General features: G+C 43.8%; 1 protein-coding gene across 2 annotated transcripts; it reads right to left on the minus strand.

Moving 5' to 3' along the window:
• Positions 1-885: 885 nt before the first annotated feature.
• Positions 886-100,769, minus strand: WNT9A (Wnt family member 9A). Of its 2 annotated transcripts, XM_066585020.1 has the most exons (5): positions 100,577-100,769; positions 75,596-75,721; positions 29,449-29,708; positions 17,831-18,093; positions 886-2,894 (listed from the first exon to the last, which is right to left on the minus strand). In XM_066585020.1, exons 1-5 carry the CDS (start codon positions 100,654-100,656, stop codon positions 2,421-2,423), a joined length of 1,203 nt encoding a protein of 400 aa, XP_066441117.1. In that variant the 5' UTR covers positions 100,657-100,769; the 3' UTR covers positions 886-2,420. The 2 variants fall into 2 exon arrangements, with proteins under 2 accessions (XP_066441117.1, XP_066441118.1); XM_066585021.1 differs by lacking the exon at positions 75,596-75,721.
• Positions 100,770-144,179: the final 43,410 nt, after the last annotated feature.

Consider the following 144,179-nt stretch of genomic DNA (forward strand, 5'->3'; position numbering starts at 1 on the left):
CTTGCGCACCCGACAGTCATTCCAGCAACCATCACTCCGGTGGTTTCACACAAGAGTGATAGTCATTCGGAGAATGGAGGCAGAGCGCGTCAGGAATCTCTCCCGGCCCCCTCCTCCATTCACTGCAAACAGGCAGTCGCTCAGAGATGGGGCAACTCCTGTTTACACTGAACGAGAAGTTGCTCAGTAGTCATTCTGTTTCAGTAGACCAAAACGGAACGACTGGCGGCTACTAAGCAACTTATCGCGCAGTGCCCTATCGGGGGGGCCATGTGCACACAGGCTGACAGTCACCCCAAGTTGCTTCTTTGAGAAATACTTCTGGCAACTATTAGCCCGTGTGAAGGTACGTCAAGCCACTGCCAGACTCTGTCCCCTCCAGACTCTTCTGTCCATCTCTAACATGCCCTATGCTTCTTTTTCCCCATCTTCTGGAGGGTCAGGACACCTCCATACACATTAGGTGGTTTGACAAACTTGCCAAAATTATTGGGTTCAGCTGACCTTCCTCTAATATGCATGGGCACTGTAAGTCTTACATGAGCAACATTGACCAAGTCACCTGAGCAACAGTGAGCCATTAGACACCATGTTCGTAATCAGAGATGAGTGAGTATACTCGCTAAAGGCAATTACTCGAGCGAGCATTGCCTTTAGCGAGTACCTGCCCGCTCGAGACTGAAGGTTCGGGTGTCGGCGGCGGGCAGGGAACTGCGGGGGAGAGCGGGGAAGAACGGAGGGGAGATCTCTCTCGCCCTCTCCCCCGCTCCCTCCTGCTGACAGCCACTACTCAGCGCTCCCCCGCGCCGGCACCCGAACCTTCAGTCTCGAGCGGGCAGGTACTCGCTAAAGGCAATGCTCGCTCGAGCAATTGCCTTTAGCGAGTATACTCACTCATCTCTAATAGTAATGAAAATCTAACATGTTAGGTCGTATGATGTGGCCATACAATTCTATGGAACGACTTTAAGATATCAAGATCAAGTTGATTTAAAAACTAAAATAACCTAAAGCATGTCCCACGTGCGAATAATGTCCATCCCCTGTCATATGAATGGTATGGAATGCTATTCTCTGGCATGAAATGGTTTCCGCTATTTACTATTAGAGCTTTTGTTGGCAGGATGAAGAATAATATGCCCCTACTGAAGAAGCTGAACCCCTAAATTACACTATACAGGATTGTACGGAGCTCGGTCTGTATTTAGGATCTACCCAAGCAGCTTTGTCATGCTTACAAAAAAAAAGATTTCCAAGCAACAATCATTAAGCTGGTCTCGTTAATATAAAATATCTGTCTACTTCACAGCTTAGCAAAGGCACGGGAAATGTTCCTGTCTTGTGTGGTTTGGCAAACAATACTACAAGATTTGTGTAGCTGGCACATCTGATGAATGCACCATAGTCCTTAATATAGTGGTTTTCGAGCATTATACAGTATCTAAGGTTTTATTGCTCCTAGTATTACAGTAAGTGGAATGAAGTCATAAGAAGAAGGAGACTAAGTCACTCTCTGGATTAAACCAATATTACATTACAATGTAACTTGGCTATGAGGGAGGGGTAGATATCATCCCGACTCAGGTCACGACAACTATTCAGGTAACCTCCACAGGGTTAGTTAAAATCAAGGAGAAAAAGCAAAATATACGTCTATATATTTATATATTTATACAATGAAAAATAAACTTCTTCTAGTGGTTTTTAAGACAGTGATAGTGCTAAAAAAAGGCATCTGGGTTTTCTCAATGCCATAGTCTAAAGACAAACTACTACTCAAGCTACGTAGATCTTCACCCGTCAGCGATGGAACAGATCTCATTCTAACGTCAGTTCTGGTTTGTAGCGTTGGTTCTAGACCAGGGTTGTTATTTTGGGTTTTGCATTGTCTAAGACACAAGTGTCCTACAGCGAACCCCATTGTGGTCGAGTGCAGGGTACTGGCGAGTTATCTCTTTAGGGGGCAAAAAACGAAAATAAAAAAAGAACACAAGCTAAAAACTGGATAATAAAATTGTTCCCTTCTCATTAATCTGAATTGATGGAGTCAATTGATGTTGTCTCCAGTCAAGGATCCAGCAGTAACGTTATCAGCCTGGGTCACCAGCTATGCATGTTAAAGCCTAAATGTTCACAGAGGTTGGGGAGAACAGAGAGGATCATGAGATGATGACCGTGCAAACACATGGCATTGGAATGTCCTCTAGCTACCCAAGGTGCTCTGTCATTATCCATGACTCTTCACCCTTCACAAACCCAGAACATCGACAACAACAGCGACAACACAGTTGGGTCACTCTGAACCCTACAAAGTGCTTATGTCATTTAGAGCTCTCCATCCAATAAGAATGTCAGTCAAACCCTGTTTGTTTCCATATGGTATGATGGTGTCGAAAATATCCATGGCCTACAAGAGCCAGCTAGTCTTTGCAGGTGTACACCTCTTCTCTTTGAGTACACTGTTTGCACTCCACATAGCAGCACCAGCGAACTTGACACTGGCAAGGCCTCGTCACCACCTTGCTTTGGGTATTATGTCCTCGACCGCAGCAAATGCTTTCGCAGTTTTTGTCTTTGTAACATCTCCTACCGAATGTTCCAGGAGAATACTTGCTCATCAGGCAAAAGTTTGGTGAATCATCAATGTAAATTAGGTCTGTAGTCCTTGGGATGTGGTCTGTGTGACCCGAAATAGGTTTTTTGGCTGGAGAAATGTCCCCTTCTCCTGTAGCTTCATTGGTGGTGCTTCCTACTTTGAGAGAAGTCTCATATTTTTGTTTCAATTGCTTTCCAATTTCATGAAAAGGAGAGAGCTGTCTCCAACAGGTGCGGACTGTGCAAGATCCAGACACTCCGTGACATTTACAAGTGGTCTTCACTCCAGCTTTGATTACCTAAAATTACAGAAAACAGTTAAATTATGAGAAAAAAAAATGATGTTCCATATATTAAAAATCTCATTGGCATCTCCCTCTAAGTAATAGAGAGTTGTTCTCTCTGACTATTGTATTCAGCTGGGTGACAATAACTTCAACCACCCAGAACTCTACCATAGGGTTGTCACATTGATTTATTTTCTATGGGGGGGTGGGAAGGGTGGGGATTGATGGATTGTATTAACGAAGCCTGCAATTATTCCTTGAGATGAAGTAAATGAGACCTGGCAAATTAAGTTCTTGAGTTAACCAATAATGGTTTCCTGGAATTTTTGACTTCATGGAAACTCGTCGACATCCCAGATCTCTGGTTTTAATTCACCTGTTCCCAAATGAATCAGTTTATCAATGTTTGCGAACATAAAACGTTGGGAAAAAAAGGGAATTAGGTTCACCTTAATTAGGCTTATAGTCATAGGTTGGGCTAGGATCGATTCATTCCTAAACAGGCCATGGCTTTCTATACATTACTTGCTGTTAGAGACGAGCAAGCACGCTCGGATAAGGCAGTTACTCGAGTGAGCATCGCTCTTCTCGAGTAACTGCATTCTCGTCCGAGCAGGCTCGGGGGTGGGGGGGGGGGGCGCAAGAAGGAGCGGGGTGGGGGTGGGGAGTGAGAGAGAGATCTCTCTCTCACTTCCCCCCGCTGCCCCCTGAGCCTGCTTGGACGAGAATGCAGTTACTCGAGAAGAGCGATGCTCACTCGAGTAACTGCCTTATCCGAGCATGCTCGCTCATCTCTAATTGCTGTAAGTTTACTTAGGTGGAATTCCCCTCAAAAAAGTTCAACGAGGGACAACTAGAGAGATCATTATATTTTTACTTAAAAACTTTCAAGATCCTTGGGGGTCAGTATGTTTATGAAGATCCGTGCTAACCTCCTGAATACTTATTGGGGACTTTTACTTTTGATGACCTATCCTCAGGACATCCAACTCTGACTGCAATGAAAATCCTCTGCCTGGTAATATGTGGGCACCATATGACAGTAATATGTGCGTACTATATGGTAATATTATGTGACAATGTATGGCAGTAATATTTGGACACAGCATGGTCGTACTCTATGGGCATTGTAGGGCAGTAGTAAGTGACCAGCATATAGCAGTATTATGTTGGCACTGTAAGACATTTACATGAGACTTAAAGTGCCCGACAGACATCCCAGAGACGATCGGTCAGTGAATGGAGACGGAGTGAGTCGGGGATGGTGCTGGCATATCCACCTCTATTCACAGATGAAAGACTGTGTGTTTACGCAGCGGCAGACCAACGATGATTTGTAGGTTTGCATGAAGGATCCGATGAACGCTTTATCGCTGATCATTCTTTCACTGCATGCGCTCACACTGCACAATCATCGTGTGGACCCCTCGTTTTGCGCGACCATCATGCCGTGATAAAGGGCCTTAAGCCAGTATAATTTAGGGTCCATATGGTGTTATAATTTGCACACTTTTTTTTCTAATGCGGTAGCGTCAGATCTCGGGCAGCAGTATGGGACTTTTAGCCCTCCAGTTGAAAAAACGGCATTATAAAAACAGGCTAATGGTTTTTTTTCACACTTTTACAAAAAAGAGGACAACAAGAATTTCTATTTATTAGGATTTTATTTTCATGTTACACTTAGTGGGGAAATGTATGTAAAAGTTTAAGACTGAACTTTTTGGCCACCTGGGGTCCCCTGCATGGAGCAGACCAGCTCTCAGGCATGTATGTCTTTAGCTGCGCTTGAAAGACCAAGGAAAAGGTGAATAAATATTTACTGACAGCTACTTTATTACTTAGCTGCGAAAATCCTGCATGAAGCGGTCAAAATTGCACTCGGGCATACGACTCCGGCTGGGATTTTGCCAAATTTGACGTTACACAGACCATTTCAGAAAAATACTGTGTGTATCGGCGATTGGGGCCAACAATCACACCTCATGCCAGTGACAGCAGAGACCTTGACAAACACACTCCAATCACACACGGTAGCAACACAACGTAACGGCTGCTTACACAAAGAGCTGATTTATAGGATTCGGTCACCACGTAGGGCAGCAAGGCTGCTCCTCAAACAGCATGACATCATACAGGGAGTACAGCCTGGGGTTTTACTTGCAGATGTCACACACAGCACTATGTCTAATATATTACGTTGCAAAACATTTTCCTGCAGCACAGGGACATCAATTATTGTATTTACATACTCCAGTCACCTCCAAAGCTGCAACGTACCTAACTTGTGTGTAAATGAAGAATACCAATATATATATAGCCATTACATGATTGTGTGTTTCTTCTTATTTCCCCCTATGCAGGCTGGACGTCTGATTCTCAGTTCTCTCAGAACTGGTGGGAAGAGCCTGGCTGATGTGCTGTGTTCTACAGACTGTGCAGAGAACTGAAGATTAGCTCTCTCTGTAACATACACAGACATATCATCATCATGTAGGGAGTAAATAGCAGTACTGAGCAGTGGAGATGTGAATAAATAGCAGCAGATAACTCACTTTTAGCTCTGACAGCACATCTGTGTGTCCCTCTGCTTCTCTCCTCCTCACTCTCCCCTCCACTTTCAGAGACTTCAATATGTAGGATGAATCATCCCCCTTCTACACTTTCTGTTCTGTGGTCCTGCCATCTCCAGTAATATACTTGACAGCAGAGAGAAAGTTAAGAGGAAGGGAGAACCCTAGTGGCCAGCACTTTAGAGTGATTTTTCAGCACAAAAAGTTCAATTTAGGTAAACTAAGTAAATTGCGGTTTTGCTGGTACAAGTTGAATAAAAAGTTATAAGCACTAGTTGCTTGAAAATGTAGTGACTAGAGATGAGCGAGCATACTCACTAAGGACAATTACTCGAGCGAGCATTGTCCTTAGTGAGAACCTGCCCGCTCGAAAGAAAAGGTTCGGCTGCCAGCGCGGGTGAGAGGTGAGTTGCGGCAGTGAGCAGGGGAAGAGAGGGAGAGAGAGCGCTCCCCTCCATTCCTCCCCGCTCTCCCCCGCCGCTCCCCGCCAGCAGCTGAACCTTTTCTTTCGAGCGGGCAGGTACTCGCTAAGGGCAATGCTCGATCGAGTAATTTCCCTTAGCGAGTATGCTCGCTCATCTCTTGTAGTGACCATTGTGGTTTACGATGAGCTCTTAAGGCCCAGGATCCCTGATCACACTGCTGCTTCTCCGTTCAGTGTCTGTACAGAGCAAATGGTATAATCTGAGGTGTAAAGTGCGGCATGTGCGTTGGTGTTAGATAACGACTATTGCTATTAAATAGTAGCGCCACACAGTGCTTATTAGGCTGGGCTCACACAAATGTATTTGAATTGCGTATTACGTGAGCCATGCACGAGCGCATAATACGTGGCGAATGGCTTCAATGTAAGGACATGGTTTTGCATTGTTCCATTCACACTTGCATATATTCATTGCATGCAATACGCATGTAAAAGAGAATGCATCACGTTCTATTTCATCATATATTCTGCATGTGCAGCTCTATTGTTCAATATGGATGTGTTCAGAACCCAGTATATACACAACTACATCGTGTACGTACAGCGGTTTTTATGCATGCTGCTAGAAAATAGGCGTAAAAGGCAAAAAAAAGAAGCGAAGAAGCCAGTGCATGGCGTAAAATATGCTGTTCATGCTCAGGCAAAAACACGACAACACCCTGGGATACGTAGTTCACCGTGCTGGTAAAATGCTGTGATTTTTACACAGCACAATACCGTAGGGTTGCGAGAGCCTGGCCTAAGTCACACACATGGCTCAAATAATACCCCAATACAGTACCCACATAATAGAATTATAGCGTCATCTGTTGTAATTTAATAGCAGCCCTATACAATATTGGCATAATGCTATACTGCTGCTCAGAGTCCTGAACTACGAATGTGTCTCTGCCGATGACTGCAGTGTTAGATACAAGATATTCAAAGGAAAGGATTTATTTAGTAATTAACTTTTTCCAATGGATTTTTATGATTCTGGAAGTCTAACGATGGAGACAACAAGCCAAAACGATGCTTTATACTTGGCCAAACAAGTAGACCAACCGTGTCAGAAACGCTATCTTTTCTCCTTAGGGAGAGCACCTAGATGGTGAGTGAGGAGACTTAGAAGGCCATGCATGCTCCTCTGGGTAATATGCAAATAAGGGAGATGGAATAATACCTCAATTAGGTGGCAGTGTAGAGGTATTATTCCATCTGCTTTATGACCAACAATGTGAAAGAGGCCAGGCCTCCTTACTGTGGTGTATACGAAAGAGAAGGGGCTCTATAGCAATACTATACCTGGTGTCAATATTGCAGTGCTGGATTTTGCCACACAGGACAGAAGCGTCTGGTGTTTGTTTTCCCTTTAGGCCCCTTGGACCAATGTAGAGTTCAAATAACTACTTTTAAAAGTATGTTAAAAATGAAATATTGTGGTCTTGTACGCTGCTAAAACGTCCAACCAACATGGCAAGACTCAACAGAGCAGTAAGACACAAGGCAATGGCATAGGGAGGGTTGGCATGGTAGGTGCCTCAGGGTTTGATTGCAGGATAACAAGGGGGATACTTTGTATATTAGATACTTTTTATTGGCCAAGCTTAAATAAGAGGGCTAGGGCAGAAAACTCAACAAACTGAAGCTTTGCCTTGTGGTGCCGGAGAAGCCAAGGTGGTCATCATCCTACATCAGTGAGATCAATCTACAACGGGAATCTTGCAGTAGAAGGGATTGTCCAGTAGGGTTTTCTAATATGTATAGAAGGAATGGTCGAGGGTGAGGTCCAGGAACTCAGTGGTCAACCAAGGAAATAGACTGCAGCTCAACCAGATTGAGTTTCTTTAGAATTTTGAAGCCCAAATGTTCCCTTCTACATTTGGAGATGTCTTGTTGGAAGTGACATATAACACGCAGAATGCACATGGATGGCATCCGTATGCTGTCCATTCTTTTAAATCTCTCCATTGACTTGAATCTATGACTCTTACCCATAAAATGGATCAAAAAAGTGCATAAGGTTTTTCACACAGTCCATGTCTGCATGAAAAAGTCCAATAGTGTGTGTTGCACTGTAGAATAATATGCTTTTTTTTAAACGGACTACACACAGATGAGATAAACACTAGTGAGCTGGAGTCCTAAAATGGAAACAAAGCCAACTGACTGACCTACACACGAACACCCAATGCCAGGTAAGTCAAGCACTTGAAAAAGTTTTCGGGCTGCTCCTCTATAAGTAGACTTGGTGATTTTGAATATTGAGATATTTAAACAGATTCTCATTCCTCATGAAACCTCAATAAGGAGGCATCTACAGAAGAACAATAACAAAGGTCATAAAGAACTCTCTTCGGCAAGAAGAATGAAAATTTCAGGATCCAATGGTATAGTCCCCACAGGGACTAATCAAGGAAGCTGCTTCGGGAAAGCTGCAAACGTAAGGTGGCCATGCACATTAGAAGGATATTGGCCCAATCCATAGATTTTGACAGGGTCTCCCGATGTTCCCCTGATGGCTGTTGTCGCAGGAAAGAAGGGTCAGGCATTTTGAATTTTAATGTGCCCAATCATTTTTTTTCAGGGAGATAAGCCATCACCAGTGGTGTCTGGCAGAAGCTTACAACCCATAAATAAATTGAGAACACATGCTTATTCAGCAGAACCGAATGTGAATAGGTATGGGGAATTAGAGGGAATGCTGAACAAGCTTTTCTTAAGGAGCAAATGAGACAGCTACTATATGCAGAAGAAGCAAGGCGAAATCTACTTGGAGCAACCTATGTGCTAAATTCCATATAAAAGTATCCATCCGTGAACAATAAAGAACAGCTACGATATAAAGTCCCACCAAATATGGATATCATTGTGATACTGGGCTCTACGGGATTAGTAAAACATGGATGCTTCCCAACATCAGGACTGCTCCCCTCCACAGGTCGTGTAGGATACTGCAACTCAAGTGTCTTCACTTCAAAGGCTATGACCTGCAATACCGGACACAACCTGTCGCCAGGTGTTGCGCTGTTTCTGGAAGAAAGGAGTCATGTTTTTCTAATCCTGCAAAACTTTTTTAATCTTCAACTTCTCCTTATTGTATTTTTTTAAACATTTGGAAACATCAAACCAATATTTCTGAAAAAAGTCCTCATTTGCCCGACTTCTGTGAGGCTTCAGTGCAGTAGTGTCTGTGTACGTAATTGATTTTTTAAATATTCATTACATGGGAGTTAAGGGGCACTTTAGGAGAACCTTGCATTCCTCCTTATATGAAGACTTGGACACACAACCCTGGTCTATGTTCAGATGTTTCAGGTTTCCCCCCACAAATATACGGAGCCTTGAGCCCCCCTCGCCAGCCGGTGATTTGTCTGGTAAGGCAAAAAAAAAAAGGGGAACAAATCTGACGTTCCTGAGAACATGGTGTGCGCAAGGCAGTTCATTGAGAGCAGTGAAATAATACATGACACAGATGGGTGAGTGCCCGGCCTTACTGGGTAACCGCATATCCCTGCAAGTGCCCCTCACGTTGGTGGGATATGCTTGATCACACACACCTCAGAGAAGGTCGGACCTCGAGGGATTAAGAAACTTAGCAACGATTCTTAATGGTGCTCTGAAAATCCTGCTTAATGATACTCTGCTGAGAAACATGGGCAAATTTAATTAAACTATCCCGTCATCCAGGCGGAGAGAGCTGCGGGAACAAGCAGGTGTCTGTCACTGCCGGGGACGTGACACAATTGGTGGAGACCAACAAGGACTTCGGGCAGATACAACCAACGAGTTATAGAATTATCCACATTGTTGAAGACACTTTGCACCCGTGTACAAACCGTCCAGCTAAAACCTGCCGTGAATTCCATACAAGTTATGCCAGAACTGAAATGGAAATTACTATGCAGTCAGAACATGACAGTTTACCAGCAACCCATAAAAGGTGATGACATCATAGCCAGCAGTTTATTTAGGCAATGACATCACAAAACTCCAGCACCTTGTATAAATGATGACATCACAGGCTGTCAGCTCCCTATATAGATATTGACATAGCAACTCGCCAGCCGCCAATATAGGTGACGTCACCAGTATCTTACATAGATGTCACCATCGGTCAATACAGATCAGGGTTGGAAACAGTTTGTACATTTAGGAACAGTCTGTAAAAATATTTATTTCCCCAGTGTCCATAGAAAAAAAAGGATGCGTTGATGATTGTCTTTGACGCCAGAAGATCTTGTGCAGATTATAGTAATTGGAATTAGCAGTATTTTCAGTTCATAGTGAACCCTACTTAGGTCTTTATGGACTTTGGACAGATAGCACTTAGGCCAGGTCCACATCTGCGCTGCAACCTCCGTACGCAAGTGCCATCACAGATCTGGCATGAAATACGGGAAGAAATAGCGCTACATGCTGGACTGTTTCTTCCGTTCAAAAGCCGGGCAGCAGTAAGAAAAGCGGACCGACCCTAAGACTATAAGACAGACCCGTTTGGCCAAGGGATTCCCCTTGACTGCTCCCCGAACAGAATATCCACAGCACATGTGAAAGCAGATTTATGATCTTCATTGTTTATTATAGATTTTTTGTAGCTTGTCCAGACCAAAAAAAAAATCAGACTGGTCACCCCAATATGGATGATGATATCATAACTCACCAGCATGCTGTATAGGTAATGACATCACAAATCATTAGCAGCTTTTATGGGAGATGACATCACAAACCACCAGCAGTCAATATAGGTTATAACTAGAGATGAGCGAACGTACTCGGTAAGGCCGATTTCGCAATCAAACACTTCACTACTCGGGTGAAAAGTACTCGGGGGCGCTGTGGGTGAGCGGGGGATTGCAGAGGGGAGTTGGGGGGAGAGTACTCGAAAATCGCGGTGCTCGATTGCGAAATCGGCCTTACCGAGTACGTTCGCTCATCTCTAGTTATAACATCATACAGTAACTCAACAGCAGCTTGCTTATAAAAATAAGGATGACATCACGAATCATGGGCAACCTATATGGATGATGACGTCATTACTCATCAGCAGTCAATATACAATTATTGAGACTTCATAACACACTAGTAATCCAGGTAATGACGCTTCAACACACCAACAGTCTATACTCCTGACTGTATCACTGCTCACAACAGCCTTTTTGACATTGAAGCTCAGTAGAAGTCCATCCATGTTGTCATAAGTCACCAACCAAAAAATTAAGCTGCACCACATTGTGTACCGCCTGCACCCCTGACCCAATGCCCACATAATACCTGTACACAACATCCATTATTATAAATCACAAATTGTGCCATCCATTATACAGGAAACATGCCATTCAGGGTTCATATAGTACACAGTAAATAGGGGGCGGTGTTAGGCTATGTCCACATGTGGTGGATTTACAGGGGATTTTCCATGGGGTCCCGCCGCACGGAAAATCCACAGCATTTAGGCTGGGTCCACACAGGGCGGATTTGCCGTAGAAATTCCGTGTGGAATTTCGCTGCGGCCCCTAATCAAAGGATAAGCCAGCCACGTGGACGAGATTTGTCAAAAATCTCGTCTACAAGGGATGGCCAATCTGTTGTGGCAAAGCGAGTGCTGTGGCGCGGATTCTCTGCAGCATCTCTATCTATAATTTTTTATGTTGCGGCTGCTCTCCTCTCTATGGAGGAGCCGGCAACAATGGAAAAGCATGCAGCCAAGCAGCTCCAAAACTCGAGGCTAAGTGCTGTGGGTTTTGAAGCTGCGCTTTCCCAGCAGAAATCTTGGGGTTTTCCGTTGTGGCAAGACCATGAGATTTCCGCCAAGAATACGTCCCATAAGAACCCAGCCGTATTTTGCCAAATCTCCTCCACACGCTGTGAAAAGAATCTGCACAAAACCTGTGCGGAAATTGACATGCGGTGTGGATTTGAAATCCACAGCATGTCAATTATAACAGTGGATATGCTGCAGATATTATAGTAGTTATATTCTTACACATAGGGGGCAGTATTACAGTAGTTTTATTCTTGTACATAGGAGGCACTATTATAGTAGTCATATTCTTGTACATAGGGGGCAGTATTATAATAGTTATATTCTTGTACATAGGGGGCAGTATTATAGTAGTTATATTCTTCTACATAGGGGGCAGTATTAAAGTAGTTATATTCTTGTACATAGAGGGCAGTATTATAGTAGTTATATTCTTGTACATAGGGAGCAGTATTATAATAGTTATATTCTTGTACATAGGAGGCAGTATTATAGTAGTTATATTCTTGTACATAGGAGGCAGTATTATAGTAGTTATATTCTTGTACACACGGGCAGTATTATAGTAGTTATATTCTTGTACATAGGGGACAGTATTCTAGTAGTTATATTATTGTACATAGGGGACAGTATTCTAGTAGTTATATTCTTGTACATAGGGGACAGTATTATAGTAGTTATATTCTTGTATAGGGGACAGTGTTATAGTAGTTATATTCTAGTAAATAGAGGCAGTATTATAGTAGTTATATTCTTGTACATAGGAGGCAGTATTATAGTAGTTATATTCTTGTACACATGGGCAGTATTATAGTGGTTATATTCTTGTACATAGTGGGCAGTATTATAGTAGTTATATTCTTGTACATAGGGAGCAGTATTATAGTAGTTATATTCTTGTACATAGATGGCAGTGTTATAGTAGTTATATTCTTGTACAAAGGGGGTAGTATTATAGTAGTTATATTCTTCTACATAGGGAGCAGTATTATAGTAGTTATATTCTTGTACATAGGAGCAGTATTATAGCAGTTATATTCTTGTACATAGGGGACAGTATTATAGTAGTTATATTCTAGTAAATAGACGCAGTATTATAGTAGTTATATTCTTGTACATAGGGGGCAGTATTATAGTAGTTATATTCTTGTACATAGGGGGCAGTATTATAGTAGTTATATTCTTGTACATAGGAGACAGTATTATAGTAGTTACATTATTGTACATAGGGGGCAGTATTATAGTAGTTATATTCTCGCACATAGGGGCAGTATTCTAGTAGTTATATTCTTGTACATAGGAGGCAGTATTATAGAAGTTATATTCTTGTATATAGGGGGCAGTATTATAGTACTTATATTCTAATACATAGGGGGCAGTATCATAGTAGTTATATTCTTGCACATAGGGGGCAGTATTATAGTAGTTATATTCTTGTACATAGGCAGCAGTATTATAGTAGTTATATTCTTGAACATAGGGGGCAGTATTATAGTAGTTACATTCTTGTACATAGGTGCAGTATTATAGTAGTTATATTCTTGTACATAGGCAGCAGTATTATAGTAGTTATATTCTTGTACATAGGGGGCAGTATTATAGTAGTTACATTCTTGTACATAGGGAGCAGTATTAGGCCTCAGTCAGACGGGCGTTTTTTCGCGCGATTTGCGCATGCGATTCGCGCATATATAGAACCAATAGTTCGGTATGATATCGGTCACATGTCCGCTTTTGCAAAAAATTATAGGACACGACGATTCGCAAATCGCGCCTATCTGCGTTCGCCGTTTTATGTGCGCACCAAAATCATTTTTTTCGCCGGTCAGTCGAAGTTTCATGCGCATTTTGATGCGCACGGCGATTTTTCTCCGGTCAGACGGGCGTTTTGCAGCGACGATAAACGCGGGTAGGTGCAGATTTTTCCCGCGATTTTTCGCCTCCGGTCACGCGATTTTTGCGCTTGCGCATCCGACATGCGATGCGCAAATCGCGCGAAAAAACGCCCGTCTGACTGAGGCCTTATAGTAGTTATATTCTTGTACATCGGAGGCAGTATTATAGTAGTTATACTTTAGTACATAGGAAGCAGTATTATAGTAGTTATATTCTTGTACATAGGGGGCAGTATTGTAATAGTTATATTCTTGTACATAGTGGGCAGTATTATAGTAGTTATATTCTTGTAAATAGGAGGCAGTATTATAGTAGTTATATTATTGTACATAAGAGAGGAGTATTATAGCAGTTATATTCTTGTACATAGTGGGCAGTATTATAGTAGTTATATTCTTGTACATGGGGGGCAGTATTATAGTAGTTATATTCCTGTAAATGGGAGCAGTATTATTGTAGTTATATTCTTGTACATAGGAAGTAGTAGTATAGTAGTTATATTCTTGTACATAGGGGGCAGTATTATAGTAGTTATATTCTTGTACATAGGAGCAGTATTATAGTAGTTATATACTTGTACATAGGGGGCAATATTAGGGCGCCCACCCACTGGCGTTTTTTTTTCCCTGCGAAATTCGCAGCATTTTTTTTCTCCTGGGGTCTATGGGACTTGTAATGTTAAAATCGCGATCGCGCAAAATCGCAATTTATCGCGAATCGCGGTAAGTTGCGATTTTGCGCGATCGCGATTTTAACATTACAAGTCCCATAGACCCCTGCAGAAAAAAAAAATGCTGCGAATTTCGCAGGGAAAAAAAAACGCCAGTGGGTGGGCGCCCTTATAGTAATTATATTCTTGTACATCGTGGGCAGTATTAGAGTAGTTATATTCTCGTACATAGGGAGCAGTAATAAAGTAGTTATATTCTTGTACATAGTGGGCAGTATTATAGTAGTTATATTCTTGTACATGGGAGGAAGTATTGTAGTAGTTATATTCTTGTACATGGAAGCAGTATTAGAGTAGTTATATTCTTGTACATAGGGGGCAGTATTAGAGTAGTTATATTCTTGCACATAGGGGGCAGTATTATAGTAGTTATATTCTTGTACATAGGGAGCAGTATTATAGTAGTTATATTCTTGTACATAGGGGGCAGTATTATAGTAGTTATATTCTTGTACATAGGGAGCAGTATTATAGTAGTTATATTCTTGTACATAGATGACAGTATTATAGTAGTTATATTCTTGTACATGGAAGCAGTATTAGAGTAGTTATATTCTTGTACATAGGGGGCAGTATTATAGTAGTTATATTCTTGTACATAGGGGGCAGTATTATAGTAGTTATATTCTTGTACATAGGGGGTAGTATTATAGTAGTTATATTCTTGTACATAGGTGGGCACTATTATAGTAGATATATTCTTGTACATAGGGGGCAGTATTATAGTAGTTATATTCTTGTACATAGGGGGCAGTAGTATAGTAGACATATTCTTGCACATAGAGGAGCAGTATTATAGTAGTTATATTCTTGCAGATAGGGGGCAGTATTATAGTAGTTATATTCTTGTACATAGGGAGCAGTATTATAGTAGTTATATTCTTGTACATAGGGGGCAGTATTATAGTAGTTATATTCTTGTACATAGGGGGCAGTATTATAGTAGTTATATTCTTGTACATAGGGGGCAGTATTATAGTAGTTCTATTCTTGTACATAGGGGGCAGTATTATAGTAGTTATATTCTTGTACATAGGGGTGCAGTATTATAGTAGTTATATTCTTGTACATAGTGGGCAGTATTATAGTAGTTATATTCTTGTACATAGGAGCAGTATTATAGTAGTTATATTCTTGTACATAGGGGGGCAGTATTATAGTAGTTATATTCTTGTACATATGAGCAGTAGTATATTAGTTATATTCTTGTACATAGGAGGCAGTATTATATTAGTTATATTCTTGTACATAGGAGGCAGTATTATAGTAGTTATTTTCTTGTACACAGGGAGCAGTATTATTGCACTTATATTCTTGTGCATAAGAGGCATAATACCTTTCATATACTTGTACATAGGGGGCATTTACCATTTAATGTTGGTTTCTTAGGGCCCACTTAGACACAACGATTATGGCTCAAAATTCACTCAAAAGCCGTCTTTTGAGCGATAATCGTTGTGTGTAACTGCACTGACATCGTGCAGTTTTCTTTCGGCTGTCTCTCATCGTTGTCTTTCAGCATGCTGAAAGACAATGATGAGTCTTATCAGGGATTCACAGTGGGATACAGCTGATACTATTGTTGATACTTATCGTTGTGTCTAAATGGGCCTTAGTAGTATAAGGTCTCCTGGCATTCTCTTCCATTGCACAATAGTATATATATATGTGTAGCTTTCTCTCCAGGAACATATCCAGGAACTTGTTTTAATCATTTGCTTTTATTAGCAAAACACAAAGGGACTTAAGTTAGGGAGAAAGGGGTAAGTACTTGTTGAGAGGGGCGGGGGAGGGGGAGCTGTTCCCGTCTCATTGCCAGAGATGGACTTCTCCTTTCTCAGGATCCACAGCTGAATATCTTGAGCTGCATTTGGCAATAGAGAGGAAATTGTGTTTTTAATAAGAGGTCCATTCACATCCCAGACATCTCAATAAAGAAGCGACTGAAGAGGCTCTCACTTTAATTACGCATGTCCGCGCCAGAGACTTTCCTCCTTTCATTAGTGATTGAGGTCATGCTGAGAGCACTTAAGCAGACACAATAGCCCCAAAAGCGCTGCGTGATGATTTCATAATCTGTGTTATGCTTGCAAAAAACTTGATAAGAACCGTAATAGGGTGACTTGTAGAATAAATAAATGAGCTAATATGTGACTCATTTGTCGTATCACATTCAAGATGGCCAACGACCGCCTCACGGCCTCAAAGTAAGGAGTGAAAGGATAAAACAGAAATCACATAACAGCTACTGTATAACTTTATATGGTGTCGTGTGGCGTCCTGTGACGCTGGCGTTATGCGGCCGCTACGAGTTCACTCGGGGTAGAAACCTGTGGAATGTCAGTTGTGGCAAATTCTGGGGCAAATTCCACAGCATTTCCGCGTAAGACCTGTGTCAAAATCTGCATCTTAGAGGGGGTCTCACACAAACGGATTTTAATTGCGGAATACGTGATCGCCGTTCGCGTGGAAGATCCGTGGTAAAACACAGGCATTGAAAGGCATGTATTTTTGATTTTTTTTTTTAATACACACTCGGGGGTTAAGGGCTTATTCAGACGACCGTATATCGGCACGGTTTTCATGCCGAGCAGATATACGGTGTCCTTGTCTGCAGGGGGGGGATGGAAGAGCCAGGAACAGGAACTGAGCTCCCGCCCCTTCCCCGCCCCTCACCACTATTTGCAATGGGAGGGGCGGGATGGGGGCAGAGCTAAACGTTGGTACTTAGCCCCGCCCCCGCCTCGCCCCCTTCTATTGCAAATAGTGGCAAGGGGCGGGGAAGGGGTGGGAGCTCAGTTGCTGCTCCTGGCTCTTCCATCCTCCTCCCCCTGCAGACAAGCACACTGTATATCTGCTTGGCGTGAAAACCGAGCCGATATACGGTCGTCTGAATAAGCCCTAAAGAAGAAAAAATGCGGTTGTGCATACGCGTACATCCGTGCGGAAAAACGTTCGCATCCGCGATCTTCCGCAATCACTTTTCGCGAATGATCGCAGGTTTTCTGTTGTGAAAATCCGCATGCGGAATCCGACCCGTTCATGCGAGCCGGGCCTCAGCTGTGAAGGTTGACCAAGAACCAGCTGTGTGATTTTAGGATCACTCTGCCTCATCTCGGAATACACGGTGCTGTCAGTGCACCCCGGCATAGCCCTCCGGCCACTCACATCACCCGACCAGCGGCTCGGCGCTTTTTTACGCAAATGTTGCGTAATTTTCCACCTTGTTTCCCGTGCAGGTGAACATACCCTAATTACTCATTGGGTCTACTAATTTGTGGCAGGTGCTATGTAGACTCTTTATGAGGCTGGTGTGTGATACTACACGGACCATCATATGACTGCTATGAACGCAGGGGGGATGACGCATGAATGTATCATCAGGGGGATTTTTGATGCAAACTGTCAGTTTATTCATACATTTCTATGGAGGTAAAAATCACATCTTGTGTTAAGCCACACCCCTTTTTTTTTACCTAGTCCGCCATGTTTTTGGTGAGAATGGTAGCAGCCCCACTGACTCACCTTGATCCCGACATTCGTGTTATGTAAGTCCATTCGCGCTCGGAGATCTCGGTCGGATTTTTTGCCCAGAAATTCCTTGACAAACTTATTGCTGTATTTCAGGTTGTCCCCGCAGCCGCCCCACTGCCAGGCTTCCCTGTTCTCCAGGTCCGGAGCCTCGTCGCACGTGCAGCGTTCCATCCGGCCAGCACTGCATGCTTTCGCCATGGCGTGGGTGAGTCCAGCCGAAGAAATGGCATAAAGGAAAGCCGTCTCCTTAAAGCCTGGAAAAGGAAATGCAGGAAATTGTTAACCGACTCTTTCCAGGCCCAGTCCAATCCCATCTATGTATACATTGTTTTTCAAGATCTCTGCTTGCTGTCAGTGAATATAAATATCCATTGTTTACTTCTATATGATGAAAACAAATCCTGATACCACGCTTTAGAAGGTTTGTTCCAATGTATCTAGTCTAGAGGGTTCTCTGTAGTATAAACAGCCTGCCCTCCAGGCCGGCTGCACACGAACGGTTCGGATTCCGGATGCGAGATCCCGCACCAATTGCAATTAATGGCCTTTTAGCAACCCATATAAGTCTGTGTGAGTCAGCTCTAAGCCTGGATTCACATGGCTGATATAAACGCGCGACATTTGTGCGTTATGGGACGCACAGATATGAACCGCATTCATTTGAATGAGCGATGTTTTCTCGCATGGCACCGCGATGTGATGCTATGCGGGAAACAAATGACGGCAGGTTCTATCCGGCTGAGTGATCTCTCATCACAGCCCCATTGTAAGCAATGCGAGAACTCCGCGATCCTCTGCTGCGGCTGTGACAGGCACGGTGGAGGATTCCCTTCCACCCCTCAGTGTTTCACGCATTTCCTTGCGTATTGCACGCGCATTTGCACAACCCCCATTGACTTATACAGGGACCTTCTTTGGTGCACAAATGTGCCGACAGTTACAGCATCTTCTATGTTTTTTGCGCAGCCGAACATTTGCGCGCAAAGTACGTGCAAGTGAACGAACCCATTAAAATCAGGGGCTTCTATTCACTGCGGATTCACACACAAATACATGCTGAAATATGCCCATGTGGGGGAGCCCTTAGGGTGCCCATAAAGGGGTGATCCGCTGTAATTGCATTCGGGTCTCTACTAATTACCAGGTGACTTGATGGGCAAGTCCAGGTGATGCCAGTCAATTAGCGACGACTCTCGTGCAATTACAGCTGATCGCAATAACGTGTACGGACAGGAGATAATTCTCTGCTGCTGGTGTTCCGCTCTCGGAGGATTGTCTCGACTGGATGCTACTGTAACAAATCTTCAGTCTTGCAAGCAGAATAAGGGCCCTTAAAATAATTCAGACTGGCAGCAAGCAGAGATCTTGAGGAATTGATATAGTCTATTAGAAAGTTGTAGGATTTAATATAAAACCAGAAACCCCCTTTAACTTTGTACAATGTTAGGATTTTGGCAAATGACGTCGCCATGTTTAATAACCTGCCCCCCCCCCCCCCCCCAACCCCCGGGAACTTGGCCAGGCTCATTTAACATGGTGAGCCGTCTCCACAGCGAGCCACATGGTTGCACAAGATATTAATTAACAAGCTCATAAAACCTATGTGAATACGGGCATTCTACCCTCAGGTGTCTCCCGGGTCCACCACCCACGGCTCTGATTTCAGTGCTTCTCACATCACTGAACACATCAATAACCATTTATGCTCCAGGTAAAGAGGGAAAAAGTTGCCGGCAGGAACTTGTATGGGGATTGTACTCCGCACTCAAGGGGTTAAAAAGTAAGTCCCCCCCAGTCCCTCTGCAGCAAGTGACAGGACGGGTCTTTCCTGGAGCAGGGACCGCTGCGGTCCTAAGTGTAGAACAGACTGGAGGCCATTTATCAGGGAGGCGGTGGGGGCGACACTTTATTTAAAGCAGAAGTGGGGATTTTGGAAGAATATGTAACAAATATATCAAAAAAGCATCTAAATAGAAAAAGCGTAAGAGGGAAATTTAGGAAGTGAATTTGTGGGGTAAAAAGGTAAAAAATTTTTTGCAGATGACAAATTTGCGCAAAAGTTTGTGACTTTTCTGACCTCTCAGAACTTTTGAAAGGCAGACAGAGTTGACTGTGAGGAAGCAAGGCACCGTAGATATCAAAGTAAGAAAGACCAGCCTTTGGCAATTCTTTTTTTTGCTGCACGCCTATTAGAATTATTGGTTTCCTATGAAGCGTTTACGTGTCCGTTTTTTAGAGGCGCAAAAGATATGACATCTGTGCCTTGAATGTGCGCCAGTAAGGTCCATGCTGCTTGTAAAGACAGAGGTCACAGGGGACGAGGAAACTCCTGGAGGGTTCTGTTAATCCCCGCGGGGAGTCCCCTCATCACAGCACTGTCACACAGTGTTCAGTGATGAGGGGTCTGCAGCGGGGGCCAAGAATCCCCTGACATAGTCGTCACAGAGCACTGCAATGCAATCCCAGTGCTTTCATTGGGGCTGTCCATGGCAACCAGCCGTGCGAATACATCGCGAGAGCCCTATAACATAGCCCTTCCCATGCTGCGATCTACATAGAACCCGTCAGGGAAAGGGTTAATAGCAGGGGGCGCATCTCCGATGCACCCCTGCTGTTACAGCGGGAGGCCTGCTATCAGTGACAGACGACCCCCGCTGCTGGATAGCGCGAGATCGCCTTTCCACCAATGAGGGAAATTTACCAGTAGTGTCGCATAAACTTATGAACCACCGGAAAATCACAATAAAGTTATCCAAAATGGAGCACATAATATATTTGGCGCAGCTCTCTGAAAAGACCCCGCTGCTGCTCACTCTGCATCCCATGGCGGTCATACATGTATATCGGTGCTCGAAAAATGATATAACAAGCTTGATGTATTTCGCAGCGACTTACATGTCGTTGTAAAAAGTGTCCAAATCCCGTAATAAGCCTGGTTTCACGCGGGTGATTGCGATTTTGCTGTGAGAAAAATCACGGCAAAATTGCGTCTTTTTTTCCTGCGATTTTGGAGCATCAGTGCTGCTTTTTCTCGCAAAAGCATCACCGCCGCTCGTGATTTTCTCGCACGTTTTTATTGCCGTATTTACAGACTGTATTAAAAAAAAACGCAGCGTGTTCCATCCTGTTCCGACTTCTCGGACGACAGTCACTTCATCGAGTCAATGGATGAGCAAAACAAAAAAAAAAGCGGAACTCACGCGAAGGACATCTGTCTGCATTCTGTCTTTTACTGGTCAGTGTAAGCAGTGCTGAAAAAAAATTGCGCCTCCTTCCGTTTTTTTGTTTATTTTTTTCTGTGCAAGAAAAAAAACGGATGACACCTAAATGCAAAAAAAAACACGTGCGACAATATAGATGCAGCACAGACATTCGCGTGAGCTGGGACGCTTTTCATGAACCAAATCGGAAACACTTGTGTGAATGAGCCCTAAAAAGTTGCCAAACTTTTCATTCTCCGCTGATAACTCTTTATTAGCATGATGATAAGTGAGAATGAATGTAGTGCGCCTAGTGCATCACATGACCCCTGCAATGTGATACGCAGGAAGTGATTAGACACTTGTATCACCATTGATGAAGAAGAGACCTCTTGGAGTCGTTAGCAGGAGGTCGTCTATGGAAGCCTTTAGGCGCACACGCCCTATAGAATGTGCTTCCATTGAAGACAACACAGCAAGAGGCAGAGTTTGCCTAAAGAATGGAGGAGCTAGAATGCGCCAAAGTAGTAAGATGTAAAACAAGCTGCACGTAAAGGCCTACTGTAAGCGAATGTACCGCCACGGCGTCATTTATAACCCGTGTAGCCAGAAATTACGAGACTGTTAAGTTCTGTCGTGGTTACTAGCAATAAAAGAACATTCCAGCGCAGAGACGGAGCTGCCCTACTTTCCGGCCGTGACGACTAGTTCTGCCGCGGTCCCGTCACACAATCATTTCTGCTGCACAGCAAAATCAAAGATAAACCAAAATCTACGTGCTAGGATGAACGCACACGGGCGGAATTGAATTGCGGAATCCGGAGAGGGCGACCGCCTCTGGATTCCGCAGCAAATACCGCCCGTAGCGTGCGATTTTAACACTAGAAAGTCCTATTGTGATACGAAAATCGTGTGATAAGGATTATTTTTTAAAAAAAAGCATGGCTGGCGCTCAAAAATCGCGGGAACCAAGACGCGATTTTGACGTGGCAAAATCACGAACACCTGTGTGGACCCAGCCTTAGGGTATGTTCACACATAGCAGAAATGCTGTGACGTGGAAAATTGCGCGAGAAATCTGCAACATTTCTGCATCCAAGACAGAGTCAAAATCCGCAGCTGATTTTAGCCAGCCGCCCCTCGCAACTAGCGGCCCCTCAGTGCAGAGCATGGAGTAGCCCTCACATGGCTGCAGAATGTTTGTAGCCTTTCGGCTGCACGTGAATGCGCCCCTGATGTTACTAGCAGGTCGCGTCCTCTTCCGCCAACATGAGGGATGACTATCAACAATCCATTTGCTGCGTTTGCAAGTAAGGGTACTTATAGACGAGCCAATAGCATTTGAGCAAGCGTGTGACATCACCGCTAGCTCGTTCGCTCTTTCGGACAGATACGTTGTTAGCTCGTTCGTACGAGATTCATTCATTCTTTCCCATTCGCTGTATAAGTGCCTGAGAAGGACTGACGAAAACGCGGTTTTTTTGAACAATAATCATTCCATGTAAAAACACCTTAATTCAGGCTGAGATACAGTGTGTCTTCTACTCCAATCGCATTCAAAGCTGCAGTCACAATTCTGCTTTCCCGGATAACGTGTGTTCTAAGGTTTCTGCACCTGTATGCTCCAGCCATATTGAAAGAAGTACAATACCCGACTATTATGTCTCCTACTCCGGTCACATCCAGAGCTGCATTCACAATTCTGCAGAGCAGTCTTGAAACTGAACAGCTACAAGAAAAATGAAGGGAACCCTTTGGAACTATCTAGATTTCTGCATTGATTGCTAAAAAATGTGGTTTGAAGACAATGGCCTGAACGCCGCCGCGGCAGGTGGATTGCTGACTCCCCGAAGTGATGCAAAGCTGCTTTGACATGAAAACGCCTCGTATCTGCAGGAAATTCACATGGCGGGGAGCGCAATATGGGGCTGTGGTTCATGACCCCATATCACACTAGTGAGTGTGAAGTTAGCCTTATTTGCGCACACTGTGCAAAAACCATGCATAGTGCGAGGAGAGAAAGTAAGTGAACCTCTACGTTAATGGGGTATTCCAGAAATGGGACATTTGTTCAGTTTTCCCCCAGTCACCCATCTTGCAGCGGAATCCAACCCTGTGCCTGGCAGTAACCCTGCGCACTTGTTCAGAGTCTTCGTAATCTCTACTGCGGATGGTCTGGCCGGTGCACAAGTGCGGTACGGATTTTGACGTGCCGTCACTAGGCAATGATGCGGATCCCATGACCTTTCTGCAATGATGATTGCGGAAGGGCCGCGGGTCCGACGGCTTCCGTTGACTTCAATGCACAGAATCCGCCTAAATGTAGAGCATGTTGCAATGTTTCCTCCACCCGTGTGCAGGTGGCCTAAGACATTCTGTACCATAATTGTAGAAGCAGATCCGGATGTGAGTGGAGTGTAGCACAAGCTTTCACATTATAATCGGAACGCCACCTTCCAATATGACACAATATAACAATACAATTCTGAGTGCAGATCTGGATGTAACTGGAGAATAGTATGATAGAACAGCAGTATTGCCACTGCAGCTTTATTAGTGACTGGAGTATAAAACATGCTATGACAGTAGAATTATGAATGTGGCTCTGGATGTGACTGAAGTACAAAACTACTTTCACACACAGTGGAAAAGATCCATTGCATTTCCACAGCACAAATCCGCATACAAAACAGCACAATATGTTGCTGCGGCCCTGACAGAGGAACTTCACGCCTTCCACTGAAATCTGCAGAACATTTTCCACAACAAACAGAATGCTGCGAATCGGAAAATCCAGAGCTGAATTTTTTCACTGTAGGGCATAGGATTTGTTAACACTGTGTTCACTGAGAAAGAGTATAACATGGGCGCCGCTCAATAAGTAAGGAAAAAGGTGAAGAGGTGATCCTCTTATGCTAAAGCAATCCGTGTACAAACATAATAAAATGAAGGCACACTCAAGGAATGCATGTGTTATATTAGCAAATTATAGTAGCAGTGTTTCTAATGGCACAATGCGCCACAAGCTCTGCTACATGCACATCACATACACACAGCACTTCTACATGCACGTCACATACACACAGCACTGCTACATGCACGTCATATACACACAGCACTACTACATGAACGTCACATACACACAGCTCTACTACATGCATGTCACATACACACAGCTCTACTACATGTAAGTCACATACATACAGCTCTGCTACATGCACATCACATACACACAGCTCTGCTACATGCACATCACATACACACAGCACTTCTACATGCACGTCACATACACACAGCTCTGCTACATGCACGTCACATACACATAGCTCTGCTACATGCACGTCACATACACACAGCTCTGCTACATGAACGTCACATTCACACAGCACTGCTACATGTATGTCACACACACAGCTCTGCTACATGGACGTCGCATACACATAGCTCTGCTACATGGACGTCACATACACAGAGCTCTGCTACATGGATGTCACACATACACACAGCTCTGCTACATGGACGTCACACACACACAACTCTGCTACATGGACGTCACACACACACAACTCTGCTACATGTATGTCACACACACAGCTCTGCTACATGGACGTCACATACACATAGCTCTGCTACATGGACATCACATACACACAGCTCTGCTACATGGACGTCACACATACACACAGCTCTGCTACATGGACGTCACACACACACAACTCTGCTACATGGACGTCACCCCCACACAGCTCTGCTACATGCACGTCACATACACACAGCTCTGCTACATAGACGTCACATACACATAGCTCTGCTACATGGACATCACATACACACAGCTCTGCTACATGGACGTCACACATACACACAGCTCTGCTACATGGACGTCACACACACACAACTCTGCTACATGGACGTCACCCCCACACAGCTCTGCTACATGCACGTCACATACACACAGCTCTGCTACATGAATGTCACATTCACACAGCACTGCTACATGGATGTCACATACACACAGCTCTGCTACATGTATGTCACACACACAGCTCTGCTACATGGACATCACATACACATAGCTCTGCTACATGGACGTCACATACACACAGCTCTGCTACATGGACGTCACACATACACACAGCTCTGCTACATGGACGTCACACATACACACAGCTCTGCTACATGGACGTCACACATACACACAGCTCTGCTACATGGACGTCACACACACACAACTCTGCTACATGGACGTCACCCCCACACAGCTCTGCTACATGAAAGTCACATACACACAGCTCTGCTACATGGACGTCACATACACAGCACTGCTACATAGACGTCACACACACACACAGCTCTACTACATGGACGTCACAGACACACAGCTCTGCTACATGGACGTCACAGACACACAGCTCTGCTACATGGACGTCACACATACACACAGCTCTGCTACATGGATGTCACACACACACAACTCTGCTACATGGACGTCACCCCCACACAGCTCTGCTACATGAAAGTCACATACACACAGCTCTGCTACATGGACGTCACACATGCACACAGCTCTGCTACATGGACGTCACACATGCACACAGCTCTGCTACATGGATGTCACACACGCACACAGCTCTGCTACATGGATGTCACACACGCACACAGCAATGCTACATGGACGTCACACGCACACAGCTGTGCTACATGGACGTCACACACACACAGCTCTGCCACATACATTCTTCATCCCATACAACAGGTATCACAAGCAGCACAGCACTCAGGATGAAGGACCTGATCACATGATAGAGACATCATTGCAGGTCCTTCATCCCGAGTGAGTTACATGCTCCGCCCCTGATCACATGACAGCGACGTCATTCACAGGTCCTTTATCCCAAGTGAGTGAGTTACATGCTCTGCCCCTGCTCACATGACAGTGACATCATCACAGGTCCTTCATCCCGAGTGACTTACATGCTCCACCCCTGATCACACGACAGTGACGTCATCACAAGTCCTTCCTCCCTGTGCAGAATATGGGCGGACTACATCCCCTACAAACCCTCACAGCCTCAGTTGCTAGAAATACTAATGAACACCTAGCCAGACAGCAGCCGTGTGCTTACAGGACCTGTGATGACGTCCCTGGGACGTGATAAGGGGTGGAGCATGTAACTCACTCACGGACGGACAGGTGGTTGTTAGTATTTTGATATATAATATATTTTTTTTCTTTTTCATTGTTTGAGTTTGCCTTCAATTTATTATGTTGCTTTCTCTATTTGTACACAAAAACTGTATTCACTAACATTGTAATGTACATAGAAAAATCCTGCAACTACTACACAATGCTGAAACTAGCCTAACTGGTAACAAGCACGCAGACAATATTTCTGTCCAGTTTTCAGACTGCAAATCCGTCTGAAATTGAACAAAAATAGCGCCCATTCATCTAAATTCGAGTATGCGTATGCTTTTTTTTTTTACTCGCAATAATAGTCAGAGTAAAGAAAATTGCAGCACGTCCTCCATACATCGGACAACACATGGCGGGATGTCCGTGTACTGTACGATCCGCATTGCACCTGAGTATCTCAGGCGTATTCCCTAAGACATGCGGTAACTCATCACGGAGAGATTTGCTGTGAATTGTTGCGACTCTCTGCTCCAACATTATGTCCATCTACTAGGATAAGAATCCAGACCCCCCCCCCCCCCCAACCCTCCCAGCCCCCCATCTCCTGCAGCTGGATGCAAAGGATACATGTGAATAACACATTATTTTACATACTGATAACAAGGGCAAAATGTTTGTGACCCCCCCCCCCCAGCAGTGCAGAGCTTCTCACAGATGTTCCTTCAAGCTGCAGATGATCCCAGAAATAAGAAGTTACTATTGTCACTCCACAAACTAATGCAGAGGGGAGTGTCATGAAGAATAAGCAGGATGTCAGGCAGCACAAGGATGGGATGATATGGGGAATGCGGGCAGGAAACACACTTCTAATGCACACAGCCTGTAGGTTACATCTATAGATGGTCTCCATATAATGTCCTGTCATGTCTATACTCCAGTCACATCCAAAGCTGCAGTTATAGTTCAGGTGAACATAGATCTGTTGGTTGATTCATTGTTAACTGTTCTTCACGTCACCCTGCCTGATCTGATGTATTGCATTGTAGGAGATGTGTGTGCCCTTACTTACAGTACAGTATAGCACTCTGATGCAGAAAAAAGGTATTTTCCACAATGCAATGCAGTAGAATATATTATATTGTAGAATTCTGGCTAAAGCGTTCCGGGTTTGAGCTCAGTACTGAAGGATGACGAGCGTAATCCCCAGTGTCAAAGGGTTTAGCTCCAGTCCCTGGTATCTAGAGGTCTACTGCATAGGCCATTGTGTTTAGTGATTTAGTGTTCAGTCTTTGTTCTCTAGTGTTGTAGTGCTCAGTCTCTGTTGGCTACTGGTGTCTAGTGTTGTAGTGCTCAGCCACTGGGGTCTATTGATTTAGTTCTGAGCCCCTAGTGTTGAGTGGTACAGTGCACAGCCCATGATGTCTAGTGGTGTAGTGCACAGTCCCTGGTGTCTAGTGGGGTAGTTTACAGTCCCTGGTGTCTAGTGGGGTAGTTTACAGTCCCTGGTGTCTAGTGGGGTAGTTTACAGTCCCTGGTGTCTAGTGGGGTAGTGGACAGTCCCTGGTGTCTAGTGGGGTAGTGGACAGTCCCTGGTGTCTAGTGGGGTAGTGGACAGTCCCTGGTGTCTAGTGGGGTAGTGGACAGTCCCTGGTGTCTAGTGCGGTAGTGGACAGTCCCTGGTGTCTAGTGGGGTAGTGGACAGTCCCTGGTGTCTAGTGGGGTAGTGGACAGTCCCTGGTGTCTAGTGGGGTAGTGCACAGTCCCTGGTGTCTAGTGGGGTAGTGCACAGTCCCTGGTGTCTAGTGGGGTAGTGCACAGTCCCTGGTGTCTAGTGGGGTAGTGGACAATCCCTGGTGTCTAGTGGGGTAGTGCACAGTCCCTGGTGTCTAGTGGGGTAGTGCACAGCCCCTGGTGTCTAGTGGGGTAGTGCACAGCCCCTGGTGTCTAGTGGGGTAGTGCACAGCCCCTGGTGTCTAGTGGGGTAGTGCACAGCTCCTGGTGTCTAGTGGGGTAGTGCACAGCCCCTGGTGTCTAGTGGGGTAGTGCACAGCTCCTGGTGTCCAGTGGGGTAGTGCACAGTCCCTGGTGTCCAGTGGGGTAGTGCACACTCCCTGGTGTCCAGTGGGGTAGTGCACACTCCCTGGTGTCCAGTGGGGTAGTGCACACTCCCTGGTGTCCAGTGGGGTAGTGCACACTCCCTGGTGTCCAGTGGGGTAGTGCACACTCCCTGGTGTCCAGTGGGGTAGTGCACACTCCCTGGTGTCCAGTGGGGTAGTGCACACTCCCTGGTGTCCAGTGGGGTAGTGCACACTCCCTGGTGTCCAGTGGGGTAGTGCACACTCCCTGGTGTCCTGTGGGGTAGTGCACACTCCCTGGTGTCCAGTGGGGTAGTGCACACTCCCTGGTGTCCAGTGGGGTAGTGCACACTCCCTGGTGTCCAGTGGGGTAGTGCACACTCCCTGGTGTCCAGTGGGGTAGTGCACACTCCCTGGTGTCTAGTGGTGTAGTGCACAGTCATTTTCAGTCCCTGGTGTATACAGGTTGAGTACCCATACTGGCTGTCTAGTAACTCAGTGATCTCTCCCTTGATTTGCACTAGTTAACACAATAGAAAGTAAGGTAAAAAATACTGGCCTCTTGACACGGGGCAGTGACTAGCTATTTTTTTAAATTACATATGGAGGTACTTTACCTGTAATATTATTGTAACTTTCTACGTTGCATGTTCCCTGCGTGCTACCTTCTGGTAATGGACACACTGTGTACATATTAACCTGCCATCCCATGTCTAATTATGAGCACCATAAAGTACTGTATAGTATAAAATCAAAGTACCGTATGTTGGACAAATAGCACATGCAAACAGTTGCCTCATTGGCAATGTGATACTATGCTGCCATCACCATACACTGTACAGTGCCCAAGCAGCACAAACATATAAAAACCACCAGCACCTTACATTTAGGGATGTAATAATAGTGCTATACAATGTATTCAGAACCCTGCTATACAATTAATATTAAGACACAGGCTGGACACAAGCCTCAGGCACCAGGCCATCCGTGGCACCCACAACCGTGGGGGTAGCTGATTAACCCAAAAGACTAGCCCAGGGTATTTTCATGTGCCTCCACAGGCAGGATCGACAGTAGAGCCCTAGAAGGCAGCAGCTCCTTGCTGCATCTCATAAAGACAAGTTGGAATAATATAATTAGAATGTATGACATAACACCATGCAAGAAATCCCATCAATAATAGCACATATATCGCACCTTGTTTAAGTAAACTGGCTCGATATCGTCCTTCTAGAGTACAGTTCCAGCGTTCAAAGTGGAATTGATACTCGCATTCCTGGGCACTCATACTAATGGCCTCCATGAGGGTCTCCGCTACCCCTGGATCTCGTCGGCACATTCTACGTTGCTTCTTCTCTAGCTTCAGTCGGTCACAGATTTTGTAATGAGCTTTCTCTGCAGCTCCCTCCGTTTCTGAGGTCAGAGGAAGAATTGTCAATGGCTCGTTCCCTGTCAGCCTGGAAATGAAAAAATGTATATTTTCAAAATGTAAACTGTAATAATTACTGCAAAATAATTCATCATTAAAGCAAAGATTGATCTCACAGCAACACAGACTACAAAAGAACTATAATAATACTGCCCCCATGTAGAAGAATATAACTGTCGTAACACTTACCCCTACGTACCAGAATATAACTACTATAATACTGCCTCCTATGTACAAGAATATAACTACTCTAATACTGCCCCCTATGTACAAGAATATAACTACTATAATACTGCCCCCTATGTACAAGAATATAACTACTATAATACTGCCTCCTATGTACAAGAATATAACTACTATAATACTGCCCCTATGTACAAAAATACAACTACTATAATACTCTCCCCGACGTACAAGAATATAACTACTATAATACTGTCTCCTATGTACAAGAATATAACAACTATAATACTGCCCCCTATGTACAAGAATATAACTACTATAATACTGCCTCCTATGTACAAGAATATAACTACTATAATACTGCCCCCTATGTACAAGAATATAACTACTATAATACTGCCTCCTATGTACAAGAATATAACTACTATAATACTGCCCCCTATGTACAAGAATATAACTACTATAATACTGCCCCCTATGTACAAGAATATAACTACTATAATACTGCCCCCTATGTACAAGAATATAACTACTATAATACTGCTCCCTTTGTACAAGAATATAACTACTATAATACTGCCCCCTATGTACAAGAATAGAACTACTATAATACTGCCCCCTATGTACAAGAATAGAACTACTATAATACTGCCTCCTATGTACAAGAATATAACTACTATAATACTGCCCCTATGTACAAAAATACAACAACTATAATACTCTCCCCGACGTACAAGAATATAACTACTATAATACTGCCTCCTATGTACAAGAATATAACAACTATAATACTGCCCCCTATGTACAAGAATAGAACTACTATAATACTGCCCCTATGTACAAGAATATAACTACTATATTACTGCTCCCTATGTACAAGAATATAACTACTATAATACTGCCCTCTATGTACAAGAATATAACTACTATAATACTGCCCCCGATGTACAAGAATATAACTACTATAATACTGCCTCCTATGTACAAGAATATAACTACTATAATACTGCCTCCTATGTACAAGAATATAACTACTATAATACTGCCCCCTATGTACAAGAATATAACTACTATAATACTGCCTCCGATGTACAAGAATATAACTACTATAATACTGCCTCCTATGTACAAGAATATAACTACTATAATACTGCCTCCTATGTACAAGAATATAACTACTATAATACTGCCCCCTATGTACAAGAATATAACTACTATAATACTGTCCACTATGTACAAGAATATAACTACTATAATACTGCCCCCTATGTACAAGAATATAACTACTATAATACTGCCTCCTATGTACAAGAATATAACTACTATAATACTGCCTCCTATGTACAAGAATATACCAACTATAATACTGCCCCCTATGTACAAGAATATAACTACTGTAATACTGCCTCCTATGTACAAGAATATAACTACTATAATACTGCTCCCTTTGTACAAGAATATAACTACTATAATACTGCCCCCTATGTACAAGAATAGAACTACTATAATACTGCCCCCTATGTACAAGAATAGAACTACTATAATACTGCCCCTATGTACAAGAGTATAACTACTATAATACTGACTCCTATGTACAAGAATATAACTACGATAATACTGCCCCCTATGTACAAGAATATAACTACTATAATACTGCCCACCTATGTACAAGAATATAACTACTATAATACTGCCCCCTATGTACAAGAATATAACTACTATAATGCTGCTTCCCTATGTACAAGAATATAACTACTATAATACTGCCCCCTATGTACAAGAATATAACTACTATAATACTGCCCCCTATGTACAAGAATATAACTACTATAATACTGCCCCCTATGTACAAGAATATAACTACTATAATGCTGCTTCCCTATGTACAAGAATATATCTACTATAATACTGCCCACTATGTACAAGAATATAACTACTATAATACTGCTCCCTATGTACAAGAATATAACTACTATAATACTGCCCACTTATGTACAAGAATATAACTACTATAATACTGCCCCCTATGTACAAGAATATAACTACTATAATACTGCCCCCTATGTACAAGAATATAACTACTATAATATCGCCCCCTATGTACAAGAATATAACTACTATAATACTGCCCCCTATGTACAAGAATATAACTACTACAATACTGTCCTTGTGGTTTGTTGATATGAAGGTAGTTGGCTTGGAGTATGGCTCAGATGTACTTTCTATCGATATCTTGCAGAGATAATGGGACTGATTTGGGGACTATTTGGACATTATTGTGATTGTCACGCTGATAATTAAAGACACATTTTATTATAAATCTTTCTTCGGTGAAATTATTCGAATTCTCCAATCAATAAAGCGCAGGATTGTGCAGCTGAAAGGAGAGCCACGGCTGAGCGCTCTGAGGTTGCCTCATTGACCCTCTATTAGTCAGCCGGTGTAATATTCCTTCTCATTCTAATGAAGCCATGGCTGTCTGGCTCGCTAACAATAGGACATTTCTGGGAGTTGGCATCCAGTCAACCATCTTGGAAGCAGCGTTGAGCCGGTGACACACTATCAGAGCCGACAAATCACACACAGTAGAAAACCCCCCCATCACAATAATATAATGAGCAAAATGAGAGACGTCGCTATGGAGAGAAATTCTAATCTGCAGCCAGTGATACAATGTAACATTCAGGGCCGTTCCTGATCATGTCCTGGCTGGCAGCCCACCACCACTGGTCCTATAAATGGCCACCTCCTTCATCAAACTAGTCCATCTTATCAGCTGTTAGCAGGGTATTAGGTGAACACCAGAATATTCTCCAAAAATCCATCTCCATCCCCATTCAGGACGGAGAAAATGGAGGAACAAAGAGCTGATGCAGCGATGGAGCGCCGGAGAATGCTTTCATATATATCCAGGGAATTTCTGAAAAATGTATTATCTTCCCTTCGATGGTGTTAAAGACGAGAAACTGAAAGGAAATCTATCTCCAAATATCCCTAAAATGGCTAATATTAATTATCTAGTATAGTAGCTTGCAATATGGCCGTCGTAGTCATGATTAACTGACATAAAGTGTCTAAGGTGGACTTCCTGCAATCAACCTCACAGGAAGTGACCTGCGTAATAAAACAGTGTGTCCAATCTGGACAACCCTTCTGAAGACCTTAAGGGGACACAACTGAATAAGTTGAATGAGAACAGTGAAGAACCCAAAAGCTTTAGGGTAGGGCCTACGTAAAGGGCCACGGGTCAGTTTACCAGATTTCCCACTGAGGCCAGAGCTGAGAAGGAGCTTTCTGCCACAGCAAGCTGCCTCCCAGCCTGAAAATGGTCTGATTCAAGGGAGAAGGAAGATGAGGTAAAATAAACAATTCCAGTGACAGTTTATTTTCCATGGAACAGGCCAACAATCAAGCAAAATGGGGTATTATAATTACTGTGGCTACTAGTATTGTAATCACCTACTTTTTATACTTTGTGGTCCGTTTTTACACATTACAGCAGGCATGAGGGCTGTGACAACTACTGTCTTCCTCTGGATAGGATTATTATGACATCCATGTAGTAAAATCCATAAACTCATAGGTTACACAAACAAGCCAAGTTTAAAGAAATACCAGTGGAATTCTAAATTGTGGGCGGGGCTATTAATTAAAGGGCCAGTGCTTTTTAGACACATTCTATTCCATGTGTTCTATGTACTATGTCATATGGGTGAAATATAGGGACCATTGCCCCAGTACAAGTCAGTGTAGAGATCTAATGTCCATGTTTTATTCTAATACTTCCCTTTGCCTTTGAAGAACCCTAAAAAGATTTCCTCCCTCTTGGGTTTTTCTCTATAGCTACCCTATAGTAGTATCTATTTTTACTATTGCAGTCTTAGCCCCAAACCAGCTCATGGACTGTCATTGCCTTACACTTGGCTACCCACTGACTTCCTAAAAGAAGTGCATTGCGCCCACTACAGTTCGCTCATCATCATGGCAAGCATCTATAAGGATGGATTGGCCAGCTCCCAGCTGCATGCTAAATGTATCACTGAGAAACGTAACTATATGGAAAGTGGAGGAAGAGGATCCTGTGCTGGGTCCTTCTCTATATTCATCACCCAACTGAGGTGAGTGATGTCGGATCGCACAGTCACACCATGACAGGTTTGCTGAAATTCTGCATTCCTGCCCTCCAGTCTTGGCTTAGAATTTGCCTTTTTTCTGACAAATCTGACTTAATCCTTACATGACTCCTGAGCGTTGCCAGGCTAAACCAGTGTTTCCTTGTGAACTGTCCGGGCCCATGTACAAAAGACGAAGAAGGAAAAATGCCAGGTCAAAAGTTCATTTCCCATCTAAGGTTGGATCATAGCAGTGAGATCCTGGAGAGGTCCGCGGGCGACAAATGACAAAATACACCGCACAAAAAGAAGAACATGCACAGAAAATGAATGTCCTGGGCCCTATGACAGATGTAATGTAAAACTCCTGGGCTCCAGTGCAACATCTCTAGTCCGGAGCGGCCCTTCGCTCACTCACCACACCTTATGTCTAACAGTTCTCTAGTAATAGCCAAGAAAGTCATGATCTCAGTCCCTACATGTAATCTGATAGACAGCAGCAAGCCGATATTGGTCTCTATTGTCTACTTTATACAACTACACAGGATGCAAATGTGTCCATCCCGGCACTGGGTCTACAATTCGGGAAAATGACTTTCCCTTTGCTTTAGAGACTTGTTAGGCTCCCAGAATTTGGACAACCACTGATGAGAATGCTATTGTATGGGAGCTAGAGGTAGGAGGTTATGAGTTGGAATAAGAGGTTGGGGAGATTCAGGGTGCCAGTAAGGGAAGACAGGAATAAGGCTACAAAGAGTGCAATGTTGTGGCTTCTCATAGAAAAAGAAGGGGGATTTTAGGCTTTGGGAAGTAGGTCTGGGACCTGAAGGTAGAGGGTGGTTGTATATATAGTGTGAGGTTCAAATCTGTGGGTTTGGCGGTGTAAGGAAGAATTATGACATTGAAAATAGTGGAGGCAGTTATGGGGTGAATATAAAGATGTTGGAGGATGGGGTGGTGCAGGGTTGGGGATAGGGAGATGCATGGCTGGTGGGAGGGAGATGCAGGATTGGGGGAAGGGAAACACACCACTGATGAGTGGAGAGGTGGAGTGTTGAGGGATGGGGAGGTACAAGGTTGGGGAATGGAGAGGTGCAGTGTTTGTGGGGTTGAGAAGCTACAAGATTGAGGAATCGAGAGGTGGAGTGTTGGGTGATGGGGAGGTACAAAGTTGGGGAATAGAAATGTGTAATGTTGAGGGATGGGGAGGTACAAGGTTGCAAAAGGGAGAGTTGCAGTGTTGGTGCATGGGAAGGTACAATGTTGGGGGATAAGAAGGTACAAGACTGAGGAATAGAGAGATGCAGTGTTCATAGATGGGGAGGTACAAGGTTGGAGAATGGAGAGGTACAGTGTTTGGGGATGGGAAAGTACAACGTTGGGGAATAGAGAGATGCAGTGTTGGGGATGAGAAGCTACAAGATTAACAACAGAGAGTTGGATGGTTAAGAGATGGAGAGGTACAAGGTTAGGGAATGGAAAGATTCAGTGTTGGGGGATGGGAAGGTACAAGGTTGGGGAATGTTGTTGCTGTTAGCCGTTTAGTTGTTCATGACCCTTGGCGACCCTAAAGGCGAGCCCCCTCCATGTTTAGCCATGCCAGTATCCGCTTTGACAGTATCAGCCATGGTGTCCTTTGGCGGCCGGGTCTTCTTTTTCCACTGATCTGTCCAATCATTAAAAATTTTTCTAGCGATTCTGCTTGCATTACATGGCCAAAATCTGTGAGCCTGAGCCGGGTCATCTTCCCCTCCAGTGATATATCAAGTATTATACGATTCAGGAATGGAGAGGTGCAATATTGGAAGAAGGGAGATAGAAGCTTTGAAAAGGAAAGGAGGGGCAGTACTAGGGCTACGGAGATGTATGATTGGGGGATGGAGAAGTGCAGGGTTTGGGGAAGTAAAGTGGTTACTAAATGGAAATGTGAAGCACCGAGTTAAGGAAGATGGAGGATTGAGGAAAGGGGTTTTATGATGGAGAGGTGCAGGGTCATGTAAATAATACCTTGACTGTATAACATGGTCATACTGTGAGCTGCAGTATCTGTGCAGGAGTTTAATCCCCCACAATCCCCTGTGACTTTTCTGCTCCCTCATCAGTGAAGAGGTTAAGTGTGTTTGGGCTGTGCGGTCGCCGGGCCCCAGCGCTCAGTAAAACACAGGCTGATGATGAAATAATTCTCCAAGAAACCCAAGACAGATGTGTGAGAGTCACCACACCCTGCTCCGGCCCGACATGTACACGCTCAGGACACGTGTGGTTTCCCCAGTATCCACAAGAAAAGATCGAACGTGGGAGGATGAGCGCCGGAGACAACGAGGAAACACAATGTACGAGCCGGGAGCCCTCCACTACCACCAATGAAAACATCCACCTCTAGATTACAAGCTAAAAGGGTTATCATCTCCGTTCTGGAGCAACGGACCTCAGTGGGAGAAAAGCAGAACATTACAATATACATATGGCTGGCTTCACATAACCGGATTATTATTGTGGAATCCATGATTGGCATCCACGCAAAGGATCCGCAGCAAATCGCATGCATTAAAAGGCATGTAAAATCATCTTTTTGCTCACACTCATGGATATAAAGTGTGTATTCTGCAAGTGGATGAAAAATCTCAGCATGCTCTATTTTGCTGCAGACGGCCTCCATTGAAGTCAATGGAGGCATTCTGACCCACAGCCCATACGTAATTAACATTGTATATGGGTTGCAGGTACCTGAGCCATTGCTAAGCAAAGGTGCGGGAAATACAAACATTCACAAAAAAACTGGACTGTGCATGACCGACGGTGAGCTGCCGCGGTCATCTGCATTACAGAAAAATCTGGTACACAGGGTCGCCGGACGGCTTCAGAACCGGAATCTACTGCAGCAACCGACCCGGTCGTGTGAAGACAGCCTAAATGTCATAAATATAATAACCAACTGAAGTGAATGGAAACTACTAGATGCAAATCAGGTGAAATGTATGAAAACAAATGTACTAGGAAAAAGGGGGATCTCAAGAAGGTGGCCAATTATATGCCGGCGTTTCTTGATGATACCCGTATTCATCATCATATAGTGAGAAGATCTGCAACTATAGGAATGTTATTCTTTCAATCTAGAGGCTAAAAACCTGTCCTGGCCCTATGCGTCTGAGGATTTGTTACAATTGTATCTAGTCTAGGCAATCCTCTGATGTAAACATACTAGACTCAAAATTGATACATTTTACATGCAGTGACACATTGTAACAAACTGTCAGGACAGTACACCAACACAAACATCACAGCATAAACAATCACTAGAACGTAATACATATCAATCTTTATTACAAAAACCACATTAAAACCAGGAAAGTATATGGCCGTGTTAAAAACCAGACTAAAGGCAAATATACATTAATATAGTGAACAACAATGGCTACCATACGACATATAACACCCAATATCAAGAATTATCCTAATAAAGTGCAAGTGCTACAGCAGTAATAGAGGAGAAGTAAAATCCCCTGAAGCAGGAGAATATGCCTAGAAATGCAAAAAGAGTAGAATATATTAAATAGCCATATAAATGACAACATAAACAATAGAAAACTTCAAGTCTGGTGCCCCCAACTGCTCTTTTTTGAAGGGGTAATATGAGCCATTCCCAAATTAATACATTTTATATGCACTGATACATTGTAACAAACTGTCAGGACAGTTGTTTGACATCTAATACCAAGAGGGTGGAAGAAGCACAAGCCTCAGATAAGAGGGGTCACAATTTGGGCTCCCCAAGTTATTACTCACTGGGCAGGAGGGGGGGTTATTGAGTTCATGCAGCCCTTGTCTCCTCCATCAGATTGGCTGTGCAGGGCAAACAAGTATTGTGCCCCTTTAGGTCGCCTACCCACTTGCGTTGCCGATTTTCGCGCATGAAAAACGCGGCGTTTTCTGCGCGTTTTCCGCGTATTTCACGGCGTTTTTTGCAGCCTTCCATTGACAATCATGGTTGCATTAAGAGAAAAATAAGGAGACATATGCAACTGACAGTTCCTATGTGAAAAAACCCCACGAAACGGAAAAAAACCCCCAGATGGACAAGAACACATTCTATACTAATTGCTCTTGAGAAAAAATGCAAAACATCACAGGAAAAAAAAATCGCAAGTGGGTAGGCACCCTAATGCAACAGATTAGCAGGGGGAGCAGTGGTGGGAAGGGGAAGGGGGTATTTTTAAGATTTTTTTCTAGGACTCCATAAAGACCACACATCCTGGCTGAGTCCTATGCGGGGGTAGGTAGGGAGATTAGTCCATCAAGCGCTGTCTTCATATCCATCAGCCATACATCATCATGTAGGAGCTCGTGCTGCTAATAATGGGATCAGCTGGCCATAATAGTGACTGGAATATGCCTTGTGTCAAGGGATCTGTCAGCACTCAAGGAACAAGGACAGAAATATGGAAGGAACAAGTCGGGGCTGATCAAGACATCCAAGTTATGTATCGTCTATAAATAAAGTGTCAATTAAGAGCAAGACCAGGACTGCGTGCTACAATGGCCAAGGAGCAGAGCCAGGACGGCACAGTCTGACTGCAGATTTCCTAGTGGTGCTGCTCCAGGAATTAACCAACCAGGGTTGCCAACCATCCAGAAATCCCTGGACAAGTCTGTAAAAATAGCGCACTTTTTTGCAGTGTCCATAAAGAAATATTAGTTGCGTCTGTGAATTTTTTGGGGACTGGTGGTGGCAGGTTATTATAACTGTAATTATAATTTTACAGGTCCCAGTAAATGCTGCTAATGAGTTCATATTAGTTTGTGACCTACAGACATGTATGATTTATCACATTTATCATTCAGTGTGTCCATAAAACATGTTGGCTGTCCGATACATTGCCCAGGAAAACGAAAAATTCAGGTGGGAACCCTGGAACCAACACAGACCATACACAAGGATAACTGGCCGGTCATCATCATATAACGAAAAGATCTTCAATTTGTGTTTTAATTCCTGGTCATTTTCAGGATCTCTGTTTGCTGTCAGTGAATGTGCACATTCCTATCTGCACAGCTACAGTCCTTCTCACAGCTAAGGGTGCGTGACAATTGTACCCAATCTGGCAAACTCTCTAAGAGGTAAACAGTTTAGACTCCAGACTAATCTATGTTACCTTTACTGACACATTGTAACAAACTGTCAGAACAGGAGACGGATTTATGATGCTGATGGGTTTGGAGTGATGCTCCAAAGTTTGCAGCTAAGTCGTGCAAATTATTACCATATTGTGTGAGCAAGTTCTCTACCAAGTAACATCCGATACCTCAGGTAAGTTACTGCTCCTCGAGTTGTCCTCTTCCATTCAGCCTTTTCGGAAATATATGGGAAAGCTGGGTGACAGCCATTATGACTCCTTCATACACTCCACTAAGGTTTGTCAACTCCAGAATGATCAACTTGGCTGATTATGTCATGACACAATGTACCACTGAAGGCCTGTCCAGGTTTGCCTTTCAGGAGGCGGGAAAAGCTGGGCTGTGAGAACTATGATGACAGCTATAGTGGTTGTCACCCAGCTTTCCCAGGGTCCATCCTTGCTTAGTTATGTAATGATACATCCCCCTGAAGAATTGACCGGATACTTATGTCCTCATACTTCCATTACCCTGAATCCTTCTCTTCGTGCTCCCCGAAGGCAGCTCTTGGAAGAAGGCGTGAAACCCAAATCGTCCCAGAGACGCCATATGACTGCGCACATTGTTCATTCTCAGAATCGTTTCGGTGAAGGTGCTGGAACGCACAAGGTCCACAGAGCGGCTCACAGAATTATTTGGACAGATGGAAACATTTCTATCTGTTGCTGTAATTCACACAGCTGACACCATTGAGCGTCCAGGCCAGGCGCTCACAACATATATGTAGCATCAAGGAACCTGGAAGCAGTCAGCATGAAGAATGCAGCAAAAGATAGCTGAAGTTAAGAAGGCTATAACAAGGTACCCAGAAACAGTCAGTAAGGAGGTTGCAGCGAAGGTACTGGAAGCAGTCAGCACAGAGGAAACAGCAAGAAAGCTAGAGGCAGTCTTTATGGAGGCCACAGCAAAGGATGGAAACAGTCCGCATAGTTCCCTGCCCTAGTGAGTACTATTGGGTTCTCCATCATTAAAAGTGCTCTACAATGAAGTCATACCCTATATCCAGCTCATGCAGAACATCTTTGGGTATAGTTTGCTTCACATTGATCAATTAGTGATTTCTTTCCTCCTTGCAAAGGGGTTCTGCAGCAGCTGGATGTGTATAATAGGTTTTTATAAACACTGCTTGGTCTCAATTGCTACAGACCTTCTAAGCAAGAAAAGGAAAGGGAGGCCAAGAAGATCACTGAATGACGGACCTGAAGCCACCTGGGTGAAAGGACAGCTAATAAAAGACTTATGCTATCTTCTAACATACACTCAGCTGCTGCAGAATCTCTTTGAGATGGTGAAGAGTTTCTTATGAATCAACTAGTGATTGTTGTGAAGTAGGCGTAAATCTATAGGGATTGCAAAGGCTGAAATTTTACACAGACCCTGGAGTCTGAGAGGGGCCATACGGGGAAGACCGTACTATGAATGACAAGTAATGGTTGGGACCTTGTTACAAACTTTGCACTGAGGCCCAGGAGCTTCAAGTTATGCCTCTACCTTGGCCTCCTCTCTTTCCAATTGTCTGGGAGGTTGTGCAGCATCTGAGGCCAAATGCTGGTTAAGCCTACCCTCAGCCTATCTTGCTGCTACACTGGAATGTACCCTAACATCTTAAATTCCCCATTTTTAAGGGGTTGTATAGGATTAGCAAACAGCGCCAAACCTGTTCACAGGTGCTGTCTGGTATTGCAAATCGGCTACATTGAAGAGAAGGAGGCTGAATTGCAACTCACGCACAGGTGTAGCTCTATTTCTGGAAGAAATCCTAAGTAACCTCAATAAGGAAAAGACTCTCTCCCAGAAGAGACTGAACCTCAAGGAAACTTTGTTAAAAGTCTTCTCCTAGGGGCAGAGGGATAAGCCACCTGAGGAGTCACTCAACAAACACAAGGCATTCCTTCTATTGTCCCCTGGGCTGGAATGTCAACAATGCGCCCAGATCATCAATGCAGCGACACAAGACAAGCGGCTGTCATCCTGTCACGCTCTATTAGTCAGGACAATGGCCATATTTGTGCAGTCATTAATCATGCATGCTTCTTGGAGATGCTGATCAGGACCCAGACCTGTAGTGATCACTGGGGAAATTTACATAGTTCAGTCATATTGCATTTTTTTTTCAGCTATTCAGAAATCGAAAAGGCACATTGATTAACACAATATACCCCAACAGAAGTGAGGGAGTCTCCTCCATCACCTTCTAAGTGCTCTCCTTAAGGAATGATGATACCCCTCTCTATCCACATCTATAGACCTCTCACCTGCCAAGCTAGAAACCTACTGCACACTGATGAGGGACAAAAAAAACCGAAACAGCTGTCTGTGTATGGATTCTGGCCTGGTTGTCAATTCCCAATCATTACTATAAGGCTTGTATAAAGGGGCAGACATTGTATTTGCAGGAATGCTGCCATCCAATAGGTGGTGCTGCAGAGGTATTGTTCCTCAATCCTCATCCTTATTTGCATATATTTTCCATGAATGGCCTTATAAGTCTCCTCACTCACCTTCTAGATGCTCTCCTTAAGGAGGGATGATGCCCCTCCTGAAACACACTGATGATCCTTACATAAAGTGCAGCTCTACAGCATAATACAGAATGTAAAGGGTCTTTTAAATGTAGTGGAGATGTGTGTGATTTGTGGGGATCATAATGGATGTACCATGTAGCAGAGCTGTGTGTGTAATGTGTGGGATTCAAGATGGATGTAGTAGAGCTGTGTGTGTGATGTGCAGTGTGTGTGATGTGTGGGGTCAGGATAGATGTAGTGGAGCTGTGTGTGTGATGTGTGGGATCATAATGGATGTACCAAGCAGCACAGCTGTGTGGCGCATTGTGCCACCAGAAACACTGGTGCTATGATTTCCTAATAATTACTAATATATAATAACGAAGAGGAACGCCAAGCTGCGCAAGCAAAGAGAATGAGATAACTACTAGCAAGCTGCAAGGCCGCAGCAAGTGGCTCGTGAGCATGGATGCTATATATATAGATTATAGTCCTGGGATGGCTTTCTACGTGTAGGGTCATAAATATATAAGGAAGGTCATTGGGCTCTATTGCAAAACTGGTGGGTGAGAAAACTTGTGGAACAAAATACAAAGGTCAAGCATTACCGCACCTTTACCACAAGGGGGCGCATTGTTTGATAGCAGTGAAACACTCACAGGTGAGATGTACACAAGGTAACTAAATGAATGAAAGTATTTGCCTGTTGTAATTGTGTCTTCAATCTTCCTCTGCAAGGATCTCCCTGTGATGTGAGGCAAGCAGAACCGACACATGTGCACATCAGATGTGCGCGCAGCAAATGATGGATGTTATACAGTAGTCACATCCTCCTACATGCATGCGGCATCAAAAACACTGAATAATTCAGTCTCGTGTTCAAAGAAATATCTTCTTGCTGAAATCAAGTGATGGATGTGCTGATGAGATACATAGAAGGCAAGATTCTAGAGATGAGCGAACGTACTCGGTAAGGCCGATTTTGCAATCGAGCACCGCGATTTTCGAGTACTTCACTACTCGGGTGTAAAAGTACTCGGGGGCGCTGTGGGTGAGCGGGGGGTTGCAGAGGGGAGTGGGGGGGAGAGGGAGAGAGAGAGAGCTCCCCCCTGTTCCGCACTGCTACCCCCCGCTCCACCACGCCACGCCCCACAGCGCCCCCGAGTACTTTTCACCCGAGTAGTGAAGTACTCGAAAATCGCGGTGCTCGATTGCAAAATCGGCCTTACCGAGTACGTTCGCTCATCTCTACAAAGCTTCATCACACCAAAAGGACAAAAACAACAAAGATAGGCACAACTCCACCAGAAACAAGGACAATCAACCATGAGAGACAGTACTAAAGCGAGAAAACTAGTCAACATAGTATGAGAATTAGGTAGTCACAGCCCCGCCCCCTTTTACTGTTATATATGTAATAGTAATATATTTACATTGTGATCAGACATGAGATCCACACACACTACAGTAACAGCTATTCATCTATTACGGCTGACAACCAGCCTCTATATCATGTCTGAGAGGTAGTCACAGCCCCGCCCCCTGTTACTGACATCACTGTTATAATATAATTACACTGTGATCAGACATGAGATCCACACACCTTATACTACAATAACAGCTACTCATCTATTACTGCTGACAACCAGCCTCTATATCATGTCTGAGAGGTAGTCACAGCCCCGCCCCCTGTTACTGACATCACTGATATAATATAATTACACTGTGATCAGACATGAGATCCACACACCTTATACTACAGTAACAGCTATTCATCTATTACTGCTGACAACCAGCCTCTATATCATGTCTGAGAGGTAGTCATAGCCCCGCCCCCTGTTACTGACATCACTGATATAGTATAATTACACTGTGATCAGACATGAGATCCACACACCTTATACTACAGTAACAGCTATTCATCTATTACTGCTGACAACCAGCCTCTATATCATGTCTGAGAGGTAGTCACAGCCCCGCCCCCTGTTACTGACATCACTGATATAATATAATTACATTGTGATCAGACATGAGATCCACACACCTTATACTACAGTAACAGCTATTCATCTATTACTGCTGACAACCAGCCTCTATATCATGTCTGAGAGGTAGTCACAGCCCCGCCCCCTGTTACTGACATCACTGATATAGTATAATTACACTGTGATCAGACATGAGATCCACACACCTTATACTACAGTAACAGCTATTCATCTATTACTGCTGACAACCAGCCTCCATACCATGTGTGAGAGGTAGTCACAGCCCCGCCCCCTGTTACTGACATCACTGATATAATATAATTACACTGTGCTCAGACATGAGATCCACACACCTTATACTACAATAACAGCTACTCATCTATTACTGCTGACAACCAGCCTCTATATCATGTCTGAGAGGTAGTCACAGCCCCGCCCCCTGTTACTGACATCACTGATATAATATAATTACATTGTGATCAGTCATGAGATCCACACACCTTATACTACAGTAACAGCTATTCATCTATTACTGCTGACAACCAGCCTCTATATCATATCTGAGAGGTAGTCACAGCCCCGCCCCCATTATAATCCCTTGCTTATCATTAAAGGGATTATACCTATTCTAATATTGTGCAGCATGGCAGGCAATGGTTAAAAATAACAAAGCCATACTCACCTCTCTGATCCCCCGCTAGTGCAATGCCGCCAATCCTGTCGTCCCCGCCGGGTAGAGTTGCCGCAAGGCCTGCTGTACAACTTTAGCATAACTCAGGCAATGCTTTAATGCAATCAACATCTCTTAACATTTGACATGTTACAAAAATGTCGAGCTTCCATCTCTGAGTCGTAGTTGTCAGACATGACGGATTATACTATGGAGGGAATGGTCCGCGGCTTGCATGTTTCTGCTTCATCTCATATTCTCAGGTCTTTTTGTCAGAGGATTATACTGGATTCCGATTTTATGTCTTCTGTGCAGGAATTCTTTGAATGTTACACATAGAGAGCTCAAGGAGATTACAGAATATTAAGGGTCTTACAGCCCGGACGGCGAATGCGCTTAATTAGCAGCTTGTAATGTTTCCCGCAGCCGGGAAGTTGGTGTTCCCAAAATTAGATGTGAAGATTTGTGCCCCAAATAAAGGAAGGATTTGCATGTGATCCAAGAGACGTTCAGACATCCAGCGCTTGTTTCACACCATGGTGGACGGTGAGGTGAGCCTCTAATAACATCATGTTAGCTGTTCACATTCCATGTACTGTATGTGTCATGAAAGCCCCATGGCACATACATCAAATGTAGCCATCGGCCCTTGGTCAGGGAGGTGGATACGTTTTATTACTGTACAAGGGCAGGGAGCAAACTGGCAAGAAAGGCGTACCGTATATACCGCGTCATGTACATTTATGTCTACACTGGGCTAATGGGAAATGTATGGCACTGTATGGCTTTACAACAGCATACATCATGAGATGCTGCTGACAGAGGCATAACTTAAAGCTCTTGGGCCCCAATGCAAAACCTGCAATGGAGCCCCCAACTATAATGCTTTAATCATAGTACTGGGCTCCCTATATGGAGAAGAGAGGCCTTATGGGCCCCCTAAGGCTCCTGGGCCCGGGTGCAACCGCATCACCTGCATCCTCTATAGTTACGCCCCTGGCTGCTGACATATACATTACTTCTACCATATGACCCAAGCTGGGGGTCAAAATAGACAAACCATGACTGTGCCAAACAGAACAATCTGATAAAAACAGGCAACACTAAAATGTAGGTGAAGTCATTTTAATTGTATTTCTTCTAAAAAACCCAAATGATCTCTTATGTAGAAGACTCATACAAACTGGATAAATGTCCTCTAAGACTGCAGAGAATGGGAAAAACAATTAGGTAACTACTGCCCATAGGTAGCAGAAAAGCAGTTATACGAGGGGCTGCTGCTAAGTCTTTGGCTTTACCCAGAAAGCAACGAGATCGGAAGATGAAACTTTACATTTATTCCACATACTCTCCACTGATGTCAACACACTTCTTACATCGGTATTCCAAGTTCTGTAAGCCTTGCAAAAAGAAGAATTTCGGTTGCGCCTCCAACCAGTCATCCGTAGCAGCCATGGCATCAGAAATGGTGTGAAATTTGGTACCCTTGCGGTGTTTCTTTAGGTTTGGAAACAGATGCTAGTCGGAGGGAGCTAGATCTGGTAAATAAGGTGGGTGGTCAACCAGCTGGAAGCCTGGTGGTGGGTGGTCAACCAGCTGGAAGCCTAGCCCCACCAGTTTTGCCGTGGTCGCTTGTGCAGTGTGAGCGGAGGCGTTGTCTTGCAGGAACAAGATTCCTTTGGACAGCTTTCTGCGCCTTTTGGCCTTCAGAGCTGTCTTCAATTGGTCCAAAAGTTCAATGTAATACCTTGCATTGATGGTGGAACCATTTTGAGGATAGTCCACTAGAAGCACGGCCTCCTTATCCCAGAACACAGACGCCATCACCTTAGTGGCTAAACTTCTTTGGGCGAGGAGAACCACTGTGCCTCCACTCTTTGACTGCTCCTTGGTTTCAGGGTCATACAAATAAATCCAGGTCTCATCCATAGTGACCAGTCGATCCAGGAAGTTCTTATCAGTCCGGAAACGCTGACAAATGGACCGGGAAGTTTTCTCTCGCATGCTTTTCTGATCTGTTGTCAACCATTTGGGGACCCACTTTGCAGACAGCTCCTTCATGTTTAAATGTTCATGGATAATGACACAAACACGTTCACGAGAAATCTCCATGATGTCTGCTATTCCTTTAGCTGAAATTCACCGATTCTCCAGTAAGAGGTTGTGCACAGCATCGACAATCTTCGGAACAACAGCCTCTCTCGGTCGTCCAGGATGTTCCTCATCATTGGTGCTGAAGTGTCCCTTTTTAAATTTGACAACCCAGTTCTTAACTGTAGAATATGAAGGGCATTGTTCCCCCAATGTCTGCGGCATATCACCATGAATATCCTTCGTGGACTTTCCTTGCAGAGACAAGACTTTTATCACTCCTTTGCTCTCATTTGCTGTGAATATCGCCTTAGACTCCACCATTTTGTTTTCCCGCGTGCCTAGATCACTGTTACCATAAGCTACAAACACAACATTTTCAAAACATATATTAGACACATAAAGCTTTCATGTGATGTAACAATCGTTACCATAGAAACAAAGAAAGAACACAAAGCCAAAGACTTATCAGCACCCCCTCGTATTCTTATACATAGGGAACAGTATTATAGTAGTTATATTCTTGTACATAGAGGCAGTATTATAGTAGTTATATTCTTGTACATAGGAGGCAGTATTATAGTAGTTATATTCTTGTATACAGGAGGCAGTATTATAGTAGTTATATTCTTGTACATAGGGGGCAGTATTATAGTAGTTATATTCTTGTATACAGGAGGCAGTATTATAGTAGTTATATTCTTGTACATAGGGGGCAGTATTATAGTAGTTGTATTCTTGTACATAGGGGGCACTATTATAGTAGTTATATTCTTGTACATAGGAGGATAGTATTATAGTAGTTATATTCTTGTACATAGGAGCAGTATTGTAGCAGTTATATTCTTGTACATAGAGGGCAGTATTATAGTAGTTATATTCTTGTATATAGGAGGCAGTATTATAGTAGTTATATTCTTGTACATAGGGGGCAGAATTATAGTAGTTATATTCTTGTACATAGAGGGCAGTATTATAGTGGTTATATTCTTGTACATAGGAGGCAGTATTATAGTAGTTATATTCTTGTACATAGGGGGCAGTATTATAGTAGTTATATTCTTGTACATAGAGGGCAGTATTATAGTAGTTATATTCTTGTACATAGAGGGCAGTATTATAGTAGTTATATTCTTGTACATAGGGGACAGTATTATAGTAGTTATATTCTTGTACATAGGGGGCAGTATTATAGTAGTTATATTCTTGTACATAGGGGGCAGTATTATAGTAGTTATATTCTTGTACATAGAGGGCAGTATTATAGTGGTTATATTCTTGTACATAGGAGGCAGTATTATAGTAGTTATATTCCTGTACATAGGGTAGTATTATAGTAGTTATATTCTTGTATATAGGAGGCAGTATTATAGTAGTTATATTCTTGTACATAGGGGGCAGTATTATAGTAGTTATATTCTTGTATATATGGAGCAGTATTATAGTAGTTATATTCTTGTACATTGGGAGCAGTATTATAGTAGTTATATTCTTGTACATAGGGGGCAGTATTATAGTAGTTATATTCTTGTACATAGAGGGCAGTATTATAGTGGTTATATTCCTGTACATAGGGGGCAGTATTATAGCAGGTATATTCTTGTATATAGGAGGCAGTATTATAGTAGTTATATTCCTGTACATAGGGTAGTATTATAGTAGTTATATTCTTGTATATAGGAGGCAGTATTATAGTAGTTATATTCTTGTACATAGGGGGCAGTATTATAGTAGTTATATTCTTGTATATATGGAGCAGTATTATAGTAGTTATATTCTTGTACATTGGGAGCAGTATTATAGTAGTTATATTCTTGTACATAGAGGGCAGTATTATAGTGGTTATATTCTTGTACATAGGAGGCAGTATTATAGTAGTTATATTCTTGTACATAGGGGGCAGTATTATAGTAGTTACATTCCTGTACATAGGAGGGCAGTATTATAGTAGTTATATTCTTGTATATTGGGAGCAGTATTATATTAGTTATATTCTTGTACATAGAAGGCAGTATTATAGTAGTTATATTCTTGTACATAGGGGCAGTATTATAGTAGTTATATTCTTGAACATAGGAGGCAGTATTATAGTAGTTATATTCTTGTACATAGGAGGGCAGTATTATAGTAGTTATATTCTTGTACATGGGCAGCAGTATTATAGTAGTTATTTTCTTGTACATAGGGGGCAGTATTATAGTAGTTATATTCTTGTACATAGTGGGCAGTATTATAGTAGTTATATTCTTGTACATAGGGGACAGTATTATAGTAGTTCTGTTCTTGTACATAGGAGGCAGTATTATAGGAGTTATATTCCTGTACATAGGGGGCAGTATTATAGTAGTTATATACTTGTACATAGGGGCAGTATTATAGTAGTTATATTGTTGTACATAGGAGGCAGTATTATAGTAGTTATATTGTTGTACATAGGGGGCAGTATTATAGTAGTTATATTCTTGTACATGGGAGGCAGTATTATAGTAGTTATATTCTTGTACATAGGGAGCAGTATTATAGTAGTTATATTCTTGTACATAGGGCAGTATTATAGTAGTTATATTCTTGTACATAGGAGGCACTATTAGAGTAGTTATATTCTTGTACATAGGGGCAGTATTATAGTTGTTATATTCTTGTACATAGTGAGCAGTATTATAGTAGTTATATTCCTGTACATAGGGAGCAGTATTATAGTAGTTATATTCTTGTACATAGGAGGCAGTATTATAGTAGTTATATTATTGTACATAGGGTGCAGTATTATAGTAGTTATATTCCTGTACATAGGGAGCAGTACTATAGTAGTTATATTCTTGTACACAGGGGGCAGTATTATAGTAGTTATATTCTTGTACATAGGAGGCAGTATTATAGTAGTTATATTCTTGTACATAGTGAGCAGTATTATAGTAGTTATATTCCTGTACATAGGGAGCAGTACTATAGTAGTTATATTCTTGTACACAGGGGGCAGTATTATAGTAGTTATATTCTTGTACATAGGAGGCAGTATTATAGTAGTTATATTCTTGTACATAGGGGGCAGTATTATAGTAGTTATATTCTTGTACATAGGCGACAGTAGGATAGTAGTTATATTATTGTACATAGGGTGCAGTATAATATACTTATATTCTTGTACATAGAGGTCTACATTATTTAATAATTTACTGATAAACCTTCCCTTTCCTCTAGATTTGTAATGTGCATTGTGCCTAAAGTCCTCATCATTGTGAAAGGTTGAATGGCCACATGGTACAAGTTAGTAGAAATAATGGTATTCCCCACTTTGTACGTTAGAAATGCGACGGTTGGTTTAAGATCCCATTATGTGATTTATGATGTGTATGTTGAATGATCGGGTCATAAATCTACAATACCTCATATCTTTATCTCTATAAGTGAACCTAGCAGTAATATATTTAAGGTTCATTTTAGAGCATTATATGACGGCTGCGCCACTTCATTGCCGCTCGTATATCAGCCTTACAATAATAACAACATATTCAGCCCAAGGATATCCCAGCACTTAAGAGATTAAGACTAATACACTGAGCACATCATAAAATCACATCACTGGCGGCTGCGCGATCCGTCTGCCAGGACGCACTTCCATCGTTTATATAAAACGTAGCATTCACAGACGCAACTGACAATTGTTTACACTTGAAGTGAGATGATGATTATGAGGCGCAGTATAGGCAGCATCTGGACTTGAACTGCAATCACCCCTCCCTATGTTCAAAGCCATCCCAATTCTACTTCCATATTGACTTTTAAATTTTCATTTCAATCATTTCTGACCCAAATAGAGCGTCTATTGCGTAACATAACAATATAAGCTGCAAAATAATGGGGGAGATTTATACACACAAAAACCTACAAGAGATGCCAAAATGCTCCGGCTGATGCATTTTTCAGATGCAGTAATACATAGCCAAGACCTGCATCTATGACTACTGACAAAGAGCCTCTATGTCATTTCTGAGAGGAAGTCACAGCCCCGCCCCCTGATACTGACATCACTGATATAATATAATTACACTGTGATCAGACATGAGATCCACACACCTTATACTACAGTAACAGCTATTCATCTATTACTGCTGACAACCAGCCTCTATATCATATCTGAGAGGTAGTCACAGCCCCGCCCCCTGTTACTGACATCACTGATATAATATAATTACACTGTGATCAGACATGAGATCCACACACCTTATACTACAGTAACAGCTATACATCTATTACTGCTGACAACCAGCCTCTATATCATGTCTGAGAGGTAGTCACAGCCCCGCCCCCTGTTACTGACATCACTGATATAATTACATTGTGATCAGACATGAGATCCACACACCTTATACTATAGTAACAGCTATTCATCTATTACTGCTGACAGCTAGCCTCTATATCATGTCTGAGAGGTAGTCACAGCCCCGCCCCCTGCTACTGAGATCACTGATATAATATAATTACATTGTGATCAGACATGAGATCCACACACCTTATACTACAGTAACAGCTATTCATCTATTACTGCTGACAACCATCCTCTATATCATGTCTGAGAGGTAGTCACAGCCCCGCCCCCTGTTACTGACATCACTGATATAATTACATTGTGATCAGACATGAGATCCACACACCTTATACTACAGTAACAGCTATTCATCTATTACTGCTGACAACCAGCCTCTATATCATGTCTGAGAGGTAGTCACAGCCCCGCCCCCTGTTACTGACATCACTGATATAATATAATTACACTGTGATCAGACATGAGATCCACACACCTTATACTAGATTACTGAATCTCAATTATTAGTAATAATCGCTGGAGTTGGATTGTTTGAAATTTTCAGCAAGTCATGTCGCTTTAGATGATGGTGAAACCTCGGGAAAATAATGGAAATATTATTCTCCACATTCCTGCTACAAATTCAAAATAAAGGATTGAAACGTAGACGCCCCGCACCGGATAATAGCAGCCATTTTCCATACAGTAAAGAGGACGCCGCACATTCTGCACGTTAGATAGTTACACTAGTCCAACACGTTACGTTTGTTTTATATATCTCCCACAATGGATACTTTAAAAATTCCTTCCCTAAAGAAAAAAAAAAGATGGAAAAATTCCTAATGGTAAAAAAAATAATCTGGCTGCTCCTACAGAATTCATCATCCAGCCTTCCTGGAGTCCAGAGACGTAGATTCGGCCTTTTGTCCAAGGTCCTAGGTGGTATGTCCTTCTGGAGCCTGGGAAAGCGGTGACACAGGTCATATGAGGGCAAAACACTTCAATGGATGATCCAAGTTCGTGCTAAGGCTGGGTTCACACCGGACGGATTTGCCGCGCTAATTCAGCGCGTTATTTCTGTGCGGCAAATCCACCCGCGGTTCTTAATCCTGCGATTAGCTAGCCATGTGGACAGGATTTTGCAAAAATCTCATCCACACAGGGCAGCCAATCTGACGCGGCAAAGCGGCGTTGAGCCGGCGCGGTTTTTAAAGCAGCGCTTGTCCTGCGAAAATTTCACAGTTTTTCGGTGCGGCCAAATTGCGAGATTTCCATCCCGTGGGAACCTAGCGTAAAGGGTGTTTTTTACTGTACTTTTCGCGCCCGCAAGGCAGGTTAATGTACGTATGGCAAGCAAAGACGCACTGATTGAAATGGCTAATGAGTCTAATGAGTTCCAGATTTTTGGTTTGCGCAATTCCACAATGTTACACGCATCTTCTAGCATATTTTGTATGCATCTGCGCAGGAAAATAGATCATTTTGCGTTTTTTTGGCTTGACTAAAATGTATTGGAAAAATACGCACATTCTATTCTCTGCGTATTTTCACAGGCAAATTCGCCCTTGAGAAGCTGGTCTTAGGCCCAATGTCCACGGGCAAAAAACAACTAATAAAACCGCGCAGGTCTCCCACGTGCGTGATCTGCACTCACAGGGAATCATTGGACACCCGCAGGTAATTAAATACCAGCGGATGTCATTTTTTTTCCTGGCGCTCGGATCGCACGTGCGGGAAACCCCCCACAGCATGCTCTATTTTGTGCGGTTTTCCCTCACGGACGGCTCCTACAGCTTTTATTAAAGCTTATGGAAGCCGTCCAGTCCCGCGGCACACCTACTGCTGTTATTGTGCAGTGCTGCGGGACCGCGGGGAAGTAGGACTTTATAAAAAAGTGTGCATGCCGCATGCTGCCAACGTGCTGAGTACATCCACCGGGCTGAAGAAAGAAGATCCGGCCACAACTGAGGGGAGGCCCGCAGCATCCGGACAGGTAAATATAATCTATTTTTTTGGCCTCATGTCTGCGGGCCAGGAGGGACCCCCTGCGGGATTCTGCACGGGGAATCCATGCGGGCCCGAATTTCCCCATGGAAATGAGGCCTTGAGGACTCAAAAAGTTAAAAACACTTAAAACCATGAAGAAATGGAAGCAATGCACACAATTGGCCCTCAGAGCAGATGAGTCACCGTGATGACGCTGCCCAGGGGTGTAACTATAGAGGATGCAGGGGATGCGGTTGCACCCGGGCCCAGGAGCCTTAGGGGCCCATAAGGCCTCTCTTCTCCATATAGGGAGCCCAGTACTATGTATAAACCATTATAGTTGGGGGCCCTGTTACAAGTGTTGCATCAGGGCCCGGGAGCTTCAAGTTACGCCTCTGGCGCTGCCATAGAGCAGCGTTACACATGGAGGTCCCCTCGCAGTAATTACATTGTGATTGTTGTATTTTCGTACATCTGTCCTTATCTCTATGGAAGGTAACTTGCTAATGTCACTTTAATATGAATCTTCAGGCATTACAACCTCATGGTTTGCCATTGTTAGGCTGCTGTCACATTGGGGTCGCAGGTTCCATTTTCCTGCTCTGTTATGGGAATCCCCCGCCCGAACGGGTCCTTTATATGATAGAACTGACCAGCAGCGGACGAAACCCATTGACTATAATGGGGTCAGTTTGGCTTCATCTCAGCTGTCCGGCGCTTTTTCTTCCCTATATCGGACCATGAAACACGGCCTGATATCGTGCTCACCAACGCATGATTTACCCGCGGATGTGCCTTCACTACACGCTGAAGGATCGGCAAGCGTTTCCCATTGTTTTCAGTGGGGGGCCTCGCATGGCATGCCGCGCGGTGTTTTCCTGTTCTATTGAAAGCAATAGGCGATGAGTTCCGAGGAACGCGAAAATATAGGAGGTACCATGCTTTTTCCCCACACTACATGGCCCATATATATGACTCCATTCATTCATATTCGTTCGAGATTACGCAAAAATCCAAGGATAAGATAGGTCATCGATACTCGATCAGAGAGGCTCCCCACTCGAGATCCCCACTGTTCAGCTAATTTTCCATTCAGCAGACAGTGCTGTAAGCTGGTAGCGCTGTCTGTAATGTAGTGGCTTGATTTGTTACTACAGACACTGCTCCCATTGAATTCAATGAGAGCAGTGCCTCTAGTATCAAATCAAGCCACTAGATTGTTGACAGCGCTGTCTACTTCCAGTGCTGTCTATACTAACATTGTGCCCGGCAATGAACTGAACAGTGGGGATCTCGACAAATGGACCCCCATTGATCAAGATAGGTCATCAATAGCAAAAGTCCTGGACAACCCCTTTAATAAAACTTCACTATACCATGAAAGTTCTATAACAGTCTTAACAGATTTTGTGATTCAATTCAACTTCAATTTTAAGATCTCTGCTTGCTGTCAATGGCTAAAGACTTTCATTACTGACAACCAGAGGTGTCATGGTGTGACACAGCTGACAGATTTCTACAATACATCCAGTCTAGACAATCCTCTGTGAGCTAAACCTTCTGGAATCCAGACTGATACATTTCACCTGCACTGATACATTGTAACAAAGAGCCGGGACAGAAGAGAGATTAGTTTTTGCAATGTGTTTATCCCACAGATGATTGCCTGGACTGAAACACTGCAACAAACTGTCAGTAGTATCGGGTGAGGATAGGTCTTCAGCCTCTTACTGCAGTCAACAATGTTTCTGTTCATAGACAGCAAGCAGACATCTTGAAAATTACAATAATGAATCTATATCTAGAGAACACGGGACCGCACCTTTAAGTCTGGGAGGAAATGTGCCAACCTGATTGACACTGTGTGTTTTCTGCATCGCCAACCCACAGCGACAGGAACAATCGTGCCGCAACTTTTCCGGATGCTAAGAGTTCATTGAGGTGTTTGTCGGTTTATGTCCCTGCTCCGCACTTACGTCTTACAGGAGCCGGAGCCCTGAGAAAATTTTTTTATCAAACTTTGTCAGGTCCTCGTCAGAAGTCCTGAAGCTCTGCTACCACGTAACCGTCTCATGTGCTGTCTGGAGGCCTCGCTCGGTGTTGACACAGCGTCATGTGCGGGCAGCGGCCGGATTACCCACACGCTCATCTGAAGTCACATTTTGAAGTTCAGCCATTGCGTCAAACTTGAAATTCTGTTTTTAGAGCCAAATCTTCCTGAGTGTGAATCAGACGGCAAACAGGGTTATAGGAGGTCACACCCATGACAGCGAGCGGAGGGACCGGTCCGAAACCCTGACAGACACATGCAACGCTCTCATGTACAAGGCTGCTCCATTCACTGCAGGTTATATCACCACTGGTGAAGAATCATCCATGGTTAACATGTAACAGGTCCTACTACACCGATTTCATTCTGCATGCCTGTCCCAACAGACACCTCAGGGCAGGCAAATATGGCATGCCCTCTTTCCCCTGAAAGGACCCTCTCATGTGCCCAGTGTCACCCCCTGCTGAGTATGTGCAATATATAAGCTGCCAAAAGGAACAGGAAAAGCAAGTGAAAACTCATACATATCACTCCAGAGCTCCGCTCACAATTCTGCATAAACATACTGGAAACAGTCAGCAAGACTCTTAACAAACACTCCCCCAACAACCTAGCTAAACTCCTATAATGCAGGTGGGAACTTACTTTTTCTACATCACATTATATAGCGCCTGGGGTCAATGTTGTTGTTATTAGCCGTTTAGTCGCTCATGACTCTCTGCGATCCTAGATGCGCGCTCCCTCCATGTTTTTCGGTTTTGCACTGCTTCTTTCCGTTGTCAATGCAATATTGTTTAAAATGTATATCATCGTAGATAGCTCTGTGCAGACACTGAGTAAGCAGGGAATGTTGGGAGATGGTAGCTCTGAAGCTGCAGAATGCTCCAGAGCCGCACTCACTATTTTGCTGGTGGAGTCACATTACATTACTTATCCTGTACTAATCCGAAATTACATCCTGTATTAGGCTGGGTTCACACGGGACAGACTTGCTGCGGAAATTCCATGCGGCAAATCCTTCCGCAGCTCCTAATCTCGGGATTAGCCAGTCATGTGGACGAGATTTTGCAAAAATCTCGTCCACACGGGGCGGCCAATCCTTCATGGCAAAGCCGGGCAGAACCATCGATGCGGCGCGTAATTTACAGCCACAGCATGTCAATTCTTTTTTTTTTTCCGCTGCGGCCTCACTCCTCTCTATGGGGAGAGAAAGCCACAATGGAATGCCGCCGGCCGAACTGCTCCAAAACCTGCAGCGAAATGCTGCAGGTTTTGAAGTTGCAGCTCTCCCGCGGATTTCCGTCCAGTGGGAACCCAGCCTCATACTCCACAGCTGCACTCACTATTCTACTAGTAAAGTCACTCTGTACATATATTGCATTACTTATACTGTACTGATCCTGAGTTACATCCTGTATTATACTCTGGAGCTGCACTCACTATTCTGGTGGTGGAGTCACTGTGTACTTACATTACTTTGATTATCCTGTACAGATCCTCAGTACATTGTGCATTATACTCAGGAGTATAATACAGGATGTAACTCAGGATCGGTACAGGATAAGTAATGCAATATATGTAGAGTGACTTTACCAGTAGAATAGTGAGTGCAGCTCTGGAGTATAATGTAGGATGTAACTCAGGATCAGTACATGATAAGTAATGTAATGTATGTACACACTGACTCCACCAGCAGAATAGTGAGTGCAGCTCTGGAGTATAATACAGGATGTAACTCAGGATCAGTACATGATAAGTAATGCAATATATGTACAGAGTAACTCTACTAGTAGAATAGTGAGTGCAGCTCTGGAGTATAATACAGGATGTAACTCCGGATCAGTACAGGATAAGTAATGTAATGTATGTACATAGTGACTCCACCAGCAGAATAGTGAGTGGAGCTCTGGAGTATAATACAGGATGTCACTCAGGATCAGTACAGTATATGTAATGTAATGTATGTACACAGTGACTCCACCAGCAGAATAGTGAGTGCAGCTCTGGAGTATAATACAGGATGTCACTCAGGATCAGTACAGGATAAGTAATGTCATGTACCTACACAGTGACTCCACCAGTAGAATAGTGAGTACAGCTCTGGAGTATAATACAGGATGTCACTCAGGATCAGTACAGGATAAGTAATGTCTTGTACCTACACAGTGACTCCACCAGTAGGATAGTGAGTACAGCTCTGGAGTATAATACAGGATGTAACTCAGGATCAGTACAGGATAAGTAATATAATATATGTACACAGTGACTCCACCAGCATAATAGTGAGTGCAGCTCTGGAGTAAGGTGTGGTTTGTTGGAGCTCCTCAGAGAACCAGGGTGTGGCTGCAGTCCCAGCTGGAAGCCTGTTTTGGATCCCAGGATCAGTGCACTCATCTGGGCTTCTTGTTCTATGGAGCCACGCAATTCCCCCCCACCCGGCTTCGGTCGGAGGGGGGGGAGTGCTGAGAAGGCAGCGACAACACCATCAGCGGCGCTGGCGGCATACGTGGTTTCAGCAGCAACAACCAGGAAAGCCGGAGCAGCTAGTAAAGCTGCGAAGAGAGAGGGTCCGGGTCGCAGGCGCAGTGACATGGCCCAGCAGGTTGGTGCAGCTGCATCTGACAGCGCCGGAAGCGAAATGATGACCCGCAGTCAAACTCGCAGCCAAACGCTCAGCAAAGGAGGTAAGCCGCAGTGGAGTGATCGCAGGAAAGGGGAGTCGGTGGTAGAGCTGGCCTCCCGTCTGGCCACCAGCATGGCGGACTATGAGCGTGCGGGGAGAGAAATCCTCCTGCAGAAGGAGAAGCTGCGGTCGGCCAGGTCGCTAAAGGACCAGACCGCCGCCAAAGGCAAGAAAGATGCAATAAGCAAGACTATACAGGACTGTAAAGATTGCATACAGAGCTGCAAGGAAGAGAGGGACAGGATTCTGGAGCAAAGTGGTCCCTTTAGGGAAAAGTTACTTAACGGTGATAGATTTTCCAAAATGGCATCAGGATACAGTGGTCACAAGAAGGCTGATCACTCCAGCGATGGAGACAGCGGTGGTGACTGTACTGACGAGGATGCCTTTGAGGATAGCCTGAGGGAGCAGCCTGTCTGCTCAGGAGAGCAGACCCAGAGTGGCACTACAACCACCAGCAGTCTCCGGCCGGAGCAGGTTGCGCTGCCTCTAACCTCCGGGGATTCAGATCCAGAGGAAGATAAAAGCGATGGGGGCGCTTTAATAATGCAGCAGATAAGGCTGTTGGAATCCCCCCCTAATATGAGCGGCCTTCAGTTTGGTGATGATTTACCAGAAGAGGATGTGAAAATCAAGACAAAAAAAGGAAAAAAAAAGAATTTGGTGCAGGAGAAATTTGTGTATGTGACGGGGGGCGCTGGTCTGGCTGCAAAGTCGGATCAGGGCACCCCCACCCTGAGAACCCCGGTTTCTGACTCTGCAGTGGGTTTTGAACATGGGAACAGGGATAGAGGAGTTAAACTGGCCGGGTCCTCTGTCCCTGTTTCAGTTAGTGCAGTGACAGAAACAGCCAGCAGGGCGGCCAGCACAGGACAAGGCAAGGTGGCAAAAGAATTTGGCAGTGGCGGAACTGCCAGCACCAGTAAGGCCAGTGATGCGGAGGGTGCTGCGGGGTCGGGATCGGGGGTCCCCCGTGCGACAGGTCGGTCTGCAGGGGTCCCTCAGTCTAGGTCCCAGTCTAGGTCCCAGGCACCCAGTGATGCGGAGGCTGCTGGCAAAAGTAAGGAAAAAAGCAAAAATAAAAATACTAAAAGTGCTGGAATGCAGAGTGCTGACCATGGGGGGGTCATTACGGTGGTTGCAGCTGCGCAAGATGGGGCAGCAGTGCCACCCCCAAGGTCTACCAAGGCCCAAAATAAAAAAGCTGCTTCCAACCCAAAGTCTGGTCCAGAGGGTCTTGGTATGAAAGGTCTTGGTATGAAAGGTGTGGATATGTCTGGTGCGGCCCGTGTGTCTGATGCTCCGACGCACTCGGAGGCACGGGCTGCAGCTACTGTTCCCGGCACAGGGGCACCTACTGTAAATATAGGCACAGGTTCTAGGGATGGTCAGGGCACATCACAGGTTCCAGTCGCCCCTCCGGTGGCGACCACAGCTGGTAGGAGTTATGCCAGTGTCGCCGCTGGAGGGGAGGGGTCCTCCTTGTCTCCAGGCTCTAGAGAGGGCGTATTGCAACAGCGCCTCCTGGGGGCTCTACGGAAGGGGGAGAGTTCAATCACAGTTGGAGGAAGAGAGGTGAACCTATCTCTTTGGACAGAGAGACACGGCTTAGGAGCCTTCCGAGAGCAAAGGGGGGAGACCGTATGGTCCCTACCAACACCCGGGCAGGACGCAGGTCGTAGGAATGTGGTCCGTCTTCGTTGGAGGGGCAATGATACATGCCCCCCGAGGGCGAGAGTAGTGGAGCTTCTACTGAAGATGGGCTTCAGGGCGGTTGACATCTTTGCCCTGATCCATCCCTTCGGCACGTCTGAGTTTGACATCAGCTTCGTTCGCCCAGAGGGGCTAGAACTCTTCTGGGGGAATTACGAGCTGATGAAAAGCGAGCCCGGCTGGCGAGACTTTGCCGTCCAGGTGGTGTCTCGCCAGAACGAAGTCAAGAAGGTGACCGTTTTGACTCGTAACGAGTCGCTTTCTTGTTTTGATATTATGACGTGGCTCGGTCGATACGGAGAGGTGACAGACATGCCCAGAAAGAACCGGGATGAGCACGGCATCTGGTCCGGGGCCTGGACATTCATGGTCAAGCTGAAGCGTTCAGGAAACTCAGTGGCACACATACCTTCTGCAGCCTTCCTCGGCAGGGATCGTATCTTGGCCTTTTACCAGGGGCAGCCGAAGCTCTGCCACAGGTGCGGCGACCCCTCACACTTGAGCGCCGCTTGTAAGACCTTGAAGTGCGCTCTGTGTGGGGGTGTGGGTCATCTAGCCGCCTCCTGTGCAGAGATTAGGTGTAACCTGTGTGGTGACCTTGGTCACCCATTCAGTCGCTGTCCACGCTCCTTTGCCAATGCGGTCTCAGCACCTACGGATGGGGGCCACGGTGCGGCCTCTGGGGGTGAGGGGACTAGCAGAGGTGGAGGAGCTCAGGAGCCAGGGAAGAACCGGCAAAAGACGCCTGCTGAGCAGAGGCGTCAGGACAAGCGCAGACGGAGCAGGGAGCTGACAGGAGCGCCCACAGCAGGTGGATCAATGGTGGCCCCTGTTCCTGAAGCAAATCTCGCGGCTGAGGCTTTGAGGGACAGCGAAGTGGATGAAGAGGACAGGAGGATCCAGAGGGAGGAGGGAAAGACCAACTCTTCAGATTCCTCCCACTATGAGAGTGTGGATGAGGAAGGAAAGAGGTGGTTAGAGAAACGGCGTAAGCTAGGTGCCACTAGGAGAAAGCGAAGGGGGGATTCAAGATCTTCTCCCACCCCTGGCCAAGTACTGGAAGGAGAAGCCTGCTCGCCTCCAGTTGGACTCTCCAATAGGTACCGGGCCCTTCAAGACATCTCTTCCTCCTCTGAGGGGGAAGCGAAGGGCAAGGTGCCTGGGGCAAAGAAAGGGTCAACAGGGGGCACTGAGTCTCCTCCTCGTGGAGGCCTAGTTCCTTCCGGGGAGGGGGCTACTCTGGAGCCTGGAAACAAGGACGATGGGGTCGGGGGATCCCCTGCTATGGACACATCTGTGTCCAAAAAAAGAAGCAAGGGGCTTTCCTCCGACCCCGAAGAAGCGGGTGTGAGGAAGAAAGCCATCTAATTTAATCACTCATGATGGCGGCACCCACTCCGCTGACTCTGGCATCAATTAACGTTGCCAGCATTAAGTCAGATACGGCTAGATTTGCGGCCTTTGATTTTCTCGGCCGCGTTGAAGCCGACATTTTATTTTTGCAGGAGACCAGGCTGTCTGATTTGGCAGCCATACATAAGGCAAAAAGGGAGTGGAGGTCAGGCCCTTCCTACTGGTCTCTTGCGGCCGAGCCGTATAGCGGAGTGGCGGTACTTTTTACCGCAGCGGTCGAATGCCGACGAGTAATTGAATTAGAAATGGGAAGGTGCCTGATCTTAGATGTCCTCATGAAGGGACAAGAGTTGAGACTTGTAAACATCTATGGTCCCCAGTCAAAAAAGGACAGGAAGAGTCTCTTTATGAGGATCAAGCCCTACCTTTTTACCAGCCGCCAAGTTGTCTTTGGAGGTGACTTTAATACAGTCACAAGAGCCCGCGATAGGGGAGGCTCTGGAGACAGGCGGTTGACTTTTGATGGCGTCGCACTTAATAGTGTAGCTAGCGAGGCTCGCCTGGTGGATGTCCACATCCGGCACACCCCAGGCCACGAGGGGTTCACCTATTATAGAGGTCAGAGCAGGTCTAGAATAGACAGGTTTTATTTGAAGGAGGAAGCCATCTCTTCACCAGTGTCCGTTGTTGAGGTGGAATTCTCCGACCACTGTCTGATTTTGTTTTCTCTGAATGTTGCAGAGACCCCCCGGATGGGTAGAGGTTTGTGGAGACTGAATTCATCACTCCTGGAGGAAGCAGAGATAAGACAGTCCTTTGAGGATTTTCTGCAGAGCCAGGTACCATTACTGGATCTCTGTAGCAGTAAGTCAGAGTGGTGGGAGATGTTCAAGAGGAGGGCGGCGAGGTTCTTCCGTGAGCTCTCCAACCTCAGATGCCTGGACAGGTACCGCCTGTACAATGGCCTGAGGAGGAAACTCGAACATCTCGTTTCGACTGGAGGTAGCCGCGAGGAGATCTCCAGAGTGAAATCTTTACTCAAGACGTGCCAGTATGACAGACACGCATCCTTGGTTTTTGAGAGGGATTTCGGGAAGTACCGCTCGCCCGACCCTTACAAAAACTGTAGGATGTCAGTGAATAGTAAAGTGGTCACTGGACTGATTGACAGTACGGGGTCCCTGAATCGATCCAGATCAGGGATTCTGGAGGTCGTCAGATCCTACTACTCGCAACTCTTGGGAAAGAGGGATCTAGATTCGGAAGTGATGTCGGCTTTCCTGGCTGAAACTGTCCCTGGGCCAGGGGTGGACACCTCTCTTGGCGTTTTGACAGAAGAGATCAGAGAAGAGGAAGTTAGACTGGCGATTGATGGGCTCCGGCCCAAAAAGTCGCCAGGTCCGGATGGATTAACATCTGAGTATTATAAGACCTTCAAGGACCTCTTGAGTCCCCTCTTGACGGAGGTATTAAATGAGTGTCTTTCCTCGGGCACTCTGCCAAAGTCAATGAGGAGGTCGGCCTTGATCATTCTGTCAAAAGGTAAAGACTCGAGCCGTATTGAGAACTGGCGTCCCATAGCGCTTCTCAATACGGACAGGAAGGTTCTGGCAAAAGTGCTGTTTAATCGGCTGGTCAAGTTTGCACCCCGGCTCCTCTCGGGGGCGCAGCATTGCTCTGTTCCAGGCCGTAGCACCTTTAGCGCTGTTCTCGGTGTCCGGGAGGCAGTGGAGCAGGGTAGGGCTGGTCACTGGGAGGGGTACCTGCTGTCCTTGGATCAGGCCAAAGCGTTTGATCGGGTTAATCACGAGTACCTCTGGTCCGTCCTTCTGAGATACGGCCTGCCAGTGGGGTTTGTTGATTGGCTGCGAACTTTGTATGCAGGGGCTGAGACTTTCCCGCTGGTGAACGGTTGGCCCGGCCGCCCTTTTCAGGTGGGGTCCGGCGTCCGCCAGGGCTGTCCTCTAAGTCCCCTGTTGTATGCGTTTGCGATAGATCCCTTCCTTAGGAGGGTTGATTGTGGACCTATAGCAGGGGTCGGGATGGACCGGGCGGTGCCGGAGGCTACCCTGAGGGCAGTGGCATACGCCGATGATGTCACGCTCTTCGTGTCCTCGAGAGAGGAGGCGGAGTTTGTGGTGTCGGAGGTGGACCGCTACTCGGAAGCTTCCGGGTCTATGGTCAACTGGGATAAGTGTGAAAGTCTCTGGTTAGGAAGGGGGGATCCTACGTTTGATCTCCCGGACACCCTTCCGGTGCCCCAAACTTCAGCAAAAGTACTTGGCATCAAATTCGGCCAGGGGGATTACCCCATGCAAAATTGGGTGGACAGGCTGGATGGTGCAACTCACAAGGTAAACCAGTGGAAGGGTTGGTCTTTGACCCTTCGGGAAAGAATTAGCCTGATCAAAACATACCTGCTCCCGTTATTCATCTACCTGGGCAGCGTATGCATTTTGCCAGAACCTCTCTGGACTCGGGTCTACAACCTGTTCTTCCTAATGTTGTGGGGGAACAGGTTGAACCTGATCAGGAGAGATGTTACATACCGCACGAGGAGACTAGGGGGGTTGTCTATGGTCAACCCCGTGGTGTTTCTTGTAAACACTTTTTTTAAGATCAACATAGGCAACCTCTGGCAAGAGAGGGCTCCTCCGTGGGTCTACTCCTGCAGGGGATGGTTTCGGCCCTTCTTCCAGGAGTGGGAGACAGGAGGGCGAGTGAAGGACCTTCGCATGCAGCACGGACATCTCCCGGCTTACGCTACCTTGGTTCTGAAGGTGATACGCCGGTGGGGTCTGGGGATGTGGGAGATCAGGACTCTGACGAGGAGGCTCCTCGACGAAAGAGTCCTGTTGACCCATTTCCAGAAGCCCCTGGCGCTCAAGGACTGCCCAAGTCGGGACCTGGAGGGAGGGTTACGTTTACTGAATTCAACCCGGGTCCCCTTGAAGTTTTGGGACTTGGCTTGGCGCTGCTTTCACGGGAGACTGTATGTAAGGGGTAACTTGAAGAGCAGGCCTCTGATTGACAGGGGTTGCCCCCGTCAGGAGTGCAGCGACGTGCTGGAAAGCATGGAGCATTTCCTGCTTCAGTGCCCCTTTAATACAGAGGTATACCAACGGGTAGGGGTCTCCATAGGCTGGCCTCAGCTGGCACACCTCTCCTATGCGGAGTGGGCTTATGGAGCGTTCAGAGGCCTTGGTGGCAGGGACCGCTGCACTTTATTTCTAGTTAGCCTAGTGGTCAGGTTCCACATCTGGAGTGCACGGTGTTTAATCTCGACGGAGCTGAAAGTCCTCCCCGTGGATACGGTATGTAGGAACATCCTGGGTGACCTGGTGAAGGTGCGTTCTTTGGAGTATGAGAAGCTGGGCACATCTAAAGCTTCTCTCCTATGGAGAGGGCTTGTATTTCGTTAGGGACAGTTTGTTTTTCTTAATTTTCTAGGGGCAGAGTAGGGAGAGAATAGGGACAGGATAGGGAGAGAGGAGGGATAGGGCAGGGACAGTTTTCCATGAAGGGTCAGACTGAGGGGCAGACTAAGGACAGTCTAGGGCAAATTAGGGAAAGAATAGGGAGAAAATGCAAGGGATAGTACATTAAGATATCTGTGCCCGGCTTATCACCTCCAATCCCGGTGGCGGGCTGTGAGTGCACCATAAAGCTTTTTGTTTTGATTTGGGCAAAATGGAGTGAAGTAGGGCTGCAGGTGAGCCGACCTTAGGCTTTCGGGTTATGTTAATATATATCGTGTATGTCATGTATATTGGTTATTGTATGTTTTATATGTATATATTCACGTTCTGGGTGGTAGTTAGGTTGGGTGGGGGGTTGGGGGGGAGTGGTTTCACGCCTTGAGCCGTAGCCTGGCACGTCCCGAACATTGAACTCTGGGCACGGACTGGTGGAGCGGGCATGGCCCCCAGGCTGCGGCAGGCAGAGTGTTGTACAGTTTATATATATTAAAAAAAACAAAAAAAACCCTGGTGTGGCTTGGCACGTCCTGAACTTTAGAACTCTGGGCACGGACTGGTGGAGCAGGCATGGCCCCCGAGCTGCACTGGGGACCCAAAAAAAAAAAAAAATTTTTCTTTAGTTATTTTTGTATGCCGGTCGGCTTGGTCTTTATTTTCATATTTAGTTAATTATTGGTATATATATATGTTATGTTTACGTTATTGCCTAATTTTGTTTATGATGGGGTTTCAGTGCGGTACGGCTGGACCTGGAGCTTTAGTTTTAGTTTTATCTTCTGGATAGCTGGATGCTCTTCTTTTAGGTATATTGTGTTTCGCTTTGAGTGTGTGTGCGAGTGTACAGCAGGGGGGAGGGGAGTCCAGACATGGGGTTTCTTTTGTTTGTGGACCATGGACTCTGGGTGAAGGGCCTTATCTCTGTATACGGTTGTATTATTATTATTTACTATTGTTACAGTTTGCTTTTATTGTTATGTTTCATACTTTTATAATAAAAGATCTACAGGATGTCACTCAGGATCAGTACAGTATATGTAATGTAATGTATGTACACAGTGACTCCACCAGCAGAATAGTGAGTGCAGCTCTGGAGTATAATACAGGATGTCACTCAGGATCAGTACAGGATAAGTAATGTCATGTACCTACACAGTGACTCCACCAGTAGAATAGTGAGTACAGCTCTGGAGTATAATACAGGATGTCACTCAGGATCAGTACAGGATAAGTAATGTCTTGTACCTACACAGTGACTCCACCAGTAGGATAGTGAGTACAGCTCTGGAGTATAATACAGGATGTAACTCAGGATCAGTACAGGATAAGTAATATAATATATGTACACAGTGACTCCACCAGCATAATAGTGAGTGCAGCTCTGGAGTATAATACAGAATGTAACTCAGGAGCAGTACAGGATAAGTAATGTATATACACAGTGACTCCGCCAGCATAATAGTGAGTGCAGCTCTGGAGTATAAAAAAGGATGGAACTCAGGATCAGTACAGGATAAGTAATGTAATATATGTATACAGTGACTCCATCAGCAGAATAGTGAGTGTCGCTCTGGAGTATAATACAAGATGTAACTCAGGATCAGTACAGGATAAGTAATGTATGTACACAGTGACTCCGCCAGCATAATAGTGAGTGCAGCTCTGGAGTATAATATAGGATGTAACTCAGCATCAGTACAGGATAAGTAATGTAATGTATGTACACAATGACTTTGCTGCTAATGGCGATTCATTCTACGTGACTAGACGTGAATGAATGGTGTATATAGTATACTGGTGTGTATAATGGTGTATATAATATACTGATTTTCCTCTTCACTTTCACATGTAGTCCACAGCTCCCTCTATTCATCACTTGTCCGCTGCTGGGGATTTCTACTCAAATATTTCTTTAACCTTTTGTTCATCCTAGCTGCTTTCGCTGCTCCACATGAGCACCTCAGGGGGCAGATCTGCTGCAGTTCACTATAAATCACCCATTTATTTGTCTTTATCGTGCACTATGGGTCACTACTCTTCAGAAAGCACAAAGAGAGCAGCGCTTCCATTCACTAGCAGGAGATCCATCCTGAGTCCCTCGCACACAGCTGATGGGATTATTACAATGTGTCAGTGTATATGAGACCCATCATACATAATCCCACAGACGGACATACCATATGTGCAATATCTGCAGCTGCACTGGGACTCTGAGAGCGCAGGGGCCATGTCTTCATTAGAAGAAAAATAATACTGTCTATTAGATTACTACGCTAAGAAGTTCCCTCCATGACTCACAGTTCCTGGTGGTCCACAAACCGCTTCCCATTCCCATCAAATTAACACTTGAGAGGCAAAGGTCCCGTATACCATCCATGTGTCACACCGCATAAACCATACATGACATGTCATTAGATGTAGATCCACACCTAAAATGCAAAGACCGTGGAACAGATTTACTAATCCTTCCTCATATTTAGACTGCGTAAATGTAGACCAGGCAGGAGAAGATGCGCCAAATTAATCACAGTGGCTCATACTGTATGATACATTTGGTAGATCTTGATAGGCAAGTTATTAGACAGTTGTGCCTACATTTACATCACTTATTGGGTGGCTTAAGGACCTCGTGTGGCACAGACTGCTAGGCCAGCAGAAATGCAGTCCTAAGCTCTCACTCATGACCTGAAGGTTGTGGGTCCAATCCCCGCCTGGTTCAGGTAGCCAGCTCAAGGTTGACTCAGCTCAAGGTTTAAGGTTGACTCAGCGTTCCAGCTTGCTGGGGGTGGTTAAAAGATGACTGGGGAAGCCAATGGCAAACCACATCGAAAAAAGAAACAGTCTGCCGAGAAAATGTTATGTTGTGACATCAGTCATGACTCGGTGCCCTATTGGGTGGCCTACTTCACTAGTACGAGAACAGCAGGGGGAGGGCTTGTTACAGATCGCAGGAGCTCATGTTAAAAGGTTTGTCCACTTTAGGAAACCCATTTTCTTGTACTCCATTAGTAGTTCAATACATTGATGTGATTGGGTGCTGTGTAATGCTTAATTTCTCCTGTGGGGGTGCTGCAGGGAAATGAAACATTTACTTCACGTTTCCCCAGCTGATCGCTGGGGGACATTCCATGAGCAGCTCATTATCAAGTGACCTGTTTAAGAAGTGGGGATTGTCTAAAGCAGAGAATCCCTTTAACCCTCTGTTTATGGGACCCCAATTATTTAATCCTATAACTGGTTACTGGAGTATTTTTTTGCCTTTCTGCAATCCTGGGAGTCGAGCACTGCAGGTCTGTGTTTGTATGGATTGTGAGACACATTCTCTTTAATGCGTTCCTCTCCTACGGCCAGAAACTTGGCAGAGATCTGTATAATACACAGAGGAACTAGAATAGCTCGTGGACGGGCCAGTAAAGCTGAGAGGATGTGGTGAAGGGAGTCTACCAGAACTTGAAGGATACACAGATCCAGGGTTGGCTCCAGCTGCAAACCAGTTTGTTACCTCTGAAAGAAAAAAAATGTCTAAAACGTGAAAAGAATGAGGGTCAAATGGTGAAAGAGAAAGAATGAGAAGTCTATAGAGGAAGCGTGGCTGCAGGAGAGGGAAGGTTCTGCTGGAAATGCTCGAGAAACCTTGACTTATTCCTCAAGAATTCTCATACCCACAAACGAGAATAGCACATGTGGCTATACGGGAGGGACGGCCAGGAGATCTCAAGGGTTTATCGCTGCACAAATAAGAGACCCGGGATCCTGCTCTAAGACGGTCATCCAGTCACCTCGATAGGGAGCGAGTACCGTACAAACCCTGCATTGACTCCTGCTCTGGCCCTGCCAGCTCCAGGGGAGACCACCCAATATCTACACCTCGTTCTCAGTAATGCTGACAGGCGCAGTATAGCGGTGGGATATTTGGGGTGGCCAAGGATACTGGTGAATACAGCACAACAAATCTATACTTTGGCAGATGAAATGGATGAAGCAGTTTACAAAAACACCGCGGCCGAGGGAGAAAAATAATAACGAGGCTCCGAGAGGAAAAGGGAAAAGCCGCAAATGAAAACTCAGGGAATGTATGGACTGCAATGTGAGATGCTGCCTGCTTCATTCATCCACAACTGTGAACTGGACCCCGATACCTTGAAGGAGACGAGTCATGCATTTCTGTTATGTTATAAAGCCAACATGTCCCATAGAGAAGTACAGAGAGCTGGCCCCACAAGCCAATTCCCTGTATGTGGGGAACGCAGAAGGCTGGGGCGGGCAACATCTATAGAAGGCCATCTGATTTTAAGTGACCTGCCATGAATTGGGCTTCATGCATGTTGTACATATACAGGGGTGTAACTATAGGGGGTGCAGGGGATGCGGTTGCACCCAGGCCCAGGAGCCTTAGGGGGCCTATAAGGCCCCCCTGCTCTCCATATAGAGAGCCCAGTATTATGGATAAAGCATTATAGTTGGGGGTTCTGTTAAAGATTTTGCCTTGAGACCCAGAAGCTTCAAGTCAAGCATCCTTGACCGATATTGCAGTAGTTGTGATGTCCCTGAGTGATGCCCACGAATTCCTCATAGTCATGTCTATAGGAGAATACCTCCATGATATGGCAGACTACAATTTCGCTCTCCATGCTTCTGTATGCTACCATAGACATCAATAAAAAGAAACACAATTTAGGTGCTAATGACCAACTTCCAGACACAACCTGATCTCGATATAGCAAATGCAAATTGACTCCATAATTATCATTTTGCAACTATTTGCACATATAGTTCCGATATGGATCTACATAGCATAAATTAAAGGGGTTTCTATTTCTTAAAAATTGATGACCTGTCCAAAGGATAAGCAACCAATAGCTGATCGGCAGGGCCAGTTGTCATCCTATATGAAGCAGGAAGTAGATAGCGCCATACACTGTGTAGTGGCCAGGTGTGGTATTACAGGCACAGCTCCCAACTAAACTAACAAGTGAACAGGCTTTAGTATGCATGACCACTGACGTTTCTCCCAATGTAAACCACCAGAATAATGTCCCCGGTGTATGATGGGCTTCAGCCATTATAGACTTTTCCTCCAGTACAGGATGCAGCAAATTTGTGAGACATCCAACAAAATACACAATAAAAAGCAACGTGTCCTACAAACATCCAGATACTCAAGCACTGACCACCATCGCAGGACTATGAGATCAGGTGGGAAGCATCTCAACAGCCCAATGTTACATCATCTACATCATGCAGAAGACCACTAGATGCACTTATTACATTATCCACCACTTTCACTGCCGCCATCTTGAAAGCAACGTAACCATTAGGAGGGATCTGAGATTTGCTGGAGCATGTAGTTCCACCACAGCTGGAAGGACGCTATAGGATAAAGCAACCCGGATTAGGGGTACAGGAAGGTGCCAACTGACATTAGTTACTTATTTAAAGGGCTGACGCTCTTCTTTACATCAACCTTGATCTTTGTACAATGAAAAGTCCCGCAACTTTCTATTAGATTTCATAGTAAATTCTCAGCTTGTTGTCAGTGAATGGAAACATAGATTGTTGGTTGAAGCCTTCTCCTAATCATGCCCTGCTCATAAGATAGATGAGGATTCGTTACAGTGTATCAGTTTAGGAAAGGTCCAGAGAAAGGTCTGATCTGCTGATATATTCAGCTCACAGAGGATTCTATAGATGGATACATTGTAACAAACCCTCAGCTGTGTAGGCAGAACCAGGTCAAGATGGATGTTGAGTCTCTGGATTTAAAGAAAAGTCTTTCAATTTCTTCTTAAACATGGTGAGAAATTAGAGTATATTACAAAGTAAGGCATTAGTTATACAAGGCAGGTATATATATATACACACGCACAAGCATTTTATACATATTCATTCTGCCTAATTATTGGGGTGCTGCAGAAGCATAACTGTATGAATAGTGAGATTTGCCTGCCAGGGGTTCAGTAAAGCTGACCTCCTTCGGCTTTCCCCGAAACTGATGTAACGGCTGAATAGAATTTATAACAACTCAATAGAAAAAAAGTGACTCAAGATCTTTTATTCCATTTTTTGGTCTTTATTTTTGTGGAAAACTTTCCTTAAATGAGTCCGCCGTGCTAGCAGCGTTGAATTCTAATGTGTGCACCTGGACGTCATTTATCATCGGGATAACGAACGTCTATCTGGGTCTATCACCTCAGTCACAAATATTCAGCACCCACTTTTTCAGTGGATTCGGTTTCCATAAATAACTCAACTTATGCGGCACTTCAGATTATATGGCATCTGTTGACCTTAAGACATGGAGATTTCTACTTCACATTGACACTCAGTGTGCAAACACAAGGAACCACAAAAGTAGCAGCTGACTGCAACACGGTCTCAACATTCACAATCCAGGATACAGTGCATCAAAGTTGTCTGATGGCGATGCAACATTTATAATTGGTCTCCACCGGAATGACAACCAAGGGTAACCCAAGAGAAGAGTCATTCCAACCAATGCCTCAGCTAACTGATGGTCATACGTATAAGACAAATGTTCAACCAAAGTCTAAGAAAAGTAGCAGTTGACTCCAACACTGTCACACAACATCCATACTTCAACAGATCTCAAACTTGTGTCATGGCAGAAGAACATTTACGACTGACGTCTTCTCCCCCTTATGTTCCATAAGGTGGAGAAGAGCTGAAGAGTTGCCCAAGAGGCATCACAGCGAAGTACTAACCAACATATATGCTAACAAGTGAGATAAAAGTTATCCAAACCTACAAACACAAGGTCCAATAAAAGTTACAGGTGACAGCAATACAACCCAGGAGATGTCAACATTGATGGTGGAACAATGTTAACCATTGACCTCTATCCGAATGTTCCTCAAGAGTCCTTGGATATCTGTATTAACCAGTGCTTATACTGGCCATATATACACTATCCTACCAAAAGTATTTGGACACTCCAATCAGAAGAATGGATCATGTCTTATGAGCAAGTCACATGCCCTAAACTATGTTACATAAGATGCAGACCCTTGGAGGTGTCATTTATGACGGGAACTGGATGCTCTTAGACATACGGGTTATGCCGCTAAACACAAGCCGTCCATCATGAAGTGCAATGCATCAACCTGTCTATAATGATGCAAGGAGCATTGTTGTTGGACTGTTTAGCAGTGCAAGAACGTTCAATAGAGCGAAGAATCACACTACCTCATCTTCAAATCAATGGACGTACCTGGGTATGGCTGATGCCTGGGGAATGCCTTTTGTCTGAGTGTGTTGTGCCAAATATTTAAGTACAGCAGAGGTTTTGTTATGGTTTGGGGATGTTTACGTGGCATGGGCTCGGTCCATTGTTTATAGTGGCAAAAACCATGAACATGAGTTATACCTTCATGTCTTAGACAATAATGTGCTGCTGACAATGTGGCTCATCACACATCCAATGCTGTTTTATGTTGGGTTGAATATATGGATGTTCCAAGATGTAACTGGCTGCACAGTCCGGACCTGATCCCTACTGACCATCTCGGAATAAACTGGAACATCAGGTCAGGAAATATGAACAGTGCTTATCTTTTTGACGGAACTTGCCAGACATTTGCAGGATGAATTGAGAGAAATAGCAGCTGAAGACGTTTGTAGAAAGTATGCCATGAAGAGTTTGCGGGGTCATTAGGGCCAAAGGAGCATATAGCATATGTAAATAAATACTACTTTTGATTCTTGCTTAGGTGGATAGTTACTTATCATAGGATTGTATATATTCAATAATTGTCAGGTCCATAGAACCTTTGAAGGATCTGCTAACGACCTAATAGCTATGGTGAGCCAAACTCCAAACATCCCGGCAAGGTGAGCTAGACTTGCCAACGAATCCTATATCTAATGTCTATGATCATCATTAATGTATGGGGTGGGCAGATGCCTCTTTATGTTCTCCTCCATGGGCTCCATATTTATGGCACGCCGGTACTGGAATTATGGCTTTATTGTGTCCAAGTGAATGTGAATTATATAAAATTATACAATTTCACTTTATTTTTAGACGTGTGGCTAGAACTCCTGGCAGAACAAGAGTCATGGCACCCCTATATCTACTCCTGCGGTGCTCCTAGGCGCCCACATAGTTACCAGTGCACGCAGCCTTGTTTGTCCGCTATGATGCTACCTGTGCAGCCGCTTGTCTTAATTACATTAATAGGACTCCCAGCTCCACTGTTTCTGAGATCACAAGTCACGGAACGTTTTATCGGGGCCCTTTGAAGTGCTGTGGAAATGTGAAGTCTCTCAGATGTAGGCTCTGACCGTTCCCCCACTGTGGTCTGCTAAATCCAGCACAGAAAGGGATTCCTGGATTAAAAGGCTGAAAATAGCCGGTCATTAATTGCCAGTCTGTGTTCTCATGTCACATTTCATTATTCTCGACCAATTACGTAACTTAAACTGCTGGCCGCAGAACAAAAATACCCCACTTAGTCATGTGTGTGAGAGTCAATAGGCCAACACAGTCATCATCATTACAGCCCCATGTCGTACCGCAGCGAGATAACACCAGGCACAAAAGAGTCATTACTAGTCAACAGGGTCCCAGCTCAAATGTGTACTCCCAGCAAGTTCCCAGCTACATTTCAGCACTCACACATTGTACTGGTTCCCAAAAACATGGCTGTTCAATGCACCATCGTGTGGATGGCCATCTGTACACTGCATACAGGCACCATTTACATATTGCATGCAGGCAACATACCGTATATACTCGAGTATTAGCCGACGCGAGTATAAGCCGAGTCAATAAGTTGTACTATAAAAAACTGGTAAACCTTATTGACTCGAGTATAAGCCTAGCTATACTGGAGTATATACTGGGGAAAAGAATTCTCCCCGCTGTCATCTCCCTGCTCGGCTTTCAAACTCCCCACTGTCAGCTGTGGAAGTAAGTGCTGTGATTGGATCAAGCGCCGGCCAATCACAGCCGGTGCTCGATCCAATCACAGCCTGACGGAGGGGATGGCAGAGCCGAGCAGAGAGGACGGCGGGGGGATGATTCCAGCGGGGAGGATTTCAGCAGCTTGCCGCACCGCCGCGGGGACACAGACGCCGGCTGGGAGGTGAGTATGGAGGGGGGGGTTAACCCTTCCCTGACTCGAGTATAAGCTAAAAAAATGTGCTGAAAAACTCGGCTTATACTCGAGTATATACAGTATATACACCAATACAGCACAGCATACACATTAGTGCATCTAGTGTATACAGGCACCATCCACATTCTATATACAGAAACCACATTGTATCTATGTTGTATCTTTATTCTGCAGCACAAATAGAAACCACGTAGATGTAGTTATTGAGAAGACATCAAAGAAGAATGCCCAGCATCAGCGCCGAGTCCCAGAACCGTACGTAACGAAGTAGAGTTGTTCCCGGCATACTATAGGCTATGAGCAAGATGGCCTACTGAAATGTGTAAGTGGCGGAGGCTCCTTGTATGAACATTTTCTTATTACTTTCTAAGATAAACAAGGTATTTTATAGGGACCCTGCACTGTTTCCTTAAAGGCTTGTGGTGCAGCCTGCTTCTTGCCCTCATCTATGGTGGAGAGGGGATCCCTGGAGGCGGTGAGCTGACTTGTGTTCTAGTCTGTTTGACTTAGGTAAATTGGAACAGGCATGCGGGCAGCAGTGACGTAGCGATCGTATATTGCTCACTTGGCATGCATTCATACTGAACAATAATTGGGTAGTTTTCATCCTTCATTGAATCATAACCGTCTCTAGTTAACCGTTCCATCACTGCTTCCTATTCAGCAAATCGTTACGATGTCTGTTTACATGGAAGGATTTGCAGCAGACGAATGATGATTTTTAGGTCAGGTCCAATCAGTGATTATCTAACGATTTATCGCTGATCGTTTGTGCGCTGCAGACATTTACCCCTGAGAATTATCATGCAAACCACTCGATCTAGTGATTAATCGCACGCTAATCGTACTGTTCTTGTTACAGGTAAAACTGTATATGTTACATGCAGGTACTGTGAGATATATTCTATGCAGGAGCAAACAACACCCTGTGCAGACACTATGTATATTGTCTAACTGCCAACTTGTTGTATGTATATACACCACCCATACATTTACTGCCAATATACTCTATGCACATACCAGTTATGCATTCTAGGTAAGAGCTGCCAATATACTAAATGTAGGCACCATCTATACATTGTGTGCTAGAGCTGCCCAACATACTGCATGCAGACGCCATCTATAGATTCTATGTAAGAACTGCCCAACATACCGTATGCAGATGCCATGTATACATTCTATGTAAGCTCTGTTAGTATGCAGACACCATCTACTGCTAGGTATACATTTTATGATGTATATACAGATGGCATCCACGCGTACCTCATATCTTCTTTCGCTGGCTGTACTGCGGATAGTCCGCACGGCGAGCCGTCGGACATGCGCAGTACAGTTTTGTCTTTGTTTTTTTAAATCCCGGCTTTTCTCGCGTCTTCGCCTAGCGACCTTTCCGCAATGTATTTGCGGAAGGGCCGCAGGTCAGACAGCTTCCATTGACTTCAATAGAAGCCATCCGTGCGGAATCCGCACAGAAATAGAGCATGCTGACATATTGCATATAGGCACCATCTATCTTTTATACAGTACCACACAGAAGAACTTCAGGTGATACTGTATTAACATGATGCCCCCTGTTGGCCACCTCTTGAGATGCTAGTCGGTTCTACAATGCACCGCTGTATATCTCAGTGCTATAAATGATGCCTGGTGCTGAATATTAATCTGCCATCTGCTATGCTTCCCCAAAAAAAGCTTATATGAATATGTCGGTGTGCCCAGCAGATCTAAACTGCCAATCTGATTGTCTGATAATTAGAATGTAATATTTTTAGGTAATTATTTAGTTGTTTTTTTTTTTTTAATTTTCTTCACATTTTATAATTTTCTAACCCATCAGGATTTAGTTTAGTATCATTCCTCTTAAAGGGGTTTTCCAGCTCTTAAAAATTGGACACCTGTCCACAGGATAAGTCATCAATAGCTGATCAGCTGTTAGCAAAGCTGCTGTCAGAGTGTATGGAGCAGGAAGCAGATAGTGCCATACGTTGTTCAGTAGCTCTGTGTGGTATTGCAGTCACCACTCCCACCAATTTCAATGGGAGCTGTGTCTGCAATATCACTCCAAACCACTGCACAATGTACAGAGCCATCGGTTTCTTGCTCTGTGCACCATGACTGCAGCCCAGTGAGCAGCTGATTGGCCAGGATCTCTAGCAGGAGGATCCCACTGCTCAGCTATTGATCACCTATTTTAAGGATAGGTCATGAATTTTTGAGACACAGTAAAATCCTTTAAGGTGTGTTCACATGTTGCGGAAATTCAGGTTAGAGTTACAGTACAGTTAATCCACAGTGTTCTTTATCTCTAAATGTGAACTGGATTTGCTTCAATCCTATTCACTTTAATGGTAACTATTTCCACTAAAGACAAACCACAGCGTTTCCGCATGTGAACGCACCCTTAAACTGATCCCTGTAATATACAATGGTAAAGTCATATTGTTTGTCTGCCTGCTGTAGAAAAGGTCCAGAATATCATCAGATTACTCACGGTCGGTTGTATCGTCCATGGCGTTGCGTCCCTTCGGCAGGCCGGGGTGGATGTAGACTCTGCCCAATTTTCCGCCCCTCTGAAGACAGTCTTGGGTGGACACGTAGGGGCTTAGGGGCTGGATTTCTGAGGGGCATGTAAAATATGGTCAGGGGAATGCCCTTTGAATGTGACCATATGAGATATGGGTGCACAACTACCTAATATATGGGGAGAACCACACTCCTAAACTGGATGTAATGGGAAGAACTACCTCCCTAATCTGGATGTGATAGGCTGTAGAAACTGAAGCTCTAAAATATATTAGACAAGACATATAACAGAACAATCACTGACCGCTCATTACCATATTTAAAGGGGAGTTGCACTTTAAAGAACCAGCCCAACCCATGGAGCACATTTAATTTCCTTCCTGGTTTCCCCTAGTGCTGATTCATAACATCCTACTCTCCATACACTCGTATAAGGTAATGATACGTCTCCCCTTTATATTATTACAATGCCCATAGAGAGGGGACCAAAGTATAAGTCTAAATATAATAAAAATACATACTTAAAAATGAAAATATACATGACAGAGAAAAAAATCTTTAGAGTACTTTATTTAGTGAAACTGCAGGATTCCTCATAGACACCAGTGAACTCGAAAATCTGAATATGCTTTCAGCCTAATAAAGCATTACATTCTGCCACAGTAAGGCCCACTGTGTCCTCCCATGAGTCCCTCCCCAGTCAGGACTTTACAGTTCTGTTCCTCCTGAGCTTCCCTACAAATAGAATGCCACAGCAACAGTGAAGACTGACACGCATGCAAGACTGCAAGAGAGAAGGAACAGACGCTACATAGCAATGTACATTTATATGTCACTTAGATTTTGTGGACAACTGGGTGACAACTGACAACTCCAATGGGCACAGTAAAAGAGGTGATCTGTTGTCACCAACATCTGCTTCCTATGTAGAAGACCAAGATAAGTCAGAAATGGATAAACACAAGATTGAAGCACTTAGTAGAAGAGCACGACTAAAGGGCCATTTACATGGGGAGATAATTAGCATTCAGTTTCTTGCAATCCAGCAAGAATCCAAGTGATATTGTTCCATGTAAAAGGAACCTTAGTGTTAGGGAAATTCAATGGTTTCCTGATATGCTGTCGGGCTCCAAATTATAGCTTTCACATTTAGTGACAGAACATTTGGGAAATTTGTGGAATTTTGGTGGAAGGGCTCTGTAAAAGCTGCAAATAGTGAGTGTGAGCTAAACACAAGCTCTGCCTCTTACAATTTGTTACATGGTTTTATTTTCTATTATTGTTACATTCATGTCATTCATAAGATACATTATGATTGGGAACCCCAGACCCTGACTCATGAACATCACACATTTTGGGATGTCTTTTGTCTGATTTATAGGAATTGTATTGTGATTCATTATGTATTATGGATCAGTTGTGTATGAAGTGATACGTAAAAAGAACAGCGTCCATACCAGGTCCAGCAGGAAACACGAGCAGCTTCTAAGTTTAGTATCCAGGCCCAGCACTGGATTATGTTACTACATGTAATAAAACTCCCAATAGGTTTCACATGGGGGGCAGGGGGTTTCCAAGATTTTTGATAAGGAGATATGAGCTGAGGTTTAATGAAATATGGTACCGGGGGATGGGTGATTTCCTGAAGGTGAGGGGATGATGGTTTGGAGACTTTAGTTTCCCCCAGACACTGTCATATTGCATAATATAACATACCATTTAAAGACTGAGAATAGGATTGTAATTATAGAACAGGTCATGGCTGCAGTCAGATTAGGGGCCCTTGTGTCAGAGGGGCCACATTAGACATGTAAGAGAACAGCAGGATTATAAATAACATCTGATACTTGGGGACTCTAGTACAGATTTTCAAGTCACGTCTGGAGGGATCATGTGTCAATCTTTCTGCGAAAGTAAACTGGCACAAGTACAAAACATGAGACACGTTATCATCTTACGAATCCGTTTACCATATTTACCATGAAATATCTCAATTAAGCCAGACAAAACGGGGTTGTAATTAAAGGCATGAAGCAGTTTTCACAGCCCAGCCCCCTGTTACTGACATCACTGATATAATATAATTACATTGTGATCAGACATGAGATCCACACACCTTATACTACAGTAACAGCTATTCATCTATTACTGCAGACAACCAGCCACTATACCATGTCTGAGAGGTAGTCACAGCCCCGCCCCCTGTTACTGACATCACTGATATAATATAATTACATTGTGATCAGACATGAGATCCACACACCTTATACTACAGTAACAGCTATTCATCTATTACTGCTGACAACCAGCCTCTATATCATGTCTGAGAGGTAGTCACAGCCCCGCCCCCTATAACTGACATCACTGATATAATATAATTACATTGTGATCTGACATGAGATTCACACACTTTATACTACAGTAACAGCTATTCATCCAAAATATAAGTATATGAGTATGGTAGTAAAAGATGGCATAAGTGTGATTATAGTCCTGACAACAGTCTCTTTTCTTTCCCTCAAATTAGAATCAATTCTGCCACAACGTTTCTATGATTCCTATTGTCTCAGTAGAAAGACCTAAACAAGTCTGTGTTGAGTAGAGAGACAGTCTACTGTACAATGGTGGTCACCTAGACAGGAAGTTCAGGCAACCTGAAGTAAAACTCCCTGCAGAAACCACTAACAAGAATGCAGCAAGGCAGAAACAACGAGGGTTGGTACAATGGTAGCACTGTGTACTGGAGGTATGGGGGTGCAGTTTATCACATGTGGCCCCTGTGGCCCTGAGCTGCTGTCCTACAAGGACATCCATTCTTTTCCACATTTGGAGCCTTGGACACATCCCAAACTGAAGAACAAAATGTGCAAAGTCCACATCTACAATTTACGTGTCTAGACGGTGACATCTCCGGGCTTAGATCTCAGGCCCCTTGTATCGGTCCAGTATTCTTAGCAGCGTCTGGTTTTAGGTGCGGTCATCTCTGATGTGCAATTTACTCAGAATGGGGGGCAACTCCAGAAAAAGCATCAAAGAAGAGTAACATCACAGAAAACGACTCCTCACATCCAACGAGCTTCGGGGAAGAGAACAGCCACCCCACAGAATCAATCTATCTAATCTATCCACCTGCACTCTTCTACAACTTGCTCTCCTACAGTATATATTGTGCATTATTGCTGTCTTAGCGTTTTGCTCCTTTCCATTCCCTAAGAGGAACAGAGATGGAAAGAAAATCCCTCATCTGTGGGTTGCGGCTTAGGCCCCATAAAACGCTGGTGAGCTCGCTCTACTTGGGCTGAGGTTGCCAGCTCCATTAATATCCCAAAGCAGCAAGCCTCTCGCTGTGTGTTCCAGTTCAGGTTTCTTGTGGCTGCGGAGCTTTCCCTCCAGGTATCAAACCGTAATAACCCCCCCACCCTCATCTATATCAGCAGAATGGAGTGCGGGGGGTTCTGTAGTCACTAGCTAACATCTTAAGCCCCATTTACATGGGACGAATGTCAGGTAAACAATGCCCAACACTTGTCCCGGTGTGTACTCATTTTTGTGCTGTCGCAGAGGATCGAGTATCGCTGGCTCTCTGACAGAGCGGCCAGCAGGGAAGCCAGGGCGGCTAGTGGAGATTTCTCTCCTCGCGCTCCCCCGCCCCTCTCCATTCACTTAACACAGCGGCTGTTCAATACTGAACGGCTGCTGTTTACAGTGAACGATCATTAGGCTGCATAAAATCCTGATCGATGATCATTCAATGTAAACAGCAGCTGTTCAGTATTGAACAGCCGCTGTGTAAGTGAATGGATAGGGGCGGGGGAGAGCGAGGAGAGAAATCTCTAGCCACCTCGTTGCGAGCCAACGATACTCGCTCCTGTGCAACAGCACGTGAGCGAGTACATGCGGGGATGAGTGTCAGGCATCGTTTGCCCGACATTCATCCCATGTAAATTGGGTTTTAGTCTTCTCCTCATTAGCTTTTATTTTGTAGCTATTGCTCAGCTGTAATTGCACATCTCAGTGGAAGTGACACAGGAGCGCAAGATAAGGCTATCTAGGGTATGTTTGTAGTCAGTAATCATGCAGGCACATAGCTCTGCATATGAGCTGTGTACATAAAATGAGAGATTTATAATCTAGATCTTTTGCAGCCTTCATTTATTATTTTAGGTGTATTTAAATTTAAACCAAACAGCAAAAAGTGTAAAAATCGACATAATTTTTAAAGATGTGGTCCAGTTGTAAACTACTGGGGGGCCTGCCAACATACCATGAGTTGATTTCTGCAAGAAGTAGACAGCTCCATTTTCACTGCAGTGGCCAGGCTTGGTATTGCAGGTCAAGTTCCCATTCAATTTCAATGCAATTTGGGCCTGCAATACCAAGCCTGGCCACTGCAGTGAGAATGTAGCTATTGGCTTCTTGAACTGATCTACTATTGGTCATCAGTAGTTTACAACTGGACCTTTAAAGGGGTTGTCTGAGACTTTTACTATTGATAACCTATCTGAGGATAGGACATCAATAGTTGATCGGCGGGATCCCACCGCTCAGGATACCCGCTGATCAGGTGCTTGCTAGACTGCCTGCAGTGTGGACATCACTGGGAACAGCTAGCGCGATCAACATTATAGCCTGGGTTCGTACTTTCAGTTATAGCTCCTATTGAATTTAATAGGAGCAGTACCTGCAGCACCAATGCATGCCGCTGCAATACAGACAGCGCCATCTGCTGCCTGTTTCATATTTTCTATAGTACTGTCCACACTGACAGCGAGCTTGGAGAACAGCTGATTGGCAGGCATCCCGAGGAGCAGCAGATCCCCACCAATCAACTATTGATGTCTTATCCTGAGGTTGTCACTAATTGTACCCTCTAATTATATACTCGTTCCTCTCACAGGACATCAGTATAATTGAAGGATAACTCCACCCACAATATTTCTCAGATTCTCCCATAACTAAGGATCAGGCGCAGGAAGAACTATCAGGGGCTCACAATAATGTTCTCACATTTACTTTGAAATACACTTAATTTCAACGTATTCCTGCGGGGCAAGCGGCGTTCTCGATGCGACACTCGGGGAGCGGGGGCAATGTTTGTGTAGCTGTGTGTGTTTTTCGGAATTATTGCTCAGCAACACAGCCATAAATTTAAAAAAAATCTTCAATTTAAAAAAAAAAAGTTGAGTCCTAAAATTTACAGCTTGTTGCTGCGTTTCCTGCTGAGTGACACGGAGGGTCCTGACAATACTGACTGAGGCGTGATTCATATACTCTGCTGTACTGTCAGGCCTCGAACCATCTGCGCTGGCAGGCGAGGCCGGTGACATCATCAGACTTCCCTTACAGCAGAACCCTTCAGAGCTCCAGAGGCGGCCAATGTCCTGTGACTGCACCCAGAGGTTACACAAACATTATCCTTCCAAGGTTAATCCCATAGGAGCCACTGCTGAGAAAGTAAATCCCCCCTCCCCTCCTACAAGTTCCCTGTCTTCCCTACAACTTACAATTTCACTGTTGGAGTTGATGGCGTGAAGCTGCGGGATGGGACGTCGCGCATACAGGTGGAGCGTTCGCTCTACGCCCCCGCTTCATCGCTCACACTGTCACCAGACTCACATTAACCCGGTCATTGACTATAGGGAGCATCTAAAAATCTATCTAGTTTCACAGATAAATGATCCCTGGGTTTACCAGAAATGTACCACATTTACAATTGTCGTCTGCTGCACTTTCTTATACAGAGGGACGCAATAAAGAATCGTAAACTGCATTAAACATAACTTTTTCCACAATGGAAGTGAATGGGCAACTTATCATAATTGTACGCTGGTAGTCCTGAATGTAAACCTTTGATGGTAGGACGAATTAAAATGTGACCAAAGCCTTATACTCCAGTCATATCCAGAGCTGCAGTCAGTGTGCTGACAGCCAAATGCTTGCCTAAGATCCCACAAAACATCTGCACTGCATTATGGAAGGCTTCCTTTCTCTATACCACAGTAGAAAGTATGTTAATAGAGATCCTGAACCAGCAGGTGATGCTGGTAATTGTGAACTCAGTTCTAAGAAGAAACCAAAATTGCAAATGCAGCTTTAAATGTGACTAAAGTATAAAACATGACACAACTAAAGATCAGAAAGGGGACTCTTGGGATCAGTCTGACGGGGTCACATAACCCCTCTACAACTGTCCTATCTGGCTCACTGAGCATGGGCACACCACGTGCATGGAAAGTGTGCTGGATCTTGCACATATCTCTCCAAGTTTCTGGACCAAGTTCATGCGCCTCGAGTGCAAAAGAGACAAGTCATTCTCAGCCCCTCATATTGCACATAACATTGAATAGAAGTGTCATAGTAACATAGCATGTAAGGCTGAAAAAAGATACTTGTCTATCCAGTTCAGCTTGTTATCCTGCAATGTTGATCCAGAGGAAGAAAAAAAAACAATGAGGTAGAAGCAAATTTTCCTCATTTTAAGGTAAAAATTCCTTCCCAACTCCAAGTCTGGCAGTCAGAATAATCCCTGGATCACCGACCCTTCTGAAGTAATTAGTGACTATAACATGTAATATTGTTACACTCAAGTAAGGTGTCCAGGCCCCTCTTGTACTCATTTTGCAAGTTCACTATCACCACATCCTCAGGCAGAGAGTTCCATAGTCTCACTGCTCTTACAGTAAAGAACCCCCTTTTATATTGGTGTAGAAACCCTCTAGTAACCCTCACAGTACTTTACAGGGTGTCCCACATTATCAGGCTCTGCCATGATTCTAAACACATTGCAATAATTGTATCCAGTGGAAACAGCCCACTAGTCTCATCACTGTTCAGATTTCTAGGAACTGCTTCCTGTCAGACCAACGAAAGCAGTGATATGGCCATGAATCATCCATGAAAAGCCAAGGTCACTGAGGTCTTTGTAATCCTTCATGATCAACGACTGAAATCAGCCATGTCATGGGTGTTGATATCTTGACAAAAATTCAGGATACAATGCAGCAGAAGGAGTTACAAAACAATATTCACAAACAAAGAAATGAAAATGGGTAGTGTTATAGTAACAGGCAAGCAGTTTACCTGCAGATTTACCTGATGCTAACTACGACTAACTAAATCCTAGGATCAATGATATTCTATGCACAATACAAAATAACGGTAATGAGGAAACAGTATCAATAAAGCTGTAAATAGATCAATCATGTTAAATAAAAATATAAATCACACAGTTCATAAAAGGGGTAATACTCTACTAGTAGGCTCACCCTTCTATATCCTAACTCAATCCATAACTGCATATCCTAATGCAATCCATAATTGCACTTTGTGGAAGAGTGCAAGTTCTTTCATGGAACACTCTCCTATGCAACACGCCTGTGTGCACTCTTTACTGAGGCCGGCCTCACTTACAAGTTGTTGCCAACAAACGCTCCGATTTCGTCTCTGGACTTGATTTATCATCATGTTCACAATCCCATGCTCTTTCTCTCTGTTCTCTACTCTGTTCCTGTCCCTTAATCACAGCACTCACTCAGCAGCAGCTCTTCTGCAGTCTTACGCACTTTTCCTTGTGGCGATCTCAGCACTATCTCTGCTTATAGTGACAGTCCGTGCGTTCTCCTATTGTGGCGCAGCAGAATTTTATTTTTATATGGCGCTTGCAGAACCAAGAGCATTCAGAGTCTGGGGGAAAACTAACTTTTCTGGTGCTTCCTGCACCTGAATGTACTGCCATGCACCTCTCTTTCTGGCACACGGTCAGTCCTTTTCTCTCCACTTTCCCCTGCCCTGTCTGACAGGGGGGTGGAACTTAAAGGGGTTGTCCCGCGCCGAAACGGTTTTTTTTTTTTTTCAACCCCCCCCCCGTTCGGCGCGAGACAACCCCGATGCAGGGAGGTAAAGAAAGCTCACCGGAGCGCTTACCTTAATCCCCGCGCTCCGGTGACTTCTCTACTCACCGCTGAAGATGGCCTCTTCCTCCGTGGACCGCAGCTCTTCTGTGCGGTCCATTGCCGATTCCAGCCTCCTGATTGGCTGGAATCGGCACGTGACGGGGCGGAGCTACACGGAGCTACACGGAGCCCCATAGAAGACTGCAGAAGACCCGGACTGCGCAAGCGCGGCTAATTTGGCCATCGGAGGGCGAAAATTAGTCGGCACCATGGAGACGAGGACGCCAGCAACGGAGCAGGTAAGTAAAAAACTTTTTATAACTTCTGCATGGCTCATAATTAATGCACAATGTACATTACAAAGTGCATTATTATGGCCATGCAGAAGTGTATAGACCCACTTGCTGCCTCGGGACAACCCCTTTAATACAGCCAGGAGCCGCTGTCATATAGTAAGAGGGGAGCGCAATACACCTCTTCCTTCTTACAGCTGAAACCCAGAATCAGCTTGATACATAGCAGAACCAGGTATGCGGTACAGGAATGGTAGTCAGGAGGGTAATCAGGTAAGCCAGGGTTCATTAATTGTGATGCATCAGATTTGGGTAAGTGATTTACAGTAGTAAGGAGTGAGGTAGGAGAGAAGTCCAAAAATTAAGGTCAATATGAAAAGTTCATCAGAATAAGAGTAGAGGGGCAGTACCTAAAGGACAGAAACTTCATGGGAAGAGGAAGAGGGTGTGCAGGGCACAAAGTTCCTCTCCAGTTGTGGTGGCTCTGAAGTCTCACAATGCCACACAGTCCTGGGTAGACGGTTTCACCCCCTGATTGTGTACTAAAGGCTGATGGTAGAGAAGCCAACACATTATTTGTCGTGATCAAATATTTAGGTTGTAATTAAGGGAGATCTGATAGTAATGCCACGTTACCCAGCACAGGTCTTGCCGACTGAACCCTGGAGAACAGAAGTGATGCCAAGTTTACGCTATGCACTGCAGCTATCCCATGTATGCAGCAGAAATCAGCTCTGGGTCATAGTTTATGGCCAGCAGAAGATGCCTGCATCACTGATGAGTCAGGATGCCGCTGATCTCCACTCTGAAAAATGTCTCTCTTTCTATAAAATATATAGCTGCAAGCAACATTTTTCAAACCCACTCCCCACTTCCCATAGCAAATCAGGTTTGTTTGCCAAATTTACAAACTTTCAGCATTTTGTGTTGAATTGGGAGAAACTACTTGTTATACTAGTTGTGTTGAGCCATTTACATTTTTCTTGTTTGTTGTTTTTTTTTTTTTTGCAAACAGCTGAAGGTTTGTAAATTTGACAAATACACCTAATATGCAATGGCAATAGAAACAATACCAGAGTGGGTGCTCAATGGGACAGTCACCATATATACAATCAATTATACAAGAATGGAGAAAAATATAGAATACTCATAAATTGAGGGAGAGGCTCTGTGATAGCCAAATCCAGTCCCTCATCAATCCAAGAGCGCTCAACAAAGTATTTCCAATGGATGCCCCAGAGCTGTTAAAAATGCTTTAATAGGATGACATATCCAGTACCTATTAATGGCCTATCCTTAGGACAGCTCACCAATAGTAAATCAGCCGCACAGGAACCCTCTGATCAGCTATTTACAAAGCCAGTGTGGTCATGCACTGAGCCGATTTCTGCAAGCTGGCTACTCATTTTACCGACCTCAGAAGGATGGAAGGCAGAGTCAACCTTCAGCCGGCTACCTGAACCATGCGAGGATTGGACCCCTTCAAGTCATGAGAAAGAGTTTAGGACTGCATTTCTGCTGCCCTAACACTCTGCGCCACACGGGGCTCTTGCTGATCTATTATTGATGGCCTATTTTACGGATTGGCCATTAATAGTTTATGACTGGATGACCCCCTCTAGGAGTCAAACAGTTCCCCTTTATCAGGAGCTAGCGTGATTAGTATTGAGGTATACTCAGGGCGAGGTGTTCTGCACAAAATTACAGCGCTCGTTACCTAAGCATCTTCCTTACAGCAATGCTCTAGCTAATCGGAAGTGCTACGACCAGAAGTGCCCCTGGCCGGAAACTGTATGTGTTTCACGAGTGGAATGCATGAACTTAGTTAATAAAAAATATGTAGCCATAAACCAATCGGAAATAGACTTATAAAATGTAACTTAATTTCTGTATACAAGTGGAAACTATTTAATGCGACTAAAAATAAAATGCATTCCACTAGCTTGGTACAGCAAAGATGACTGCGTGCCCAGATCAACAGGATGCAATACATCATCAATTAACAAAAAAGAAAAAAGTCTTGGTACCGTGTTAACCAGTAGAGCAAACAGTGATTGTTCTCACTAAGAGAAACCAACTAATCTTGGGGCCAAGAGGAAATGTAATTGAACATCCCCACCTGGTTGGAATCTGACTTTGGACAAATATATAGACTTCTTTAGACACGTGGCACAATCTACTATACTGGATGAGCAAAACAGGAAGCATTAAACATCAATGTGCAAGAAAGAAGAGCCATCTATACCTTCAAAAATAACAAGGAGATCATCATTAAGCCTGCGGATAAAGCTGGTGATGTTGTCCTCATGATCACATCAGGCTACATGAAAGAAGCAGACAGACAGCTGACGGACACCAGATACTACAGCAAACTGAATCAAGACCCGACTCAAAAATATATGAGGGAATTGAGAAGGGTCATCAGAAGTCTGTCTATGGATTCCACAAAACTTCTGGACTTGATACCGGAGAACCCCAGGGTTGGGATATTCTACATGCTTCCCAAAATACACAAAGCTGCCAATCCAGGGAGGCCAATTATCTCAGGTGTGGGAACCCTCACTGAAGGAATCTCAGGATGTGTAGAAGGTGTCCTCAAACCACTGGTGAGAAATACAACTAGCTACTTGCAGGACACCTCGGACCTTCTGAAAAAGATATATCTTCAACTCACCGGAACAGTCATGGGCAAAAAAATGACACCGCAATATGCCAACCTTTTCATGGCAAAACTGGAAGTGACTTTCCTGCCTCCTGCTCCATAAAACCATTGGCTATTTTCACAACATTGATGCCATCATAATCATCTGGACTAACTCCAAATAAGAAGTAATAAAATTCCATGAGAGCTTCAATGCATTCCACCCCACCATAAACCTGACATTGAGCTCCTTATAAACAGAAATCAATTTTTTTGACACCACCATAAAAATTTTAAACAACTCAATACAGACATCCCTGTACTGAAACCCACTGATCGTCCCACATACCTCAGATGGGACAGTTTGCACTCAAAAAAGTCCATTTTGTACACCGAGGCCATCAGATATAACCGCCTCGGCTCTAGCCCAACAGACAGGATATTTTAAAATCAGGGCTACCATCCAACTTCAGTTGATCATCAGATCACCAGAGCCACCAGGATACCCAGAAGTCAACTACTCCAATACACTGAGAAGGAAGAAAATGATTGTGTACCTCTAGCAGTGACCTACAATCCGCAGCTAGATCTGCAAAGAAACTCTATCAAACCCAACACAAAGATGACCGTCTGAAAACCATATTCCCTGACCCTCCCCTTCTGTGTTACAGGCAATCTCCAAATTTGAGGAACTTTATAATCAGGAGTGCATTGTCCTCTGACACACAAAAAGGAACTTATCCCTGTAATGTAAGGAGCTGCAAGACTTGCTCACATATACTGACTGCAGACAGGATACAAATCCCCAACACACAGCAGGACTATAAGATCCCTGGGACATTCACATGTTCCTCGTCTGATGTTGAGTACCTGTTCCTGTGCAGTAAATGTCCTGTTGGGGCCCTTTATGTTGAAGAAACCAGATAAAAACTTAAAGCAGGGATGAGGTCTCATCACCAATTAATGAAAGACCAAGTTACCTGTTGCTGAGCTTTTCTCTCGCCATGGACACAACATAGAACATATGTTACTATATGAAAAGGCAACTTCAAATCTCAACATCATAGAAGAATTTTGGAGTACAACTGTATAACCATCCTTGACACTCTCATCAGAGGCCTAAACATATCTGGACAGTATGAGAAATCTGGAGCACAGATAACACGCTGGCCTGGTGACCCCCCAACATCAATTTAGAAACCATAAAACTTTCACATCCTTATCAGTGGACTATTTAAGTATTTACTCCTCTTTTCAGCCTGTTCTGTTATAGTTTTAAGCGCATATTAATCACACCATGTCTGTGCCTTTTTATATATAAGTGTGTGAGTATTATATATATGTTTCTTTGGATCTATTCTATTAAGCCTGAGGAAGAACCCTGAGTAGGTTGAAAGCTCGCTATAACATCATGTATTTTTGTTAGCCATTAGAAGGTATCATACCTACAAGATTACATTGTTTCTCTTCCTGAGAACAATCACATTTTAATACCAACAAGTATATCATAAGTATTAATTTGCAATTGGGGGGGTTGAGTAATTTTGATTGCAACTGTATGTCTTAGACTGATAGATGATAATGAGAGACATGCTTTAACATAAATACTATGCAAGCGATACTGAGTCTTGTAGTGCTGTTCCTAAGGACTGGATTGGGGTCAGAAGTCCCATCCAGAGGCTGATATGAGGCACTATATATAAATAAAGAACAATGATAATGTGATGCTCTATTCTTCCATAAGTCTTACTGAACTTACCATGGCTTGTACTCCAATCACATCTAAAGCTGCCTGGACTCACTAATGCTCCTGTGACTGAATGGGCAAAAATCTCTACAAACCTGATCAGAAAATAGGATCTAGAATGAGATCTTCAGTGAATACATACATAGATGATGACCAGAGGGGCACATACTTCTTTGGCCATGTAGTATATATTGAAATTTTCCACTACTTGTGTGTATTCCTTAATGCACCGGAAGCTCCAAGAGCAATATGTCCACCGTCATGTGAAGTTTTGGAGGTCACATACTTTTGGTCATGTGATAATCTTTTGTTAATGGTAGAAATGGGGTCATCAATGGTGTTTGGCTCGTATCTTCACCCTGTGACCCCCTGTAATTATCTGTCGATGAATGAGCCCACAGTGCGCTCTCGATAAGTCCCTGATAAAGCATGTGCCGCTTAATGATTAATCCGGGTCCTGGCAGGAAGCGGCTGTGATCTCCATTCATGTGCCCAGAGGCTTTCACCAGGTGGTAAATCATTAATGGCCCATTGACCACCAGGGCTCCAGCTCTGAAGCTCTGCAGGAAAAGTGAGGGCTGGGCAGAAACATAGAAAAAGACCTTTCCATGTGACCACATGTCACCATCCATCACATCATCAAAGGATTGTCTACACTGATACATTGCAACAAACCCTCCACTGTGAGAGGTATCGGATCAGGGCAGGTTCTGGGTGCCCATATACGCTGGCAGAGGATCTGCACAGTTGTCACAGTGACAATCCCATGTGTATGGCAGACCCCTGGCTGCTTATTACCCCCTCTCCTAGTATTGCATCTTCCATAATATTGGGGTACCGCTGGGTGCATGGCTGCTAAGTTAATAAGTATCTTACATCATATGTTACTTCAGATGTTCAATAAACTCACAGTGTTCACAGGCTATCGAATTTAAGACATTACCGCTCCGCCTCTTTTACCGCATCAGTAATAAGACCTCATTCACGGTCCAGATGTTTAACAATGGAACTGTGATTAAAGAACTACTCCACCCAACACTAACCTTTAAATGGGTTGTCAAGGGTTAGAAAAACATGGCTGCTTTCTTCCAAACAGCGCCACCCTTGTCCGTGGGTTGCATCTGGTATTGCAGTTCAGCTCCCATTCACTTCAAAGGAGCTGCAATACCAAAAAAACAGCAGGCACGGTCCCATACATTGAAATGGCTAATTAGCCTAATTAGTTTTCATATATTCAAGTGCAGAAACTGCGACTGATCTCGCACTTGTAAACCAATGGCTTTTCTTGTGATGGCGATGCAGTTTTCATGTGAAAATCGCATCTTGTTGCAATAGTAAAGATAGAAAAATCAAATCACACTCGGATGAAACTCACAAGTGCGATTTGTTTTCCTCCCATAGGTACTAATGGGCGATTCCTAAACAGAATTGCCCAAAAATAGGAGATGCTGTGATTTTTCTATCTCAGACCATCGGTCCAAAAAAAATACAAAAATCACCCATGAAAATAAACACATTGAAATAAATGTTATTTTCACAAGTGAGTTCTGTTCATATCGCTATTGGACAGAAATCACACATGAAACTCCCCATGTAAATACAGCTTAAAGGACCAGTAACCCACTTAATTACCCCAGGATGCAGCTTATACCAGTATAAAGCATTGATCATGGGCACAACGGAGGTTTCTGCACTTTCTGTTACTCCATTGCAGATCACTATAGTTATCCTATGCCAGCCTGCAATGGCTGATGACAGGGAACAATAGATTGTATTCATTTGTCCTACCAACAGGCTCTTCCTGGACTGAAATGGCTGGTAACAGGGACCACCATAGATTGCTTCACCTGCCCTACAGTCTCTTCACAGCCTCACACGAGCGTATGCATTTTTACATTCACATGTCCGCGCCATAAATTCGCATGTATAGATGATTTTCCAAGTTCTGAGCTTAATTAGCATTTTCTCAGCCATTCACATGGCTGGATGTGACATTTTTGGCGAAAAAATATGTCACACCCCAGAAAACCCTCACTCTGCATAAATCCTCGGAATGACGTCAAAAGCCTAAATAGAGGGGTACTCCGGGCATTTACTATAGATGACCTATCATCAGGATAGGTCATCAATAGTTGATCACTGGGGTCCACCACTCGGGATCCCCACTGATCACCTGATCCTCTAGCCCACTGTCAGTGCAGCAGAGTCGGACCTTAATAGAAAGGCTTTGCTCCCACAGAAATGAAAGGGGGCAATGCTTTTTATCACACTTCTGGCTCTGACCACATTGAGGAGCTAAAAGTGTAAGTGCTGCACTGACAGCGGGCCAGAGAATCAGCTGATCAGCGTGGATCCTATGCCGCTGATCAGCTGATCATCAATAGAAAATGCCTGGAATACCCCTTTAAATTGCTGATTTCAGGAAACTATACATTGTAGGGCAAGTGAATACAGCCAGCCTCTCCCCAGTCTGAAATGGCTGACAGAAGGGAGCAATAGATTGTATTCACTTATCCTGTAGTTCGCTTCTTTCCAGGCCGAAATGGCTGATTACAGGGAACAATAGCTAGGCTCAGCTCATGGTGAGGAGACATTGTCTGGGCGTGCTGCGATGACAGAAATGTTTTGCTCTGGGATGATATTCCCGTATTCGCAGTCAGGAAGTGACCTCGTCAAGAGTGAGAATAATTAGCACCATGGCATTAAGTTGGCCCAGGAAGCCGGGCATCTGCGTGTGCGCAGCGTCCAGCGGTGACTGAGCGGGGCGCTCTCTCCTGCAGCTGCAGAATATTTCAGCTCTGAGTCTCAGGTCTCACATCTGGACTCCTTGGTCAGACATCAGTCGTCTGCAGATGCCAGCGGAACGTGAAGGCATTCCAGCTGCTGCTCCCTGACACTGTCTCTAGAAGAATGTAAATTCCTGCTGCGGCCCACGGAGCCCCATCCCGCCAGCACCAGGGCACCACGTGGCGGCGCTAGAGAGCAGCACCAATCAGAGGTTATAGTAAAGTTCATTTTTCAGGTGGGAAATCAGTGTCCACCCAAGATCAAGAATCAGTCCTATGCAAATAAGTCGCCACTGTATCATGAAACATTCTGCAACTTTCTCATAGATCTTGTGTTCCCATTCCTGACCATTTTCAATAGCTCTGCTTGCTGTCATTTTATAGGTTAAAAACTGTGCAAAGCTTCTACATCTCACAGCTGAGGGTTTATTACCCTGCCTAAACATCCTAGACTCCAGACTGAGACATTTTGCCTGCACTGATACATTGTAGCAAACTATCATAATACTGTAGGCTGTGTGCTGCTGTGTTCAGCTCAGTGGATTGTCTACAATGTAACAGACCCCCAGCTGTGAGACTTATTAGATCTATACAGGTTTTCAATCTCAGGATTCATGCAAGAATGTGAGGAATTGGAGCACACGGGGACGCATTTATTATGACTGGCGTTGTGCGCCATTCCGTCCTAGCGGTTATCACTCCTATGCTTTTACACAGAAGCGATAGTTGTTCTGTGAATGAAGGCAGAGCGGCCAGGGATCATACCGGCCCACCCGCCTCCACGCCTAGTAAACAGGCAGTTAGGCCGGTTTTACACGGACATATTTGCGCACGCAATACGCAGTGAATAGAACCCATTGATTTCAAACCCATTGGGTTCATTCACATGCGTGTATTTTGAATGCACATTTTGGCCATGTGAAAAAAAAACATACCCTATTTTCCCGCGTATTTGCGCACTGATGGACCCCATAGAAGCCAATGTGGGTGCGCAAAAGTGTACCCAATACGCAAGGAGGTGCATGAAAGACTGTGTAATTGCGCTGGAAAAAGAATACATCTGGAACTAATTAGTCATATTATTCTGTGCGCTTGTATGCCGTGCGAATGAGCATGTCCTGCAGGCAGAAAACGTACAGTGCAAAACGCCGATATGTGCGCAAAAATGTCTCGCTTAGAGTGCAAAAAAGTTGCGCTAAGACACACACAAATGCGCAAATGTCCGTATGACACCGGCATCAATCAATGATTGAGCGACTCCTGTTTACACGGCCCGACAGACGCTGTTAGGTGCGCTAAAAACCAAGCGACTCCGAGAAATCATTGATTAATCAATCAGTGACCGCTTGTACACGGGAACGCTATTGCCCGAATTCACTGATTCCACTGATAATTCGGACAATACATAATTAATAAATGATGCGCCTCTCTGACTGCCTGTGTGGCACATACGGAGAGATGGGTGACCGCGCTCGAATTTGTCATTGTGGCTTTCTCAGGTGTTACCTCGCTTTCCCTGGAACTGATACAGTCCCTGAACTGACGTATTCACCAGGTATTTAATATTTAGGGGTCATTCTCTTCTCTGAACATGTCAGATATAACACTGAGGGCTGCTTTCTGTCGCTGCAGTCGCTCTGGCGCAGTCCGGGTTCCGCCCCCCTTTACGAGGTTGCATCGTTGTTGTAAAGAAAGGGGACGCTTGCCAATTTTAAATAAGTTCCGTATCCCATAAACCAAAACCAGATGTGAGTCCCAAAGACGTGGAACGTGAGAGTCACTTTCCCTTCCAGTCAAATTTTTCGAATGCGACAGACAGCGTCCATTTCCAAGCGTCCTGAGTGTAAGGTTACAGCCTGGGCTATGGTGTAATGCGGGGGGGGCAGAATCCTGGAGCATGCAGCGAAGCCGCCGCACTCCCGGGACTAATGCAGATCTGCATTCTGTCACATGTGGTCTGCTGATCAAAGAGCAAATGTATGGAAACCTGAGACCCCCAGGGAATCCCCAGAAAGCTCTCATAACAGGTACCACATGACGCAGCGGGGCATTCACCCCCTCAGGAGCCTCATCCAGGAAACTGTGCCCCACCACCAGGGGACGGAGTGCCCATATACACCATACTGCCATGGCAGTGCCTACAGAACACACTGATGGCGGAGGCACCTGCCTCCTTGCCCCCTTCATGTGCCCTGTCAGGTGGGGGCAGTCACACATCTGTCCATTGTCTCTGCAGGCCTGACCCAGGGTCCTGTCCTCACATCTCCTGGACATGCAGGGGGCAGACATCTCACTGCCCCCTCACCCGGACCACCAGATGTGGTGACACGAGCCCCCTCCAGTCATATTATATACACGCAGTGGGGTCTGCTGCAGTACTATGACATATATAGCTGAATGTGCTATATATATATATATATATATATATATATATATATATATATATATATATATACACACATATCTACAGGGTAGGCCACGGAAAAGATGGCCGGCACCACATGGTTATGAAAGCTGTGGAAAAGGAAATCTGTCTTGGTTGCCCCTAGCAAACAATCAAAGCGCAGCTTTCGTTTTACCTCAGCAGTATAAGAAATGAAAGCTGTGCTGTGATTGGTGGCTATTTTTTATACTGCTGAGGTAAAATAGAAGCTGCGCTGTGATTGGTTGCCATGGGCTACGGAGACAGATTTTCTTTTAGGGTAAATTCATAGGTAGCCGGGTGTGGTACTGGGTCACCCTGTACTATTAACACTACATACATGGTACACGTGGGTAGCATGGTGGCTCAGTGGTTAGCACTATTGCCTTGCAGTGCTGGGGTCCTGGTCTGACCAAGGACAACATCTGCATGCAGTTTGTATGATCTCCCTCTCCAAAAGCATACTAATAGGTCAATTTAGATTGTGAGACCCAAAGGGGACAAGAACTTAAGATGTACAGCGCTGCACAATATGTGTGTGCTATATATATGTGCAGTGCATTCAGAACTAGGGCCCTGATATGGGAAAAGGGACAAGTAAGATTGTATATGTCTAATATAATGTGTGTGTATATATATATATATATATATATATATATATATATATATATATATATATATATATATATATATATATATATATATACACACATTATATTAGACATATACAATCTTACTTGTCCCTTTTCCCATATCAGGGCCCTAGTTCTGAATGCACTGCGAGGGGCCCCATCAGGAAAGGAAAGGGGAGAGGGACTTTGTATAGCACCAACTTATTCTGCAGCGCTTTCAGGTATTTATTTATTACCCCCCAGCAAGCTGGGTGCTCATTTTACCGACCTTGGAAGGATGGAAGGCTGAGTCAACCTTGAGCTGGCTCCCTAAACCCTGCGGGGATTGAACCTGCAACCTTCAGGTCATGACTGAGAGCCACACGAGGAAACACCTCAAATCAGCAGATTTCATCTTGTTTTCCTTAATACTACGTAAATATAAAATGATCTTATATGGTTGCTCCACCCTGATCAGTCACAGATGGAGCTCAGGGCTTTAACATAGGGATGGCAACAAGGGGCAATGTACCAGGGCCTCCACCAGCCTCCAGGAGCTTTATCCTAGGACTTCTTATGCTGCAGACTTCTTATATCTTCTATTTGTATTAATTCAGCTTTCATTTTTTGCCGGTTTCTATTATTTCTTTCCCCTTCTGTGCAACAAAAACATGTTGGGCCCTGAGTAATGTTTTATCCCGGGCCTCCACAGACCGCGCTCCTGCCCCAACTAACAGCCCAGGGTAGGAGAATCAGTGCTGCTTGTTTCTCCCACACAAGGTGACAATCCTCAATATTAGGGCATACCTCCCGTGTGTGTACGCTGCACCCGAGCTGCGCAGGCACAATGCGCAGCGGACAGCACACGGACACCTGCCCATGTGCTGTCTGATTTACATAGTCACAGCTCATAGACCTGCATTAGCATATCCTCGTTCTCATCCGTGATACGGGCAGGAATAGGACATGTGATGAGTTTTTTTACATGGATCACTGGTCTGCATGAAAAACGTCAGTCTGCATAGCCCCATAGGCCAGAGTGGGTCCGTGTGTTGCCCGTTAATTAATATGGACAGCACAAGGCCTAACTCACCATCAGCAACATCAGGGATGGGAGACACGAGACCTCCATTGTCAAAATCGGCAGTGGGTTCAACGGTAAGACCCCCACTGATCAGCAGGACCACAAGCAATCTACTTGATATTGGTGGGTGCAGCTGCTAAACAGGAGCTGATCACAGTGACACCCCCACCACCACCCCATCCCTTATATGCTTGACTATGTAATTTTCACCTCCAGCCTATGTTACTACACAGAACTAAGGGTCCAGTGTAATAAACTCTACATAGCCCCTTCATCCTCCCCATATTATATGCGTTTGCAAGAAATATTCACAGGGACAAATTATGAGGGTCAACTTCAAGCTACTGAAAAGGTCTTCAGAACTATCACACAATCCAGAATAATCTGCAGTATATATCGCCATGTACTTGTTAGGAGGGGGCAGAGAAATGATCTGCAGATCTCCAGAGTAGTGATTGGTGTAATAATCTACAGTATATAGCACTGTGTACCTGTCAGGAGGTAGCGGGGTAGAGCAATGTTCTACAGACCTCTAGATAGATCAGTGGTGTAATAATCTGTAATATATATCACTGTGTATCTGTCAGGAGGTAGAGAAAGTAGAACAATGAACTACAGATCTCCAGGGAGGTCATTGATATAATAATTTGCAGTGTATATCACCATGTACCTCTGAGGAGGCAGCGGGATAGAATAATGATCTGCAGAATTCTACAGAGGTCAGTGGTGTAATAATTTGCCATATATATCACTGTGTAGCCATAAGGAGGTAGAGGGACAGAGTAATGATCTACAGATCTCAAGAGAGTTCAGTGGTGTAATAATCTGCAGTATACATCACTGTGTATCTATCAGGAGGTAGAACAATGATCTACAGATCTCCATAGAGGTCATTGATATAATAATCTGCAGTATATATAACCATGTACCTCTCAGGAGGCAGATGGGCAGAGCAATGATCTGCAGAACTCTAGAGAGGTCAGTGGTGTAATAATCTTCAGTATATATCACTGTGTATCTATAAGGAGGCAGAGGGGGCAGAGCAATCATCTACAGAAATCTAGAGAGGTCAGTGGTGTAATAATCTGCAATATGAAAAAAGTTTAATACTGTGTTAGCCAGTGCAGCAAAGTGTAATTGTTCTCAGTAAGAAAAACCAAGTAATCTTATAGATATCATATCTTTTAATGGCTAACAAAAATACATGATGTTATAGCAAACTTTCGAACCTCCCAGGGTCCTTCCTCAGGCTTAAATGCAATTTATGCCTGAGAAAGGACACTGAGAGGTTCAAAAGCTCGCTATAACATCATGTATTTTTGTTAGCCATTAAAAGGTATCATATCTACAAGATTACTTGGTTTCTCTTACAGGGAACAATCACAATCTGCAATATATATCACTATGTATCTGTCAGAAGGTCGAGGGGGCAGAGCAATGATCTGCAGGTCCTCAGTGATCATCCTTGTATATACTAATCTCCTTTTCTATTTTAGGCTCTAGAAATGCTGCCGTTTGTAGTTCAGGTGCGCAGAGTTGTCGCTGCGTTTGTTTCTACGTTCACCTGGTAACTGTACAGATGGAAATAATTAGCACTGAAGCTCTTGGAGAAGGAATGTAGAGAGCAGAGAATGTGCAGACGTCACAATAACCGCGTGTCGTGAGGAACGTTTCTGTGTCGTGTCGCTCACGTGTTTGGAGGCCGCACTCTCCCCAGGAGGACATAAACTCCACACTGAAGAGCAATAGTAAAAGTGAGAAAAGAAAAACACAAAGAGACTTTCCCATGAACAGAGCAGATTTTCTTTGAGAACAGGATACACCTGCCAAACTTCTCCCATTATCCTTAAAGCTGAGGGAACAACGCAATTCATAGGTTAATGGGACCCCCTGCTGGTCACAAGGGGTAACTGCAGGGATAATGCCAAGGAATGCCATCCCACAGAGTAACAGGTGAGAGCAGAGAATGAAGAAATGAAGATTATAAACCCTGTGGCAGGAAATGTCCTGGTCATGAAGATCTGGACACAACCTCAGTACATGCCTGAAAAATCACATCACTCTTATCATCTCTGTCCCCAGGAGCTCACAATCTAATCTACCAATGTCAAATACATCTCTCCAATCATCCTGACACCAGCAGCTCACAATCTAATCTTCTTAAGTGCAATGTATCATTGACATTATTCCTTTCTCAAATCTGATCTCCCTATCTATACACAACATATCACACCAATCTTCTCTGTCCCAAAGAGCTCACAATCTAATCTTCCTATTTTATACACAGTGTATCACTCCTATCATGCCTGTCCCCAGCAGCTCACAATCTAATCTCCCAATGTCAATACTATCACTCCCATTATTCCTGACACCAGAAGCTCACAGTCTCATCTCTCTGTCTATGCAAAACATACAGTATTACAACCATCATCTCTGCCCTCAGGAACTCACGATCTACTCTCTGCCCCACACATAATGTATCATTCCCATCCTCCCTGTAACCAGAAGCTCACAATCTTATCCTCAGTCAGTATATGTGGTCCCTGGTTAACCTTGGAGAAGGAAGGGGTCTGATCTACAACCTTTTCTTGACCTTCATTCTTCAGTCAGAAGATCAGATTTTCAGCTTTGTCCTTCCTGAGACCTTTTCTGGACTCAAGTATGACTGACCCCCACATGGTTAGCCCCTAGATGTCACTGCTGCTCACCAGATCCCAGAATACTCATATACAGACCCCAAGGTACAGTAAATCATCATCCTCATTATCATCCATTCACAGGTCAATGGATCATTCATCATCACTACTAACATCTTAATTACCATCACCACTATGAGGGCTTTTCCCCCTCCCACATATTTCCCCTCTGATCCCCCATATTTGATTCTGGTGCAGTGACTGGGGAGCTGCACATCTGCAGGAATGACATCAGGCGGCTTCTTACTCTGCGCTGTACATCACTCAGGGAAGTCTCTATGTGACCAACTCAAGAGCCATCCAAAAAGCAAAAAAAGGAAAACTGCTCCCAAACCTCTGGTGACAGGAGGGAAGAGGGGGCAAGATGACCAAAGCAGAGCACCTGCAGCAACACATAGCACAGCGCAGAGCACATGCTACAACTAGTACAGTGCAAAGCACACAATACAATCTATAATACAGCGCAAAGTACACACTGCAACCTACAGTATAGAGCACATAATATAACATATAGTACAGCACAGAGTACACAGTACAGCGCAAAGCACACAACACAACCTACAGTACAGCGCAGAGCACACAATATAAACATATACAGTACAGAGTAGAGTATACAACATGTAGAACAGCGCAGAGCACATAACAGTACAATGCAGAGAAAACAATACAGCACAGTACAGCGCAGAGCACACAATGCAACACATAATACAGCGCAGAGCACAGAGTACAAACCATACTATAGTGCAGAACATACAATACAAACAGTATAGTGTAGAACAAGCAATACAACACACAGTACAGCAGTGCAGAACACAGGATGCAACAAGTAGTACAGTGCAGAGCACATAGACTAGAGCAACACATAATACAGCGCAGAGCACCCAATACAACACAGAGAATAGAGTAAAGCAGACAATACAAGAGAGAGAACAGTGTAGAGCAGACAGTACAACACACCGTGCAGCGCACATAATACACTACAGAGCACCCCAAACAACATAGTACAGTGCAGTGCACAGATAACAGACTGCACAGTGCACCCAATACAACATACTGTATAGTGCAGTGCACACAATACAACATACTGTATAGTGCAGTGCACACAATACAAAACCCAGTACGGTATAGAATACATTGCACAGCACTGGGTGCAGCACAAAGTGCACAGTAAAAAGCACATAGTAGAGATCATAGCATTTAGTAGAGCGCAGAGCACGCTGTGTAGTATACAGCACATAGAGCTTCTAGAACACAGTGCAGCGCATAATAGTATATAGGATAGCACTAAGCACATATCCTGACCTCCTAGTAGCCTGACCTCCTAGAACACTTCTGTCTATGGTCCAGCGGGCTCTCACATGTAAGACATCTCTACTGTCTAAAAGACTCAACATCTGCACACACAACAAACCTCAGAAGAAGCTACTGGAGACCAAAGAAGAACCGATCCGAGATATTAACTGGGGTGCAGGAACCCCCATCAGCTCTTCCATTCCTCCTCCAGACAGAGGCCGGTGCTAGAACCAGGACATTCTAAGGACCCCACACTTAACACCTCCAGGACATTCACAGGGAGCTGCGGAGACAAGTACTGACCTCAGCAGCTGCTCCAAACACTTGTCACAACCTGCGCAAGGTGAATGACACTAATCCAGACGCAGCAAAGATACAGTGTACTCCCAGTGGCCAGAAAACTATACAGTGTATCCGGGATGATCAGCAAAGATACAATGTATCCTGAGTGACCACCAAAAGTTACAAAGTGCCTAAACTGACCAGCAAACTTACAACGTATCCAGAGTGACCAAAAAAAAATACAATGTATCAAAAGTGTATCCTGGGTGACCAGCAAAAGTACGGTGTATCCAAAGTGACCCACAAATATACAACGTATACAACGTGACCAGCAAAGTTACAATGTAACTCGAGTGACCAGAAAATATACAGTGCACCCAAACTGACCAGAAAAATGCAATTCACTTGGAGTGACCAACAACGTTACAATGCACTCACAGTGACTAGCAAATATATAATGTATCCAAAATGACCAGCAAATGTACAATGTATCCGGAGTGACCAGAAAAGATGCACCGCTAGCAGTGTCACCACCAGTGTCCCACCAGCAATTATACACTGTATCCAGAACACACATTATGTACCCTAGCTTCACAAGAACAGATACGATATATTGTCACTAGAATAGATACTATGTATTGTCACCAGAACAGATACTATGTATTGCCACCAGAACAGATACTATGTATTGCCACCAGAACAGATACTATGTACTGTAACCAGAATAGATACTATGTATTGTCACCAGAACAGATACTATGTACTGTAACCAGAATAGATACTATGTATTGTCACCAGAACAGATACTATGTACTGTAACCAGAACAGATACTATGTACTGTAACCAGAATAGATACTATGTATTGTCACCAGAACAGAGTGGATCTCGAGTTTCCAGCACCAATTCTCTCCCCGTAATTGTAACTCAGATACAGTGTATCTCTCTTTACAGGTCCAAGTGTCACAGATACAATGTATCATTGTCTTTTACGGGTCACAGTGTCATCATCTTAGATACATTGTACCTCTCTCCACGGTGTCATCTCTTGGATACATTGTACTGGTGTCATCAGCTCAGATACAGTGTATCCTTCCTCTACAGGTTTCAGATACATTGTATCACTTCTTCTCTAATCCAGCAGCAGATCCTGGAGACACCAATAACACTGTGCAGCTTCCTGGAGGTCCAGAGTGTCACCTACCCGAAGTAAGCAGCCGCTGGCCCGCTGGAAAGAAGGACTATAAGTGACAGCCATCCCAGGAAGACCTGTCCATCCAGCATTTTGCTGCGGCTCTGGCGCTGACCATTTCGTTCATGTAGTTTTGTGTTGGAGTTTTGCTGCTTGCAGATCTTATAGACTTGTAGAGAGCAGCAGGCGGAGCTGACACTCACACACACTCACCCAGCAGAGCCACAGCACAGCAGAGCCCTGCGACCACCCCTTCCCTCCTGCCCACCCTCCTGCACTACTCCTCCCAGCAGCTGCCCTCCCTCCCCTCCCTGCATACACGTGCCTGCACATCACACCCCGGGACTGACACTTCCACTCTGCAGGCTCCTTAACCCCTGCACTGCCAGGGACGCTGTCACCTTCCATACCAATAATCCCTGCACTGCCACTAGCCTGGGGCAACCACAACCCTTGCTTTGACAGCGATTTTAGGGACCTTAACCCTTGTACTGCTACTTCAGGATCAGCCTTAAACTTTGATATACTAGGTCAGGATCAGCCTTAACCCTTGCATTTCTAGGTCAGGATCAGCCTTAACCTCTGCACTGATAGCCAAGAATCAAACTTAAAGAGGTTGTCAAGGGATTAAAAAACATGGCTGCTTTCTTTCTTCCAAACACAGTGCCACCCTTGTCCATAAGGTGGTGTGTGGTATTGCAGTTTGGCTACATTGAAGTGAATGGGATTTAAGCTGCAATACCAGGCACAACCTACGGACAAGGGTGGCGCTGTGTTTGGAAGAAAGCGAACATGTTTTTCTAATCCTGGACAACCCCTTTAACTACTGCACTGATACATCAGTATCAGCATTAACCCCTGCACAAAACTCACACAAAAATAGAGCCCATAATTTGTAATGGGTCCTTTAACATGTGCGACTTTTCTCGCAGCAAAGCTGTGAAACGGAAAAAAATTACACCATGCAATTTTTGTGCAAGTCTTGCCCAAGAATAGTACATGCAAATGGGCAGTCTCACGCACATCACACAGCACACAGATGAGGTGTCCATGTGCTGTATAATGTGAGTTGCACCCAAAAATATAGGACACAACTTGCTATCAGCTGTGTAAGTCCCGCCTTATAGACTGTACTTATACAGGTAAGCGCGATATCGGTCTGAGAAACTGAGACTTATACTGTGTTTGTAAAATTGCAATTTTCCATGCACTTTGCGAGAAAATCATATAGCATTGCTGAATATGCCATTTTCACATGTGAAAATCGTGTGTATTTTCAGTAGGAAAGATTAAAAATTACACTCGTATGAAACTCGCATATACATGCAAGTGCAATGCAATTTTTTTCCTGTCTGTGTGCTGTCCCATGTGTGCGACATTGCATATTTGCACATACGGTTCTTGTCTGAGAATCAACAAGAATAGGACATACTGCAATTTTTTTTACTTGGACTGAGTAATTATAAGCCCAGGTGAATACACCTGTTCAAACAGTACGATTTCTGAAAAATCAGTTCAAAAATCAGACAAAATAACTGTTTGTGTGTACATAGCTTAACCCTTACCAATCCACTGTCTGATGTCTGAAGACATTCTGATTGAAGGCTGTACAGCTCCGATGTCAGAAGACATCCGTCAGGGTATCCTTACTGTATATTATTGGCCGCTATGTTGTCGGGGGGGGGGGGGGGGGGTGTCTCCAGCATGTCCCATACCGCAGTACTGGCTCTAGCCAGCAGATGGTGCCATTGTATAATGGCAGAAAGAAAAAGCCCCCTAGGAAACCCTGAATCCAAAATTGGATTGCAAAGGGTTATTGGTATATTCACAGGAACAATTTGGGTACATGCACACAGATATTTTCTCTAGCCAATTTTCAGACTGAAAAATTGGTCTAAAAATCAGATGGAAATAGCGCCCATTCATTTGGGGTATGGGTGTATTCAAGTGGGCTTAAGAAAAAAAACGGATAAATAGTCTGATTGAAAAAAAATTGCAGTATGTCCCGTTTTGGTGCGATTTTCATATAAAAATCACCCATTGAACTCTATGTGTATGCATGTTGCCAGTGGGATCTGTTTTAAACGTATGCAAATTTCAATAAAAGCGAATTCATGAAAATCCCGCAGAAAAATCACATAAATGCATGAAAATTGCAAAAAAAATTGATCTGATTTTTCAGATCTGAAAAAATGTGAAAAACCTATGTGAAAATGTACCCTTAGGGCAAAAACACATGAGAATGTTTTTCTTCCCTTATACAACCATAATAATCACAGCCGTATAATAGGACAAAGCTAAACCACTGACTTCAATAGGAGTTCTGTTTTTTTTTTCACTATTGGGATTTCTCAGCCGGGAATCCTACAGCCGAGACAAGATAGGACCTGCCCTATGTTCCCCGCACGTAGTGACCACATCATATGAGGAAGATCAGGCAGCACCTATCTTCCCGCGGATATTTTCAAACTCCTGCGTTCTGGCACAGAGTTTGAAAAGCCAGTGAAGGGGAAGAAATTTCCCTCATTTAGGCGCAACTTCGCTCCCTATTGCTCAGTGTAGTTGCGCCTATGGCAGTGTGTTTTTGCCCTTGGAGTATGTTCACACAATGGGCAAAATCTGTATGTGGAACTCCAAGGCGTTTCTGCATGGATTGTCACCAAGAAGTAGCATGTAACTTCTTGGCTGCAATCCCTGCGGCAACACTTCGGAATTCTGCATGCAGGCTCTTTGGTCTGCAGATTCTTGGGTCCATTCAAAAAAAGCTCAACCCTTTTCCTATTCTTGTCCGTATCATGGATGGGAATTAATACATGCAAATATATGTAAATGTGCAGTCAGTCCATATATTGGACAGCACATGGACAGGTGTCCATGTGTAATCTGATGCAAGTTGTTCCCGAGCCAATTGGATGGAACTCAGACACAGGGCAAGTGTATCTGTCGCCTTAACGGTTGCACTGCTAGCCAAGAATGAGCCTTAACCCCTGCACTGCTAGTTAATGATCGCCTGCAGTGCCAAGACCCAGGTCACCTCCGGCCATTCTGCTAGGACTAGTCTTAACCCCTGTCTTGTGGGCCTATGACCAGCTGTAACCAATGGAAGGAAACTGGTGGATAGGTGCAGCTCTCCAAAAAAGGTAATTGGACGTAATAACTAACTTCTCTTTTATTAAATAGATTAAAAAAGTGCTGGTGATACAAATGGTGGAAGAATCCAGGGCTGGGGACACCAGAAGAAGTGGATTCTTCCACCGTTGGTATCAGCAGCACTTTTGGGATCCATATTTATCCAGTCCCAAGAGTGATGTTATACCCAGCTTGACTGATGACAGGGATCCCCTTGAAACGTGTATGAAATGCTTGTTTTCAATTTATTTAATAAAAGAGAAGTTGGATATTACGTCCTACCGTCCTATTACCTTTTTTGAAGAGGTGTGCCTATCCCCTAGCTTCTTTCCTTTTGTTCCTCACATATCTGGCGTGCCCATTGTTGGTGGGTTCTACTGTTTGGTAGCACCTCTACTATCCAATTTTCACAACCCTCTCTGGAGCTTTTTGGCTTTGAGATATTCATCTGGGACCCTAGCCTCTAGGACCATTGGGGTTGCTCCTCCCCTGTTCTTTCTCAGCTGTAACCAATGCACCACCATCCCCTAGACACACTTTACCCAATCTTACATTTTTTAACCCCTGCTATGACAATCCACTAAGACAGCACTGACCTAGTTATCACCTGGTGCAGCTGTCTGCACTGACACCTCTCTCTCCCCATGGTCTTTCACCTAGACAGTTGCTTTCAGAGCCAGCTTTAACCCATCTGCTGCACATAGGGCAGGAATAAACCCAGTTTGCACTGATAGCTCCAGTACCAACCTATTCCCTGGACTGCAGGCCTGACCACTGCTCAAGACCAATTTTAACCCCTGCACTGCTGGGCCCAATGCTGTCTCTCACCCCTGCACTCCTGTGACAGCCCTGCACCCTCTTAGTCAAGGGCTTCAGTAAGAAGGAGCTGACACATGTCTCGCAATCCCCTGCATCCAAGTGCAGATCATGTCCAGTGTCCACCAGTCACTGTCACTCACAGGGAGGATGAGGTGTGATGGGGTCAGGAAGTGCTCGGATGTACTGTCTGCATTTTTACTTCATTCCATGTGTATAGATCTTTCCTCTATAGAAGATAGATAGATTTTATAGATATGAGAGATGGATGGATGGATAGATAGATATGAGATAGATATATACATATATAGATAGATATAGATATGAGAGATAGATAGATAGATAGATATAAGAGAGATACATATATAGATATATGAGAGATAGATGGATAGATTAGATAGATAGATAGATAGATAGATAGATAGATAGATAGATATGAGATAGATATGCGATAGATAGATAGATAGATAGATAGATAGATAGATAGATAGATAGATATGGGATAGATAGGAGATAGATATGGGATAGATAGATAGATAGATAGATAGATAGATAGATAGATAGATAGATAGATAGATAGATAGGATATATAGATAGATAGATATGAGATAGATAGATAGATAGATATGAGATAGATAGATAGATAGATATGAGATATATATGCAATAGATAGATAGATAGATAGATATGAGATAGATAGATATGAGATAGATAGATAGATAGATATGAGATAGATAGATAGATATGAGATAGATAGATAGATAGATAGAGAGATAGATAGATATGAGATAGATAGATATGAGATAGATAGGTAGACAGATAGATATGAGATAGATAGATAGATATGAGATAGATAGATAGATAGATAGATATGAGATAGATAGATAGATATGAGATAGATAGATAGATATGAGATAGATAGATAGATAGATAGATAGATAGATAGATAGATAGATAGATAGATAGATAGATAGATATGAGATAGATAGATAGATAGATAGATATGAGATAGATAGATAGATAGGAGATAGATAGATAGATAGATATGAGATAGATAGATAGATAGATAGATAGATAGACAATTTGATTGATAATTACAGAGAGAGATTGGATAGATTATGTTGGTTAAGATTCTTCTAGTTTAAAATCTTCTGTCTTTACTGTAATGTAATCCCCTGTCCATGATCTGACTTTTTGCCAAGCTTGTACTTATACACAGCAGCCAATCTAAGCAAGCAGAGCTGCAGTGTAAAGCATGCAGGTGAAACAGAGCAGCATTTTGAGCCTCGGATGAGACAGAAGGTAGCATTTTGACTTCTTCAAACAGTACAGCTAAGCTGAAGTTGGTGCATAGACTGCTCACTGAGGCTGTATCATGGGCCAGCAGTCAGTGACTACCTTACAGTGCAGTCTGGGATGGCTCTATTCTTTATAGTCCAGATACAACATTTTGGCAGTACGGTAGCTCAGACATTTTCAAGCATATGCTAAGAAAAGTGACTCCATAGAGATTAAAAGACAACTGTCTATCTATCTAGGTCTAATGAAAGCTGGGGGCAGAGGGACAGCTCCTCGGTGCTGAAGACTGCTCTCTGATTGGCTGCTATAGACAGCTTCACATTAAGTAGGACGGGAATGTGCCATATAGTAAGTGGAAGAGTAGGTTCTCAGGATGTAGGCACTGCGGTGACGGTGATGGCAGGCGTTACAGGGTGATAGGCCCAGCACTATGGAGCTGTGGTCAGTGGCAGGAAATTGACCGACGGGACTTTTTATGTTGGGTAAAAGTAAAAGCATAAAATGATGTATAAATAGCAGCAATAACAATGCAGAGGAGGCAAAAGCAACACGACAGCCTCATCTGGGAGATGTAAGGGGCGTCCTGTCTGCATCTGGTACTCCAAAGTCATCCAATTACGAGATGTGCGACTTTCGGATGAAACTAACTACCATGTTTCCCCGAAAATAAGACAGTGTCTTATATTAATTTTTGTTCAAAAAGGTTTAACTTTTTTACATGTATAGCTGCCTGGACACTATTTAAATTGACTTTTTTAATTAACTGTTAGCAGGGCTTAATTTTGGAGTAGGACTTATATTTCAAGCATCCTCAAAAAGCCTGAAAAATCATTTTGCATCCTCAAAAATTCTGGAAAATCATGCTATGTCTTATTTTCAGGAAAACAGGGTATAACTTTATTTTTTCCCTAAACAGTCCAATTCAGCCATATCTTCTTCTCTGCACTTCCCACATGCATTGCAATTTGCTGTTATGCCATCTGATAGGTATCCAAACTCTCCTCCTAGGTTCCAACAAACTTATCATGATGTCGATTGGCATCTCCAGCTCCTTGTCTGAGACTCTGTGCGTTCCAGATAGTCTTCGCCGCCGCTGCAAATGGGGGTTTGGCTCATGTGTGTGATGTCATTGAGGATGATGAACACACAAAGGTATGTACTTTGACTGTCACTGTTATGGAGGCACTATGGCTGTTACTGTTATGGGGGTACTATGGCTGTTATGGCTATTACTGTTATGGAGGCACTTTGGCTGTTACTATTAAGGGGCACTGGGGCTGTTACAATTAAAGGGGCACTGTGGCTGTCACCGTTATGGGGGCACTGTGGCTGTTACTGTTATGGGGCACTGATCTATTGTGGAGCTCAATGGGGACCACATGATGATCTATGTGTATTGAGCTCCCTCTAGTGTTTGCTGTAACCACAGAAGTAGGGGAGCTCAAAATTATACATAGTGATCTGACTCCTATAATGATCTGTTCAGAGTGTATTATATGTAATGTAATAGACCATTGCCCTATACGTTTTAGTCCTACCCAATGTATGGGTGCTAGTGTATGCAGTAATCTGTTACTGTTTACTGATTTAGGCAGCTGTACTGTGGAAGAAAAGATATAAACCAAGGTATGAGGAATGTTCTTAACGTAAACTGATTTATAAATACAGAAAAATTATATATAATTATATATAATGTACAAAACAATCACTGCAGATAATTTGTTCCCCCAGCAGAACCTCAGCATATCAGTCTCTATGCTGGTAATTAGCACAGAGCCGCCTCCGGCATCAGCAAATTCTCTGTGTCAGCAATATCAGAGATTCCTATGTAAGAAGCTGCGGGGGGGGGGGGGGGGGGGGGGGGGTCTTGGCTTCCAATTGTATTCAGGGTTATTAGCCTCTTGGTATCATATGCATTCATTATATCACGGGAAGAGGGGGGGCACAGTCTGTTCTCTGGGGCTCATGTCAGACGTTTAACACAACTTACGGCATAGTTTACATTAATGGCCTCCCTGCAGCCATTACATAGGACTGCATGGGAAGAAACAAGTCAGAGGTCGAAATGTTCATCATTATTTGGAGGTAGCTATATTGGGATATATATACAGCCTAGGGCCGCGGAAAAAGGAGCGGTTTTTTTTGCGCATGAGTAGGTGTGCAAAAAAAAAAACAATAGTAGAACAAATGCTTTCCTATTAAAGCGTTTGCATGTCCGATTATTGCAAGCGCAAAAAAAATCGCACCTGCAAAAGAAAGGACATGCGAGAGCAAATGTACCAGTTCGCGCGATTTTTCTACACGTGATGTACGTTTTTTTCTCGCAGCTATTCGTGAGCAAAAAAAAAATGATTGTCTGACCGAGCCCTAATAAGTAAAGAAGCAGATATCCCAACTTGCGTACTTATCAGCCTTCATCAGTACATAAAAGTGGAACAGAGAGGCTTTGGAGCCCCGAGGGGGAAGGAGGGCGGGGGGGGGGGGGGGTTTAGGCACGTAACTGGCCACAAATGGTGGAAGATCTCAAGAACAAAACTTATCAGGAAAGACAACTTAATTTTTATATCCTGGAGAAGAGAAAGGAGATGGGGACATGGTGGAAACCTTTATATATGTTACAGGAGGAGAGGAGGGAGAGGAGGGACATGATGGAAACCTTTATATATGTTACAGGAAGAGAGAAGGGAGAGGAGGGACATGATGGAAACCTTTATATATGTTACAGGAGGAGAGAAGGGAGAGGGGGACATGATGGAAACCTTTATATATGTCACAGGAGGAGAGAAGGGAGAGGGGCATGATGGAAACCTTTATATATGTTACAGGAGGAAGAAAGGAGAAGGGGACATGAAGGAAACCTTTATATATGTTACAGGAGGAGAGAGGGGAGAGGGGGACATGATGGAAACCTTTATATATGTTACAGGAGGAGAAAAGGGAGAGGAGGACATGATGGAAACCTTTATATATTTTACAGGAGGAGAGAAGGGAGAGGGGGACATGATGGAAACCTTTATATATGTTACAGGAGGAGAGAAGGGAGAGGAGGACATGATGGAAACCTTTATATATTTTACAGGAGGAGAGAGGGGAGAGGGGGACATGATGGAAACCTTTATATATGTTACAGGAGGAAAGAAGGGAGAGAGGGACATGATGGAAACCTTTATATATGTTACAGGAGGAGAGAAGGGAGAGGGGCATGATGAAAACCTTTATATATGTTACAGGAGGAGAGGAGGGAGAGGGGCATGATGGAAACCTTTATATATGTTACAGGAAGAGAGAAGGGAGAGAGGGACAGGATGGGAACCTTTATATATGTTACAGGAGAAGAGAAGGGAGAGGGGGGCATGATGGAAACCTTTATATATGTTACAGGAGAAGAGAAGGGAGAGGGGGACATGATGGAAACCTTTATATATGTTTCAGGAGAAGAGGGAGGACATGATGGAAACCTTTATATATTTTACAGGAGGAGAGAGGGGGACATGATGGAAACCTTTATATATGTAACAGGAGGAAGAAGGGAGAGGGGGACATGATGGAAACCTTTATATATGTTACTGGAGAAGAGAAGGGAGAGGAGGACATGATGGAAACCTTTATATATATTACAGGAAGAGAGAAGGGAGAGAGGGACATGATGGAAACCTTTATATATGTTACAGGAGGAGAGAAGGGGGAGGGAGGCATGATGGAAACCTTTATATATGTTACAGGACGAGAGAAGGGAGAGGGGGACATGATGGAAACCTTTATATATGTTACAGGAGGAGAGAAGGGGGAGGGAGGCATGATGGAAACCTTTATATATGTTATAGGAGGAGAGAAGAGAGAGGGAGACATGATGGAAACCTTTATATATATTACAGGAGGAGAGAAGGGAGAGAGGGGACAAGATGGAAACCTTCATATATGTTACAGGAGGAGAGAAGGGAGAGGGGGACATGATGGAAACCTTCATATATTTTAACGCTATAAATAAGGTTCAGGGTGGAAGTATATTCATTGGGAGGTTAATCAGAACAAGAGGGCACAATCTGACATTAGCTCAGGAAAAATCAGAAGCAATGTCAAAAAATGTCTGTTTGAAAGAGTGGTCGATGCTTGGAACAAACTTCCAGCGGATGTGGCCGAAAAATCAACAATAAGGCTGCCTAGATGGACCATGTGTTTTTTTTCTGCAGTCAGTTTTTTCTGCCTCTGTGAAATTTGCATATGTCTAATAAACATTCTGGGTTGTAATCGAAACACGTTGTCCAATGAATAAAGTTTTGGTGATACTTTAGTCATTTGTGGTCATTTCCTAAAAGTCTCAGCAGCCTCTGTTCTGACAGAACATTTTTTGCCTTCTATATCTCAGAACTTCAGGAGGACAGTGCTCATCAGTGAGCCTCCACACCACTCTATTCCTACTTTTTATAATGATGATGATTAATACATTTAGTCAGCACAAAAGAATCGGGAATTGGCACTGCCTTGTCTACATTACTACCACAAGTCCCATTGTGATTGCCTCCTTTGTACTGTCTCTGGCCATCTTCCTCCTCTTTTCATAAAGTGTCCGTCATGTTATATGACCCATGAATGAGGTTCAACTAAATTTAGTTAAAAATTCCACATATTTGTTCTTAACTTCTGCAGCAATCTTAAAGAGTCTTAACAGACACCAAACATATAGGATGCAAATACTTTACCTCTACCAGGTGTCTCATCACCGTAAGCCAGAAGATCCCATAGATTGGATATCTCTCATGTTAAGGGCTCATTCACACATATATTCATGCTGTGTGCTGTCTTTGTATTCCACTGATAGGACACGGCCCCATAATAGTGTATGAGGCGATATATGTGTTTTTTTTCACATGGACAGATGGTTTATGTGAAAAAAACTTTCTTGCACATCCTATTTTTGTCCATTTTTATGGCCAAGAATAACCCATGTGCGGGGTCTGTGAATATCGGACAGCACATGGACTGATTTTCTCTGGGGTAACTCGCATACGGCCATCTGAATACAGCCTAAGGCCTCGGTCAGACGAGCGTGCTTTTTGCACGCGCCAAATGAACATGCACAATCTTTGGTTCGCAACGGACAGGAGTTTCCATTGACTCCTATGGGAGCAGGAGTTAAGGGAAACTTCTGCGTACGGCATAGCTTCCACGCTGCTTACAGCAGGGCATTTAACCCTTTACAATCCACTGTCTGACGTCTGAAGGCATTATGATTTAAGGCTGTACAGCTCTGATGTTGGAAGGCGTCCATCGGGGTTCCCTTATTGTATTTTGCCAGCCTCTCTGCTGTCGGAGCCTAGCCAACGTTTTACCTCATGCAGTACTGGCTTTAGCCAGCAGATAGCACTGTTGTATAACAGCAGAAAAATAGTAAGCCCCCTAGGAAAACCAGGATACAAATTGGATTGGAAAGCGTTAAAAGGTGCTTTTGGCCAGAAGCTCCTTTTAAATGTCCCGCTATAAGTATTGTGGTATTCCTCCTGACCAACTGCTGGGCAATTCCCCAGCAGCGGGGGGCATTAGGGGACTCCCCCACCCCCCACCTCTCTCCACAAGGGATTTTCCTATAGCAGGGAGAGAGAGTAGTGCGGGGTTATATGGCTTCCCCTGAGAGTGTGGGAAGAAGAGGCGGGGATAGACGCATCACCCTCTCACAGAGAATCCCTATAGTCACGTCCATTCGTTCAAGCCCCGCCCATTCACTCTCCACTATGGGGATATCCCTCGGAATTTCCCGATAGCAGGACTTAGCAAAGCTATGGGGGATTTTCCCATAGGAAGGGACAGAGAGCAGATTAACCCTTCGCCCCATAGCTCTGCTCACTCTCCCTGCTTTGGGGAAATCCCAAAGCCCTGCGAGGCTTCTTCTTTCTCCTCCTAGAAGCAGCTCAAGTAAACGGGCGATGCATATATGAAACATTGTTTTCAGCATATGCAAGCGGCGCATTTTTTTGTGCACCTATAATTGCGCACAAAATGCGCTCATCCGACCGAGGCCTAAGGCTCCATTCACACGGGGCAGTTAGATTGCAATTAAAACCACACCAAAAAAAACACTGGTAAAACCTTGTGTGGTTTTGCTAGAGTTCTATTAAAATGTGGTAAAAAAAACCACACATTTTTAAAAATGCAGTTTTTGGTGCGTTTTTATTTGCAACCGAGCTGCCCGGTGTGAATGGAGCCTAAAACACATCTTTATGTGTGAAGACCTACGATCCTTCCAAGTGTTGCTCTGTGGTTTATTTGTTGATGGATCCTGTTTAACAAGTAGATAAAAGCTTACTTCTTCTATATATTCACCATTAGCTCTACAGCAATCTGTCTTCTTCATTTTAAGACGAAGTGTCATCCTCTTTGTTGTTTGCCTTTCCTTACAAGGGTCTTCAGATTACCATGCTCACCTTTGATTGGAGTCAACTTTATATCAGACCCATCTTTCTATCTTTTTCATCTTGGAATCATCATGTTCTTCATATGTGAAATCACCTTTAGGTCTTCTTCATATTGGAGACGTCTGTGTAGAGTCATCTTCATATTTGAATCTTCATATTTTCTGTTCATCCATGTGTCTTGAGGCCTAACTGAGATGATGTGGTCCCACTGAATTACTAATGGATTTGACAGGAGCTAAACTCGGAAGGGGAGCCTAAGAGATTGTCAGTTATTCACCCTTAAGCCAGCAAGGACATCTGTACTTTCCCACAGGGAATCCCCAGTTGACCACCCCCAGAGTAGTCTCTGTTAGCAATGGCTGGCATGTAGATCAAGCCACCAATGCGTAATAGCAAAGCAGCAATAAAAATTCATAGACAGGTGGAGGTCAGGGAACGCAGACTTCAGTCCTACATGGAATTCAGGTGGAGGGTAGGCAACAGACAACATGATGTGGTCCAATAAGAGCTGGGTCAAGTCACACAAAACTAGCAGATGACAACTTAGCACAGTACAGGAACGGAAGGACCATATTGCTGAGGCGCTTGGTAATGGGGTCTTTAAAAAGCCTAAGAGGACTGGGTATTGGCTATGATTTATGCTGGTCCTTTAAGAAACCAGACATTAGCTAATGCTCGTGTCACCATCAGCAGGGGATGCAATAGGAGGGCAGAATGAGTGGGAGGCCGAGGACAGAACTACCAAATTAAGAAGTGCCAAGCAGAGAGAAGAGCAGGCTACAGGCAAAGACAGCAGTAGGACAGTGGTCTGTAATTGGGGGCACCCCTACCATGAGGCAGCAGTCTACAGGACCTCAGTGATGCGGCATACTGCCATATGGCTGGTAATTAATTGCCGGTAACAAAATAATTGGGTTGCTGCCCGCCTGGCTTGTAGCACGCAATTTCACATGCAGATGCTTGGGGAGGTTAGGGGACACAGATTCAGCACCGTCGACTGCAGCTGGACTGACGCCACAGGCTGGGTGAGCGAAATACCTGTAAGGTTGTTGTCGGGCCAGAGTGCAATATGGGTACACTAATACTGCTGAGCCTACTATGGGGGGCTCTATTACTACTTGGGTCACTATGGGGGTCACTATTACTACTAGGGCCACTAACAGGATCATTATTACTACTGGGATGCCTATAGGTGTCATTATTACTACTGGTGCCACTACTAGACACGCACCCACTATTACTAGTAGGGCCATTAACAGGATCATTATTACTACTGGGATGCCTATGGGTGTCATTATTACTACTGGTGCCACTACTAGACACGCACCCACTATTACTAGTAGGGCCACTAACAGGATCATTATTACTACTGGGATGCCTATAGGTGTCATTATTACTACTGGTGCCACTACTAGACACGCACCCACTATTACTAGTAGGGCCATTAACAGGATCATTATTACTACTGGGATGCCTATGGGTGTCATTATTACTACTGGTGCCACTACTAGACACGCACCCACTATTACTAGTAGGGCCACTAACAGGATCATTATTACTACTGGGATGCCTATGGGTGTCATTATTACTACTGGTGCCACTACTAGACGCACACCCACCTAAATGACAGCTGTTATATAACATGAGAGAGGGATTCTCCCATATGACTGACCAGTGAGAGACTCTGCATGCTGAGTGACCAATGGAGAGAAAGCCAACGATGTAGTACAGGTCCTTAAGCCAATTGTACAGAGTGCCCCCTCATACACGGCCAATCCCAATGTGTGATGATGTAATCAGACCAGCAAATTGCAGTCTGGCCTTTACGAGCTTGCTCAGTCTGTTCCTTCTAGGACTTTGTGGTGCATGTTCAGTACATAAAAGCTCATACTTCGGCTCATTTGCCCAGGGCTGCAATTCAGCAAGATACTATTATTTATAGCGCATGCCCAGTTTGCAGAAGTTCATGTTTTCAAAAACTTTCTTGTGGCCTAAGTGATGTGAAAAGGGATTCTACAATGCTCACCACCTAAGGAGTGCCGTGGGTTGCTGATTGAACATTCAAGGCATTGAATCCATAGACGAAGTTCTTATATTAAGTTAAAGGGAGAGAGGCCTGTTACATTAATATATATATATATTTCCAACTTATACCTATGGTTAAAAATGATGTCAGAATGTACCAACAGCACTGCGGGTGGCACAGACCCCCATGTAGCAGTTTCTGATGGTATTCCATAGTTTACTGCATCTTCCAATCTTAACTGTTACTCATGCAGAACAATTTAATGTAACTTACGCCTGTGAGTAACTCTAATGTTTTCCACAGACACCTAGATGGTCCCCATAATTAGGACAATATAATGTATCATTTTGAATGCCTTCCAGTCTAAGCGTTTCATTACTAGGCTATGCATCAAAGTGCTAACGACCACTTGTCCAACAATCCCTGTGTGATGTGTGAGTTACATGCAGAGCTTGACAGCACTTGTGATGTCAGTTACTGGCTCTTAGCCCCGCCCCTTGATCACATGATGGTGACGTCATCATAGGTCCTTTATCGTACTTCTGCTCTGAATGAGGAATTATGGGTAGACTACATCCCCCACAAACCCCTGTGGCCTCAGTTGCTATGGATACAGCAGTACTCAGTCAACAGTTTGTATGTTGTGACACCACTGGACACCTGTGTGGAGAGTCCAATAAATGACACCTCACAGATGTCCACATACATAGCTGGCAGTGCATATTGGCCAACAACATTGAAGCATAGTCCTTCACCGCTATCTTCACATCTCCTAAACGTGATATCATGTCCTCTCAAGTGCTAATGCTGCGAACACCAGTCGAGCCTTCACCTAATCATCAACCGTTGAAACAAACCATCGCTGTCGTGCAAACATGTCACAACAGAGGGTTCAACGCTGCCATGAAGCTAATGCAGTTTACATGACACAGAGACAAGCCACAATGTCACCTCAGCCACCACCTGAAGTTCGTAAATCTTGTGCAGCAGATATGCAAAAGTAATGAGTCAACACGTCTCCTCAGCGAGCTGCTGAAGTTCATAAAACACATGCAGCTCATATGCGAAAGCTACGAGCGAACATGTCTCCTCAGCGAGCTGCTGAAGTTCGTAAATCACATGCAGCTCATATGCGAAAGCAACGTAACAGAGCTATGTGTGTGTGTGACGTGCATGTAGCAGAGCTCTGTGAGTGTGACGTGCATGTAGCAGAGCCGTGTGTGTGACGTGCATGTAGCAGAGCCATGTGTGTGACATGCATGTAGCAGAGCTCTGTGTGTGTGACGTGCATGTAGCAGAGCCGTGTGTGTGACGTGCATGTAGCAGAGCCGTGTGTGTGACGTGCATGTAGCAGAGCCATGTGTGTGTGTGCCGTGCATGTAGCAGAGGCGTGTGTGTGTGACGTACATGTAGCAGAGCTGTGTGTGTGACATGCATGTAGCAAAGCTGTGTGATGTGCCACCAGAAACACTGGTACTATAATTTCCTAATAATTACTAGTCTATTTTTATTGAGTGACTCCTAAGTCATACTAGTATGTACTATGCCCTCCTGGCACAGAGCCTCAGTACCCTACAGTGGCCTAAAGGTAAGCTGTTGGGTAATTATGGGGTGATATATTACAAATCAAACAGTCTTATCAATAGTAATACAATTCAGAGAAGTGACTGAATAGTGTCTCCAATAGCTGATTTCAATTTAATGCTGAACAAGAAAATCCCTCATTCAGCCCTAAAGAGCTCTGACACATAGCAAAAGATCCAGCCCACCTCCTCGCATAGCAATTTTTATTCCAGATCCTTATTGTCATATTTGTCCTGGGCACAAGGCACACCACCCCCAGAACAGACAGAAGGCTGTGTCAACACTAGACAAATGGGAAAACTGACCCTGCTCACAATCGGGAAAGGTCCCTACCTAAAATCAGATAGACCGCTCTGAAAAGGGCGAACCTGCTGAACATCTCTCGGCCTGCTACCTGACCTTAACAGGGGGTAAGGGAAAAGAGCAAATCACAGTGTAAATAACTCAGCGTGCAGGAAACAAACCGCAACTTAACTGAAAGATATACTGCTAACTCCAGGAGTAGTTGGACACGGCTCCAACCACCATGACCAAGTGAACTGAAAATAAAAAGCAATTAGCTAAGGGAGGGGTCAAAATATATAAAGCCCTCCCTACCTGCTGATAGGTAGAACAGAGAAGAAACCACACCTAATAACCTTTCTCAGAGGTGGGGGACTCACCCCTACACAAGGTGTCAACCAGCAACCTGTATAGGAGCAGAGCGAGCAGTCTGCCTCCACATTGTGGTTAATGTACCACGACGCCGTTGCAACCGATAAGCCATGACACTCCTTATGGGGACCCAGTTCTATCTGACAAATGCGCCAGAATATTAGTTGAGTACCATCACCTCCATTAACATTCCTTGCAATAGGTGTAAGGGGGTCCATTTTCGTGCGTATATATCGCACGGAAATTGAAAACGTGCTTCCTAAGCTCTTGGACTGTCTTACCAATATATATCTTACTCCATATGTAACGCCTGTGCTGTGACATGTTATTTCCTGCTTTATTTGAATTGCTGATAATTTTTCTGCCCACTAAATTGACAAATGTAGAGGCGTTCTTGATAAGTAGACAGAAAGAGCATCTCCCACAGGGATGAGAGCCAGTAATGCTGGGACTGAGGTAGTTGTCTATTCAGGGCAAGAGGACTGACAAACCGGCTATACACTAGATGGTCACGTAAATTCTGACCTCTTTTGTATATAATGCTTGTTTAGTGGGTAATGGCCCCTTCTAGATCTGAACTGATGTTAAAATTGCCAAAATGTCCTCATAATAGGGAAGAAATATTGTCCCTTATCACACCACTGCTATTTGGTATTAACCCTTTGCAATCCAATTTTGGATCCAGGGTTTCCTAGGGGGTTTTCTCTTTCTGCCATTTTACAATGGCACCATCTACTGGCTAGAGCCAGTGCTGCGGTATGTGACATGCTGGAGAGGTCCCTGACAACAGAGCGGCCAGTAATATACAGTAAGAATACCCTGCCGGACGTCTTCCGACATCGGAGCTGTACAGCCTTCAATCAAAATGTCTTTAGACGTCAGATAGTAGATTGGAAAGGGTTAATGTATGTTGCCCTGAAGCTTTAGATTTATGATTAAATTATCTCTTATTTTTATTCTTGCTTTTGGAACTCCTGCTTAACCCCTTAATGACCGCCAATATACCTCTTGACAGCCTCCCGGGCTGGGTTTTATTCTACACAGCCGTTAAAAGACGGACTATGGAATATAACCATGAGCCCGAGGGAGTCATAGCTCCAGGCTCTGGTAGGTGAGAGTCTGGAGCACACCCTGAGGGCTGTAGTTTGCAGTCCCCAGTCATCTAACAGATATCGGTGACTGAATGAAAGTGCATGGTAGAGTTCGAAGGGTGACTGTTTCAGCTCCCCTCAGTGATCGGATCACTTTGGGGGGCTGAAATGGCTTACCTGTAGCCTGCCACAGTCCCCCGTTGCTTTTTTGCTTCCCGGCATGCCATCTCCATTCACTGCGCCTGCACCCGCCAGCCAAAATGGTGGGCGTAAGCGTAATGGAAGGAGAGACGTGGGAAATTTGAAATTCCTTTACTTTCCAAAAGCAGTGGAGAACAGAGAGAAGACACCGGGGGGCTGCGGCTTGCAGCTCCCAGGCATGAGATCGCTATTATCAGCAATAATAGTGACCTCATGCAAAGTTGAAGAAAAAGTTCAAGAACAATGGTATTTGGATCCCACATTTTGTGAATGAATCTAAGCAAAGCAGAAGGAAAAAATATGATTTTTGTATTTTGGTAATTGTGTCATTTTAAAAACTGTTTTCTTTTGTACAGCACACATATGAATGAAGACTTTCATCCCAAAATCGATCCCCCTGTGTGTCCCGTGTTCAGAAACACACCTATTGTGGCCCTAATCTTTTGTCTGGATGCACAACGGGGACCAAACCGAAAGAAGCATTAAACGTCAACTGTCTTTTAACTTTTACATGATCGCCATTATCCATTGGATAATGGCGATCACATGACCTGAGACAGCTCACTGCAGCCCTCGGTCACTGCTGCAGGGTCTCAGCTACCTTTAGTAGCCAGGAGCAAAGAGATTTAAAGTTTTCCGGGCCCTCCCCAGCTTCTGCGCTTGCATCTGTCATTTTGGCAACAGGTGCATGTGCTGAAGTCCGCGGATAAAGATCCCTTCAAGGGATATCACCTCCCTTCAAGGACCTGATCGCCTTTATCCATTGGATAACAGCGATCACGTGACCAAGAACCATGTACTGCAGTCCCCCATGAAATCTCCAGGCTCTCAGCGACGTTTGGTAGTGAGAAGCAGGGAGATTTTCAATTACCCTGGCAATCCACGGCTTTTATGCATGCGTCCACCAGTTTGGCAATGGGTGTGTGTGCTGAAGCTGGGGTAAGGTCCGTGGATAAATTCGATACAATCCGTGAGGGGAGATGAAACAATCTCTTTTTTCTTTTTTTTTTTACACTTTTTTTAACTTTAAAAAGTTAAAGTTTCATCTTTCCTCGCAGATCATATCCAAGAGGAAGGATAAAATTGCGTACCTAAGGCCCCTGGATTTATCCGCAGACTTTACTCCAGCCTCTATGAACGCCCACGTCGCCAAAGTGGCGGATGCAAGCGCAAAAGCTGCAGATTGCGTGGGTAATTTAAAATTTCTGTGCTCTTGGCTACCAAACGTTGGCGAGAACCTGGACATTTCACAGGGTGCAGTGGTACGTGTTCCCTGGTCACGTGATTTCCGTTATCCAATGGATAACAGCAATCACGCAGAAGTAAAAAAAAGTCAAAATTTCCCCTTCTATCACGGATCTTATCCATGAGGGGAGGGAAATTACTTGCCTAAGGCCTCCTGCACACGGGCATATTTGCATTGCGGAGTCCGTGGCGGGCGTCCGCCTCCAGACTCCGCAGCAAATACAGCCCATAGTATTCAAAGGCAAAATGCCATTTCATCTCCACTGGCGGAAATCAATTGTGATTTTCCACTCGCAGAGAATAAATTTCAGCATGCTGCGATTTTGTGCGGTTACGCATGGCTGGCTTCTATTGAAGTCAATGGAAGCAGTCAGTCCCGCGGCACTTCCACAGTGAGCACTGCGAAAGTATCGCGGGATAGCCGTCACCTCCCCAGCGCGGGTGGCTACTGCGCATGTACGATGAAGTGCCGGCCGACACATCTGCAGCATGTGCAGAAGCTGTCGGACAGGTACTCAGCGGTCACCGACCGGGCACCGGGTCGAACTCTGCTGTGAAAATGCCGCATGCAGGGTTCAACCCGCCTGCGTGCAGAAGGCCTCCAGCGCTGTCCCCTGACGGGATTTTTATCTGTTGACCTTTCCCCAACTTCAGCGCATGCACATGTCAGCAAAATGGCGGACGGAAGCCCAGAAGTTGGGGAGGGTCTGGGAAATGTAAAATCACCTTGCTCATGGCTACTACAGGTAGCCGAGAGCCAGGAGCAGTGACCAAGGGCTGCTGTGAACGATCCCTGGTCACGAGATCGCCGTTATCCAACGGATAATGGCGATCACGTAAAAGTTAACAAACAGTTGAACTTCAATGCTCCTTTCGGTTTGTTTTGCAGCCAGACAGAAGATTGGGGGGACAATGGGTATATTTCTGAACACGGGACAAAAAGGGGTATCCATTCCTATGTGTGCCTTACAAAAAAACTTGTAAAATGACTCAATTGCCAAGAAAATGAAAATTGTAATTTTTTTCCTCCTGCTTTGCTTAGATTCATTCAAAAACGTTGGGGTCAAAATATGCAGTACACACCTATATTAATTTGTTAAGGGGTCTAGTTTTCAAAATGAGGTCATTTGTGGGGGTTCTCCATTGTTTTGGCCGCTCAAGGGCTCTACAAGTGAGCAATGGGGCCTAAAATGCCTTCAAGCAAAATCTCTGTTCTGAAAGCTACTGGTTGCTCTTTTCGGTTTTGGCCCCGTTGTACATACGGACATAAGATTAGGGCCACAATGGGTATGTTTCTGAACACAGTACAAACAGGAGTATCTATTTTGGGGTGTAAATCCTCATTTTCATGTGCACTATAGAAGAAACCCTGCCTTTAAAAGGACATATTTGCAAAAATATGAAATTTTATTTTTTCTCCTCTAAATTGCATTAATTCCTGAAAAAAAACTGTGGGGTCAAAATCCTCCTGACCCTCCTCAGTGATTATATTAAGGGGTGTAGATTTTAACATGGGGTCATTTGTGGGGGTATCTATCATTCTGACACCTATGAGCCTTTGCAATCTTGGCTTGGTGTAGGAAAACAAAGTGTTCCTCAAAATGTTGATAAGTAATGTTAAATTTATATGTCTCCTAAATGGTTAAAAAAACCAAAGTTTTTCAAATGTGCTTCCACAATAAAGTGAACAGATGGAAATATATATCTTATCAAAAATGTGTACAGTATGTTTTGCACATATTTGAGATATCACTGTTTAAGATGTGAAAAAATAACATTTTTTCCAAAATTTTCCCGAAGGACGACCCGCACATATCCGGACTGATAAGTATTGTCCTCATGCCGTGGGCAGGGTGGGATCCCGCGGCGGGGCTCCCGCCCATGGAATCTGACCTGCTCATGGACATGAGGCCTTATTCTATTTTAAAGTGACACGTCAGATTTCCAAAATTTGGCGCAAACTAAGGCACAAACAGGCTTGGTCACTAAGGGGTTAAAGGAAAGGAAAGGAAGGAAGGAAGGAATGATGGATCACAGAGTAGAATATGGCAAGCACTAATAACGAATTTGCAGGAATGATCTTTAAGTTTTGTGCCCCCCAACTTTACAAAGAAACCTTCCTCCTTATTAGATCACCCATGAGTCGTAGAAAGAGGTTTCCACACATGGTAGCTTCTCATGGACACATCAGAAGTTGCTTCTCTCTCCAGACTCTATGATTTTGGTTTCCTGTCTATTATTTATCTGGGAGTTCAGTGCTGGGAACCAAGCAGTGTGCAGTTTATTCTGTCGTTGTAAAACACACAGCGGTTCGTGTCCCAGACGCACTGTGCCGACCTCCACCGCTGCTGTGACCACGCATCTCATTTAAACACACGAGGATACAAAGGAATCAGCAAAAATATATATAGCTGCAAGAAAAGTAAGTGAAAAATGTGGTCTGATTGTTATCTAAGTCACAATATAACTAAACTAATAACACACAGTTGTACCGTTCTTGCCTTTATTGAGCACACTGGGTAAATATCCACACTGTAGGCAGAAAAAGTAAGTGAACTTATGAATTTCATAACCTGTAGATTCCTCTTTAGCAGCAGTCACCTAAACCAAATGTTTCCTGTGGCTGCACATAAGATTTGTACCACGCTGAGAACAAATATTGGGCCATGTGGGCTACAACTCCATGCGAATGTGTTTCAGTTCATCAATATTTCTAGGATGCCTTGCATGCACAGCCCTCTCCTTGTCATACCACTGCATCTCAATAGAGTTAAGGTTAGGACTCTATCTTGTCTATTCTAAAACACAAATCTTTTTTATTAAGCATTCAATAGTAGATTTACTTGTATGCTTGATGCATCACTCAACGTCTCTTCAGCTTGAGGTCATGGACTGCTTCTCTTATATTCATTCTCCTGTAAACTTTTTGGATGCACCGTCGAATTACTGTTCAGGATCGCAGGCAGCAAACCATCCCCAAACTATGACACTCCCTCTACCATGTTGGAATGAGATTTTGGCGTTGGTGTGGAATGTTCTTCCCCCCGAGTGTTAATAATTTGTGCTAAAAAGTTCCTTTTTTTGTCTCCCTCTGGATCAACAAGGAGGTTGAAACAGGCTGAACTAGATGGCATTGTCTTCATTCAGCCTAACATACTATGTTATTACATCTCATCTGTTCCAGAAGCATTGGGGAACATTCAGGTGGTCGCCGACAAACTTGAGTTGGGCCACAATGTATTTTTTGGGGGAATTATTAGCATCCATCATGGTGTCCGTCAATTAACACAATTCTTATTCATTGTTTTTCTATTAGTAGACACATGAACAGAAATCTTTGCAGTTTGTAGAATCTTCTGTAGGGCTTCTGCTCTTAACCTTGAGTGTTTTCTCACATCTTTCGGATTGGCCCGTTGTGCTCTTGCAGTGATCTTATCGGGACGCCCACTCAAAGGGAGCGTAGCAACAGTCCTGAAATTTCTCCATGTGTATATAATCTGTCTAATCGTAGATTGATGAATAACTGTCTTCTACATTGCCTATTAGCCTTTTCTAGCTTCATGTGTCTCTCTTATAAGGCAGCGTTCACTTTTTAGAGTCCACAAACAACACATACACTTTTTATGCTGTTAAAAGTATAAAAATGCATACTTTAATATATATAGAGAGTTTTATAGGAAAAAGCAAAGATAAACGTCCATGAATGTATGGTATACATTTGTCTACTTTTCACTGGCTTACGCTTCAATTTGATTATTTTCCAGCATACTATAGCGTAGTTGACTACATTAATGAGTCACGCAAAAAAAGTACATTGTCATGCGCTTTTTTTGTACTGTTTTCCTATAGTCTGATATATTATGCAGTATGCTATACTGCACAATACGTTTCTCCCTCTAGAAAACGTATACATTAGAGATGATCGAGCACCCAAATGCCCGGGTCCGCGTTATTCAAGACGAGCATTTCGTAAAATTCGAGAGCTCTACTCGAATAACGAACCCCATTAGCTACAATGGGAGACTCGAGCATTTTTGTATGTGGGACGCTGGGTCCCGGGGTTTTTTTTTTTTTCCTCGGTTCGTGTTCTCTCTCTCTCTCTCTCTCTCTCTCTCTCTCCCCCCCCTGCCTGCCAGACAAAAAATTTGCCAATGACGTGCGCTGCGCCGTGGCAGGGAGGGGCCAAAACAGGCACGTCACAGCGGAGAGGAGCCAAAAATTGGGGCGGGGTTGAACACGGCTTGATGCTCGTTCGAGTAACGAGCACCATCGAGTACGCTAATACTCGAACGAGCATCAAGCTCGGCAGAGTATGTTCGCTCAACTTTAGTATATATTTAAAAACAGACAGAGGAAGAGCAACAAACTCCAAGATTCTCCTTCTCTTCTTCTTCATAAAAATGTATACTTTTTTTTTGTAAAAACATATACAAACATCTTTTAATGGATATAGTTTATTTTAATGAAAACGTATATTGCAAATGAGGCATGCGTTTGAATTTGTTTTTACACTTCTTTGATGTATACGTTTTCATACTGTAATCTTGTAGATATGATACCTTTTAATGGCTAACAAAAATACATGATGTTATAGTGAGCTTTCCAACCTCTCAGGGTCCTTCTTCAGGCATAATGGCTAACAGAACATATAATGTTTTAGTGAGCTTTCGGACCTCTCAGGGTTCTTCCTCAGGCATAATGCCTGAGGATGGACCCTGAGAGGTCTGAAAGCTTGCTATAACATCATGTATTTTTGTTAGCCATTAAATATCTACAACTTTACTTAGCTTCTCTTGCTGAGAACAATCACATTTTGCTTGACTGACTAACACGGTACCAAATGGTTTTTTTTGTTTTTATACTATAACAGCATAAACATGTACATGGATAATACATACAAGAAACGCAATGTGAACGCTTCCTAACACATCCTCTGAGGTCCTCTGAAAGTTAACTTCAAGTCATTTTTACATTACCCAATCCTTCTCAATAGCAACAGACTTGTCAGTAACCAGGCTTTGTGTGTATTTATTTAAGTGGAAAACCAGCCATGAAGCCCATACTTCTAATCCTATCTTCTTCATTAGAATGCCTTTTGCTTATTAGCTCTTTGAAACATCATTCATTAACGCACAATTTCACCTACTTTTTCTCCCTGCACTGTGGATGCTAAATAAGGGATAGAGAATGCTAGTTCGTCCCAGGCTTGGAAACTTTAAAAACCAAAACTTTATTTTTCCATGTTAAAATATTCTCAGGTTACACCCACCTTTCTCAATGCAATTTTGAGTCATCATCTAAAGGAAAAGGTTTCACTGTGAGGGTACATCCAAATGTAACAGATTTGCAGGAGAAAAAGTCCATAGAAAAGCCCAGGAAAGATGCAGGGAAAGCCACAGCAACACATGCCTACCAAATCGTACAGATTTTGATGGGGATTTATGTAGATTTGCAGATTTGCCATTGAGAATTAACCAAAAAAAAGAATCACTATACTCACATTTTCAATCTTCTCTCTGTTGCAGTAACATTTGCCAGATCCCCACCCATCTCTGTGTTTAGCTTCCACTGATGATGTGTCAATATATTTGATTGATGCAACTATGATTGACCATGTGTCTGCACCCAAAGAGCAAGGAGGTCCACAAAAAATCCCCAGTTGAGTTCCACTTTCAACTGAAAGCATGTCCTCAGGAAGCAGATCCATTTGAGTACTAACACAATGGACAGCTCACCTGCTCCCTGCCCTACTCTTTACATTGGCATCCAGTTTCTGCCCTGCTCAGGTGGCATAATGATATCACTGCATTGAGCTGTTTGCAGGCAGTAGAAAGGTGACCTGCTTGTCATGGAAATGCAGAAGGTGAGTTTCAGTTTTTATTTTAATTGGCAGAAAGGAGGCACAATTACAGTTTGGGGGTATAGTGGAGCAATACTACAGTAAGGGTCACAATGAGGGCACTATTAGTGCATGGGGGCACATTAGGCACACTCTTACATAATGGTGGCATAGTTTAGTATGGGGAAACTATGGAAGCAATATCAGTGTTGTTAGGTCCGCTGTTCAGACTTGCTTTTCTCTCCCTGTTTCTTGCAGATGTGGCCGTCATCCTGCTTTCCCTGTTACCTGAGCTTCTACATACTTTCTTCTAGCACGTCAGTGGCTACCTGCCCCAGTTATTCTAGCTCAGCTGTAGGGCATAGCCAATCATTGCCCTATTTAGCTGAGCTGGGAATCCTCCCCTCTTTGCCTCAGTGTTGTTGTGGGTTTCTCTCTGACAGCCAGCTTAGGTTTTGCTTCTGCTTTTATCTTGTTTTTGTCCAGTGTTTGTCTGTTTGTTGTGCTCCTGTCTCTGCACTCTACCTGTCAGGTAGCCTTTTGCCTGTTCTGCTGTCTCATTCTTGTTCGCTTGTCTTCAGCCCCTCTGTTTCTGCTATTTTCCCACTATTGGGTCTGCTACCCGTGTCTGCTGCTCTTTTGCTGTTGCAGGTGGACTTGGGCAGCACTCTGCTCCTTCTGTATTAATGTACTTGTTTCTTCTACTTTCTATGAGCATTGCACTAGTTAACCCTGTTCAGTGCTCACAGCACAGCTGCAGCTTAAATGGCAATCACCTTCCTATTTAAGAGAGCTGGGAATCCCCCCTCTTTGCCTCAGTATTGTTGTGTGTTTATCTCAGACACTTAGCATAGATAGGTCACCTGTCTCAGGACTGTTTTGTATATTTGATCTTGTATCTGTATTTGCCTATCCTGTATGTTCTTTGCCTTGTGCTTTACATGTGTGCGTTTGTCCATTTCCTTCCAGTCTATGCATCATTCCCATCTTTGTGGTAAGTCAGCCCTGTTCTATGTACTGTGTGTCTTGTGTTCAGTACATCATCCCTGTGTCCTGTCAGGGATAGTTAGTACCAAGGTTCCAGGGTGGGGCTGTTCTTATCAGGATGCCTACCCTGCTTTCAGGCAGGGGTCTTCCCATCTTCTTGATTAGCTAGGGGCAAGATTTTCCATTTGAGTTTGCCTTGCAAGTGGGGTCAGCTGCCAGCCACACCAGGTCTGGTCCAAAAGCCAGGCTGGTTGTTATGCACAGAGTCCCTAACACCCATCCTCAGTCTGTCTTTTGGTTTTTAGTGTTTTGTCCTGTGTCCTAGCCTCTAGAGAAAGACCTTGGGGTCATTTTTATCAGGACACCAGCCCCGCTTCTAGGCACGGCTGTCCCTCCTCTTCTGTACTAACTGAGAGCTAGGTTTCTCGTCCATTGGTCTCCTCTCCGGACTGGGTCACATTCAGCTCGTATCTTCGCCTCCGATCACCAAGAGTCAGCTTTCAACCTCGTTGTATTTGTTCCTTCACCTACACAGTAGGTTGACCCAGTGGTGTATGAGGCATAGTGCGGTTACGATTATAGTATGGGTGCAATGTCAATGTATAAGAAGCATGGTGAGTGCATTTTCACTGTACAAGGATGCCATTACTGAATGAGGGCACTATAACCATATAGAAGCAGAGTGGAGGTACTTTTACTGTATACGGGAAGAGTGAGAGGCACTATTACAGCATGAGAGCACTATTACTCTATAGGGGCACAATGAGGATACTACTAAAAGTTGGGACACTATTACCATATGGAGGTATAGTGGAGGCACTATTACCGCATAGGGGAACAATTGGGGCATTAATAGTATGTGGGGGCACTATTACTTTGTTGAACACAAAGCGTTGTACTGTACTATTACTGTGTGGGGCACCAATAAAGGCACCATTACTGTTAAAATGATACATAATATTAAATATCTTAATCAGATCCTATCAAAGAGTCAACGCATGCATTCAAGCAACAAGCTTGGGGCCCAGGTTCAGAGTTTACTTTGGGGCTCATAAAAATCTAGTTGTGCCTTGATCACCACCATCACTAACATCATCTCTCATTTGAATTGCTAATTTGTTACTCTGTAATGTATGATGTTTGTACATGTTCCCTCTGAATTGTAAAGTGTTGCGGAATATGCTGGTGAAATATATATATATATATATATAAAGATTATTATCTGCCCATCCATCTATGGCTAGTGCTCGCAGTTTCCTGGCTACTATACACCAGGCATGTTTCAGGAGCAGGATGTGGGCACAGCCGGAGTCTTGTGATATTTTTCCTGTCTTCCTGCCGGTGTTCTGCCTTAATTCCAGCTATGAATCTCTTCTTCCAGAAGAAGAGGCAGAAGTGAAGAAGCACAAAACTTCTATTAATATTAGACGTTAATATTAATATTCTCTCTTTGCATCATAAAAAGATAACTCTGCACTGAGTGCTACAGCAGGCTTAGGCGAGGATGGGTTTTTTTTGTTTGTTTTGAGAGGCTGAAAAAACTCTTGGGTCTGGATGACGTGCCAGTTATGTGAAAATAAAACAGTGGAGTCCATATTGGAGCCTGGAGACACACAACCTGTGCATGATAATCCCCACCCCGTCTATAATGTTTTTTTTATTGGCGCCATTAAGGCTCTGGTGATTGGGCTGAGGTCCCCCATCGTGTTTCTTGTTGTGATGTTTTGTCTTAAAGGAGTTGTGCCAAGATATAAAGTTATTCCCTATCTATGGGACAGAGGATTACTTAATGATCGGTGAGGATTCAACTGCTGCCCCACTGATCCTGAGAACAGTTCCGAAAGGTCCTCACGACTGGAGCAGAGGACATGCATGGTTCCTGCCACTTCTTTCACTTCAATGATAGTGTTGGTGATTGCCGAAACTACTCAGAAATTTCCAGCGCTGTCATTGAAATGAATGAAGCTGTGCCCTGCGCTCTTGGGATCGGTGGGGGTCCCAGAGATCAGATTCCCACCATTGATAAAGATTCCTTTTATCCTGCGGATAGGGACAATATTATATTTTGGCACAACCTCTTTAAGGCCCCCATAGAAAATAGTTGTCCGAACCCATCAATTCCGGCAGGACCGGTAGGCTGTCAGATGTGTATGGAGGCTCCTGCCCTTTCCCTGACAGATGATGAGGAAAAGAAGGATTGGGCACCCTAAATTTGTCCCTACCAGAGATAAGCTGCCGCCAGAGCTGTTTGGCTGCAGCTTTCTCCATTGTTGTCATAGCCAAACCGAGCATTCATGTCTATGGGGGATTCAGAAGGAATAGCTGTCGGTTGACAGTTATTGAAGGTGTATGGTCTCCCTTATTATGCCCATAGATGCGATAAGTTTTACAGCATACATTCTTATGAGTGAGCTGCTGCCGTCCTTTCATCTTCTCTAGTCTATAATCGCTTATTTCAGGACCGACGTTGTGAAAAAAGGGATTTTAGCATTTTTTATCTCTAAGGTGCTTTTAGTTGTTCTGCCACAGTCAATATTTGCACAATCACCGCTGATGACTTAAAAGCGACAGGTGAGGGGGGGGGGGTGTTAACGCCAGTGACCGCGCTTGTTATTACCACCGCACTCTTCATGATTTTCACTTCTATCACTTAGGAAGTAAGATGGGGGGGAAAGAAAGAAAGATTACAGAAAGAGCGCAAGAGAGAGAAATAACAGAATGAGAGAGGAAAGGAAGGAGAGAAGGGAGAGAGACAGACAGAAAGAAAACGAAATGTCAGCGCACACCATAGACTGTGGGGAACATGATATGCCATGAAGTCCCTACTCCAGATCAGCGGGCAGAGCGCGACACAGGGATTCTCTCTTGGTGGTCCTTGAATCCCCGTGTCACGCTCCAGCCTTCTAACGCAGTATAGGTAAAACATAGTCTATGCATTGTGTTCCTTTGAGTATCTAATCCAGGAAAGATTGTTACAATGCTGAGTCATTCTATTCATTCAGATTTAAAGAAACTCTGTCACCATCTTTTTGCACCCCTGTCTGAGCCCTGATTACAATCATATGTCTGTTGTGTGGATCTGTGCAGTAGTTTCGGAGAAACTAGTCTTTTATCAGTACCAGCACGTGCATAGAGGACCACTTAAAGTAGTCGTGACTCCTGGGTATTCATGATTGCAGGCTAGCTACACTCCTCCCGCCTCCCAGACATTGATTGACTGCTATCTGCCTATTACTGTGCATAGCGAGAGAGTGGCCAATCAGTGGCTGGAGGGCAGAGTGGGTGTGGCCAGCCTGCAGCTCATTAATAAGCCGGAATGGTTCTGTGTCTGGGTGCTACTAATAAAATGAAAGTTTCTCCAAAATGTCTGCACAGATCCACACAGTAGACATATTACTCTTATCAGTGTGGCAAGCACTACCTTATGGTGCTTTTAGTGAGGACTACAAAAAGATGGTGACAGAGTCTCTTTAAGTATGAGCCCCTTTATACAGGCCAATAAATCGTTCAGATTTCCGCATCTAGCAGAAATCTGAAGATTATCGTTTAGTCTAACTGTATGCCCCGACTGATCGACAAACGAGAATTCATTCGCTTCTTGCTTGCAGAAAACTGAACGACATATTAGCCCTTGTTAGCAGGTAGTCATTCATCTATGAATGCCAGTTTATTTACTGTGAATGAAGGTGGACAGCTAGAATGCTCCTCCTCCATTCACTGAGAGATGCTCGTTTTTATGTTAAAGCACAGGGACGACTATCGCTGGGATGACCCGTTGGGCATCTGCACCTGACAGGTCGTTCTGTGCAAAAGGGCTCTTACTCTTTCTTCCAGGGCTGTGATATCAGTACAGGACATAGATATCATATACCATCAGTTTATATTGCACATATTGTGGATTAGAGTATGTTGTCACACAGGTGCACTGATCACTTGGTGCTCATTCTAATTCTGCATTTCTCTCAAGAGAGATCCTATTATCAGGTATTATGCATGGTGTATAATAATCATTGACCTGCCTGGTGTAAGGAGATTTTTTGCTTAAGTTTTGCTTCTTAGGAATTATGTGCTTTAGTAGCAGTATACACCTTAAGGCGTTAACATATGTTAATCATTACAAGCTAAGCCAATTGTGTAGATCATAACCATCCTAATCTTGCTTATGTGGTAAAGTATATATATGTGTCTGCATTGTAATAAAGTCAGAAGAGCTTCCTTGTCATATGATACCAGCTGGTGTTATGTGTCAGTGATTTGTGTACACAACTTCTCACATACAATCTGGAGCACACAATGAAACACTATGAAATCTCGTTAATGACACAACTCTGCTTGCAGAAACAGAAGCCGGTCTGAAGCTGCTGATTTGGAAGATTAAAACTGAAAGTGAAAAAAATGGGCCTCTACCTGAACTTAAAGAAGACTAAAATTATGACAACTGCAAAAACTGGCCAAATTCAAATCAAAATCGACAATAAGGTCATAGAATGCATGCGAGACTTCATCTTCTGTGACTTGAAAATTGACCAGGATGGAGAATCTATGCCAGCATTAAAAGTAGGATAGCATTGAGGCAAAGCGCGATGCTGAATATGGACAAAATCTGGAAGATGGATATCAGCGTAGCAGCTAAACGCAGGATAGTGCAAACCACGGTTTTCCCATAGCCATGTATGGATGTGAAAGCTGGACTGCGAAAAAAGCTGATAGAAGAAGGATTGATGCGTTGGAGCTGTGGTGCCGGCGAAAGCTGCTGCGTACACCCTGGAAGGTGAGAGTAACAAACAGAGAAGTCCTGAACCGTATAAGACTTGATATATCACTGGGGGGGCAAGATGGCCCAGCTCAGACTCACATATTTAGGCCATGTAATGTGAGCAGAGTCGCTAGAAAAATCTATAATGCTTGCACAGATCAGTGGCAAAAGAACACCCCGCACCAAAGAACACGATGGCTGATACTGTCATAGCTGATACTGGCATGGATATCACACAACTGAAGGAAGCTGCGCAAAACCAAAAAACATGGAAGAAGCTCGCCTTTAGGGTCGCCGAGGGTTGTGAACGGCTAACAACAACAACCCCAACTCCCAGTGCTAGGTCCTGCAGCATTACTAGCAAGCCTTCAGGAAAACTATACAAAGCAATTAGAGCTGCGTCACTAGGTAGAGTGGAAGCAACAGTATCCAGAATGAGTGAGGGGCTGGAGAAGGGCATCAAGAAGGTGGCAGCGGCGTCCACTGTGGGGCTTGTAGCAGCTGACAGCAGGAACCTGCTTGAAACGACAGAGCAGTGTGAGGCGCAGAAGTGACAAGCCATGATCCAGAAAGACACAGACTGCATGGAAAGAGAGGCAGGCTCTCTTCCTGCACAGGACTTGGTCTCGTTAGAGGACAGCACCCTGGATCCAAGCCTGGAACGTCAACAGCTGCCAGATATGTGAGGCCGGCCTCAGACAATTAAAAGTGTGCACACTTGAAGGACATTATGGACTATGACAGACATATGTTATGGTTCTTTTAGGAATGGTTTTACAGGTTGATAGGTGTACTGGGTATGCGGGGGTTAATTACTGGAATTGTTAATGATGTGCTGTGTGCACCCTATATACCAGGGTGGCAAGGTACTTCCTGGAGGTGCTATGCACTATAGAGAAGTTACAGTATATGCAAGTGATGTAGCACTGTATTGATGTACCTTTTGCACCTAGGGTGCATGGAGTCTGAGAGTAGGCGGAGCTCCGAATTTACATGTAAATGAAAGAGACAGTTTGCATTATTTGCAGAAGTTGGCATCTATAGTATCTTGAGACCGTAATGGTAGAGCGGACCACCAGAGTTGATGTATGCAGTACTAGTATGAAGATGGACAGTAACCAGAGCGATTGAAGTGCCTTGCCTGATCGAGCGTGAGATATATGGCTATTGTGAAATTCCGGTTAAAGTTCTTACTCCTACGGTGCAGAAATATTCATCCAGTTGCTTAGTAGAGTTTATTTTTTATTTTAAAAAATCTGGCCTCCATTTGTCAGCTGCTGCGCCATCCTGAACCTGCGTTACAGCCACCACTCTCAACATCATTTACAGGGAGATACAGGTTGGCAGTAATATCGGTATCTGCATTATAAACAGGGAGAGACAGGGAGGCAGTACTATCTGTACATACATCATTCACAGGGGGAGAAAGAGAGGTAGCACTATCTGTACCTGCTTCACTAATGGCGAAAGAAAGGTTGGCAGTACGATCAGTACCTACTAGAGATGAGCGAACGTACTCGGTAAGGGCGATTTCGCAATCGAGCACCGCGATTTTCGAGTACTTCACTACTCGGGTGAAAAGTACTCGGGTGCGCTGTGGGGTGGGGGGTTGCAGAGGGGAGTGGGGGGTAGCAGCGGGGAACAGGGGGGAGCCCTCTCTCTCTCCCTCTCCCCCCCAGTCCCCGCTGCAACCCCCCGCTTACCCACAGCGCACCCGAGTACTTTTCACCCGAGTAGTGAAGTACTCGAAAATCGCGGTGCTCGATTGCGAAATCGCCCTTACCGAGTACGTTCTCTCATTTCTAGTACCTACATCATTTACAGGGAAATACAGGTTAGTACTACTATTTGTACCTACATCATTTACGGGGAAATACAGGTTAGCAGTACTATCTGTGCCTATATCATTTATAAGCGGAGACAGCAAAGCATTACCATTCATGTATACGTCATTTACAGGGAGACACAGGTATTCAGTACTATTGATATACAAATATATCATTTACAGGGAAAGACAGGTTGGCTGTAGTACCTAAACCTACATCATTTCCACAGAGAAAGTACTATCTATGCCTACACTACAGGGAGAGGCAGCTTAGCAATGCTATCTTTACCTACATGATTTAGGCCTCATGCACACAGGTGGATTTGTGCTGCGGAATCTGCAGCAACTGTCCGCCTCCGGGTTCCGCAGCAATAACCCTCCATAGCATGCATTGGAAAAATGATTCTTCATGCACATGAGCAGAAACCAATTGTGGTTTCCACTTGTGGATGAGGGAACGCAGCATGCTACATTTTCCTGCGGTTCCTGTACAGACAGCTTTCATTGAGGTCAATGGAAGCCATTCGATCTGCGGCCCGTCCGTAATTGACATTGCGGACGGGCTGCAGATTTTGTAGGAAAAGTAGGAGTTAAAAAAAAAAATCTGTACTGCGCATGTCCGACGTCAAGCTGTGCGGACCATCCATGGTACAGAGGAGCTGGAAGAAGACAGGTCCACATGGACACCAGCGAAGAAGACAGGTACGCAGGGTCACCCGCCGTGGTCAGGGCCGGATTCTGTGTGGGATTCCACAGCCGGAATCTGGACCTGCCGTGTGCATGAGGGCTTACAGCCAGAGAATGGGAGGTAATACTGTCTGTACAGATGTGTCCACTCTCATCTATTCTTGAATTTTTTTAAAACCTCCAATTTCTCAGGGTATACAATCACTACAATCTTGCATCATCCAGTAAAAAGTATACTTTTTTAACATAGGAGCCTGTAGGCGATGAATAGCATCAGTCCGAGGCATCTGTTACAAGCAGTCAGTAAAAAAAGTGTTAAACATACATGTTTTTTAAATATGGGAGCCTGTGGTGGCGTCCATCAGAGGAATCCGTCGTACATGTTGGGATATGTCAAGTTAAGAAAAGTTAAGATAGGACATGTGTACCTACATCATATATAGCAAGAGAGAAGTTGTTAGTACAATCTGTATCTACAAGACTTAGAGAGACAGGCAGGCTGGCAATATTATCCGTATACACATCATTTATAGAGAGACAGTCCTATCTGTACTTACATCATTTGCAAAAGAGAGAAAGGGAGGGAGTACTAGTGTGCCTATATCACTTATAGGGAGAGTAAAGGAAGCAGTACTAACTCTACCTAGATCATTTACAGGGAGAGTAAAGGAGGCAGTATTAACTCGACCTAGATCATTTATAAGAAGAGTAAAGGAAGTAGTACTAACTCTACCTAGATCATTTAGAGGGAGAGAAAAGGATGCAGTACTAACTCGACCTAGATCATTTATAGGGAGAGTAAAGGAGGCAGTACTAACTCGACCTAGATCACTTATAAGAAGAGTAAAGGAAGCAGTACTAACTATACCTAGATCATTTATAGGGAGAGTAAAGGAGGCAGTACTAACTCTGCCTAGATCATTTATAAGGAGAGTAAAGGAGGCAGTACTAACTCGACCTAGATCATTTATAAGAAGAGTAAAGGAAGCAGTACTAACTATACCTAGATCATTTATAGGGAGAGTAAAGGAGGCAGTACTAACTCTGCCTATATCATTTATAGGGAGAGTAAAGGAGGCAGTACTAACTCTACCTAGATCATTTACAGGGAGAGTAAAGGAGGCAGTACTAACTCGACCTAGATCATTTATAAGAAGAGTAAAGGAAGCAGTACTAACTATACCTAGATCATTTATAGGGAGAGAAAAAGAGGCAGTACTAACTCTGCCTAGATCATTTATAAGGAGAGTAAAGGAGGCAGTACTAACTCGACCTAGATCATTTATAAGAAGAGTAAAGGAAGCAGTACTAACTCTACCTAGATCATTTACAGGGAGAGTAAGGGAGGCAGTACTTACTCTACCTACATCATTTATAGGGAGAGTAAAGGAGGCAGTACTAACTATACCTAGATCATTTTTTAAGGAGAGTAAGGGAGGCAGTACTAACTCTACCTACATCATTTATAGGGAAAGAAAAGAAGGGCAATACTAACTCTACCTAGATCATTTATAGGGAGAGTAAAGGAGGCAGTACTAACTCTACCTAGATCATTTATAGGGAGAGTAAAGGAGGCAGTACTACCTCTATCTAGATCATTTATAGGGAGAGTAAGGGAGGCAGTACTAACTCTACTTAGATCATTTATAGGGAGAGTAAAGGATGCAGTACTAACTCTACCTAGATCATTTACAGGGAGAGTAAAGGAGGCATTACTAACTCGACCTACCTAGATCATTTATAGGGAGAGTAAAGGAAGCAGTACTAACTCGACCTAGATCATTTATAAGAAGAGTAAAGGAAGCAGTACTAACTCTACCTAGATCATTTATAGGGAGAGTAAAGGAAGCAGTACTAACTCTACCTAGATCATTTATAGGGAGAGTAAAGGAAGCAGTACTAACTCGACCTAGATCATTTATAGGGAGAGTAAAGGAGGCAGTACTAACTAGACCTAGATCATTTATAAGAAGAATAAAGGAAGCAGTACTAACTCTACCTAGATCATTTATAGGGAGAGTAAAGGAGGCAGTACTAACTCTGCCTAGATCATTTATAGGGAGAGTAAAGGAGGCAGTACTAACTCTACCTAGATCATCTATAGGAAGATTAAAGGAGGCAGTACTACCTCTACCTAGATCATTTACAGGGACAGTAAGGGAGGCAGTACTAACTCTACCTAGATCATTTATAGGGAGAGTAAGGGAGGCAGTACTAACTATACCTAGATCATTTATAAGGAGAGTAAGGGAGGCAATACTAACTCTACCTAGATCATTTATAGGGAAAGTAAAGAAGGGCAATACTAACTCTACCTAGATCATTTATAGGGAGAGTAAAGGAGGCAGTACTAACTCTGCCTAGATCATTTATAGGGAGAGTAAAGGATGCAGTACTAACTCTACCTAGATCATTTATAGGGAGAGTAAAGGAGGCAGTACTAACTCTCTCTACCTAGACCATTTATAGGGAGAGTAAAGGAGGCAGTACTACCTCTACCTAGATTATTTATAGGGAAAGTAAAGAAGGGCAATACTAACTCTACCTAGATCATTTATAGGGAGAGTAAAGGAGGCAGTACTAACTCTACCTAGATCATTTATAGGGAGAGTAAAGGAGGCAGTACTACCTCTACCTAGATCATTTATAGGGAGAGTAAGGGAGGCAGTACTAACTCTACTTAGATCATTTATAGGGAGAGTAAAGGATGCCGTACTAACTCGACCTAGATTATTTACAGGGAGAGTAAAGGAGGCAGTACTAACTCGACCTAGATCATTTATAAGAAGAGTAAAGGAAGCAGTACTAACTATACCTAGATCATTTATAGGGAGAGTAAAAGAGGCAGTACTAACTCTGCCTAGATCATTTATAAGGAGAGTAAAGGAGGCAGTACTAACTCGACCTAGATCATTTATAAGAAGAGTAAAGGAAGCAGTACTAACTCTACCTAGATCATTTATAGGGAGAGAAAAGGAGGCAGTACTAACTCTGCCTATATCATTTATAGGGAGAGTAAAGGAGGCAGTACTAACTCTACCTAGATCATTTACAGGGAGAGTAAAGGAGGCAGTACTAACTCGACCTAGATCATTTATAAGAAGAGTAAAGGAAGCAGTACTAACTCTACCTAGATCATTTATAGGGAGAGAAAAGGATGCAGTACTAACTCGACCTAGATCATTTATAGGGAGAGTAAAGGAGGCAGTACTAACTCGACCTAGATCATTTATAAGAAGAGTAAAGGAAGCAGTACTAACTCTACCTAGATCATTTATAAGGAGAGTAAAGGAGGCAGTACTAACTCTGCCTAGATCATTTATAGGGAGATTAAAGGAGGCAGTACTAACTCTACCTAGATCATTTACAGGGAGAGTAAAGGAGGCAGTACTAACTCTATCTAGATCATTTATAAGAAGAGTAAAGGAAGCAGTACTAACTCGACCTAGATCATTTATAGGGAGAGATAAGGAGGCAGTACTAACTCGACCTAGATCATTTATAGGGAGAGTAAAGGAGGCAGTACTAACTCGACCTAGATCATTTAAAAGAAGAGTAAAGGAAGCAGTACTAACTCTACCTAGATCATTTATAGGGAGAGTAAAGGAGGCAGTACTAACTCTCTCTACCTAGACCATTTATAGGGAGAGTAAAGGAGGCAGTACTACCTCTACCTAGATTATTTATAGGGAAAGTAAAGAAGGGCAATACTAACTCTACCTAGATCATTTATAGGGAGAGTAAAGGAGGCAGTACTAACTCTACCTAGATCATTTATAGGGAGAGTAAAGGAGGCAGTACTACCTCTACCTAGATCATTTATAGGGAGAGTAAGGGAGGCAGTACTAACTCTACTTAGATCATTTATAGGGAGAGTAAAGGATGCCGTACTAACTCGACCTAGATCATTTACAGGGAGAGTAAAGGAGGCAGTACTAACTCGACCTAGATCATTTATAAGAAGAGTAAAGGAAGCAGTACTAACTATACCTAGATCATTTATAGGGAGAGTAAAAGAGGCAGTACTAACTCTGCCTAGATCATTTATAAGGAGAGTAAAGGAGGCAGTACTAACTCGACCTAGATCATTTATAAGAAGAGTAAAGGAAGCAGTACTAACTCTACCTAGATCATTTATAGGGAGAGAAAAGGAGGCAGTACTAACTCTGCCTATATCATTTATAGGGAGAGTAAAGGAGGCAGTACTAACTCTACCTAGATCATTTACAGGGAGAGTAAAGGAGGCAGTACTAACTCGACCTAGATCATTTATAAGAAGAGTAAAGGAAGCAGTACTAACTCTACCTAGATCATTTATAGGGAGAGAAAAGGATGCAGTACTAACTCGACCTAGATCATTTATAGGGAGAGTAAAGGAGGCAGTACTACCTCTACCTAGATTATTTATAAGAAGAGTAAAGGAAGCAGTACTAACTCTACCTAGATCATTTATAAGGAGAGTAAAGGAGGCAGTACTAACTCTGCCTAGATCATTTATAGGGAGATTAAAGGAGGCAGTACTAACTCTACCTAGATCATTTACAGGGAGAGTAAAGGAGGCAGTACTAACTCTATCTAGATCATTTATAAGAAGAGTAAAGGAAGCAGTACTAACTCTACCTAGATCATTTATAGGGAGAGATAAGGAGGCAGTACTAACTCGACCTAGATCATTTATAGGGAGAGTAAAGGAGGCAGTACTAACTCGACCTAGATCATTTAAAAGAAGAGTAAAGGAAGCAGTACTAACTCTACCTAGATCATTTATAGGGAGAGTAAAGGAGGAAGTACTAACTCTGCCAAGATAATTTATAGGGAGAGTAAAGGAGGCAGTACTAACTCTACCTAGATCATTTATAGGAAGAGTAAAGGAGGCAGTACTACCTCTACCTAGATCATTTACAGGGAGAGTAAGGGAGGCAGTACTAACTCTACCTACATCATTTATAAGAAGAGTAAAGGAAGCAGTACTAACTCTACCTAGATCATTTATAGGGAGAGTAAAGGAGGCAGTACTAACTCTGCCTAGATCATTTATAGGGAGAGTAAAGGAGGCAGTACTAACTCGACCTAGATCATTTACAGGGAGAGTAAAGGAGGCATTACTAACTCGACCTACCTAGATCATTTATAGGAAGAGTAAAGGAAGCAGTACTAACTCGACCTAGATCATTTATAAGAAGAGTAAAGGAAGCAGTACTAACTCTACCTAGATCATTTATAGGGAGAGAAAAGGAAGCAGTACTAACTCGACCTAGATCATTTATAGGGAGAGTAAAGGAGGCAGTACTAACTAGACCTAGATCATTTATAAGAAGAATAAAGGAAGCAGTACCAACTCTACCTAGATCATTTATAGGGAGAGTAAAGGAGGCAGTACTAACTCTGCCTAGATCATTTATAGGGAGAGTAAAGGAGGCAGTACTAACTCTACCTAGATCATCTATAGGAAGATTAAAGGAGGCAGTACTACCTCTACCTAGATCATTTACAGGGACAGTAAGGGAGGCAGTACTAACTCTACCTAGATCATTTATAGGGAGAGTAAGGGAGGCAGTACTAACTATACCTAGATCATTTATAAGGAGAGTAAGGGAGGCAATACTAACTCTACCTAGATCATTTATAGGGAAAGTAAAGAAGGGCAATACTAACTCTACCTAGATCATTTATAGGGAGAGTAAAGGAGGCAGTACTAACTCTACCTAGATCATTTATAAGGAGAGTAAGGGAGGCAATACTAACTCTACCTAGATCATTTATAGGGAAAGTAAAGAAGGGCAATACTAACTCTACCTAGATCATTTATAGGGAGAGTAAAGGAGGCAGTACTAACTCTGCCTAGATCATTTATAGGGAGAGTAAAGGATGCAGTACTAACTCTACCTAGATCATTTATAGGGAGAGTAAAGGAGGCAGTACTAACTCTCTCTACCTAGACCATTTATAGGGAGAGTAAAGGAGGCAGTACTACCTCTACCTAGATTATTTATAGGGAAAGTAAAGAAGGGCAATACTAACTCTACCTAGATCATTTATAGGGAGAGTAAAGGAGGCAGTACTAACTCTACCTAGATCATTTATAGGGAGAGTAAAGGAGGCAGTACTACCTCTACCTAGATCATTTATAGGGAGAGTAAGGGAGGCAGTACTAACTCTACTTAGATCATTTATAGGGAGAGTAAAGGATGCCGTACTAACTCGACCTAGATCATTTACAGGGAGAGTAAAGGAGGCAGTACTAACTCGACCTAGATCATTTATAAGAAGAGTAAAGGAAGCAGTACTAACTATACCTAGATCATTTATAGGGAGAGTAAAAGAGGCAGTACTAACTCTGCCTAGATCATTTATAAGGAGAGTAAAGGAGGCAGTACTAACTCGACCTAGATCATTTATAAGAAGAGTAAAGGAAGCAGTACTAACTCTACCTAGATCATTTATAGGGAGAGAAAAGGAGGCAGTACTAACTCTGCCTATATCATTTATAGGGAGAGTAAAGGAGGCAGTACTAACTCTACCTAGATCATTTACAGGGAGAGTAAAGGAGGCAGTACTAACTCGACCTAGATCATTTATAAGAAGAGTAAAGGAAGCAGTACTAACTCTACCTAGATCATTTATAGGGAGAGAAAAGGATGCAGTACTAACTCGACCTAGATCATTTATAGGGAGAGTAAAGGAGGCAGTACTAACTCGACCTAGATCATTTATAAGAAGAGTAAAGGAAGCAGTACTAACTCTACCTAGATCATTTATAAGGAGAGTAAAGGAGGCAGTACTAACTCTGCCTAGATCATTTATAGGGAGAGTAAAGGAGGCAGTACTAACTCTACCTAGATCATTTACAGGGAGAGTAAAGGAGGCAGTACTAACTCTATCTAGATCATTTATAAGAAGAGTAAAGGAAGCAGTACTAACTCTACCTAGATCATTTATAGGGAGAGATAAGGAGGCAGTACTAACTCGACCTAGATCATTTATAGGGAGAGTAAAGGAGGCAGTACTAACTCGACCTAGATCATTTAAAAGAAGAGTAAAGGAAGCAGTACTAACTCTACCTAGATCATTTATAGGGAGAGTAAAGGAGGAAGTACTAACTCTGCCAAGATTATTTATAGGGAGAGTAAAGGAGGCAGTACTAACTCTACCTAGATCATTTATAGGAAGAGTAAAGGAGGCAGTACTACCTCTACCTAGATCATTTACAGGGAGAGTAAGGGAGGCAGTACTAACTCTACCTACATCATTTATAAGAAGAGTAAAGGAAGCAGTACTAACTCTACCTAGATCATTTATAGGGAGAGTAAAGGAGGCAGTACTAACTCTGCCTAGATCATTTATAGGGAGAGTAAAGGAGGCAGTACTAACTCGACCTAGATCATTTATAAGAAGAGTAAAGGAAGCAGTACTAACTCTACCTAGATCATTTATAGGGAGAGTAAAGGAGGCAGTACTAACTCTACCTAGATCATTTACAGGGAGAGTAAAGGAGGCAGTACTAACTCGACCTAGATCATTTATAAGAAGAGTAAAGGAAGCAGTACTAACTCTACCTAGATCATTTATAGGGAGAGAAAAGGATGCAGTACTAACTCGACCTAGATCATTTATAGGGAGAGTAAAGGAGGCAGTACTCACTCGACCTAGATCATTTATAAGAAGAGTAAAGGAAGCAGTACTAACTCTTCCTAGATCATTTATAGGGAGAGTAAAGGAGGCAGTACTAACTCTGCCTAAATCATTTATAGGGAGAGTAAAGGAGGCAGTACTAACTCGACCTAGATCATTTATAAGAAGAGTAAAGGAAGCAGTACTAACTCTACCTAGATCATTTATAATGAGAGTAAAGGAGGCAGTACTAACTCTGCCTAGATCATTTATAGGGAGAGTAAAGGAGGCAGTACTAACTCTACCTAGATCATTTACAGGGAGAGTAAAGGAGGCAGTACTAACTCTACATAGATCATTTATAAGAAGAGTAAAGGAAGCAGTACTAACTCTACCTAGATCATTTATAGGGACAGATAAGGAGGCAGTACTAACTCGACCTAGATCATTTATAGGGAGAGTAAAGGAGGCAGTACTAACTCGACCTAGATCATTTATAAGAAGAGTAAAGGAAGCAGTACTAACTCTACCTAGATCATTTATAGGGAGAGTAAAGGAGGCAGTACTAACTGTGCCTAGATCATTTATAGGGAGAGTAAAGGAGGCAGTACTAACTCTACCTAGATCATTTATAGGAAGAGTAAAGGAGGCAGTACTACCTCTACCTAGATCATTTACAGGGAGAGTAAGGGAGGCAGTACTAACTCTACCTAGATCATTTATAGGGAGAGAAAAGGAGGCAGTACTAACTCTGCCTAGATCATTTATAGGGAAAGTTAAGAAGGGCAATACTAACTCTACCTAGATCATTTATAGGGAGAGTAAAGGATGCAGTACTAACTCGACCTAGATCATTTATAGGGAGAGTAAAGGAGGCAGTACTAACTCTACCTAGATCATTTATAGGGAGAGAAAAGGATGCAGTACTAACTCGACCTAGATCATTTATAGGGAGAGTAAAGGAGGCAGTACTAACTCTACCTAGATCATTTATAAGAAGAGTAAAGGAAGCAGTACTAACTCTACCTAGATCATTTATAGGGAGAGTAAAGGAGGCAGTACTAACTCTGCCTAGATCATTTATTGGGAGAGTAAAGGAGGCAGTACTAACTCGACCTAGATCATTTATAAGAAGAGTAAAGGAAGCAGTACTAACTCTACCTAGATCATTTATAGGGAGAGTAAAGGAGGCAGTACTAACTCTGCCTAGATCATTTATAAGGAGAGTAAAGGAGGCAGTACTAACTCTACCTAAATCATTTACAGGGAGAGTAAAGGAGGCAGTACTAACTCGACCTAGATCATTTATAAGAAGAGTAAAGGAAGCAGTACTAACTCTACCTAGATCATTTATAGGGAGAGTAAAGGAGGCAGTACTAACTGTGCCTAGATCATTTATAGGGAGAGTAAAGGAGGCAGTACTAACTCTACCTAGATCATTTATAGGAAGAGTAAAGGAGGCAGTACTACCTCTACCTAGATCATTTACAGGGAGAGTAAGGGAGGCAGTACTAACTCTACCTAGATCATTTATAGGGAGAGAAAAGGAGGCAGTACTAACTCTGCCTAGATCATTTATAGGGAAAGTTAAGAAGGGCAATACTAACTCTACCTAGATCATTTATAGGGAGAGTAAAGGATGCAGTACTAACTCGACCTAGATCATTTATAGGGAGAGTAAAGGAGGCAGTACTAACTCTACCTAGATCATTTATAGGGAGAGAAAAGGATGCAGTACTAACTCGACCTAGATCATTTATAGGGAGAGTAAAGGAGGCAGTACTAACTCTACCTAGATCATTTATAAGAAGAGTACAGGAAGCAGTACTAACTCTACCTAGATCATTTATAGGGAGAGTAAAGGAGGCAGTACTAACTCTGCCTAGATCATTTATTGGGAGAGTAAAGGAGGCAGTACTAACTCGACCTAGATCATTTATAAGAAGAGTAAAGGAAGCAGTACTAACTCTACCTAGATCATTTATAGGGAGAGTAAAGGAGGCAGTACTAACTCTGCCTAGATCATTTATAAGGAGAGTAAAGGAGGCAGTACTAACTCTACCTAAATCATTTACAGGGAGAGTAAAGGAGGCAGTACTAACTCGACCTAGATCATTTATAAGAAGAGTAAAGGAAGCAGTACTAACTCTACCTAGATCATTTATAGGGAGAGAAAAGGAGGCAGTACTAACTCTGCCTAGATCATTTATAGGGAGAGTAAAAGAGGCAGTACTAACTCTACCTAGATCATTTATAGGAAGAGTAAAGGAGGCAGTACTACCTCTACCTAGATCATTTACAGGGAGAGTAAGGGAGGCAGTACTTACTCTACCTACATCATTTATAGGGAGAGTAAAGGAGGCAGTACTAACTATACCTAGATCATTTTTTAAGGAGAGTAAGGGAGGCAGTACTAACTCTACCTACATCATTTATAGGGAAAGAAAAGAAGGGCAATACTAACTCTACCTAGATCATTTATAGGGAGAGTAAAGGAGGCAGTACTAACTCTACCTAGATCATTTATAGGGAGAGTAAAGGAGGCTGTACTACCTCTATCTAGATCATTTATAGGGAGAGTAAGGGAGGCAGTACTAACTCTACTAAGATCATTTATAGGGAGAGTAAAGGATGCAGCACTAACTCTACCTAGATCATTTACAGGGAGAGTAAAGGAGGCATTACTAACTCGACCTAGATCATTTATAAGAAGAGTAAAGGAAGCAGTACTAACTCTACCTAGATCATTTATAGGGAGAGAAAAGGAAGCAGTACTAACTCGACCTAGATCATTTATAGGGAGAGTAAAGGAGGCAGTACTAACTAGACCTAGATCATTTATAAGAAGAATAAAGGAAGCAGTACTAACTCTACCTAGATCATTTATAGGGAGAGTAAAGGAGGCAGTACTAACTCTGCCTAGATCATTTATAGGGAGAGTAAAGGAGGCAGTACTAACTCTACCTAGATCATCTATAGGAAGAGTAAAGGAGGCAGTACTACCTCTACCTAGATCATTTACAGGGACAGTAAGGGAGGCAGTACTAACTCTACCTAGATCATTTATAGGGAGAGTAAGGGAGGCAGTACTAACTATACCTAGATCATTTATAAGGAGAGTAAGGGAGGCAATACTAACTCTACCTAGATCATTTATAGGGAAAGTAAAGAAGGGCAATACTAACTCTACCTAGATCATTTATAGGGAGAGTAAAGGAGGCAGTACTAACTCTACCTAGATCATTTATAAGGAGAGTAAGGGAGGCAATACTAACTCTACCTAGATCATTTATAGGGAAAGTAAAGAAGGGCAATACTAACTCTACCTAGATCATTTATAGGGAGAGTAAAGGAGGCAGTACTAACTCTGCCTAGATCATTTATAGGGAGAGTAAAGGATGCAGTACTAACTCTACCTAGATCATTTATAGGGAGAGTAAAGGAGGCATTACTAA

This window comes from Eleutherodactylus coqui, chromosome 12, assembly GCF_035609145.1.
Source record: "Eleutherodactylus coqui strain aEleCoq1 chromosome 12, aEleCoq1.hap1, whole genome shotgun sequence".
NCBI classification, from domain to species: domain Eukaryota; kingdom Metazoa; phylum Chordata; class Amphibia; order Anura; family Eleutherodactylidae; genus Eleutherodactylus; species Eleutherodactylus coqui.

Bases quoted from the DNA above. Each gene is read 5' to 3' on its own strand.
- WNT9A (XM_066585020.1), bottom strand. From the start codon at position 100,656: ATGCTGGATGGACAGGTCTTCCTGGGATGGCTGTCACTTATAGTCCTT. The intron at 29,709-75,595 runs GTGAGTAATCTG...TTTCATTTCCAG, and splicing joins CATGGACGATACAACCGACC to GCTGACAGGGAACGAGCCAT. The intron at 18,094-29,448 runs GTGCGATATATG...TTCCTTTTCCAG, and splicing joins AGCCAGTTTACTTAAACAAG to GCTTTAAGGAGACGGCTTTC.